The sequence below is a fragment of the Tenrec ecaudatus genome, chromosome 6 (assembly GCF_050624435.1).
Source record: "Tenrec ecaudatus isolate mTenEca1 chromosome 6, mTenEca1.hap1, whole genome shotgun sequence".
NCBI classification, from domain to species: Eukaryota; Metazoa; Chordata; class Mammalia; order Afrosoricida; family Tenrecidae; genus Tenrec; species Tenrec ecaudatus.
This window is the reverse complement of record NC_134535.1, coordinates 75,421,306-75,557,177: the sequence shown is the minus strand read 5'-3', so window position 1 is coordinate 75,557,177 and position 135,872 is coordinate 75,421,306. Positions and strand designations below refer to the sequence as shown.

Here is a 135,872-nt window from a genome sequence, read left to right as displayed (position 1 = left end):
AGGGCTTATTCCCTGTGCAGATCCTGCAAATATATTTTGGGCTTCCGCTGTCATCCATAGCCTTATGCACCCCAGAATCTCAATGTAAGCTCGGATACCTTCTTTGGCTTTGGATGATCTAATGTACAATTCTTGGATCACGTATGTTGGTGGAGGCTGTAACTCTTCCCGAGAGTAGAGAGCCCCATTTTTCTCCTGTAGAGTGACTGGTGGTTTCGAACCACTGACCTTGATTAACAGCCCTATGTGGAACCACGCCACCACCAGGGCTCCTCCAATATATTACAGACAAATGTAATTCTTTGAGGAGGATCAGTCGGGCAGTTAGATTTTATGTCAGTTTGTTTGTGTGTGTGTGTGTGTGGGGGGATGGAGTCCAACCATGATGCCTCCTGGAGGTGTGGCCCTTTATAAGAGAGATACTGGGCACCCTCCTCTCTCTGCCCCTTCGCCTTCCTGCTTGCCTGACTCAACGCTGAGACCTGTTGGTGCTCTGCCGTGTTTCCACTGACCTTGCATCACGAGACTCTGCACCCACCGGTCTGTGATCTTCCTGCATCCCGTTTCACCTTGCTAAATCATCTCCGTGAGCCGCATGAGGCTGCAGAGAGCTCAGGTTGCATCTGACCCGTGAACTTAAGTTGGGCTGGGCTGGGATACCGTCTTGTTTTTAAGGTTGTTTCTAGATAGAAAGCTCTTTCTTACACATATATGAATGTCAATGGTTTTGTCAGGTTCACTCCAAAGAAGTGTTGGAAGAAGTGTCCATCCTTCCTTTTCCCAAGTTGGTTGTGCCAACGGATGCGCATCTAGTGTCTGTCGTGCATTTGGTACCTAATGCTAATGGTGGAGGTAAACTTGGCTATTCTCAGACTGGGCCCTCCCTCCTCCAGGGTACTTGAAAGATTGTAATTGTGCCATCCTGCCGCTTCAGCCTTTAGTAAAAGTCTATTCATCTACTTTGACCGTCATACAAATGACCTAATTCTAAAATGTCTCCAAAAAATGTTATACAGAAAAACAAATGAATATTCATCTCATTGTTTCTTAAATTCAACTAAGTATACTCGTAACAAAGTATGTGGATTGCCTTAAGAATAACAATTCTTGGACAGCAAATGCTTTGAGAGTGATTGGGGCAGGGAATGTATGGATGTGCTTTATACAATTGATGTATGCATATGGATGGATTGTGATAAGAGTTGTATGAGCCCCTAATAAATTGTTTAAAAAAACAAGAATAACAATTCTGTGTCCAAGACCCAGAACTCAGTCTCCTTTCAAGATAGAATTTGTGTCCTTCTTTATACCCTGTGAGTTTCAGGAGTCAATTTTTGGACCCTCTTAACATCGCTGGGAGCCCTGATGCTACAGTGGGTTATGCATTGGGCCACTAACCACAATGCCTGCAGTTCAAATCCACCAGTTCCACCACAAGAGAAAGACAAGGCTTTCTACTCTTGTCAAGATTTGCAGTTTCAGAGCCCCACAGGGGCAGTCCTCCTTGGTCCTATAAGGTCACTGTGAGTCACAAGCAACTCAATGCCAGTGAATTTTTTTAATAATGTTTCCTTAACATCCCGCTATTTGAATTAAAAACAGGGACTTGACATTTTTTGAATTCCCAGGTTTTTATTTTGTATGAATATTGGAATGGTGATAGGCTTATCAGTTTCTGTGCTCACTGCCCTTAAAGAACTTTCAGCTAAAGTTGGTGGTTTTCTAGGACTTCTCTACTAGCCGTCCCCCCCCCCTTTGTAAGGCCCTCTTGTCACGGCAGCGTCAGCTACAGAGATGCATCCACTGCAGAGCTTACACCATTGCTCGGCACCGGAGCTCAAAGCAGATGAGGAGTAGGTACTGCTGGGAACTTATGAATAGCAATCGTATTTATGGCCCTTCAATCTTGTACAAATCTCCATCTTCTATTATTTGGGTTCTTTATAGGAAAGACAGTACCAATGCTGGTGCAACTAGCCCCCCTTTTCTTTAATCATTTTATTGGGGGCTCCTACAACTCTTATCACAATCCATCCATCCATCCATTGTCTGAAGCACATTTGTGCATTTGTTGCCATCATCGTTCTCAAAATATTTTTTTTCTACTTGAGCTCTCTTTTCCAATCTTTTCTTTTAAAAAAATCAATTTATTGGGGGCTCGTACAACTCTTATAACAATCCATTTAAAAATATTTACTTTCTATTCGAACCCTTGGTACCAGCTCCTCTTGTTTTCTCCTCCCTCCCCACTTCCCACCCATTGACCCCTTGATAAATGATTATTTTCAAATCTTACATGGACCACTGTCCCCCCTCCCCCAGGGGTGTGTGTGTGTGTGCGTGCGTGTTTGTGCGCGCGTGCGTGCGTGTGCGCGTGTGCGTGTGTGTATGTGTGTGCGCGTGTGTGCGTGCGTGCGTGTGCGTGTGCGTGCGTGTGTGCGTGCGTGTGTGTGCGTGTGTGTGTGTGTGCGTGGTTCTGTTTGATCGGTTCTCCCTTCCTCCTTTCCTCTCCTACCTTCCCCCCTACCCTCCTGTTATGACTACTCCCATTTCTGTTCCTGAGGGGTTTATCGGACCTGAGTTCCATGTGTCATGAACTCTTATCTGTACCAGTGTACCTGCTCCAGTCTAGCCCGAAGTGAAAGGCGGGACTGGGGTCATGATGGTGGGGGGTGAGGGAGCCTCAAAGAATCAGAGCAATATTGTGTGTTTCATCGGTTTATCCTCAGCCCTGGTTGACTCATCCCTTCCTTGGGAACCTTCTATGAGGGGATGTCCCATTGTCTGTAGATGGGTCTCTGCTCCCGCCCCCTTGTTTTCATCAATATGTTGTTTTGTTTGTTTGTTTGTTTGTTTGTTTTGGATCTTCTGATGCCTGTTACCTGATCCCATCAACACCTCGTGATCGCACCGCTTGTTTACCTTCAAGCCTTTAAGACCCCAGATGCTATATCTTTTGATAGCCGGGCACCACCAGCTTTCTTCACATTTGCTCATGCACACGTTTGTCTTCAGTGATCGTATCAGGAAGGTGGGCACCCACTGATATGATTTCTAGTTTTTCGATGTCTGATAACTTGTCCCTAATACACCTTGTGGCCAGGCTGGTGTGCTTACATGTGGGCTTTGATGCTTCTGAGCTAGATGGCTGCTTGTTTATCTTCAAGCCTTTAAGACCCCAGATGCTATATCTTTTGATAGCCGGGCCCCATCAGGAACTAACCCTTTTTGGAGGAAATCTGGAATAATGAGTCCTGGTCTTCCTAGAACCTTTCACTTTAAAGGGTAGTGGGCTCTTAGAGGCAAAGGCTTAGAAATGTCTGAATGTGCATAGGTTGCATGCACATGACACCTTATCTTGTGGCTGTTTAATTCCCAGAGTTCAGTAGGCACTGACTTTAATTCTCTTTTTCCCTGGATTTGCTCTATAGTTTCCTCTACCTCCATCAGTCCTTGACTAAAACATACATAGAATGTCTTCCACTTTACTTGAAATGAGACATCTAAAACAGGAACGTTTAATAGAAATTTTACACTGTCAGCAAACTGCATGTAGCAGCACCATTTCAACAATAAATTTCACCCCCATAAATTAACAGGGTCTCACTGCCCAGAAGCAAGGGCTGTACAATTTCAATGGGTCTTAGAGATATTGCCACTGGTTCTGAATGAGACAAATTTTGTTTTTCAGTTGAAACTTTCACTTTTTTTTTCAGTAGCAAAACTGAAAGAAGAGGTTTTTGTATAGACGTGAGAGGTTTGCCCTTGGCTGTAAGAGACAGCATGGTGAAAATCCTGAAATCCTCCGAGCATCATCACGGTGCTGGTAATGAAGGGGCTGACGGGATAGCTCTTTGGTGCCCGAGCTAAAGGAAGCTGTCCCTCACTTTGGTCTTGGAGAATGGTCCTTGTCCTCCTTCCACATCTGTGGTCTTGGCATTTCTTGAACATCTCCAGGTGTCTTGACATCAATTTTGGGCTGGTTCTAGGAAGTTCTCAGCTCAGGGACCCCAGACTCAAAGGATACACTCCACTCCTAGCTCTTTCTTGGTTGTAGTGAAGTCTTTCCTTGACCTTGTGGCAGTTACATGATCTCCTGTCAACTTGAGCCAAGGGGTGGAGTCTATCCTGTCAATCTGGTCACACCCAGTGAGCCCTCTGTATGGGCATGGCCTTCTCCTGAGGATTCTGGGAATGCTTGTCTTCCTCCCTGGAGGTGGGAGAAGCTCTCTGCTTCTTCCTGTTGATAAGTCACATGGAACTACACTGATGCAGCCAGAGCCCTAGATCTGGGGGAGCCATGTGGAGACCCGTGCCAGCGCCAAGATGTTTCCACCACCACTGGATCCACAAGACTTTCTACCTACTGGCTTGTGAACTTCCTACATTCTGCCTCATTGCATGGCTGTGTGAGTCTGAAGAGGAATTTATGAACTGGTAACGGACATATGAGCTAATATAAGACTTCTGGACTTGATGCGGACTGGGCTGGGAGGTTTTCTTAATGTACAATTGCTCCTTGATATAGAGTTCTCTCTTACACACATAGGAATATATATGAATTTGTTTCTCTAGTCAACCCAGACTAACACACCATCTAAGAAATGACCCACATCTCCAATCAAACTGCACATCTCTTCATTGCTGCGCCCCCACCACTTCTTCTTATCAAGTGGACCCAGTTGGTCACCTCAGGCAAGCAAACCAGGCTGCCTCAAACAGTGTCCTAGTTTTTTCTGCCTCAGTACACTGAGTGATGGCCATGCCCATGGATTTGGGGTGGAGGCCCCTTGGTCCTGGGTTTCCGCTCTGCCTTCTCATCCACTGGGAGACCAGTTCTGCCTCTTTGACTTGGGGCATCCCATTCTTCTAGTCCATCGGAATGGTGACCCCACTCTCTCAGTCCTGACAGGTGCCATTCTTCTGCCCACTGGGCATGATAGCTCTAACCCCCTCAGCTTTGGGTGGCAGCCTCCTTGTCACACACCTTAACTGTGGGACTGTGGAACTAAGTTGGTAAAGATGCAGCTCCTTAAGACCGATGAAGTTCTGTCCCATCATCTGTAATCGATCCCAGGGCCTCACCCCCGGAAACCCAGGAAGATTTGCTTCCAAGCCCTTTCTCTCTTTCTTTAGTTATCTATATTATAGGGAGTTTCAAACACACTCAGCATTTGAGAGAATTGTACCTGTATGATGAACCCAGCCATTTTTAACCACTCTCACTTTTCCAAATTTCCACTTACCTATTTCTCCTTCCCGTCTTTTTGCCTCTTTTCCTCCCTCCCTCCCTTCTTTCATTTCTCTGGAGGTCTTTAGAGCTCACTCCAAATAGGGGCATACACATGTTTTGTTGTTGAGTGCTGTCGAGTTGACCCATGATGACCTTGGAGGACAGATCAGAACTGCCCACAAGCTTCTGAGCACTTTCTAACCATTTGGGGACCTCTTAGCCGGTCCAGGGATGGTTCTGTGCTTTTGCAGAAGAACAGAGAGCATTCCTTTGGGCTGTTTCTTGCTGGTAGGATTCCAAAAGGCAGACAGCGTCCTCTCCTTTCATCACTTCTCTGTCTAAGCTGATGGGTTTTCTGCTGTGGTCATTGGTCCGATCCATCAGTCACAGGCTTAATCTCTTAAACAAAAGTTCATGGAGTCACGGCCCTGGTGAAATCCTAGAACATCCATCCTTAGTTTGTACAACAGAGTTTTTCAGATTTTAAGTTTTGTTTTTATTTTTCACAGTTGATTTTTTCCTTTCCCTTGACCTATTTTGGGGTTTTAACTGTTTCTTTTGAATTCAGTGAAGGTTTCCAGAGCAGATCCTCGGGGTTCCATTCAACGACTGTTTCCGATTTTGACTCTTTGCTGCCTTCCTCACTGCACTTCTTCCCTGCGGTGACTGTTTTCATTCATCTTTCTTTCCTAAGCCTTCTGACTTTGTCCTTTGGATCTTAAGTGGTTGATTATTCTAAGGTATGCTTACCTCCTTGGTATTATTATTTCTTCTTGTAGACCTGTCAATTGTTTGGCTGAAAATTGAGCCCAGAGGTGAGTTCTGTTCTGGACCTGAAGGTTAACTAAGGCCAGTCTTGGGAGGTTCCATCAACCGTTATCTGACCAGTAAAGCTGGTCTTTTAAAAAATTATTGTAAGTCTTGTTCCACATATTTCTCACATTTTATCTGAGGCCTTCAAATGTCTTGCGAAAAGGACCTTTAAGATCTGTTTTCCGAGTCGTTTGGTAGCAGTAGTTGGGCACCATTTACTTCTTCTGGTCTCAGACGAAGCAGACAGATGCTCACGCTGTCCATTACATTCATCCACTGGACTAAGTGTTTCCATCTGTCTTTGATGCTCATCAGTCTTTTGTCCTCCAGATAGCAAGAGACCAACAGCTGCCCCTTAGCTGGCTTCTCACAAGCTTTGAAGACCCCACTGGCTGCTCACCAAAGTAGGATGCGGAACGTTGTCTTTGTGGGCTGTTATGCCAATGACCTGGGTGACCTCTGAGACTACGTCTAAGCCACAAAGCCCAGTGACACATCCCTCAGTGTGCTTTCGCCAGCTGTTTGGGGCACACTTGACAGAGGCCATCCTCATGAGGAGCCTCAGTACTGCCTCTGCTTTGCAGCTGTTGGAGTGGCAAGCCATCACCCTCTTCTTCTGCTCTCTAGTTTTGTTTGTTTTTATTTTTTTCCTTTTTTTTGAGGTTTGCTCTGCTTATTTTTCTTTCTTTTAAAAAAATCATTTTATTGAGGGCTCATACAATTCTTATCACAATCCATACATACATCCATTGTGTCAAGAACACATGTACATTTGTTGCCATCATCATTCTCAAAACATTTGCCTTCCACTTGAGCCCTTAATATCTGCTGCTCATTTTCCTCCTCCCTCCCCATTCCCCCCCACCTCATGCACCCTTCATCATTCATATATTATTATTTTGTCATCTGTTACACCGTCCGACGTCTCCCCCTGCCTTCTTCTCTGCTGTCCCTCCCCCAGGGAGGAGGCTATACATAGATTCTTGTAAGCAGTTCCCCCTTTCTACCCCACATTCTCTCCACCCTCTAGGCATTGCCACTCTCACCACTGGTCCTATAGGAGTCATCTGTCCTGGATTCCCTGTGTTTCTAGTTGCTCTCTGTGCCTATGTACATGCTCGGGTCTAGCCAGATTTGTAAGGTAGAATTGGGATCATGATAGTGGGGGGATGCTCTCTAGTTTTTAACTTACTTCCTCTTCTCCTTTTATCCCCCTCAGTCTGAGCTAGTTTTCAGGCCATGGCAGCCAGTTCTGAAGGGTTTTCATTTTCCCAACAGGCCTGTCTTTTCACTAAATATCACAAACTCGGGCAAAAGTCACCCAGAAAACCCCATGGAACCAAGTTTCTTTCGTAGTCGCCCTCCTGCCTGACTGTTCTTAGTCGGGGAAACAGTCTACAAAAGCATACACATTTTCTCCCTTTCCTTGTCTACCCAGCTGAATCTTTGACCAATGAACCACTTTTGGAAAACATGTTGGAAGTATTATTAATTCTTTGACTAAAGTGTGAACCTCATCTCTCAATCCTTTGCAGTAGCTCCAGTTTTCGTGTTTAAACTTGCTTCTGGGGCCCTTCTACTTGGCTTCAGCATCTGGCTGGCTGCTTCTCCGCAGGGAAACAACGTCTGTTAAAAAAGTTATACAAATCTCAAGGGCCCGGCTCATCAAAGGAGTGACTTCATGCAAAGTTTTCTGAAGGTTTTGACAAGGCAGTTAAATAGCACCCAGCCATCTTCCACGTTGCCCTCTCTCAGTCAGCTGGAACATCCACACATGTGTCGGGCAGAAAGGGGGGAAGGCAGGCTGGAATTAGAGACCTCATCTCTTCCCCCTCCTCCACTGGCCCAGCCAGAGGCACCCAGGTGTTGGAAGAGCCTGCTGTTGCCTGGGCTTGGCCTATCATCTGCTCTAGAAAGTGACTCTTCTCTGCAGCTTACACCTCACTGGATGTAGCTGTTGCCCTGCTTACCCTGCTCCTGAGGGCCGGGCCCTTTTGGCCTGGAGCGGTGATGAGAAAGCGGTGCAGCCTTTCTCTCTGTCACTCCCCTGCGGCCACTCCGAAGCTCTACCAGAGGGGTTTCTGTGTAGGAAAATGGGACTGAGTGGAAGGACATCACAGGCCCGCCTCCAGTGAAAGAGGACGAAGCAAGAGACGGGTGCTGGGGACAAGCGTCTGGGAGTGTTCGCCGCTGTTTCAGCCAAAGGCAGACCCCAAGTTGATTTGAGAATCTCCACATTTATTCCACACGCGACAAACAGGAGGAGACCTGGGCTTTGCTACCTCCAAACTACTGCCGAAAATCCAGTGAAAATCCAGCAAGTTATAGACCTTAAACTGTGGGACAAAGAGCAGGTTTTCCAGTGATCACAGAAAAGAATAAATGTCCCCAAGCGATGTGACAAAAAAGAAGCAGGTTTTGCAGTCATTCCAAGAAATACCTACATCTATAGCTACCTTTCTCCAGGTACGTCAGACTGCCATCCCCTGAAGCATCACATTCTATTGCTTATCTAAATTGGGATGTTGCACAAGGGGCTGGCTTTTTTGTGGCTTTGTTTACCACCCTCCTGAGTTACAGAACCCGTTGTGATTCAGCTTCCAGTGACATTTGCTGTAAGGGAGAGGCTGCTACATCTTGGATTTCCAACAAAATAATCTTAAATTATATTATATTTCTACCATTTTCATTAACAGCAGGCTAATTCTTTCATCTCCTCCATCAAGACGGCCTCCCCAGACCCGCTAAATCACAGTGGCTCCTTTGTCATCATCTTTAGATACCTGTGTTCTATCCTGAACCGCCCTCCTCTTCTCCACAGAACCCCTCAGCCCCAGAACTAAAGAACCTTTAGGGCTGACCCGGTCAGTGCCCCCCCAACCCCCCAAAGCCACCGAAGCCCCGTGTGAAGACCCAGGGCCAACTACGCTGTTCTGAATGGAGAAGCCAGACCCTTTGGCTCTACCTTCCTTCCCTCCATGGCGACAGGCTCCTTGTTCTCTGGAAGCTGCCCACACCCACCCGGCCAGCCTGCTGCTTCCTGTTCATCCTCACGCACACACACACGCACATCTATTCCTGCTGGTTGCATTTCCCAAGTGCCTGGGTTGGGCCTGGGGCTGAGGCTGGCCTGTGCCCCAGTTCCTCCTTTCGGCTGCCCAGTGGGTGGTGTGGAGGCACGACTCCACCCTTGTTGACAGGCTCACTTGCCACCAGCCCTGTTGTCCTCGGCAGGCACAGTGTGTGGGACCCGGGTGCCTGTGTGCTGCCATCAGACTGTGGGCTCGAGGAAGCCTCTCGGAGCCCTGATGGGCCTCGTGTTGTTCTCGTTCCAACCAGGTCCCCCTTGTCATGAGGCCTGCCAGGGACGGTGCTGGGGCCCAGGACCAGAAGACTGCCAGACATGTGGGTTCTCTTCCTTCTGGAGTCTTCAGACTTGCCTATCCTGCCTCCCCGGCCTGGGCCGGCCCTGGTGTGAGGAAGAGCTTGCAAGGCTCTGAGAAAGCAGTCCTAAGCCGCCCCCCCTCTCTCCCCAGTGACCAAGACTATCTGTGCCCCCCAGTGCAATGGGCACTGCTTTGGGCCCAACCCCAACCAGTGCTGCCATGATGAGTGTGCGGGCGGCTGCTCGGGCCCTCAGGACACAGACTGCTTCGTACGTATTGGACCAGCCTGGGGCCGGCCGGGAGGGAGGAGGCCGGGGTGCAGAGGTAACGGGGTGCAGAGGTAACCGCGCTGCGTCCCCGCGTCCCCAGGCCTGCCTGCACTTCAACGACAGCGGCGCGTGTGTGCTTCAGTGCCCGCAGCCCCTCGTGTACAACAAGCTCACGTTCCAGCTGGAGCCCAACCCCTTCACCAAGTATCAGTACGGAAGCGTCTGGCCAGCTGTCCCCGTGAGTGTCTGCCAGGGAGCCCGCTGGAGTGGGTCCTGGGCTGGAAGGAGCCCTCTGGGTGGCACCGTAGGGGAGGAAAGGGTGGCCACCAGTAGCTTAGTGAGTTTGTCACACTGTGTGACTTGTGTGTCGCCGTGATGCTGGCAGCTAGGTCACTGGTCTTTCAAATGCCAGCAGGGTGGCCCACAGTGAACAGGTTTACAGAGTGAGAAGAAGGAGCAGGCTGCTCACTCCTGCGGAAGGAGCCTTTACAACCATTATGGCCAGCAGTGGACCCTGTCAGACACTGACCCCATGGCGAGCAGCAGAGGAGCCCTCCAGTTGGAAGGCACCCCACATGTGGCTGAGGAAGAGCTGCTTCCTCCAAAGGACTGACTGTAATGATGTGGAGGGTGGACCGCCTGCAGGAGTAAGGCCTTCACCTCTGCTGATGGGATAGCATGGCAAACGACAAGACTCATCTGGGAACATCCATTCGTAACTGGAACATGGAATGGATTAGGTATGAATCTGGAAACATTAAAAGTCATCACAAATGAAATGGAATGCATGAGGACTGATAGGCTAGGTGTTAGTGAGCCGAAACAGACAGGTATTGGCCATTCCGAGTGAAGCAGTTATGTTGTTTACTCCCTCAGGAATGACATAACAGTGTTGCATTCATCATCGACAAGTTCATTTCAAGATCGATCTTGAAATATAATAAATCCAATCAGTACAACTATTACTCACATGCACCAAACACCGAAGCTAGTGATAAGGAAATAGAAGAATTTAATCCTCATCTTTAGTCTGACATTGATCAAGCATACAATCAAGATTCATTGATAATTATTGGTGATTGGAATTCAAAAGTTGGAAACAAACCAAACCAAACTCACTGCCATCAAGTCAAACTGATGGCAAGAAGGAATAGTAGTTGGAAAATATAGTTTGATTATAGAAATGAAGTGGGAGATTGCATGACAGAATTTAGCAAGATGAACAATTTGTTCATAGTGAATACCTTTTATATGTATGTATATTAACATTTTCATTATGTGAAACAGAAGGATTTCTCCCAAATTGTCTCCTCCAAATATATGCCAAACTTAGCTGCTTTCAAGTGATTATACACTTGGAGGTCATCAGGAGTAGACAGGGGTCATTCTCCCTAAGGGTTATCGGCCATGTAGAGCAGCAGTCACCACTGTTTATCCCACAACAAGTAGGGCCACTCACTTCTGATAAGGATACTAGTTGACTGTTTCCTTGTAGGAGACCCCAGAGAGGTCAAGCCCACTCAAGATGACCAAGGTTAGGCCACCATCATGAATCTAGGGTCTGCCCATCTTGTCACATGTATACCTCTAGTCCCGCCCCTTCCTATGTGCACACCCTAGCTCATTCCATTCCTGTCACGCTCATGCGTATTGTACATCCCCTTCCTATGATGTGTATGCCTATTGTACAGCCCCTTCCTATGATGTGTATGCCTATTGTACAGCCCCTTCCTGTCACATGTGGTTACCTGTAATCACGTCCCTGAAGTAGCCGTGCGCAGACCTGGTTGGTAAGATCATGGCCATCCAGGAGGTGAGCATGCTACTATGAAATGTGTCCGACTCCATTAATTTAACCTCTCTTTTATGTTTCATGCTCTCTATGGCTTGAATATATATCTCAACCGTATAATTGTGTCTATCGAACCTGTGATTAGTGGTGGGGGGCTGGCACCCCCTCCAGCCACAGTTTTATTAGCACTTCCTCCACGTTTTATATAATCCAATAATTCAATCATATCAAGAATGGTTTGCAATTACCACTACTACATTCAATTTTAGAACATTCTTCTTCCATGTACTCGTTGTTCATGTATATATTTTTTCTAATTGTGGAAAAATATACACAACAAAACCTTCTCCAGTTCTACCACTTCTACGTGGTTGTTTTCAATAACACAAAAGAAGACGATACATACGGACTCCTCCAGATGGAATACAGAACTCAAACGGACGACATCGTGGGAAGAGAGGATGGAGAGGCCCAAGAGCAGCAGCTAACAGAAGGCCAGGGGCTGACTGTAGGACGAATCCTCAACTGCTCATATGTAAGTTCAGGTTCAAGCTGAAGAAAACAAAAACAAGTCCACAAGACCAAAATATGACTGAGATAGTTAATGTTTATTGTGCCAACCTGACCAGTAAGCACATGTGAGATTAATTGAAGGGCGGAGAAACCAATGGCTCATTGAGGCCTCTCCCTTCTAGTTCTCAGGTCTCTTGCTTCCTGATGGTCTGACCAGGGTGCAGCTGCCTTAGCCAGTTTCCTGCTTCAGATGGCAAGGCTCACTTCCTGCACAACATCCCTGAGAAGCCACATGGACCTACCCTGATGCAGCCCTGGGTGCTGGAGCAGCCGTGTGGAGACCCCTGAGATGCTTGCACCACGCTCACTGACTCGGCTTTCCTCCTGCAGTCGGCGTCATAGTGTGTGTTTTGTGAGATGGAGGAGGACTTTGTAGATCGGGGTTGGATATATGGGCTTGGGCAGCACTGGGTTGGGATGCTTCTTAATGTACATTTACCCTTTATATAAAACTTTCTCTTATACATATGAGTTTCTGTGGATTTGTTTCCCTAGTTTACCCAGACTTACAAAATGACCTTTAGTCTATCCACTGTGTATTTTGATAACATCTCAAGAACAGATTTGGAACATTGAACACTAATGACAGAATTGATGAGCTGTGGGACACCCTCAAGAACATCATTCGTGAAGAAAGCAAAAGGTCATTTAAAAACAAAAGATCAAAGGGAATGTCAGAAGAGACTGTGAAATTTGCTCTTACTCATAGAGTAGCTAAGACAAAGGGAAAATAAATGACATCAAAGAGTTACAAGATAAGGGAGCTCAATAAGGCAAAATATAATATTATAATGAAATGTGCAAAGATCTATAGAATTAGAAAACCAGAAAGGAAAAATATGCTCAGCATATCTTAAACTGAAGGAACTGAAGCAAAATTTCAAGGCTCAAGTTGCAATACTGAAAGATTCTATGGGCCATGTACTGAATGATGCAGGAAGCATTAAAAGAAGATGAAAAGGATACAGAGTCCCTGTGCCAGAAAGAACTAGTCAGCACTCAATCATTGCAAGAGGCAGCAGATGATGAAAACCAATGGTAATGAACAAAGAGGCCAAGCCGAACTGAAAGCATTAGCCCAAAACAAGACTCCAGGAATTTGTGGAATATCATTGAAATGTCTCAATAAGTCGATGAGGGACTGGAAGCACCCCTTGTCTATGGCAAGAATTTGGAAGACAGCTAGGTGAACACCCAACAGGAAGAGATTAATGTTTGTACCCATTCCTAAGAGAGATGACGCAACAGACTTGCAAATTATAGGACAATATCACTGGTATTACATCAAGTAAAATTTTGCTGAAGATTATTCCACAACATTTGCAACAGTAAATTGACAGGGAGCTGCCACAATTTCAGGGCAGATTCAGAAGAGGTCATAGAATAAGGAATATCATTGCTTATGTCAGACGGACTTTGGCTGAATGCAGAAAACACCAGAAAGATGTTTGCTTGTGTTTCATTGACCTTGCAAAGGCACTCGACTGTGCGGATCACACTAAGCTATGAATTGCCTAGAGAAAAGTGTGAATTTCAGAATTGTGCTCTTGTGGAACTGGTGCATAGATCTTTATCAGTTAAGAGGGGATATCCCCCAAAACCCGGTGCATTTGGAGTTCATTCCACCATGTCAGACAGTTAACCAAACTTTCCATTTTAAGGTTCTGAAAAGATTTTGTAACAGTGTGAGACAAAAAAGGCCTGGCAGATGGGGACTGGCTTTGCCACCACTACAATGCACCTGCTCATGCAGCCATCTCATAGGCCAGTTCTTGGCAAAAACCAGCATGCCTGTCTTACCCCATGCACCTTACTCATCTGACCTCACTCCGTGAGACTTCCTTTTGTTTCTGCGAATGCAGAAGGACATGAAAGGACAGTGATTTGACGACATAGAACAGGTAAAGAGAAAACGAGGGCGGTGCTGTCAGCCATCCAAACTTAAATTTGAAAAATGTTTCCAGGGATGGAATCGCACATTTGACAAATGTATTCAGTGTAATGGAGGGTACTTTGAAGGTGATAGGTTGTTTTGTTAAAAAAAAAAAGTTTTTTAAATACATAGCTTTGGAAAAAAATCTGGTTTTTATTTGGTACCCCCTCTTATGTGAACAGAACAAGGGCATGCTACACAGTTTAAAATCCAGAAAGGTGTGAGTCAGGGTTGTATCCTTTCACCACATTTATTCAATCTATGTGTGGAGCCGGTCAGCAGAGAAGTTGGGACTATATGGAGAAGAAGAACTGGGCATCCGGAGTGGAGGAAGTCTTATTAACAGTCTACAATGTGCAGACAACACAACCCTGCTTGCTGCAATTGAGGAGGCCTGGAAGCACTTGCTGATAAAGATCAAGGATTGTAGCCTTCAGCATGGATTACAACCCAATGTAAGAAAACATCGGTAACATCAGGGTAAATGGTGGAAAGATTGACGTCGTCAAGGATTTTGTCTTGTTTGAATCCACAGTCAAACTCATGGAAGCAGCAGTCAGAGATCAAACGACACACTGCATTGCACAAGACCTCTTTCGAGTGTTGGAAAGCAAGGATGTCACTGAGGACTTAGGTATACCTGACCCAAGCCATGGTATTTTCCGTCGTTTTAGCCATATGTGAAAGTTGGACATTCAATAAGGAAGACCGACGAAGAATCGATATACTTGGATTATGGTGCCGATGAAAAATCCTGAAAGTACCGTGGACCGCCAAAAGAACCAACAGGTCCGTCTTGGAACAAGTACCGTCAGAAAGCTCCTTAGAAAGCAGAAGTTGATGGCAAGCCTTCGTCTCATTTTGGACATGTTATTACGAGCGACAAGGCTCTGAAAAAGGACGTCATGTAAACTAGAGGGTCGGTCAAAAAAGAGGAAGCCCCCTTGACAAGATGGATCAACACAGAGGCTGCAACAAGGGCTCAAGCCTAAGAGCAATTGTGAGGCTTGGCACAGGACTGGGCAGTGTTTCATCGCTAGGAGTTGGAACCACCTTGACAGCATCTAACAGCAGCAGCAAAAGGGTTAAGTTTGACGGAAAATCGGGGAGATTTAGGAAGCAATCCTTTGTAAAGATATCATTGCCTCCGATGAGTAAGCACTCCCTCTTGTCCATGCAAAGAACCTAGGTTGGGGAGGATATGAGCAAACTCTGTGCCGAGCAAGGACTTAGGAGAGAGGTTTGGTGGGTAGTTGGCAGTTTCCTTACCTCTAATTTTGCCCTCCTCTTCCCTACAAAACTTGTGGATGATGATGCTTCGTGTTCCGGGGCCTGGGCTCTAGACAAGATGGATGTAGACAAAATGCCCCCAAGATTTATGAGCCTGCACCCTAAAGGTGAGCCGGAGCTAGATGTTGGTAAATGTCACTCCATGTGGCTGCTCCAATGTGGGCACTTCCCCAGAGTGCCTTTGTGTTAGCAGCCTGTGGGGGACTTTGCTCTCGGAGCAACTTCCAGACTGGGGACTCAAGCAACACTGATGGATCTGTGAACTGCACCACATCCCAGGCAACTGGACTTCTTTACCACTGGTCTCCATGGATTAGAAGGCAGTGGTCCTACCTTTTTTCTCGGACCCCTCTCTATTGACCTCTTCCAATTCATTGTGTTCCTCAACCCTCGCTTTGTGGTGAGAAATCCGAGTCAGAAACTTTTAGAGGTTACATCAAACCTTGAGATAGTGCTCAACTCAACCTCCCATGAGGGCGAGGATGCCCCCAGGGACACCCCAGGATTCAGGGACAGGACGTCCTCTCTTCCTTATGAAAGGGTTCTCAAAGCTTACTTTAAAGTTTAGATGATTCTGTGCTTCCTTTGACGTTTGCTCCGTTTCCCAAATTGCTCCGTGCACTCCAAAGAGCAGAGATGTTTTAATCCAATGGACAGTATTTTAAGTGTGTAAAACCTTGTGACCACCTGTTTTTGTTTTCCACCTAGCTTGACATCCTTGTAGATCTACACTATATTTTCAAGAATAGTTCAAAGATTTAAACTTTACTCAGGCATCCCAACTGTTAACATTATGCATTTGTTTTTATCATTTCTCTCAATTTCACATTCCTTTCCCTTCTCTCCCTTCTCTCTCTCTCTCTCTCTCTCTCTCTCTCTCTCTCTCTCTCTCTCTCTCTCTCTCTCTCGCTACACACACACACACACACACACACACACACACACACACACACACACACACAATCTGTCAACAGAGAGTTGATCCTGACTTATGGTAACCTCATGTGTTTCAGAGCAGAACCACTGCATAGCGTTGTCTTGGGTTTAATTTTTATGGAAACAGATCACCAGCCCTTTCAAGCACAGCCCTGTGGGCTAGGAGTCAAGCTTTAGTTTAGAACTCAACCAACAACAACAAGCACTTCAATGCCATCAACTGCATTCCCACGCACAGCAATGGAGCAGGAATGAATCATCTACCTCCCCGTGGACCCTCACATGTACAAGGGGGCTTCCAAAAGTTCATGGGAAGATCCCATTATCATTTATTTTCCTTTTTTAACTTTTTATTATTAATTGGTGAAGGTTTATAGAGCAGATTCATTTTCTATACAATTCATTCATACGCTTTTTAAAAAAACTTTACTGTGTATTATGTGACGGCTTACAGATCATCAGTTTCACGTCCTCCACGTTCATGGAGGACAGGAGGTGTTTCAGAGATGCCTTGCTGTTCCTCGTGTCCATTACTGACCCAGTAACTCCAGCAGTGGCGCCAGCATATGCTCAGTTGTGAGGATGGTGCCGGACGGCAATGTTCTCCTTCTGCTGTGCCCGGGTCGGCTGTGGGCCGAAGCGTCTCCCACACCTAACAAGTGTCCATTGCGTTCATTTGTGTGAACTCAAGTTGATTTGTCCTTTCTCCTACCAATGGGTATTTAGGTTGGTTTCCATGTACTTATTATTTTGAATAGTGCTGTGATGAGCTATGTAAGAGGGCATATCTCTATTTATGCTCTGCTTCTTATTTCTTTGGGATGTATACCAAGGGGAGGGATTACTAGGTCAAATGGTATCTCTATTCCCAACGAGTTGAGCCAATGTCCTCTCACCTTCCACAGCCATCGTACTATTTTGCAGAGCCTCCAGCAGTGTGTGGTCCTGAACGCCCAGCATCTTCTCAGGCATTCGCTGCTCTCGGCTTCATTAAACCTTCCAGTGAACGCCAGGGTGAGGGGCAGCTCATGGGTTTGGTGTCCGTTTGTCGCAGGGCTCGTGATCAAGAGCATGTCTTCATGTGTTTGTTGGCCACCTGAATGTTGTCTGTGATGAACGATGTGTTCGTTTCCTCTGTCCATGAAAAAATTGAATTATTGATCTTTTTCTTAGCAAGGTAGTGAAGTTTTCTATAGATTTATGACATTATTCCCTTGTCCAATATGTTGTTGCCCTAAAGTTACACCAGTCTATGAGTCCTCTTTGTCCCCTTGCTTTCTACTCTTCTGAAGAAATCTTTTGATGCACCTAAGTGTGGCTTAATCTTAGGATGTCCCAGTCACCTATTGTGTGTGTGTATTTTTAAAAAGTGCTTGATGGTGTTTTTATGCCTTGTATTAGGGCCTCTAAATTTGTCTCTATCTTTTCATTGAGGATTTTTGTCTTGAATTCATTTTTTAGTTCATTTTTGTCTGTGATTAAGATATACATTCTCTGCAAATGGAAATCCTGTTTTGCCAGTACCATTTAAAAAAAGTTTTATTGGGGCCTCATACAACTCTAATCACAATCCATACATACATCAATTGTGGAAAGCACATTTGTACATTCATTGCCCTCATCATTCTCAAAACATTTGCTCTCCACGTAAGCCCCTGGCATCAGCTCCTCATTTTAGCCCCTCCCTTCCCCTCCTCCTCCTTCATGAACCCTTGATACTTTATAAATTATTATTATTTTGACATATCTTGCCCTGTCCGACATCTCCCTTCACCCACTTTTCTGTTGTCCGTCCCCCAGGGAGGTCACACATAGGTCCTTGTCATGGGTTGCCAGCCCCATTTTTTAAACACTTTCCATGTAATGTGTTTCAGCACATTGTGAAAAATCAGTTATCTGTAGGTGGGTAGATTCGTTTCTGGGTTCTCCTTTCTGTCCAGTGGTTTGTGTCTGTCGTTACACTATTACGAGGCTGTTGTGGTCGGGACTGCTCTGGTTTTGAGGTCAGGAATGAGATCCATCCTACTTCATTCTTCTTCAATAGCGCTTTGCTTTCCTTGAGTCTTGAGGGGGGCGGGGGATAATGGGGAGCCCATCACAAGGTGGGATAGATAGTCATCCCACAAGGGGACAAATAACAGAAATGTGGGCGAAGGAGACAACAGACAGTGTAAGATACGAAATAATATTAATAATATATACAATTGATCAAGGATTCACAAGGGTGGGAGAATGGGGAAGGGGGGGAAAGAGGAGCTTATATCAGGGGCTCAAGTAGAAAGAAAATGTTCTAGAAATGATGATGGGAACATATATGCAAATATGCTGGATACCTTTGATGTATGGAATGTTATAAAAGCTATAAGAGCCCCCAATCAAATGATGTTTAAAAACCAGTTCAGTTTATACAATTTTTCTTCCATCTCATTGATTGCCACCGCTACTATGAACTTCACTTACCCACGTCTTCCCGTTTCCGGATCCTTCCCTCCTGGTTCATAATCCTCTGAACTTCGTCCAGGGGCCCTCAATACACACGAAGCCTTCAAAGACTCGGTGAACAAACTTCCATCACCTTTCATTTTATTTTAGCGACTTTTCAGGCGTCCTTGGACACATACACGTAAACATATTACACTCTTTTTTTCTTTCTCTAAACTTGAGGGTAGGTTTCTGTACATGGCATATCTCGCTCCTGTTTATTTCAGCATGCATGCCCTAAATCAAGAACACTCACAGCTCAGCACAGTACAGTTGTTTAAATCAGAAAACTGACATGATACACAATGTTCCCCAACCTACAAACTTTATCCAAAGTTTAATAATTGTCCCATTAGCACCCTTTATAGTACAAGGGAACACTGGAGCCTGCATACATTCAATTGTCATGTTTCTTTAGTCTCCCTCGGTCTGGACATAGGGGCCCTGTTGGCACGGAGGCGACAGCACTCAGCTGCTAACAGAAAGGTGGGTGGGCCAAGCCCACCAGTCCTCAAAAGAGAAAGCTGCGGTGGGCTGCTGGCGTGAAGATTGATAGCCTGGGAACTCTGCAAGGCAGGTGGATCTGCTTCCGCAAAGATTTGCAGCCCATTAGCCACGCAAGTGCCAGAGATGTGAGTACTAGATAGAGAAAACCCCTTAAACAAGAAAGAAAGAAAGCACCATGGGGGGACGACTGAATTGTATGGTATGTGGAGGAAATGGCAGTAAAGCTGTTTTAACAGAGATAGAAAGAGAAACAAGATGTCCAGCCAAGCGAACTCTGCAAGGCCCTGCTACCCTGTCCGGTGGGGTCGGCATCCCCCACAGGGTCAGATGGGCTTGGTGTGTCTTCTCTCGAAGTCTGGAAATGTTTCTCAGGTTTTGTTTGGCTTAATGAGGTCGACAGGTTTGATGAGGGCAGGCCAGGCAATTAGGACGACGTTCCTCACTTTGCGTTTGTCTGGTGTTTCCTCGTGATTAACAGCAACCGAAACCTCACCGCCCTCCAGTCGATGCTGACTCCCCAGGACCCTGTAGGACAGGGTGGAACTGCCCCTTTGGGTTTGCAAGACTTGGCTCTTGACGGGAGTAGCAAGCCTCATCTTTCGGCATCGGCTCAATGGCAATGAATAAGATTGCGTCTACGCGTATGAGTCAGTTTCCATATTTCCAGTACAGTAAGAGACGCCTCTTCTGATGTGTGTATTTCAGTATGGATACTGATTGTTTTCATTGACTTGAAATCGTACTTGCCAACCATGAAAGACGCATACAGCGTCCTGTGTTAAAGAGAAGCCGGTTTCAGAGGACAGGCAGGGCACTCGGGCTGCCTGCCAGCCTCAAGGCCAGGCCTCTAGGTACACCTGCCAGTCTAAGTTGCCCACTGTCCAGACCCCCAGTGCTCCCCCGTCATGACTGAACTCAGGAGTCCCTAACTTTAACTAGAACTAGCTCTGAAACTGGGCAATGCTTTATCTTGGGACACTGAATGCTGTCCATTATACAAACTGACTCTGCCACGCTCGCCTACTTACCAGCTTCACATGGTCTATTAAGAACCCAAACCATCTGCCACCGCGTCAATTCCAATTCATAGCAACTCTGTGGGCTTCCAAGGGGGCAGATCTTTAGGGGAGCAGATAACCTCATCTTTTCCCCAGTGAGTGACTACTGGATTCAACCCACTGACCTTTTGGCTAGCAACACAATGCTAACCCCCAGCGTTCTTCATTAAGCCTTGAAAAAGGAATGTGGCCATTGAGAAAGTTTATAAGAATCCCAAAAATTGTCTCCTTGCTAGGAATTTCATTTGACCCCCCTGGAAAACCGAAACTTCCATTTAATTCTTAATATCTTTGATACATGAGCCTAGATCCCCTTCCCTTATCAGGATGGGATTTATGGTCTAACATGACTGTACTAGAACTAATTTGGAAGTTCAAGGTTCACTTTAAAAAAACTTAGCTTCCTTTTGTGTCTTTTCTTTCCCTGGCGGGGGTGGGGCTGAGGAGGATTTTGTTTCTTTTGGCTTTGTTTGCAGATACTATGTCGACTCTGGGTTTCTGGTTCTGCTGGCTGGACCAGTGCACCTCGATGAGATGAGCGGTGTTACAAGGAATTTCAGTCTTTTGACCGAAATTCTGAGAACCCAAACACACTGCTTCTCTGTTGCTAAGTGGTACGGTCTGGCTTTTTGTGTCTGGGAAAGAAATGGGCGGGGGGACTAAGAGCAGATCCCGGTCTGTTTTCCAGACACATGTCAACGACCCGGAGACACGTGGTGTTGCTTGGTGAGAGCAGAATGCCACCTGCACAGATCAGACCGACGGACGGGGCTCTGCTCAGGCGGCAGACATTGACGAGCGACTGCCAACAAGGCCCGGTGACTGGACTCGGGGAGCCCTGCAGGGGACTGCGGTTCTAGCGGCACCCAGGCATGGGCCATCCCCCAGCCGCCTTGTTCAGAGCGCCTCAGTCCATCTCGGAAACCTTTCTCAATCTGCAACAGACCCGTGTTGCTCCCGCCCGCCGCCCCACTCCTCCCGCCCTGTCTTTAAGGACCACAAGGAATTGAGCTGCCACCAACCATGGCCCTGGGGCCAGCAGAGCCTTTGCTTTCCAGCGCCCTTCAAAGCGGCGGAGTGTCGGGGTACCCTGAGTCACCATTGTGGCTCCGGCTGATGGTCTCTCTCCTCTGGATGATTTGCCTTTTTCTTTGTCCTGGGTGAGACTTCATAAATATGTCTCTAAATTATATTTCAACTGGAGGTCTTCTTTTTCATATTTTAAAAATCATTTTATTGGGGGCTCTTACAGCTCTTATCACAATCCATACATCCATTTTGTCAAGCACATTTGTACAATTGTTGACCTCATCATTCTCATGTCTTATACTCTCTGGTGTGTCCCTCCCTTCACCCATGTTTCTGTTGTTTGTCACCTGGGTGTGCGTGTGTGTGGTGGGGGTGCGGTTATACGTTAATCATTGCAATAGGTTCCCCTGTCCTCCCCCCACCTCTCCTCTACCTTTATGGATGGTATCGCTGCTCCCATTGCTGTACGGGGGGAGGGGGTGTGTCTGTCCTGGATTCCGTGAACAGTGTACCTGCTCTGATCCAGCCAGATTTGCAAGGTGGAACTGGGGTCAGGATAGCCGGGGAGGAACCGTGCAAGAACTCGAAGAATGTGTGTTTCATCGGCGCTGCACCGCACCTGCTCTTTCCGTTCTTAAAGCGCTCCAGCCACCCTTTGATTGCTAACCCTCACCCCATTACCGTCCGTCTGCTTCGCGGTGTCGGGGGCTGAGGGAGGGGGGGAGGGGGAGCAAAACTTGGACCCCCCACCCTGATCTGGCCGGCGCACGCTGTCCTGTGCGCGGTGTCTGGTCCTCTCCATTGTGGTGTTGTGTTCCGCTCCGTGGTGACCCAGGCCCCTCTGCAGGGTCCCCCATGGCCAGGGGATCTACATCTACCTCCGCAAGCCCAGCGCCGGGTGACGGTGGGCGAGCCGGCCCTCCTCACCTCCTGCTCTCCCTGCTCACCTCCCGCTCGCCCTCCTCACCTCCTGCTCTCCCTGCTCACCTCCCGCTCGCCCTCCTCACCTCCCGCTCATCCTCCTCACCTCCCGCTCTCCCTGCTCACCTCCCGCTCTCCCTGCTCACCTCCCGCTCGCCCTGCTCACCTCCCGCTCGCCCTCCTCACCTCCCGCTCGCCCTGCTCACCTCCCGTTCCGCCTCCTCACCTCCCGCTCGCCCTCCTCACCTCCCGCTCGGCCCTCCTCACCTCCCGCTCGTCCTCCTCACCTCCCGCTCGTCCTCCTCACCTCCCGCTCGGCCCTCCTCACCTCCCGCTCGGCCCTCCTCACCTCCCGCTCGGCCCTCCTCACCTCCCGCTCCGCCTCCTCACCTCCCGCTCGCCCTCCTCACCTCCCGCTCGGCCCTCCTCACCTCCCGCTCGTCCTGCTCACCTCCCGCTCGGTCCTCCTCACCTCCCGCTCGGCCCTCCTCACCTCCCGCTCGGCCCTCCTCACCTCCCGCTCGTCCTGCTCACCTCCCGCTCGCCCTCCTCACCTCCCGCTCGGCCCTCCTCACCTCCCGCTCGCCCTCCTCACCTCCCGCTCGTCCCTCCTCACCTCCCGCTCGTCCTGCTCACCTCCCGCTCGGTCCTCCTCACCTCCCGCTCGGCCCTCCTCACCTCCCGCTCGGCCCTCCTCACCTCCCGCTCGCCCTCCTCACCTCCCGCTCTCCCTCCTCACCTCCCGCTCGTCCCTCCTCACCTCCCGCTCGGCCCTCCTCACCTCCCGCTCGCCCTCCTCACCTCCCGCTCGGCCTTCCTCACCTCCCGCTCTCCCTCCTCACCTCCCGCTCGGCCCTCCTCACCTCCCGCTCGCCCTCCTCACCTCCCGCTCGCCCTCCTCACCTCCCGCTCTCCCTCCTCACCTCCCGCTCGTCCTGCTCACTTCCCGCTCGCCCTCCTCACCTCCCGCTCGTCCCTCCTCACCTCCCGCTCGTCCTGCTCACCTCCCGCTCGTCCTCCTCACCTCCCGCTCGCCCTCCTCACCTCCCGCTCTCCCTCCTCACCTCCCGCTCGTCCTGCTCACCTCCCGCTCGTCCTCCTCACCTCCCGCTCGCCCTCCTCACCTCCCGCTCGTCCCTCCTCACCTCCCGCTCGGCCCTCCTCACCTCCCGCTCGGCCCTCCTCACCTCCCGCTCGCCCTCCTCACCTCCCGCTCGCCCTCCTCACCTCCCGCTCGGCCCTCCTCACCTCCCGCTCGCCTTCCTCACCTCCCGCTCGCCTTCCTCACCTCCCGCTCGCCCTGCTCACCTCCCGCTCGGCCCTCCTCACCTCCCGCTCGCCCTCCTCACCTCCCGCTCGCCCTCCTCACCTCCCGCTCGCCCTCCTCACCTCCCGCTCGGCCCTCCTCACCTCCCGCTCGCCTTCCTCACCTCCCGCTCGCCTTCCTCACCTCCCGCTCGCCTTCCTCACCTCCCCCTCACCTCCCGCTCGCCCTCCTCACCTCCCGCTCGGCCCTCCTCACCTCCCGCTCGCCCTCCTCACCTCCCGCTCGTCCCTCCTCACCTCCCGCTCGTCCTGCTCACCTCCCGCTCGGTCCTCCTCACCTCCCGCTCGGCCCTCCTCACCTCCCGCTCGGCCCTCCTCACCTCCCGCTCGCCCTCCTCACCTCCCGCTCTCCCTCCTCACCTCCCGCTCGTCCCTCCTCACCTCCCGCTCGGCCCTCCTCACCTCCCGCTCGCCCTCCTCACCTCCCGCTCGGCCTTCCTCACCTCCCGCTCTCCCTCCTCACCTCCCGCTCGGCCCTCCTCACCTCCCGCTCGCCCTCCTCACCTCCCGCTCGCCCTCCTCACCTCCCGCTCTCCCTCCTCACCTCCCGCTCGTCCTGCTCACTTCCCGCTCGCCCTCCTCACCTCCCGCTCGTCCCTCCTCACCTCCCGCTCGTCCTGCTCACCTCCCGCTCGTCCTCCTCACCTCCCGCTCGCCCTCCTCACCTCCCGCTCTCCCTCCTCACCTCCCGCTCGTCCTGCTCACCTCCCGCTCGTCCTCCTCACCTCCCGCTCGCCCTCCTCACCTCCCGCTCGTCCCTCCTCACCTCCCGCTCGGCCCTCCTCACCTCCCGCTCGGCCCTCCTCACCTCCCGCTCGCCCTCCTCACCTCCCGCTCGTCCTGCTCACCTCCCGCTCGTCCTCCTCACCTCCCGCTCGGCCCTCCTCACCTCCCGCTCGCCCTGCTCACCTCCCGCTCGCCCTCCTCACCTCCCGCTCGGCCCTCCTCACCTCCCGCTCGCCTTCCTCACCTCCCGCTCGCCTTCCTCACCTCCCCCTCACCTCCCGCTCGCCCTCCTCACCTCCCGCTCGCCCTCCTCACCTCCCGCTCGTCCTGCTCACCTCCCGCTCGCCCTCCTCACCTCCCGCTCGCCCTGCTCACCTCCCGCTCGTCCTGCTCACCTCCCGCTCGGCCCTTCTCACCTCCTGCTCGCCCTGGCCCTGGAAGTGTCGCTCCCACAGATTAGCAGCGTCAAGGGTCGCCGTCCATTGGTCCTGTCCAACCCCAGAGCCCTGGCCTGCCAACCAGAGGCAGGTCCCCAAGCCCGAAGACCCCTGCTGAAGGCAAGGACAGACGCCGCCGGGCGGCCATCGCCGTCTTGCTGTCCATCTTTACTTGCGCAGGCCAGGCCTAGCAGACCTTCAGCGGAACCGCATGGGCACTGCCTCGGCCCTCTTCTCCCCAGGACTGTGTCGACCCCAGAATTATGCCCTGACGTGGGCCCAGTGCTGGGCTGAACCCCACTGCCATGGGCGGCACCTACCAGCACCCTGAGACCCAGGGCTACCAGTAGCTTGCCTTCTGTGAGCCTTGGTGACCACCTGCCCCTGTGTGCCCTGCCCCCAACCCCCAGCCCTCTGTCTGTCCCTCCATGCCCAAGTCGCCTGCCCAGGGCCACTTAATGCCAGTCGGGCAGTGCAGCAAGGTCTGTCTATGTATGTGTGCACGTGTCCAGGGGCGGGTGCCCAGCTGGGGTAGAGCTGGGTGGCAAGGGTGCCTCCCCTCCAGGGGGAGGTGTTCCTTCACCGCACCTTGGAGCATGCCTGAGCACCTCCAGTGTGTCAGGCTCAGGTGGGGAAGGAGGCAGAAGAGACCCAGCAGCGCAGGGAGGGGAGGGGAAAGGAATGGGGTGGCCTCAAGGTTTGGTTTGACCTGGGGTGAGTGCCAATCCCATAGGTCACAGGGAGCTGTCTCCTGTAGAGAGTCAAGGTATCCCCACTCTGAGAGAGGGGAAAACTGAGGCTTGGGGAGTCCAGGGCCACTAGGGCAGCCAATGGGGGTGTGGGGAGGAAGCTGCAGGAAGCTTGTCTCCCCACCCTCCCCTTAGCCTATGGCTGTCCTCCTGGGAACCCCATAAGACACTGTTATACACAAGGGACCCCCCCATACCCCAAGCAGCCCCTTCTGCTTTTGGCCTCCCTCTCCAGGTGGGGAACTGAGAGGGCCCCCCACCCCACCTCCACTTGCTCATCTTTTTTTTAATTAAGAATTATATTTTAATCATTTTATTAGGGGCTCATACAACTCTTATCACAATCCATACATACATCAATTGTGTAAAGCACATTTGTACATTCATTGCCCTCATCATTCTCAAAACATTTGCTCTGTAACGTAACGAAGAGGTATATCTGTAACCCAGGTGGGGACAGAACATGATAGTGGGACAGGAGGAAAGTGAAGGGAAATAGAGGAAAGAGCTAGGAGGCAAAGGACATTTATAGAGGTTTAGACAAAGACATGTACATATGCAAATATATATATATGAGGATGGGGAAATAGATCTATATACCTATATTTATTTATTTATTATCTTTTTTTGGGGGGCTCATAAGGCTCTTATCACAATCTGTACATACATCAAATGAGCAAAGCACCCTTATACATCGTTGCACTCGTCACTCTCATAATTCACCTTCCACTTGGGTTCCTGGAATCAGCTCGGTTTCCCTTTATATGCCTATATTTATAGGTTTAGTATTAAGGTGGCAGAAGGACCTTGGGCCTCTACTCATGCACTCCCTCAATGCAAGAATACTTTCTTCTATTAAATAGGCATTTTATGATGCTCACCCTCCCAACACAACTGCTGAAGCCAAAGCGGGTGAACAAGCAAATGTGGTGAAGAAAGCTGATGGTGCCCAGCTACCAAAAGAGATAGCGTCTGGGGTCTTAAAGGATTGGAGATAACAAGCGGCCATCTAGCTCATAAGCAACAAAGCCCACATGGAAGAACACACCAGCCTATGTGATCACATGGTTCCGAAGGGATCAGTTGTCAGGCATCAAAGAACAAAAAATCATATCATTGGGTGCACACCTCCATGATATGATCGCCGAGGACAAACAGGTGCATAAGTAAATGTGGCAAAGAAAGCTGATGGTGCCCAGCTATCAAAAGAGATAGCGTCTGGGGTATTAAAGGCTTGAAGGTGAACAAGCGGCCATCTAGCTCAGAAGCAACAAAGCCCACATGGAAGAAGCACACCAGCCTGTGCGATCAAAGGTGTCGAAGGGATCAGGTATAAGGCATCATCAGGAAAAAAAAATCTTACCATAGTGAATGAAGGGGGAAGTGCAGAGTGGAGACCCAAAGCCCATTTGTTGGCCACTGGAGATCCCCTCACAGAGGGGTTTAGGAGAGGAGATGGGTCAGTCAGGGTGCGATGTAGCACCGATGAAGAATACAGCTTTCCTCCAGCTCCTGGATGCTTCCTCCCCCCAACTACCATGATCCGAATTCTACCTTGCAGGACTGGATAGAACAGAGGTTGTATACTGGTGCAGATAGGAGCTGGAGGCACAGGGAATCCAGGGCGGATGATACCTTCAGGACCAGGGGTGTGAGGGGCAACACTGGGACGGTAGAGGGTGAGTGGGTTGGAAAGAGGGAACCGATTACAAGGATCTACATGTGACATCCTCTCTGGGGGATGGACAACAGAAAAAGGGGGTGAAGGGAGACGCCGGATAGGGCAAGATATGACAAAATAATAATTTATAAATTTTCAAGGGCTCGTGAGGGAGAGGGGAGCGGGGAAGGAGGGGAAAAAAGAGGACCTGATGCAAAGGGCTTAAGTGGAGAGCAAATGCTTTGAAAATGATGAGGGCAAAGAATGTACAGATGTGCTTTATACAATTGATGTATGTATGGATTGTGATAAGATTTGTATGAGCCCCTAATAAAATGTTTAAAAAAAGAAAATTATGATAGCAACAAATGTACAGATGTGCTTGACACAATGGATGGATGGATGGATGGATGGATTGTGATAAGAGTTATACAAGCCAAAAAAAAATAAACACACATGTAGATGAACCCGAAAAAAAAAAAGAGTTATACAAGCCCCCAATAAAATGATTTAGAAAGAAAGTAGATAATGATGGCAACATGTACAAATATGCTAGATACAATTGATGTATAGATTGTTATAAGAGCTGTAAGATTCCTCAATAAAATGATCTTTAAAAAAAAAAGAATATATTAAAAAAAACATTTGTTCTCCACTTAAGCCCCTGGCATCAGCCACTCATTTTTTTCTCCTCCCTCCCCACTTGCCCCTCCCTCATGAACCCTTGATAATTTATAAATTATTATTTTGTCATATCTTGCCCTGTCCGACAGTCCTTTCACCCACTTTTCTGTTGTCCGTGCCCCAGGAAGGAGGTCACATGTAGATCCTTGTAATCGATTCTCCCTTTCCAACCCACCCTCCCAGTATCGCCACTGGTCCTGATGGGATCATCCGCCCTCGATTCCCTGTGTTTCCAGTTCCTATCTGTACCAGTGTACATGCTCTGGTCTAGCCAGACTTGCAAGGTAGAATTGGGATCACAATAGTGGGAAGGGGAAGGGGGAAGCATTTAGGAACTAGAGGAAAGTTGTATGTTTCATCGTTGCTATATCACACCCTGACTGGCTCGTCTCCTCCCAGAGACCCTTCTGTAAGGGGATGTCCAGTGGCCTACAAATGGACTTTGGGTCTCCACTCTGCACTTCCCCCTTCATTCAATATGGTAAGATTTTTGTTCTCATGATGCCTGATACCTGATCTCTTTGGCACCTCGTGATCGCACAGGCTGGTGTGCTTCTTCCATGTGGGCTTTGTTGCTTCTGAGCTAGATGGCCACTTGTTTACCTTCAATCCTTTAAGACCCTAGACGCTCTCTCTTTTGATAGCTGGGCACCATCAGCTTTCTTCACCACATTTGTTTATTCACCGGCTTTGTCTTCAGCAGTTGTGTCAGGAAGGTGAGCATCATAGAATGCCAATTTAATAGAAGAAAGTATTCTTACATTGAGGGAGTACTTGAGTGGAGGCTCAATGTCCTTCTGCTACCTTAATACTAAATCTATAAGTATATGCACATAGATCTAGTCCCCATCCTCATATATATATTTGCATATGTACATGTCTTTATCTAGACCTCTATAGCCCTTTGCCTCCTAGCTCTTTTCTCTATGTCCTTTGACTTTCCTCCTGTCCCACTATCATGCTCAGTCCCCACCTGCCCTCCCAGACCTCCCACACCCTCTTCACTAGCAATTTGGATCTCTTGTTGTTCCCTTGTCCCTAGGTTTGTTAACACCACTATCTTTCCTCCCACCTCCCCTTCTCCCATGTCTCCCTAGAACTGTCGGTCCCGTTGTTTTCTCCTCCAGATTGTTCATCCAGCCTATCTTATTTAGACAGACCTGCGGAGATAATAACATGCACAAAAACAAGACAGAACAAAACCAAGCAACAATATACAACAAAACAACAACAAACCACTGACAAAACAAAACAAAACACAAGAAAGAAAAGCTTGTAGTTAGTTCAAGGATGGATTTTTGGCCTTTAGGAGTGTTTTCCAGTCTGTTGGGGCACCATGCCCTGGCCCCAAAGTCCACCTTCAGCATTCCCTGGAAACCTCACCGCTCTGTTCCCTTGCTGTTCTGTTGCACCCCCTTAGTGTTTTGCCTCGGTGTGGTGGGATCAGATTGGGGGCAATTCCCACTCTGTGTCTCTGGTGTTGTCCCCTGTAGGGCTATGGATCAGTGAGGGGCGCCATGTCTCATAGTGGGGCCGGCCATGTGGTCCTCTCTGTGGACTGGCTGCTCTAATTGGGAACACTGTCCTCACGGCCTGGTGGACCCCCACTTATTCATCTTGCTGTGGGCTGTTCCTTACCCTGGTATCCCATGGAAGTTGGTTCCTGGGCACTCAGCTTCCCTGCCATCTTGGTGGCCTCCGAAGGAAGAGCACTGTTCTCCATTGGGCTGGCACAAGATTCTAGAGCAGTGGTTCTCAACCTTCCCAATGCTGCGACCCTTTCATACAGTTCCTCAAGTTGTGTTGACCCCCAACCATAACATTATTTTCGTTGCTACTTCATAACTGTCATTTTGCTATTGTTATGAATCATCATGTAAATATCTGATATGCGGGATGCATTTTCATTGTTACAACTTGAACATATTTAAAGCATAGTGATCAATCAGAAAAACAGTATGTAATTATATGTTGTGAAATATTTATTTCTAATGACGAATAAATGAAATTTGGTCTTGAAGCATGATGTAGCATGGGTCACAGTCTTCATGCCGGGTACTCGGATGTGGGTGGACCTGCCTGGAGACGGATAGAGGAGCGGTGTCTCAGTTCCTAAGACCATTGGAAGTATGTGTAATCCAATGGTCTTAGGCGACCCCTGTGAAAGGGTCATTCTACCCTCAAAGGGGTTGAGCGACACAGGTTGAGAACCGCTGTAAAGGGTCCCATCTGCGGGGAGAGAACTTAATATGCAAAAGAGACAGCCAAAAGTCCATGGGCTACCAGGGACCCTGCAGCACGGACACCCAAGAGCCTCGTGCTTTATTCAGAGGCCAGCTTCAATATCTTTCCTGCACACAGCCTGCAACTCGGCTCGTGACACATCACACAGTGGGACAGGTCATGAGCACATCAGTTATTAAAGACAGGAGGGGAGGACACGGTTGGGGACGTGAAGTAACTGATGAGTTTGCAGACTCCTGCCTTCTGCAGCTTTCGTCAGCAAACAGGGGACGAGTGTCCATTGATCTCAGGTGGACAGACAGGCCAGCCATTACTTCATCAGCTCCCATGGCTGAGCCATCTGCATTCCCCTGCAGGCCGTCAACCATAGAAGGTGGTGGTCTGTCCAGTTCTTGTCTAAGGAGCAAACAGCTTCTCGCGCTCCCTGCACTCACAGTCTCTGAGTTGAGCCTGGAGGACTGGGGAGACCGAGCGGGGGAGCTGTGAGGGTGTCATGTGGCCAAGTCCTGTTCTGTTCTCTCCATCTAGGATCCACACTGGGCCTCCATGGGCTATGCACGAGCCCCTGAGGAGATCACAAGGGTTTGGGGTGGTTTCTTTTCACCCTTTTCTCCTCTCACAAGAGACCTGGGAGGCAGGGGCCTAGCCATCTGCTCATTCCTGTAGCAGGCAGGCTGGCACCTGGGCCGCTGGCTGGGCATGGTCCCTAGCCTCACAGAGCACCAAGCAGCTGTCCAGAGTCTACTGCAGGTGACAGCCAGCCAGGCCCACAGTGGGGCAGGGAGGGCACAGCAGGGAATCAGGAAGCCCCTTCTCAGAAGAGGGGGAGACTATGGAGTGAGGGTGATGGGGAGGGTGTATCTGGATTCAGGCCCAGAGGCATCCAACTGCCGAGTGATAGGTCGTGGGTGACCACCCTCTACTAGGTCTGAGGAAGGGACTCTGCCTCCTTGGTGGGGCCAGGGGCTGCCAGCCTCAGCAGTGGTATCTGAACCAGATGCGTTTCTGAAGCCAGTGAAGTCTGGGTGGGTGTGGCTGTCTCTAGCAGTAAGGCTCTGCGCACCCCCCTTCCTTATACCCCACCACCCTTTCCAGGTGCAGCCCACCCGCTGCTCCTGGCTACCAGCCAGCCCTGTCCAGGCTGCCCTTGCTTCTCCTCTGTAATGGGGTCAGAGGGCAGGGGACCTGTGAAGTTAATCCAATCCCTCCATGCTTATTACAGGTTCTCTTTCACCCCACCCTGCAGGCTGGAAGAGGCTCCCAGACCCCCTGCCTCCTTGCCACGACTGAAGACAGCACCAATCATGCCACTAGGTACCCCATTCTTCCGGAGTACCACCCTCACACCAGGCCCCCACCTCAGCTAGACACTGGCAGGGACCAGCCTTGTGGCAATGGACAGGTTTGCATGGGGCCCGGCACACCTGACTGGTCCTTGGAGCCTCAAGCTCAGACCTTGCAGCCCTGTTCCCTCACCTTTCCCACTCCCCTCTCTGCCTCTCCACTGCTCCCAAGCCTTTCCTTGGAGAAGGGCCCACTGTAGCCTGGCCCTGCAGAGTCTGGGCCCCTCCCCCTTTCCCCACCAAGTGCAAGAAGAGGCCCAGGCCACCTGTGTTCCACACAAGGACCCTTAGAGATGATGGAGCCCAGGGTGCAGGGCAGAGCCTGGCCTGAGGTGACAGTACAGAGTTGGGGGCTCAGGAGGCAAGTCTCCTTCAATCCTCCTTGACCAAGTGTTCTGCCCAGCTCTGGGTGGGGTGTAACCATTTCCCCTTTCCAGGAAGCCAGGATCAGTTCCCCACTCCCTTTCCCCTGGTGATTCTGGATCTTCAAAGTCTCTTGGGGCCCCAAGCTTCCTCCATGTAGCTAAATCTTTCCACCTGTTACCTCTCTGGGACCCTCCCAACCTGCCCTCAAGACTCCTTTGATTCTCCCAGGAGCACCAAGGGGTACACGCCTCCCAAGAGTTTGTGGGAGGATGGACTGGTTGAGCTGTCTCCCAGCACTGCCCCTGACCTGACACCCCCATCTTCAGGTGACCCTGGCCCTCACACAGCATGATTGCCTGTGTATCATATACATATACATTTTTCTATATATGATGTATCATATAAGGCTCCTTGAATATGTGTGTGTGTGTGCAGTGATGGGCACCCCCTCTTGGGCCCCGACTCTTGGCCCCTCCACCACCTCCTGCAGTCGCCAGAGTAAATCCAATGGCTTTCAGAAGAACATTCATGAAGTCTTAAACAAAGACAAGCTCCATAGACACATGACCCAGGGGAAGCACACCATTAGCATGGTGTCATCGTGGCCTCCACAGATCAGACTCAGGATTCACACAGGACAAGGTAAAACTGCCCCTGTGGGTGTACGAGAGGGGAACTCTTTTTTTTTATTTAAACGTTTTATCGGGGACTCATATAACTCTTATCACAATCCATACATACATCAATTGTGTAAAGCACATCTGTACATTCTTTGTCCTCATCATTTTCAAAGCATTTGCTCTCCACTTATGCCCTTGGCATCAGGTCCTCCTTTTTTCCCTTCCCTCCCCGCTCCCCCCTCCCTCATGAGCCATTGATAATATATAAATTACTATTTTGTCATATCTTGCCCTGTCCGACATCTCCCTTCACCCCCTTTTCTGTTGTCCGTCCCCCAGGGAGGGGTCACATGTGGATCCTTGTAATCGGTTCCCTCTCTCCAACCCACTCACCCTCTACCCTCCCAGTATCGCCACTCACACCCCTAGAGATGGGAACTCTTTCCAGGAGTAGAGCCTCATCTTTCTTCCCAGGAAGAGCTGGTGGTTCCTGAACTGCTGACCATGCTGTTCACATCCCAACTCGTAACCAGGAGACAACCAGGGCTCCAAACCTGAAGAGCAGAACTTGTCACAAAAGCATGACTGGTGGCTGACAATATATCAAGTTGTCATGGGACCACGCCTACGCAGCCCTAGTATCGCCGGCTCCATCTCCCTCAGAGCCAGAGCCAGGCAAGCCCCCCCCCCCCCCTTGAGACGGCCCCTTCCTGGGTAGATCTTTGGAGTAAAGGTACACTTTCTAAAGCCATCTGCCTGAGGGAAAGATGGTTCACATCTTGGTTAAGACTAGAAGAAATTCTTCCACTAGAAGAAATTCATTGGAAACTTAATCCACTAGGGACTTTGCAAATGGATTTAGGACTTTCACTGTTATCCAAAGCTTTTTGCAAAACAGGTGTTCAGAATTTAAGTACTCTGATGCAATTGCAAATAAGCCGGCTTGATGACAGCCTTATTCTTTCTTTCCCAGTTTATGGGGGTTTGTTAAGGAAGTTCACAGGTTAGGAAATGTTTAGGATAAAGTTCTTTGGGCAGAAGCCCCTCTTCTCAACCACACTGGCATGTCTCTGACCTCAGTTTCTCAGTCACTGGCTCTGTGTGTGGCCTTTGTTTGTTTTCCTTTTTAAAATCATTTTATTGGGGGTTTGTACAACTCTTACTACAATCCATGCATCCATCCATTGTGTCAAGCACATTTGTACATTTGTTGCCATCATCATTCTGAAAACATTTGCTTTCTACTTGAGCTCTTGGTATCAGCTCATTTCCCTCCCCTCCTTCCCCGGCACCCCTCCCTCACGAACCCTTGATAATTTATAAATTATTATTATTTTATCATGCCTTACACTGTCCGATGTCTCCCTTCACCCACTTTTCTGTTGGTCGCCCCCCAGAGAGAGGGTTATGTGTAGATCCTTGTAATAGGTTCCCCCTTTCTCCCCCACCTTCTCCTTCCCCTCCTGGTATTGCTACTCTCATTATTGGTCCTGAGGGGTTTATCTATCCTGGATTCCTTGTTTCCAGTTCTTATCTCTACCAGTGTACATGCTCTGGTCTAGCCGGATTTGTAAGGTAGAATGGAGGTCCCGATAGAGTGGGGGTGGGGCATTAAAGAACTAGGGGAAATTTGTATGTTTCATCATTGATGAAAGCCTTATTAAAAGGCATAGTAGGAAATGTTGTTTATCATTGTTATAAAATGTCCTTCAAAAGCAAAGACTTATGAAAATATAATTTTAATTTCTGATTTATTATTAAATTAGTCTTGTGTTTTTAACTTTGAAATGAAAATCCTTCCAAGTAATTTAAATTAAATAGTACAGAATGCATTTCATTTAACAAAAAATGAGTTGTCTATTGTCTTTCAAGATGTAGTAGGTTCTCAGTCAAGCTGTTGGCCACAAAGTCATACGGTTTGAGACCACCCGTCTCTCTAAGGGAGTAAGATCAGGCTTTCTACTTGTGAAGATTTAGCCTCCTCTGTCCCCAAGTCTGGGTCAACAATGAGTCTGGGTCAACTCACTAGCAGTGATTTTGGGATGTTTATTATCTTTCAAAATAGTTGGGCAATTTAAGCATACACATGAATTGGGATGACTAGTCTTTTGCCTTTGAATGTGAGCCTAAGGCAGGGAAGGTGAGGCAGAAATCAAGTTCCCAGTCTTTGGGTGGCCTTTGAAACGTTTGAAGAACTCCCAACTAGGTGTAGGTATTTTAAGAAATCTTGAAAAGCCAAAGTTAGATTTGGGAAAAGTTTGAAAAGAGACTTTTACATTTTAACTTAGAACATTTTTTGCAGCAACAATCATGTTTTGCAGTATACAGATATTTTCAAGAGCTTTATAATTGAGTTAATAATTAGTCCACTACGAAAAAAGAGAAGTCCACTAGAACCCTAGTAGTAGCATGATGGGTTATGTGCTGGGCTGTTAACCACAAGGTCGGCAGTTCAAATCTACCTTCTGCTTAATGGGAGAAAAGTGGTTTCCCACTCTGGTAAAGATTTATCATCAGCAGATATTAAGGGCTCAAGTAGAAGGCAAAAGTTTTGAGAATGATGTTGGCAACAAATGTACAAATGCTCTTGACAATGGATGTATGTATGGATAGTGATAAGAATTGTACGAGCCCCAATAAAATGATTATAAATAAATACGAATTAAAAAAAAAGAATATCATTGTTAACGGCAGAAAGATCATGGCTAAAAGTAGATGATGCTGGAAAGATGTTTATCTGTTATGTTAATGGCGTGAGGCATTTTATTTTGTAGATCATAATACATTATGGATAATATATGTTTTTTTTAAAGAAAAAGATTTATCGTCTTAAAACCCCCAAGGGGCAGTTCTATTCATGTGGCAGTCAGTTTTTCTGTGTTTCCAATGAGGAGCCCTGGTGGTGCTGTCAGGTAAGCATTAATGAATATTCATTAGAGTTTGACTTTTGCTCTTTAGAGAAAGGATGTACATACTCCAGATTGCTAATAAGTGAATCCATCTATGAGGAGCTGATACCAAGGACTCAAGTAGAAATGATAATGGCAACATATGTACAAATGTGCTTGATACAATTCATATATGGATTGTTATGAGAACTGTAAGAGCCCCCAATAAAATGATTTATTTTTTTAAGTGTATCCCTCTTTGATATTTTATTGTTATAATAGATTTGCAAAAGGAAATTGTTTAAAGGATTTATTAAAAAGAAATTTATTTGATATGGTCAAAGTTTTATCCATCTGCCTAAAGTTTAACAGTTTAAGACTTGGGTGGGAATTTTAATGTTAGATAGCATAGAACAAGGAATTGGTTTTCTCGCTGGTTAAAGTAGCAAGATTTTCTCTGATTACTGGTTTAAAGTGCTGATTCATTCTCTGAAAAATCTGCTTCCGGGACCAAGATAATTTGGGTTCACATGATCTTGAGAAACTAATTCTTACCCTTAAAATTTAGTTAACCCACTTAACTTACAATAAAAAGTTAACCAAAAAAGATGTTAGGTAAATAACCTAGGTGTTGTTTCTCAATGAATTATTACAAACTCTTGACAATTTGAAACTTCACGTAAAGTTTTAAAATATTTTTTCCATTTTATAAAAAAGAAAGTTCTATAAGATCTTACATAATAGAAATGCTTGGTTTTATTTTGGATTAAAAGTATTAGTGATTCCATTTACCTCTTATGTTTTTGCCTACTGTTAGGGAACCAGGGAATATTATATCATAAATTCATAAAGTTTAATTTTCACTCGCCACACTTTATTTCTTTTAAATCTAACATTATTGAGGTCAATGGTTTAACTGAAGAATTCACATCCATATTCTTGGGATATTCATATGCCCAAACGAATTATGGTTGTATTAATCATCTAGAGATAAGCTTTTGCTTTGGTGACTTGCTAAAATGCTTGATCGCTATATTCCTACTGAAAGAATGGACTATATTGGATTTAGGAAAAAGAACTGGTACTTTGACTTTGGAATCTATTAGACTGAATCAAGACTTCCAGGACTTTGGTTTAGAAGGCGACCAGGCTGACAAATTACAACGGATCCAAAATCACGAGGAAACAGAAATTAGTCATTGAATAAACTAAACTGTTAGTCTGGGTGGTTAGGTGGGGATATTGTGGGTATCTTTTAAGGTTCTAGACTCTGATTATAAAAACATCATTTTTCTCTTTTCATCTAGATTGTGTTGGAAGTTAAATTCTGAACTCTGGGTGTGCAGAAGGCTCGTGTACACCATTCTCTGCTGTCAAGTAGATCCTAACTCATAGCGACCCCACAGGGCTGTCAATCTTCCCAGAGCCTCAGCTTTCTCCCACGGGTTCGAATCGCCTGGTTCGCAGCCAACACTTACCCAGCAGCAGTGGGAGCCCTAAATCCGTTTCTTGATTCTCCCCCTAGACTCAGCCTCCTTTGAGTTCTTCTGACCACTGAGGAGCAAGGTGCAATCTGAAAGTGGATTATTATCACTCCCCTAGTCATTTAAGGAGGGGGCTTCCCTAGGTATGTCATTGATGGAAATTGGGGTACCCTTACCGCCCTGCTCAGAGAGTGCTCTTATCAACTTGTCTAACTGCAACAGGATATGCATCCCAATCGCCCGCTGGCCATTTCCTGCTTCCCTAGTCCTTCCTCCCCCAGTGATGAATTGACCTGCCGCCACCCATGACTTGGTGCCAGTTTCTTTTGTTGTACCCTAGGGACCAACTCTCTGAATCCTGGGACACCATTACAGCCTCCTGCTGGTGGTTCTCCTTCAACAAAGGGTCTGGCTTTATTCTCTTTCAAACATAGTAAGTATGCTTCTATAATTTCTACCTGAACGTAGAGTCTCTTTTCTCCCCTAGGACATAGGTTTAGATAGTATGACTCTCAAATTTTAAATTTTGTTGTTGGTAAATTTAGCAAGATTAAGCCAAGCCATGATTTTACCAGGCAGAATTGCGATGATTTCCTGCTAGCTCCGAAAGAACAGTCTGTGTTAATAGGTGACCATTTCTGTATTCATCGACAACCTGAGGCTTTACAGAAGGTAACTTCCTTCTTTTAAAAGTGGACTATTAAAAATATATATATATAAATAAATAAAAGTGCACTACAACTATGGCAGACGCTGTAAAGACACGGGCAACTGCCTCGCGGTGCTTGTTATAATGGTATGGACACCATTGGGTCTTGGTTTTCTGAGTTATTTCAGACAGCCAGAATATTGTTGATACATATTTTTTCTACTTCTGGTTCTCATGGAATTTGGGGTTAAACCACTAAAAACCACCCACTGCCATCACGTCAGTTCTGACTCATAGTGATTATGTACTTTTAAACCTTGAGTTTTGGCTGATAAAACACAACAAAGTTGTGCCTCACAGCCCTTGGGTATTGAAGAGTGGTTGAGAGAAACAGTGAAACCAATGGTGCTACGACCATACGCTCTTGTGAAGAATCAGTCTGCTTGGAGAATCAGACTCCCAAAAAGTACTGGACTGAGTGCTAGAGTTAGGGCAGATCAGAAATAATTTTACTGGGTCTCCTAGACAATGTTTTCTAAAGTGCTATCTAACGGTCCTAACTGATAGCCACACGGAAGTCACATCAGCAGTGAAATGGCCAAGCAGTTCTCCGTGTGCGTTCCTGATGGGAAAACAATGGGTTTGGGCAGTATGGGACTGTCCTGCCATAAAGCCCACTTCCCGCTCAAGGCTGGACCACTGAGGCAGGTCACAAGTTTCCAGAACTCAGTTTCCCATCCTGTAGAAAGGGCAGAACATGCCACCAAGCTCCTGCGGGTATTCTGTTAAGACGGGCGTCGTCTAGGCACGGGCTTGGGGAAATTCAGTGGCATGTGCTCACACTCTAGCAGCTCTTGCCACTCTATTCCAATATCACGGCCAAGGGAGTCAGATAAGAGGGGGATTTTTCTGGATCAAGACCCCAGAACTTGTTCCGGGAAAAACTTCAAGCCTGCAGCTTTCTGCGCCCGTGCCCTGGCTGGGACCCCCAAGGTTGGCCAACCTGGGCACGGAAACGCACCGCGCTGCGGGGCCCCACTCCCGCCGGCGGGCCCCAGGGGCCATTTGGCGGGCCCTGCCCTTGGCCGCCCCCCCCCCCCCCCGCCCCGTGCGCACTGGACCGGGGCTCGGCTGAGCGGCCCCGCGGCCCCCGCCGCTGCACTCCGGGCGCGGGGCTGGCGGACGGCGCGGGCCGGCGCGGCGGCGGGCAGCTGTTCTCCGCGGCGGCCGTGGGGGGCAGCAGAGCGGCCGGCGACAGGTGCGGGCGCCCCGCCCGGGTGGAAGTCTGTTCCCAGGCTGGGAGCCGCCCCCGCCCCCCGCCCGGTCCCGGGAGAGGCCGGCCGGCCGGCGCCGCGGCTGCCGGAGGAAGCGGCCGGAGACAGTGCGATTTCACGCGGCCTCGGGGCTCGGGTTCCCGGGCAGGGGGCGGGGAGCTGCGGGGCTCGGAGCCGGCGACGCGGGGGAACGGCAGCCTCCCCCCGAGACACCCGGGCACGCACCCCAGCCCTCGGAGAAACTGCTGCAGTCACCCAACCGGCTGGGGCAGCGGGGCGATTGGGCGCGTGGGCGCGGCCAGCCTGGGGGGCCGGGCGTCCGCGCTCTCCCCGCCCCGGTCACCTTTCCAGCGGGCGGCGGGGCGGGGGGCCTGGACCGCCTCCCGCCGGGCTCCGCCAGGAAAGTTGGGGTGAAATCCCTCTTCGGCTGGCCTGGGAAGTAGAAGGGGTCCCTGCGTTGGCGGGGCGCGCTTGGGGCGCGCAGTCCGAGGCGCTACCAACTTTCCCCGGGAAGGGGGCGCGGCTGTGACTCACCCCTCCCCTGCGCACCCTCTCCTCCGCCCCTCTCCGACACACACTCCTCCTCTGCCACCCGCCTCCACTCCGGGTCGGTGGTAATCTGTTGCCGCCGCCGCCGCCGCCGCTGCAACTTCTCTCGGCGCTCAGGTGACCGCCGACTTCGATGCTCTAGCCCGGGACCCCCGGGCCGGACCCGGCTGGGCGCCCCTCAGCCTCGGCGAGAGTCATGAGGGCCCGCGGGGCTCTGCAGGTGCTGGGCTTGCTTCTCGGCCTGGCCCGGGGCTCCGAGGTGGGCAGCTCGCAGACAGGTAAGCTCCGGGGAGCCGGAACCGCGCGCAGAGCCGCCGAGGGTGCTGGGCGCCCAGTCTCCCGCCAGACTTGGGTTCTCCGCGGGGCCGGGCCGGGCCGGGCGTGCTGGCCCCTCTTCTCCCCAGCGCGTCCCGCCGAGCTCTTCCCCTGCTGGTGCTGCTGTGTCCTGCTGCGAGAGGACCCCAATGTGAGAGCGGGAGAAGGGGGTTGGAGGTGGAGATCGTGGCGTCTAGAGAGCCCCCCTACTCGCCTCCCTACTCACCCACTTCCACCCCCCGGTACCCCCACCCCCTATCCCACTCCCACCCCACCCCCATTCCCATCACCTGTCCCTCCCCCTCCCCACCTGTCCCCCCACCCCCACCCCCGTTTCATCAAAGTCCAGTTTCGCGGGCGGGCTGCAGGGCGGAGCTACGGGAGGACTGGGGGTGGGGAGGCCAGGTGGGAGTCGTTGTTGTTGTCCGCTTGGAAAACAGGAGCTGCGCCTCCCCTTCCGCGAGGGGCCCTGCCCTGGGGAGGGCTGAGATTGGCCAGAGGGCCAAGTCCAGGTGACACCATGGGGAGAGGCCCTCCTGAGCCTGCCTGTGCCCCTGCCTTCCCAGTCACCAAGCTGGCAGCCCCGCACTGGAGCTGCCTCTTTGGAGAAGACATGCCTTTCACAAGTTCACTGTGGGAAGCATCTGCTCTCAGCCAGGGCTTCCAGCCTCTATTGCTTATTTTACCTGTTCTCTGCCCAACTTGGGGCCCAGTGGGCATCCCTTCCACCTCCTGCGCCTGCTGTCCTGGAGAGCCTGATCCAGGCTGGCTCCTCAGTCAGTTCTGTTTCTTGGACTCCAGGAGAGAAGGCTCCCGGATTGCCCTTCTCTATCCCTTCCCTCCCTACCCCCCATGGCATCTGACCCCTTTTGGGGGCACCTCTGGGACCATGAACGCCTGTGGGTGCTGGAACTGGAAGAGCCCTGTTGTTCCCCTCTCCGATCCCCGCCTGCAGTGTGGCCCAGGCAGGGCCCCTTCCCAAGGGTGGCAGTGGGGACACCTGTGCTTCCCCCACAGTTGCTGGGCCTAAATTTAGCCCCTGGGATCTTGAGATATGAACACTCCCAGCTGGTGCCGGGTGGGGGTCTGGGGACTGGAGTTGGAGGGAGGAGTGAAGTGACTGCACCCCTGATCCATCCAGACCCCTGGATTCTTCAACTGGGGGCTCAGGGGCATAAGACTCTGGCCCCTTCCCTGGGGCAGCCAGGAGGGCTGCAGTTGGGTCCCTTTACCCTTTATCTGGGTTCTGCAGCCTTTGGGCATCCGGCCCTGTCTCAGTTCTTCTATAGCCCCTTTGTCCCGCTGTGATGGGGGTGGAGGTTGTTGAAGGGGAGGCCCAGATTGAGGATGGAAAAGGGGAGGCCCTGGGTTGAGGAGGTAGGGCTAGAGAGCCTCATTTTGCCCCACTCTGTTTGCTGAACCAAAAGAGGGCCAATGATACTACCCTTCTCCTGGCTTTGGTCCTCAGGACAGCCAGGAAGTTTTTAAAAATTCCTACCCGCCCACCGCTGGCTCCCCTCCTCTCCCCTGGCCGCCTGGCTCCTACCCAAAGATGTTCACTGTCTGGCCCTGGCCAGGCCCTGCGCTCCCTGTTTGTGTAATGTGGACTTTACCTTCGGCTGGCAGGGACCCATCGACCTTTAACCCTGCCCTTCCAAGCACACACAGACTTTCTCTCTCTCTCTCTCTCTCTCTCTCTCTCTCTTTTTCTCTCTCTCTCCCTCTCTCCTCTCTCCTCTCTCGTTCTGTCTTTCTCTTTCTCTCACGTTTGTGTGAGGGAGGGTGAGCGTGTGTACACACACGTAACCCAGCACTTCCTATGTGGAGATCTTGGCTCCTCCCTTATCTGGGGAGAAGGAGTGGCGCCTAGGCTTGGAAGCAGGGGTGTCTTGCCAGGAAGGGGGTTGGGGTGGGGCTGTTTCAGAAATGACTAACCTTCCTAGTCTCTTTCATTCAGCTCAAGGACCCTGAGGTCCCCAGGCTCCCCTGGGGGTTCCTGGCCTCTTTACTCTTCTTGGCTGAGTCCCCCACCTACAATAAGGAGAGAGATAAGCTAGGGGAAGCCCCGAGGGGTCCTTTGGTCAGAAATTGGGTGGATTTAGGAGGAGAGGCTGGGACCTTGCCAATCTTCCTTCATTCTCAGTTGTGCCTCTCTGGGAGCTGACACCGCCTCAGGGAAGGGTGGTTGGAACAGGTGGTTTCTGCGTGTGTGTGTGTGTGTGTGTGTGTCTCTCTCTCTCTCTCTCTCTCTCTCTCTCTCTCTCTCTCTCTCTCCTTCTCTCCCCCCTCCTGTGCAGTCAGATGAAAGATCCAGGAGTCCCCCTTAGTGCTCCATATGTACAGGGCAAGGGAATCCCCCAAAGGAATAGGGTCCCTGGACCGCTAACCTCGACTCCCCCTACTTGGTGGGAGGCTGCGTTGCCTTGTCCAGGAGGCCGGTTCATGGACCCTTCAGGCAGGGAAATCGAATCGGGTGGATTTCCCCGACAGAGGCCGAGGCTCCTCTGTCTTTGCTGAAAGAGCTTAGGGCAGAAACGTGTGAGGCTGGGGGGCTGCGGAGGGTCCAGGAGGGGCAGCGAGGGCGCAGGGAGTTATTGAGGAAGAGGTTGGGGGTGGGGGTATAGGAAACCAGCTCCTTATCTTCCAGCTTCAAAGACAAAGCTCCCATTGACCCCTTACCAGCGTGCCCCCCTCACTACTGAGGTCACCCCTCTGAACCCAAGGCTTCAGGGTGGCAAGGGGGTGCTGCTGAGCCAGAGGAGTCTGGGGACAGGGTGGGGCAGCCCCCTCCTGCTGGACAGAATTGCTTCATTGTGGGCTGGACGGTGGCCCCAGGCTCTGCCCCCATCCCACCCTTGGTAGACACAATAGGGGCTGTGTGTTAGCCCCAAAGAGATATTTATTCTGGGACCTAGAGAGAGGCAGGATGGGGGGGGCATGGAGAAGTAAGTGCTCTGTGGAGAGGAGAGGGGGGTGGAAAGGAGGGGAGTAACAAATTTCTGTCCTGGTCTAACTTCTCCCTTCTTGGGGGTGGGGGGGGAGGGACACTTCAGCCTTCTTGATTAACCCCTTGGTGCCCAAAGTTCTGCCCCAAAGAGGCACAGAGGGATGACTGCAGAAACAAAGAGAAGTCTTCTCCCCTCTCTGTCTGGGAGAGTCTGAGAGGAAGCTTAGGCGCGCCACCTCCTATTGGCCTTCCTGCCTGCCTCCCCCCCCCCCCCCCCCGCTTGTGCTCCCCTCTGAGGAAAGCTTGATGGTTGGAAGCCACCGAAGGAAGAAAAAGGGCGGTCATCCTCGATAATGGAGTGGCTGCCCGCAGTGGGAGTTGCCTCGGCCGCGGTGGCATGCCTTTGGCATTGTCCATCTCTAGGGTTAGAGTTGGGTCACATCGGATTCCGTGGAGTGTTCTGGAAAAAGAGAGGGCAATGAATGGGGAATGGGGCTGAGGCCTTGCATGCAGTGCCCTCACCCCGCTCTCCCCTTCCCTTTGACCAGTGTGTCCGGGGACCCTGAATGGGCTGAGTGTGACTGGCGACTCCGAGAACCAATACCAAACCTTGTTCAAGCTCTACAACAGGTGTGAGGTGGTGATGGGCAACCTGGAGATCGTGCTCACGGGGCACAGCGCCGACCTCTCCTTCCTGCAGGTGAGAGCGAGCCCACCCTGCCCCAGCATCCCCTTGGTGTTCTCCCATCCTGCAGGCCTACCCTTCTGTAACTGAACTCAGTCGTCCTATGACCGATGCTGTCGTTTCTAAGATAGAATCTCCCATGGGGGGGGGGGGGGATAGTGGATATGCAGGTGCTGGCCGCCATGAGGCAGGGGCAGGGGTTAGGCGATGTTCTGTAATTGGCATTCGTGCTGAGGCACCCGCCGGCCAGGAGCATCTGGAGAGAGGAGCAAGGGGCTAAGCAAGGGAGATCTGACGATAAAGACAGGAATGGAGTCCCTGGCCGTCTCTGCGGCCTGTCTTCACTCACGGGGTGTGACAAAGGGCTTGTGTCCAATTAGAGGAGTTGAGGATTCCCGAAGTGGCCCCGGTGGCATGGTGGCGAAGCCCACAAACTACTCACGCCACGATGAGGTTTTCGGCCTCACCAGCCACCCCGTAGAGGAAAGATGAGCCGGTCTGCTCCTTTAGAAATGTGCATGCTTGGAAATCTAGGAAGTGCTGCTCTGTGGTGGGGGGTTGCTGTGAGTTCCCCTCACTGGGCGGCAGTTGTGTGGGGGGAGAGGGAAAGGGCGGGGAGTGGGGGGCATGTTCCTTAGTGCCTTGGGGGGTAGGAGGGGCTCGGGGCGTCTTTGGACATGCCCTCCTCCCTCCCCTCACAGTGGATCCGAGAGGTGACGGGCTACGTGCTCGTGGCCATGAATGAGTTCTCCACACTGCCGCTGCCCAACCTGCGAGTGGTGCGGGGGACCCAGGTGTATGACGGGAAGTTCGCCGTCTTTGTCATGTTGAACTACAACACCAACTCCAGCCATGCTCTGCGCCAGCTCCATTTCACTCAGCTCACCGGTCAGTTTCTGGCCTCACCCTTTGGGCTAGCCTGCGGACAAGGCCTTCGGGACCCATTCCTGGGTGCCCACCACCTTGACCTCGGTGGTCCCCCAGCCCTGAAGCAGTGGCGAGCCTCCCAGAAGGGAAGGTGGGGTCATCTGCCCTAGACTAGGGAGGGCGCTTTGTGTCTTGGGGAGGCTGGAGTTGAGTTAGATCGGGCCCATTCCTCTAACTTCCGAGAGCAGAATGTCAGGACCTCTCTCTCTCTTCCGGAGCTATCCTAGCATTACTCCCTCCCCCACAGGCCCCTAGCTGGAGTTAAATATCACCTGCCCATCTTGTCCCCCGCAGTTGGAATGCACGCCCATGCAGGACAGTGAGGGGGTGGGAAGTGGGGGGTGGGGGCAGGCCTGAGTCAGAGATCTTCTCCCTCGTCCCCTCCCCCACTGGCCTAACCGGCTCTAGACAGGTGTTGGCGGAGACAGCACTTGTTTGGGCCCGGCCCCTCCTCTGCTCTCTCATGTGAATCTTCTGTGGAGCTTGCGTTTTACTGGACACATTGGTCGCTCCCCTTGTCCCCTACTGCCGAGTTCCAGGTGTCCTTTGGACTGGTGTGGGGATTGGGAAGAGGGGGGGACCTGCTGTAGCCCTTCACCCTGTCACTTCTCCCCCCCCCCGCCCCCCTTCAGAAATCCTATCGGGAGGTGTTTACATCGAGAGGAACGAGAAACTCTGTCACATGGACACCATTGACTGGAAGGACATCGTGAGGAACCGAGACGCTGAGATAGTGGTGAAGGAGAACAGCAAGAACTGTGAGTACCGGGCCGGAGACGGCGTCTGGCCCTCACCACCCCGCAGTCCACCCCTGTTTCCTGCTCTGCCCCGCTACACCTATGGGTCCTTTAGGGCTGACCCGATCAGTGCCCTCCCCCCCGCCCCCAAGCCACCGAAGCCCCGTGTCAAGACCCAGGGCTCTACCTTCCTTCCCTCCATGGCGACAGGCTCCTTGTTCTCTGGAAGCTGCCCACACCCACCCGGCCAGCCTGCTGCTTCCTGCTCATCCTCACGCACACACGCACGCACACACGCACATCTATTCCTGCTGGTTGCATTTCCCAAGGAGGAACCAAGTGCCTGGGTTGGGCCTGGGGCTGAGGCTGGCCTGTGCCCCAGTTCCTCCTTTCGGCTGCCCAGTGGGTGGTGTGGAGGCACGACTCCACCCTTGTTGACAGGCTCACTTGCCACCAGCCCTGTTGTCCTCGGCAGGCACAGTGTGTGGGACCCGGGTGCCTGTGTGCTGCCATCAGACTGTGGGCTCGAGGAAGCCTCTCGGAGCCCTGATGGGCCTCGTGTTGTTCTCGTTCCAACCAGGTCCCCCTTGTCATGAGGCCTGCCAGGGACGGTGCTGGGGCCCAGGACCAGAAGACTGCCAGACATGTGGGTTCTCTTCCTTCTTCTGGAGTCTTCAGACTTGCCTATCCTGCCTCCCCGGCCTGGGCCGGCCCTGGTGTGAGGAAGAGCTTGCAAGGCTCTGAGAAAGCAGTCCTAAGCCCCCCCTCTCTCCCCAGTGACCAAGACTATCTGTGCCCCCCAGTGCAATGGGCACTGCTTTGGGCCCAACCCCAACCAGTGCTGCCATGATGAGTGTGCGGGCGGCTGCTCGGGCCCTCAGGACACAGACTGCTTCGTACGTATTGGACCAGCCTGGGGCCGGCCGGGAGGGAGGAGGCCGGGGTGCAGAGGTAACGGGGTGCAGAGGTAACCGCGCTGCGTCCCCGTGTCCCCAGGCCTGCCTGCACTTCAACGACAGCGGCGCGTGTGTGCTTCAGTGCCCGCAGCCCCTCGTGTACAACAAGCTCACGTTCCAGCTGGAGCCCAACCCCTTCACCAAGTATCAGTACGGAAGCGTCTGTGTGGCCAGCTGTCCCCGTGAGTGGCTGCCGGGGAGCCTGCTGGAGTGGGTCCCGGGCTGGAAGGAGCCCTCTGGGTGGCACCGTAGAGGACCCTTCATGTTGAGAAGACTGTAGGAGAAGCCTTGAAGGCCAGGAAGGGACCTTCGTGGGCTGCGAGCCAGGCCTTGGACAGCAAGCTCACCCTCAGCAGATCAGTCGCCCCCACTCATCCACAGAAAATGGAATCCCGGCTGTCTGTTCCACAGAGATTTACAGCATCAGAAACCTCTATCAAAAAAGAAAGCAGCCTTCTCTAGGGTCGCTATGAGCCGGGATGGTAGAACGTTTGCTCATTGTGGCTGAGAAGGCCTGTGGGTCACCCCCAGTGAGCGCCCCTCGCTCCTGCCCGGCTCCAGGAGCGTCCAGTGTAGGGAGAGGTGCAGCGGGAGCCAGGGCTTGGGAACGAGGTTTGACTGGCAGTATTCCTCACCTCTCACTGTGCCCTCCTCTTTCCCAGATAACTTTGTGGTAGATCAGACGTCTTGTGTCAGAGCTTGTCCAGCAGACAAGAAGGAAGATGACAGTCTCAAGATGTGTGAGCCTTGCGGGGGCTTGTGTCCCAAAGGTGAGCAGGCACTGGGAAGATGTTGGGCAAGGGCCGCCCTGGCCTCCAGAGCCGCTCTGGGCGCCGGCTACCTCTCCTTTCTGCTTGCAGCCTGCGAGGGGACAGGCTCCGGGAGCCGCTACCAGACCGTGGACTCGAGCAACATCGATACGTTTGTGAACTGCACCAAGATCCTCGGCAACCTGGACTTCCTCATCACAGGCCTCAATGGGTTAGAATTCAGCTCCTCTTCTTCCTCCGAGCCCCCTCCCTCCCCACCACCTGCTCACAGTCAGCTGCCATGCTCCCCCCTTCATATGTGGGGCTGGTGAGGCGCCCAAGTCATGAAACCCTACAGGCTGCAAAGACCTTGAGATAATGCCACATGCTACCTCTCTCTCACCCAAGGTGTCAATGCCCTTGGGGACATCCCTGGGGATCCTGTGACAGGATGTTCTTTTTTATTTTGTTTTAAACTGTTGATCATGATCTGCCTGTCCTCACCTTCTTCCTGCTATCTTCCCGGGTTGAGCTCGAGGGGGGGGTGGTCCAAAGAGCCAGGACACGGTTAGTCTGTTTTGTCATCATCGTCCTCAGTCTGCATAAAATTTGCAAGAATGGATTGAAGCTTTCCCTCTTCCTCAGTTGCCCAACATTTAATGTTATAGATTTGTTTTTTTACCATAACAGTTTCATTGGCGTATAATTCACAAATGATACAATTCAATAGTTGATCCATCTTAAGAATTGTACAATCGTCACCACAATCAATTTTAGAGCATTTTCTTGCACTCATTTGTTATTAGCTCGCCATTTCCCCCCAACATATACATTTGCTTTTTATTGTTTCTCCAACTCTTTCCCTTCCCCCAGCCCCTTTTCCCTCTCTCTCACTTCCATTCTCTCCTGCTCCCACGCCCTCCACGCCAAGCTCCTTGCCAGGGGGTGGATTTTGACTCATGGGAATCCTAGGTGTTAGAAAGTAGGACTGCTGTGTAGTGTTTCCTTGGCTGTAATCTTAATGGAAATGCATCACCAGGCCTTTCTTACACAGCACCATTGGGTGGGTGTCACTGCCATGTGTAGGTAAAGCAGAGGAGACCCTCACCTGTGGAAGAGACCTTCAAAAGGTCCACTGCCTTATCATTCCATTTCCCACAAACTTTTTAAAGCCCCCCTCACACACACGTGCGTGCATATACATATGTGTGTGTGGTATGCATGCTAGTGTTTTTGTCAACAGCTTGAGGGTAGGTGTCCTCATATGCTGGCTTCTCTTCCTTCTAGAAACCTTATTATCCCTGTGATTTTCCGGTATGCATTCCCAAAGAAGGACATAAACACAGTAGAATCGCTTACCTCAGACAGCCAGCGTGACTTACCATGTCACCTAGACCACAAGCTTAACTCCGATGTCCCCAACTCTTCCACTGATGTGCTTCCTGGTAAAAGGAACTCAATTGCCCCGTGTCTGTGGTCTCTCTTGTTGCACTCATGGTGCAGCGGTCTAAGTGCTCCGAGACCCACAGAAAAGGTCGGTGAGTCGAACCCACCAGCCATCCTAAGGAGGGAGACGCGGCATCTGCCCCCTGGTGATCACGGACAGCCCTGGACACTATGGGGCGGTTTTACCCCGTCCTAGGCCGGAGTCCATGGACCGCAGTGGGGTGGGCGTGACTGTTTCTTTTTTCCATCTGGAAATGTTTCTCAGGGTTTGTCTGTCTTCCCTGCGGTCGGCGGTTTTGAACTGCACAGGCCAGGTGCTTGGTGGCATTCCTGAGTTTGGTTTTGCCTGATGTTTCCGCGTGCTCAGAGCTGGTTCTACATCATTGGTGGCCACAGCGCATCTGTTCTTAGTGCTCCATCGAGGAGGCACCCGACGTCAGTCTGGCCTGGCCCTGGCGACCTCCTGCTGCTTGGTTAAGCAATGGTGTGCCAGGTTTTTCTACTACAAAGCCATTAATTTTCTCTCTCAAATGAATCCATTATCTTGTGAAGTGAGGTTTGCCTGGGTCAGCAACTATGATGGCTTTCCCATTCGCTTGTTCTCCATTACTGGCTGGCATTCTAATATCTGGACGAGCCTCCCTTCTTAGTAATGTGTGTGTGTACACGTGTCAGGAGCCCTCTGGTGGTGCGGTGGGTATGTGTTGTGCTGCTAACCACACGGTCAGCAGTTTGGAACCACAAGCAGCTCTGGAGGTGACGTTCTGTACTCCCAGGAAGAGTTCAATCTTGGAAGCCCCTGGGGGCAGTTCTACCCTGTCCTGGAGGGTTGTTATGGTTGGCATTGACTCGATGGCCCTGAATATGTATGTCTGAGTGTATGGATATTTATTTCATTCCGTTTTTTTTAAACATTTTATTAGGGGCTCATACAACTCTTATCACAATCCATACATATACATACATCAATTGTATAAAGCACATCCATACATTTCCTGACCCAATCCTTCTCAAAGCATTTGCTCTCCACTTAAGCCCTCTGCATCAGGTCCTCTTTTTTTTCCCCCTCCCTCCCCGCTCCCCCCTATTTCATTCAGTTTTGTGGTATCTATTTGACAGCAACTTAACAAAAAAATCCTTTACATCTCTTATTCTTTTGTACCTGAGTTGGCCAGTGGGAGCCCCTTTAAATGGACTCTTGGGGTCTGTACCCTTCATTCTTTAAGTACTTGCTTCCTTTTTTGGTGCAAGATGTTGGAGACCCCAACCCTTTCTCCAAGGAGGGCCCTGAGTCCCTGCAACGGAGAATGATATTTAGCAGCTACGCTATTTCATTAGATGTGCTCCTTGCTACCTCCCCTTTGTTCACTGGTTCCCTCCACTCACCCCAGAGACCCCTGGCACAAGATCCCCGCCTTGGACCCCGAGAAACTCAACGTCTTCAGGACCGTACGGGAGATCACAGGTGAGTTGGATGGGGGAGGAGGGTACCCTTGCTGGGAGAGAGAGCAGGTGCATCGGCAGGGACTGAAGCATGATTGCTTGAGAAAATCATGCCCCATGCACCTCGGGAGAGAATCTGAGCAAGAGGGAGGAGGGCAAGGCTCGCTGCTTATACATCGCTTCCACCCCCTCAGGCTACCTCAACATCCAGTCCTGGCCTTCCCATATGCACAACCTCAGTGTCTTTTCCAACCTGACGACCATTGAAGGCAGAAGCCTCTATAAGTGAGTCCGGGCTGTAGAGGGACTCCGTTACTGCGCCGTGCAGCGAACCCTGCTGCTTACGCAGCTTTGAGGGGAAGCCAAGGTGCCGTCTCGTGCTGAAGGAAGCTGAGTGGCACAGTGGTTTAGGTCTTGGGCTGCTAGCCAAAAGCTTGGCAGTTCGAACCCACCAGCCCCTCCTCAGGAGCAAGCTGAGGACGCTTGCATCTCGCATGATTCACAGTCTGTGGTTGGAACACCTCCAGGGTGGTGGTGGGGGGCGGGGCCGTCAGTCGTCTCCTACAGCAGGCCCTTGGGTCTCAGAGTCTGAGTGGGAAAATGCAAACGGAGGGGGATTCCCTCGCTGTGAGCCTGCGTAGCCCAGCGTGCCCGCGATGGATAAGAACGGATGCACTGCGAGCTCAGTTTTCCTCTCACTGTCTCCTCACCCACAGCCGGGGCTTCTCCTTGTTGATCATGAAGAACTTGAACATCACGTCTCTGGGCCTTCGGTCCCTGAAGGAGATTAGCGCCGGCCGTGTCTACATAAGCGCCAACCGCCAGCTCTGCTATCACCACTCCCTCAACTGGACCAGGTTGCTCCGGGGATCTGCAGAAGAGCGGCTGGACATCAAGCACAACCGGCCCCGCCGAGAGTGCGGTGAGGGATGGAGAGAGGGCATCGGGAAGGAGGGGTGGGGGTGGACAGTTCTGCCTTGAGGGTGGAACCAAGGAGAAGTGGGGGGCTTTGCGGGGTGGGGTTGGGTGCTTCAGAAGCGATAGAGAGGAATTCAGGAGAAGGTTTGTTAGGAGTGCTCAGATCATCTCTCCATCCACCGCTTCCTCTGCAGTGGCAGAAGGCAAAGTATGTGACCCTCTGTGCTCCTCCGGGGGTTGCTGGGGCCCAGGCCCTGATCAGTGCCTGTCCTGCCAAAACTACAGCCGGGGAGGTGTCTGCGTGACCCACTGCAACCTTCTGAACGGGTAAGGCGAGGGGAGAAAGAATCGTGAGGGAGAGGGGTGGGGCCCTTCAGGTGGCACCTGCCTGCAAGCCTCTGGCCCCCTTTCTGCGAGCACCTTGGGAAAGACAAGGTGGCGATCCTGTGGTTGGGGCGTCAGGACATAAAGGTTAGAACATGGACGGGACGATCCTCTCCCCTGACCCTCTCCTGCCTACAGGGAGCCTCGTGAATTTGCCAGTGAGGCTGAATGTTTCTCCTGCCACCCGGAATGCCAGCCCATGGAAGGCACCGCTACGTGCAATGACTTGGTACAGTAGAGGCAGCAGAGTCTCGGAGAGAGGGCAGAGCAGCCCTGCAGAGCATGGGGGTGACATAACTAAAAGCCAAGGCCCACACTGGGGACTAGGTCATGTTAAATGACTGGGTGGGGCCTTGCTGGGAGGAACGGGATTGCCCAGCGGGTGCCGTTCTCTCTGATCCTCTCTTTTGCACCCAGGGCTCTGACGCTTGCACCAAGTGTGCCCATTTTCGGGATGGGCCCCACTGTGTGAGCAGCTGTCCCCATGGAGTGCTAGGCGCCAAGGGTCCCATCTACAAGTACCCGGATGCGCAGCATGAATGCCGACCCTGCCATGAGAACTGCACCCAAGGGTCAGTGATCTGACGACGGGGAGAGAGGTCCAGAGGACTGTGACCTAAGAACCAGTCGCAGCTGTGTAATGAAGGATTGGCTGAAAGGAAACTTATCAGCATGATCGCCTGATGGTTTGGGAACCTGGAATCAGCTCTTCTAAGGGCGGGCTGGCAAAGAGATGTAGGCTCTGTCTTGGGCTTTGGGCTCTGGGCTGGGATGATGTGATAGGGTTTGAAATAAACTTTCAGATATGAAGGTTATGGCAATTGACTCTCTGTTGTCTAAGCTCCCATTCAAGTGGGTGACTCTCCTTTGCAGGTGTAAGGGGCCAGACCTACAGGATTGCTTAGGCCAAACACAGGCGCTGATCAGGTATGATGGGCTTGGTGATTCTAGAAGATTGGGATATTTGTGAGAGGATCTAGGGAGAAGACAATTACCTGCTGGGAAGAGTGAATCTATTCATTCTGGCCTTAAGTACACAGTTGGCTGGCAGCATAAGAATGCAGACACACACACACACACACATACACACACACAGATCCAAGTTCCTTCCCTTCCTAAAATGGCCTTGCTGTTCCATCCATATAAAGCCCGCCGCCATCAATCCTGACTCCAGGGCTTGGAGTACAGAGTCGAACTCTCTCAGGGTTTCCACAGCTTGAGAGCCTTACATAATCAGATTGGTGGATTTGAACTACCTACTTTTCGTTTAACAGCCAAACACTCTAATCACTGTGCCCCCTATAGGCCTTCATATATATGCTTCAGCAAGTTTGGGAGGGGAGAGGATTCCATCATTTTAAAATTCCATTTTCCATGAACTTTTTGAAGCCCACTCCTCCCATGTGTGTGTTGTGTGTGTTTGTGGTTGGTGTGAATTTTGACTTCTTGCCCTGCATCTGCACCATACCTTTCTCACAGGTACAGGTGGCTTGTGTAGGGAAGGGGTAGCGCTAGGACAGCGGTTCTCAACTTGTGGGTCGTGACCCCTTTCACAGGGGTCGCCCGATTCATAACAGTAGCAAAATTATAGGTACGAAGTAACAACGAAAATAATGTTATGGTTGGGGGGTCACCACATGAGGAGAACTGTATGAAAGGGTCGCGGCATTAGGAAGGTTGAAAGCCACTGCTGTAGGGTAATGTTGGGCTTCTCTCTTTCCCACAGTAAAACCCATTTGGCAATGGCTTTGGCGTTGGTGGTAGGACTTACTATGACTTTACTGATCCTGGCTGGCACTTTCCTCTACTGGCGTGGGCGCAGGATACAGAATAAAAGGGCCATGAGGCGCTACTTGGAACGGGGTGAAGTGAGTACTTAGCTCCATCTTTGAAGGTCTCCTACGTATTTTTTCACTCTACGACCTGATTCCCTTCCTTCGAGGAAGAGCATGGCCTAACAGGAAGAACGCTCACTCTGGCCCTGTTTCTCCGACTGATTTGGCGCATGACTGTGGGGAAGCTCTTTCCCTTCCTTCCTCAGTTTAAGCATCCAGAGAGGAAACCGCATCCCCCTGACAATGGCTGAAGAGTGAAAAAGGAGGGTGTGTGCAGCAGGGCTTTGACAAACTTACGACCATGGTTTGAAGCACCCAAGGAGACCTTACTGCCAACCTTTTTGATGAAGAGGAAAACCCAGCCCTCGTGATCTTGTGGCCCAAGCAACTTCCTCCGTCCTCAGGGTCTCTTCTTCCTCAGTAGACCGTTGGGCCCATCCAGACTAAAGACTCTTCTTACTCCTGGTCCTCTAGATGCTCTGCCTTCAACACCACTGAGAGGGAGGGGTGAAGTGGAACCTGGGAGTGGGCTTTCCTGACCACTTCCTCCCTCTGTGCTCCTCAGAGTATAGAGCCTCTGGACCCCCGAGAGAAGGCCAACAAGGTCTTGGCCAGAATCTTCAAAGAGACAGAGCTGCGGAAGCTCAAAGTGCTTGGTTCCGGTGTTTTTGGAACGGTGCACAAGGTGAGTGCTGGCCCACCAGAAGCCACGGAAAGGACCCCAGGCAAAGGGGAGGAAGAGGGAGGAAAAGGATTGGCCTGGGGAGGAGGAGGCTCTTAAGACTGAATCCTGCCCCAAACATTCCAGGGGGTGTGGATCCCGGAGGGTGAATCCATCAAGATTCCAGTTTGTATTAAAGTCATCGAGGACAAGAGTGGACGGCAGTCTTTTCAAGCTGTGACTGATGTAAGTGGGGAGGGGGGGACGGTGTGTGTGTGTGTGTGTGTGTGTGTGTGTGTGTGTGTGTAAAATGTAGCTGACACGTGGAGAGCAAATGTTATTAGAATGATGAAAGCAATGAATGTACAAATGTGCTTTATACAATTGATGTGTGTATGGATTATAAGTTACATGAGCCCCTAATAAAATGATTTTAAGAAAAAAAAAGAGGTATAAGAGCCCCCAATAAGTATTTCATTAAAAAACCGTAACTGACTTTGGGTGGGCGCCTGATGAGATACATTTCTGTGGGAGGCTGATCCTGGGTAAGCAGATTCTATGTTCTCCTTGTTGGTGTTCTTAGGAATGCTGCCCTACTTGGGTACAGGGCGGGGTGCAGACATCTATGAGCGAACGCAAGTAAACCTGTTTGTTCACTGGATGATCCCTCCTTCTCTCAGCACATGTTGGCCATTGGCAGCCTCGACCATGCCCACATTGTACGCCTGCTGGGACTGTGCCCAGGCTCATCTCTGCAGCTCGTCACTCAACATCTGCCTCTGGGTTCTCTGCTGGATCATGTGAGACAACATCGGGGGGCCCTGGGACCACAGCTGCTGCTCAACTGGGGCGTACAGATTGCCAAGGTGAGAGAAGCCTGGGGGAGTTCTGTAGGGCAACTGCCTGGCTGTCGACCAGGTGGGGAGGCTGAAAGCAGGAGCGATGCTGTCGGAACTGATTCTGGTCTCGGGGACCAACCCTAAGCCTGAGTGGATCGCCTCCCCTGTAGGGTATGTACTACCTTGAAGAACATGGTATGGTGCACAGGAATCTGGCCGCTCGGAACGTGCTGCTCAAGTCACCCAGCCAGGTGCAAGTGGCAGATTTCGGGGTGGCTGACCTGCTGCCTCCTGATGATAAGCAGCTCCTACACAGTGAGGCCAAGGTGAGGCGGTGACGCACAGCACGGGGTCAGGAGACCGGGGGTGGGGGGGAGCGTGGAGCTAGGGGCCCGTCCGGAGTCTCTTGCTGAGGCAAGCAGAGGCTGCGTAGTGTGTTCCAGGGGAAGAACTGGGACATATCAGAGCAAAAAAAAAAAAAAAAAGTGGGGGTTGAACTTGGGTTGAAAAATGATTAGGGCAAAGAATGTACAGATGTGCTTTATACAATTTATGTATGTATATGTATGGACTGTGATAAGAGTTGTATGAGCCCCTAATAAATTGTTTTTTAAAAAAAGAAAAATGACGGCGGAGAAGGGGGGAAGGGAGACTCCGGATAGGGCAAGATGTGACAAGATAACGATGTGTAAATTACCAAGGGCATATGAGGGAGGGGGGAATGGGGAGGGAGGGGGGAAAAAAAAAGAGGACCTGATGCAGGGGGCTTAAGTGGAGAGCAAGTGCCTTGAGAATGATTGGGGCAGGGAATGTATGGATGTGCTTTATACAATTGATGTATGTATATGTATGGATTGTGGTGAGAGTTGTATGAGTCCCTAATAAAATGTAAAAGAAGAAAAGAGAAAAAAATGATTAGGGCAAAGACTGTACAGATGTGCTTTATACAATTGATGTATGTATATGTATGAACTGTGAAAAGAATTGTATCAGCCCCAATAAATTGTTAAAATAAATAAAAAAAAAAAAAGAAAAATGATAAGAAAATCTGTGGGAAATCAACTGATGACACCTTTCTCCTTAATTCCCCAGACTCCAATTAAGTGGATGGCCCTGGAGAGTATCCACTTTGGGAAATACACACACCAGAGTGACGTCTGGAGCTATGGTCAGTGTATACCTGGATGCCCTCTAGTTAAGACACACCCACCTACCCCCTCACCCCAGACCCTCCTAGAATTTCGGAGCCCTTTGGCTCCGTGTGTCTGATCAGATTCTACTTTCCCTGCACCTTCCCACCTATGTATCACTGACTACTTCATTGCTCCTGGGACCAGGCGTGACCGTTTGGGAGCTGATGACCTTCGGGGCAGAGCCTTACGCAGGGCTGCGGCTGGCTGAAGTACCAGACCTGCTGGAGAAGGGGGAGCGACTGGCACAGCCCCAGATCTGCACCATTGATGTCTACATGGTCATGGTCAAGTGTGAGTTACCTGCTGATCCCCAGGCATTTCCTAACTAGACTTCCCTCCCTACTCCATTCACCCCCTTATGGCTCTGCCCGCTATACTTTATCCTCAGGTTGGATGATTGATGAGAACATCCGCCCTACCTTTAAAGAACTAGCCAATGAGTTCACCAGGATGGCCCGAGACCCACCTCGTTACCTGGTCATAAAGGTAAGTAGGAACGCGGAGCTAGCGAAGAGATTTGGAGAAATGGGAGCTTTGCTAGGACAAGTGTCCCCTCACCGCCGTCTGTCTGCCTCCATAGAGAGAGAGCGGACCTGGGCTCACATCTGGGGCGGGCTCTGTGGCGCTGAGAAACAAGGAACTGGAGGAAGTGGAGTTGGAGCCAGAACTAGACCTGGATCTGGACTTGGAGGCAGAGGACAACCTGGCGAGCACCCTGGACTCTGCTCTCACCTTGCCGTTGGGCACACTTCCTCGACCACGTGGGGTAAGGGCGCTTCTAATCACCCAAGACTCCAGCATGCCCATCCACACGACGAGTTGGTTTCTCTTTCAGTGGTGCGTGACCTGTCTCTTGCTTCTCTCACCCCAGAGCCAGAGTCTCCGAAGCCCATCATCTGGATACATGCCCATGAACCAGAGTAATCTGGGGGAGGCTTGCCAGGTAAGGTCGACCTCCTTTGAAGGAGCCGTTGAAAGGCTAGGGGCAGAGGGTCTTAGGACTGAGAGAGCCAATGTGAACGCCTATCACTCTTTTTGCCGTTAGCTTTGTTTTTAGCAGATTTATTGACCATATAGTTCTCTGACCATACAATTTGGTAGTTGAAACACGTTACAAAGGAGCTATGCCTGGGTGAGACTAACGGTTGAGCTTTAGTCAGGAGCCTCCAAAAGGAGGACACTGACCGGCCCAATCTCCTCCTCAATGCATTTCTTATTCTCCCCTGTTCTCTGGTTCAGTCCCCACGAATTCTTTTCTGTTTCCTCCTTAGGAATCTGCAGTGGGTGAGGGTAGTGAACGGTGCCCACGACCAGCCTCCCTGCACCCAGTGTCTCGGCGACACCTGACATCCGAGTCATCGGAGGGCCACGCCACGGGCTCTGAGGCTGAGCTCCAGGAAAGGGCGTCCATGTGTCGGAGCCGGAGCCGGAGCCCACAGCCCCGGGGGGACAGCGCCTACCACTCCCAGCGCCACAGTCTGCTCACTCCTGTCACCCCGCTCTCCCCACCGGGGCTGGAGGAAGAGGATGTCAATGGTTATGTCATGCCAGATACTCACCTTAAAGGTGCCTGATGTTTCCTAGGGCTCTCCTCAAAATTTCCTCTGATCCTTTTGATCTCGATTCCTCTTAATCCTTTGGTCTCTTGATCAAATCCCTCCCATACGCAATTGTTTTCCCTAGCGTTCGCCCCCTTCCCCAGTGTCTATTACCCTGAGCATGTTCACATCCTCGCCCTTGCTTCTCACCCTTCAGGTACTCCATCTCGGGAAGGCACCCTGTCCTCAGTGGGCCTCAGCTCTGTCCTGGGCACTGAGGAAGAAGATGAAGACGAGGAGTACGAGTACATGAACCGGAGGAGAAGGCACAGCCCACCTCGTCCCCCTAGGCCAGGCTCCCTCGAGGAGCTGGGCTATGAGTACATGGATGTGGGCTCTGACCTCAGTGCCTCCCTGGGCAGCACCCAGAGTTGCCCGCTCCACCCGATGCCCATCATGCCCACTGCTGGCACGACTCCAGAGGAAGACTATGAGTACATGAACCGGCGCCGTGGTGGAGGAGATCCGGGGGGGGATTACGCATCTATGGGTGCCTGCTCGGCAGCTGAGCAAGGCTATGAAGAGATGAGAGCTTTCCGGGGGCCTGGAAACCATGCTCCCCATGTCCACTACACCCGGCTCAAAACTCTCCGGAGCTTAGAAGCCACTGACTCTGCCTTTGACAACCCTGATTACTGGCATAGCAGGCTCTTCCCCAAGGCCAATGCGCAGAGGACATAACCTCTGCTCCCAAGACACTTGCTCAGGAAGCATTTGAGGGCAGCTAATGGCTTTAGAGGGTACCCCTCTTCCCTCTCCCTCATCTCCTCCATCCTAGACCATTCCATTCCACCTATGGAGGCTTTAAACACTTTTGACACGTGATGATTTTGATTTGTAGTCAGCTGTGCACTTTCTCTTCTTTCCCAACCCCAGGAAAGGAAGTTTTCCTTATTTTGTGTGCTTTCCCAATCTGGTTCCCCTGCATCCTCAGGGGGGCTCCCTCAAGATATGAAGGATTATTCTTCTTGCTCTTTTCTTTTAGGCTCTGGCTTATTGGGGACTCAGAGGCCTCTCGGTCTGCCTTTGTTTCCCAGACAGTCCTGAGGAAGAGGAAGGGAGGGAATCTGGCAGGAGAAAGTAAAAGATGGCCTATGATTCCTGACACCCTGAAAAGATCGGGAAGCTTAACATTTTGAGGTGCAAAGAGGTTAAGGAAGAGTGATATTCATGATTACTATGAATTGCACTTTCACTGTGTGCCAGGCATGACCATGCTCAACTTCACCTACGTTATCTCACCTAATCTTGACAATTCTGTAAACTCCCCTTCACGCAGTTTCCAGCTCAGATTGGCCCCATAGGACAGATGAGAACTGCCCCCCACCCCACCCATGGGTGCCTGAGGCTGAAAATCTTTACAGGGGCAGAAGCCCTCAGAGTGCCTGGTGGGTTTGTGCCCCCTGGGTTCCTTTATAATTCTTTAAGGTGGGTGTTACCTGCTTTAACCAATGAGGAAACAGCTATTTTTATGACGTGGCAGATCAGGATTCACAATCTTCCTGATGGCATGCATTTGCTCTTATATGTATTACATGCTTTTTAGTGCTTCCCATGTTCTTGAAGGTGTTAAGGAGAACTGATCAAGGTCAGTAACCCTTGAAAAGGGCATTGTTTTCTTGTTTGTGCACTGAATCAAGTCTCATCCCAGTAACTACAGCCTCCTCCCACACCCAGAGTCCTCATCTCAGGCAGTGGAGGAGGCCCGAAGGAAAAATAACTGGACTTTTTTTTGGTGTACACCCATACCCGTAAGGGCTGTAAATGATCTACCCCCTGACCAAAGGCAGATTCACAAGGGTTTCAGGAGCGATTCTCGTCCACCAGTGGGAACCTTATCGTCAATAGGGAAGGCATGAGGTACCCACCTCTAGACCTCGCTCCCCTTGGATGGGAAACTGGCGGGAAATGTCTGTTTTATCACTGAAGAGGGTTTTTTTTTGTTTTTTTTATACATATCTGAATAAAAATGCCAATGTCTTTCAGCTTTCTGTCTATCAAATGAAGAAAACGTGTGTGAGCCAAAACAAGCTCTGTCCTCCAGTCAGTTCCCACGTGACGTGACCCTATAGGACCCTAGAATTTGTCCCCAAGGGTGTCCAAGACTAGCTCTATACTGGAGGAGAAAGTCCTGTCCTCCTCCAGTGGGGCAGCTGGTGGTTTCAAACCGCTGACCTTAGGATTCAGTGCCCAATGCTTAACCACCTTCTTACTCTGCCCCTCTGAACGGTAGTCAGAGGCGACAGTCCCTCTCTGCCCCATGTGACATTACCCCCAGCTATGTAATCAAGGGGAATAACAGCAGAAAACAAAAACAGGCATGAGGAAGTTGGGCAAAGTGGCTGGTCTTATCTGAAGTGCTTCAAAGGTCAAGGTTGGGAATGCCAGACGTGTAAAGGGATCCACACACTCCGAGCACTTCCCTAGATCGTGCCAGCTCACTCCAGTGGGCGTCCAGCCTCCAGATGGGGAGGCTGTAAAGGGCTGATCCTTTTGAGTCAGGGCGCCCTGGCAGGCCTGGCTCCCTGGGCGGAGGATCCTCCCACACTGGTTGGCCCCTCTCCAGTCTCCCAGCAACCAGGGCCTGGACTGGACCTGCTGGGCCGGTCTCACCACCCTCCGCTGGGGTGTGGAGGAGGGCGCGCCTCTGGGCCGGGTGTAGACAGTACCCACCCGTCACACCCGCCTGCCAACCTGGTTCCCTGCCGTGGCTCCGCCCCCTCCCCTGAGCCCGCCCCCCTCTATTACGGGCGCTCCTGGTAGATGTGGTTTTTCCGGGAGAGACCACGCTTTCCTCATGCTCCCCAACGGCTCCGCCTTCGCGCCGGTGCCTGACCCTTCCCGTCGTGCTCGGCGGTTCCGGCGTGCGAGGCCCGCGGAGGGCAAGGCCCCAGGGCCTGGCTTAGGGGCGCGAGGGGCAGTCTGGGAATTGTAGTTCGCCGATCCGCGAGGGCGGCCAGAAGTTGGTGGTGGAAAAGACTCGTCGTCCCAGCGTGCCCCGCGCCTCAGCCCGCGCGCTCCCAGCCTGTCGCTCTCGGCCGCCCGCCCGCTCCTTTGCTTGCTCGCGCTTTCGTTCGCGCTCTCCGCGAGGATCGAGGGCTCTGTGGGCACAGGCTTCGGCTGGGAGGGGAGGCGGCGGCGGAGGCTCAGGGGAAGCGCGGCTGCGGCTGTGGTGCTGGGAAGATGTCGGGCGAGGACGAGCAGCAGGAGCAAACTATCGCCGAGGACCTGGTCGTGACCAAGTATAAGATGGGGGGCGACATCGCCAACCGTGAGTGCGGTTTCAGGGGTCGGGGGTTCGAGGCTAAAGGGGCGAGGTCAGGGGCACGATGCCGGTCTGGCCCAGGAGTGGCGGCCCCAGTGGAGTCGTGCGGAGTGAGCTGTGAGGGGTCAGCGCCGGCCCGCTGGGGGCGGCGTGGGGGCAGGATCCCTCCCGGGATCGGAAGCAGCAGGCCTGGACTGGACTCTGGACGTGCGGACGAGCGGCGGGAAGGAGCGCCGAGCAGGGCCCTCGGCTGGCTCGGACCCCAGGCCCCCGGGGGTAAAGGGACCGCTGCACCCCCTGACCCTGCGGGCCTCCGAAACAGAAGTGCAAGGGGGCACTGGGCGGGCCTTGGTGCAGATCCCGGCTTCCCTGGTTCTGGCAGCCCCGCAGCCACCTCGGAAAGGAAGAGCCCAGCTGTTGGCGACGGAAGCGCCCCTCTGTTTTGTCGCGGCTCCTGGGCGTCAGAAACTGAGCTGGCACGTGTTGCGCCGTCCCTGTGCGGATCGCTGGCACCCTCTCCCTGGGCTGCCATCCCTGACACCACCTTCCCCACCACGTGCTTGGCTGAAGTCTTCCCATTTATGCTCCCACCACCCGCGGGCCAGCTCAGGAGACGTTGGAGGGCAGCCCCCCACACGCTCTCCCCTAGGTTTAACACACTTTTATTTTTGGAGGACCAGCTCGATGACCCTCTGGTCTGTCTGCAGGTAGCCCAGGTTAGCCTGGCCTCTTAATTGTTCCCAGGAACTTGACAGCTGGGGAGTGTCGGGAGGTGCCCCAGTTACACATGTGTGTGACCAGTCCTGTAAAGAGGGGTGACTGGTTTTCCATTCTCAGAAGTCATCCTGGCTCCAAGAACCTTGCTGCGCTGACCTCGGGCACCTATCCTGCCTGTGGCCACTCTAGGAAAGTGGTTGGCCATGGGCTGGTTTTGACTGAGAAATCATTGAGGAGGAGGTATTTGGAATGCATTTGGTCCTGTGGCTGCGATAGCTTCTTTGCCCCTTTAATTAAACACAGATCTCAAAAATCTAACCTGAGGTTTAGAACGGGTTGTAGGGAGGGTATCCAGCACAGTGGGCACTTAGTGTGTGACCCTAATTTGGGGTACTTGTGTCGAAATCAATGGTTTGGGTGGGGGGAGTGTTCTTTGTTTGTCTCTTCTGGAGCTGTAAGTTCAGACTGCTGAAGCCCAGAGACCTTGGATTAAGTGCCCTTATATGCTTATGAGGAAATAAGTCGGCATACTTTGAGATTACTAACAACTAATTGAGGTGTCTGAGGAGAAGGTACTACTTAGCAATGCATCAGCTTTGAGTCAGCACCTCTGCCTACCTTCCTGCTGTTTCTGACGCCTATAAATTTCTCTAGTCTGATACTTTGGCCAGAGCCCCCTGAAGTTCACACACACTTGTCCTACCCACACTAAAGGTGTCCTGTTTGAAAAGGACATGGCCTTGCCTAGAGAAACAGATTGGATATACCTGCTTGTCACATGACTTAAATGAGGGAGAGAAGGGAGTGAGAGGGGAACAAATTCTCTTTAGGCCTCAGGGCAGTGGCCCTAAAGGCCTATTAGGGATTCTGAGACCAGCTTCTAGGTGGTGCTTGCGTAGTAAGTCAATAACCCAGGTAAGGTTGATGTGCTGGGATTCTGTCCCCAGGAGTCCTTCGGTCTTTGGTGGAAGCTTCCAGCTCAGGTGTGTCAGTGCTGAGCCTGTGTGAAAAAGGTGATGCCATGATTATGGAAGAGACCGGGAAGATCTTCAAGAAAGAAAAGGAAATGAAAAAAGGTAAAAACAAAACAAACAACCACACCCCACCCTGGTTTTCCCTTTTCTGGTCCCGACAGTTCTGTTGCTTCATTTGAGCACGAACCTAGCTCTGGATGAGCTATTTGGAAATTTAAAGTGGTGGGACCCAAGCCGTTTTCCACCCACCCCAAACGGATTTCACACTTGGGTGACAAAACATGGAAGACAAACCTTCCATTTGCCTGATAGAGCGGGACAACGAGCTAATGGACAGTCTCTCTTTGCAGGAATTGCCTTTCCGACCAGCATTTCAGTCAATAACTGTGTCTGTCACTTCTCCCCTCTGAAGAGCGACCAGGACTATATTCTCAAGGAAGGCGATTTGGTAAAAATGTAAGCTTCAGCCCGTGTAGACCACTTGTCTTCCTGCTAAGCGTTATGGACTAGTTCAAAGTCACAAGTTCATAGATGTCTAATGTTGTACCCGTGCTTTGCAGCGACCTTGGAGTCCACGTGGATGGCTTCATCGCCAACGTGGCCCACACTTTCGTGGTTGATGTAGCTGGGGTAGGTACCCTGCCTTGAACTGAGTGCAGGTGGGGGGAGGGCTTGTTTGCATGTGTCCCCCAAACACCGCCATGTACGTTTTGAGTTGCTAGAGAAGCAGAACGGTTAATTTTGACCTTGTGTAATGGTATTAACTGACCAGCTGAGTTGAAGAGCTCTGGAAGGCACTGATGGCCTTTTCTCTTACCTTCAGGGGACCCCAGTGACAGGGCGGAAAGCAGATGTCATTAAGGCGGCTCACCTTTGTGCTGAGGCTGCCTTACGCCTGGTCAAACCTGGAAACCAGGTAAGCAGTTTTGTCCAATTTTAAAGCCTTGTCAGAGAGAAGGTGCATTCATCACCTGTAACTCACTGCCATTGATTCAAACTCCAGGGTAGACCTGCCCCTGTGCGTCTCCAAGACTAACTCGTTGCAAGATTAGAAAGAAAGGCTCATCGTTTTCCTGTGGAGCAGCTGGTGGTTTGCCCTGCTGACTCTTCAGTTAGCCCAGTACATAACCACTCAGTTAAGTACTGGATGATAAGGTTCCCAGATGTGAATGCTCGTAGGGGTACCAGCTGTCACCGAACATGCAAATTTCCAGAGATCCCTTGTCCTTTTTCTCCTGTTCTGTGCTCTCATCCCTCATTCTTAGAGTTGTTTTTTCCCCTCCCAAGCCATTTTATTGAGAATACAGATAACATCATTCCATAGTTCAGTCACATCCAGTGCTACAAGTTTTCACTCTTCCCTTGTAATCAATGTGTGCTACAGTTTGTTGCTGCTGTGCTATCATGGTATGGTTTTAACTCTGTTTTTAGTTTCCTTATTGTGGCAATCGACTCCCTAGAGTTGTTAGGAAGTACTTTGAACAGTGCCTGATACACGAAGCCTGTGTTAGATCTTACTTTACATTCTCTATCATGTTGTGCGACTTGCCAGGAGGTGGGGTGGATAGGATATAATTATGCCAGGCTGCCTGCAGTCACACTCTTATTACTTGCTGCCCCCAAATACATTTGAACTCAAATTTCCACACTATAAAATGGGAAAAACAAAACTGCCCTTATCTCACAGTTAGTTTTGGGGATCATTAAAAGTGTCTGTGTAAAGTACTTGACAATAGCTATTAGCTGTGACCGGTTATTCCCTTTGAGGATGATCAGATCACAGTTGAAAGAGGAGAGAAAGGAAAATGAGCCTCTGCTGCCCGGATGCCGGTCCCTCGCAGGTTAGAGTACCAGGTGCACGGGAGCTAGACACTGGTTTTTAAAGCAAAGCTTAGCCTGATGACCAGGTTCAACCTGGACAAATCATCGAACCTTCCTGAGCTGCCATTTCCTTATTTTCTAGCGTTGACGTACAGATCTGCCCTGCTCACTATCCCAGATTTTCTAGTCAGACCAGGTTTGTGAATGTGTTTTGTGAAATGTATAGATGTAAGGACTTTCTTAGATCTGAGGGATCTGGTGTTATGAAATGAAAAGCCAAGGAAACTCATGACACTGGATAAGAAGCTAGTAGACTTCTCAGCTCTTCTGTTGCGCTTATTCCCTGGATAGGAGACTTACCATGAACCCCCCCTCCCCCCGCCATCTGACCTTTTACGTGATCTTGTGTCTTCTAGAACACACAAGTGACAGAAGCCTGGAACAAAGTTGCCCATTCGTTTAATTGCACCCCGATCGAAGGTGAGACCTCAGATACAGGGTTGAGAGTTGGAGAGTGGTTTGCATAATCACGGTTTTTGTTCCCTGGAGGACCCATCCTGGCTCTAGCTGCAGCTAGACCAGAAACCTCAGGGCCAGTGTTGCCAGAGCCAGGCACTTTCCCTCTCATTGCCTGTCCCATGGAACAAGCGAGGTGGGTGGAGTTAGAAGCCTTTGGAATTCTCTGGTGAGTAGCACCTCTGGCTTTAACCCATCTTGTCTGCAGGTATGCTGTCACACCAACTGAAGCAGCATGTCATCGATGGGGAGAAAACCATTATCCAGAATCCCACAGACCAACAGAAGTAGGTGCCCCATTCCACCTCTCACCTTCATACCAGGCGACCAGTCAGCTTCCATGGTCCCAGCCTAACCCGGTCCACTTTCTCTCCAAACCCCTACACCTACTTATTTCTCTTACTGGTTGCTTTTCCCGCTCTGCCTTTAGGAAGGACCATGAAAAAGCTGAGTTTGAAGTACATGAGGTATATGCTGTGGATGTTCTTGTCAGCTCAGGAGAGGGCAAGGTGAGGTTTCTCAGAGCTAGCTTGGGGGCTGGGGAGGGGTGTCACCATAAGGGTGTGTTGGAAGAGCACGGGCCCGAATGTGACTGAACTTGCTCTTTTAGGCCAAAGATGCAGGACAGAGAACCACCATATATAAACGGGACCCCTCTAAACAATACGGCCTGAAAATGAAAACGTCACGCGCCTTCTTCAGCGAGGTGGAGAGACGTTTCGATGCCATGCCGTTTACTCTAAGGTACTGGGTTGGCGCCTAACCTCAGGCTTAAGCTTAGTGTTGCTCTCCTGCTTTAGGTGGGGGTGGGGGGTAGGGAGAGGCAAGACCTGGGAAGTGAGTAAAATGGTAGGGCTGCAGGAGTGGGAGGGGGCGGTTAAGAGTACATGGATTTTTTTTCTTCTTCCCTCCCCAGAGCATTTGAAGATGAGAAGAAGGCCCGAATGGGTGTGGTAGAGTGCGCCAAACATGAACTGCTACAACCATTTAACGTTCTCTATGAGAAGGAGGGTGAGTTTTTAGAGAATTTTGCATTTGGAGCCTCTTGTTACATGGTTCCCCACCCAACCCCTATGACTTGTGGAAGAGACAAGACACTTGGGGCAAGAAACAGCAAAATCCCTTTGGTTTTGTTTCTCCCCTAGGTGAGTTTGTTGCCCAGTTTAAATTTACAGTTCTGCTCATGCCCAATGGCCCCATGCGGATAACCAGTGGTCCCTTTGAACCTGATATCTACAAGTCCGAGATGGAGGTCCAGGATGCAGAGCTGAAGGTTAGTGTGGAAAAGGAGGGGCGCGCGTGGGTGCCTCCTGTCCTGGGAGCAAGGCTTAAATGTCAGCGACATTCTGAAAAGAGCTACAGTCCCAAGTGTAATACTTTGTGTTAGTGCTTCCTTCACCCTCCTCATAATTGGTGCCGCTCCATCCTATTTTTCAGGCTCTCCTCCAGAGTTCAGCAAGCCGGAAAACTCAAAAAAAGAAAAAAAAGAAGGTAAGCTAATGATGATCCCTCTCTGGCAGGGTGAACCTGATCCCTCTTTGTTCTACCTTCCTGGGTGGTCGGGGTACTTTGTGTGCCTAGACCTCTCCCCACCCCACCTTCCCTCCAACCCCGAGCCTCAGCCTGCACTTAAAGTGACTGTCCTTTGTCCTCCCTCTAAACTCACGTGGGTGCTCTTTCTCCTTGCCCCTAATTAGGCCTCCAAGACTGCAGAGAACGCCACCAGTGGGGAAACGTTAGAAGAGAATGAAGCTGGGGATTGAGGTGGGTCCCATCTCCCCAGGCTTGCCACTCCTGCCTCATCCCCTTCCCACCACACCCCAGGCTCTGTGGAGTGCAGATCGCCTTCTCCATCCAGGACCACCAGCAGAGCGGGGTCTCCCTGCCCAACCCTGTCCCCCAACCCATCCCTTTCCAACAACAACCAGCTCCAACGGACTCTGGTCTCGGGAGGCCAGGCTTCCCAGCGACCAAAGACTACTCTAAATAGAAAAAAAGAAATTGAATAATAAAATCAGGAGTCAAAATCCATCGTCTTCAAGCCCCTCTTTATAGCCTTTTTCTACTACTATGCTTGGTCGAGGTTCGCGGCCCGACAGCACAACAGGGAGGAGGCTAAATTAGCCACAACACCTAAAGACTGAGCTGAAGTTTTTTATGCCGCTCCAGTGTCAGCATTTTCCCATCGGTGGGGCTTTGCCTCTTTCTGCACTTTGCTAAGTATCTTTATCTCGCCTCGAGTCAGAGGAGCGATTCTGCAGGTGGCTTTTATTCACATAGGGCCGGTTTTCCGCTTGCCCAGGTTGTCTGATCAGGAGCAGGAGCCTGCATTTACCAACGGAGTCTCATCTTGAATGAATCTTTGCTTATTTTGGTTCTGGAGAATTTTGTTTCCCCCTCTTTTTCCTTCCCATTCCCATCCAGCTGTAGAGAAGTAAGTCCATCTCAGCCGTGTCCTTTTCTTTGGGGTCAGTCAGGTCTTCCTTGCTCCGTCTTACACAAATCAGAGTTGGAAGCTCAACTGGTTTGTTCCCTGTGTGTGATCCTTTGAGCTGTAAGCCCAGGACCCAGGGGAACAGACTGACGGGAGACGACGACGACTGGCTTCTGAAGCTGGACTTGGACTGGATGACTTGCTGGGGTTTGGAGAGAGGTGATGGATTTAGTACCTCTGGCGTGCTGCCAGCAAACTAGGGCGCCCACTAATTTATGAGGTTTTTTAACATTGAAAATGAGATGTCATTAAAATAAATTTGGATTTGGTCATACTGATGTGCATTTGTACGCTGCTCTTATTTGATTGGCAGGGGGCAGGGGCGGTGTCTGTTGAGTTGAAATTGTACCAAATGAGTATTCAGACTTCCTTAGCCAAGAATACTTAGGGAAGACACAAAGCCTGGGATCTCTGAATTATGATCGAGTCAATTGCCTATAGGAAATGGGAGTTTGTGATTTAGTTTTCTGAAGTAGAAATGTATCACTTGTTGACTCTAGGGCATTTGATATACTGCAAAAAAACACTACAGGTATTGACAAAGCCAGGAAGAATGGTTTTAGATTTTTACTATTGATAATAAAAATCAAATAATCAAAATTCATATCTCCCGAGCATTTCTTTTTTATCTTTTTTCTATTACTCTGCTTTAGTGCTAGTAGATGTTTTGTTAAATACCTTACATGTGAGCCACTGCTGACCTGGAGCTCAATGACGTGACCTGGGTCTCTAGGTCTTACCCTTTAGTGTAGGGAATCTTACCACTGGAAAGCTTCTGGGGAACTCAACACAAAACTGCTAGAATCTTAACTACACATTACACAATATGCAAGAGTATATATTTTATCTTTTCCCCTACCTTTTTGAAGCCCTGTTTTTAAAAGTCATGTTCCGACCATAAGAAGCTACTTAATGCACTTTAACAAAGACGGACAGAAAAGTAGGTGATGGGAGACAGGACAATATAATTGAAAATATAAATTATCAAGGGTTCATGAGGGAGGGAGGAAGGGAAAAAACATCAAGGGTTCAAGTAGAAAAATGCTTTGAAAATGATGGCAACATATGTACAAATGCGCTTTACACAATGGATGAATGTATGAATTGTGATAAGTGTAAGAGTCCCCAATAAAAGCATTTTTTAAAAATGAAAAAAATTGAAATTGAGTCCATCCTTATGCACTTTGAAGGGCAGGCTAGATCTGCCCTACAGGGGTTCTGAGGCTGAACCCAAGCAACCCAGCTGCAGTGGCTCCGTGCTGGGCTGCGGGCCACGGGGACAGCAGTTTTTACATAAGCAGACTGCCACACCTTGTGCAGTGCAGCTGGTAAGGTCAAGCTGCACCTTTGGGTTAGTGCTTTGTCAACTCCAGTTCTTTTCCTTTTTTTAATTCAGAGTTGTTTACCTTTTTAAAAAACTGTGACAAAGATCATGATAAAACCATCTTAGGGGAAGCTGACTGTCCAGAAGCAGTGTCAGGTTACCCCATAAGCAAGCTAAACATGAAGGAGCTCTGCCGGTGTAGTGGGTTGTTTTAATCTGCAAACCACAAGGTCATTGGTTCGAATCCACCATCTGCTCCATGGGAGAAAGATAAGACTGTATTCCTATAAAGATTTAAAGTCGAGCAGATAAAAAAGGAATATGCATGCTTCTAAATAAAGACTTGAAAAAAGAGATTTACAGTCTGCTTTGAGGGTCACTGAGTTGGAATTAACTCAATGGCAGTGAGTTTTTCCAGAGTTCTTTGTCACTAAGACTTTGTAGTCAAGTCTGGTAATTAGGACCTTACCACGAACCCAGTAAGTCTAACATTCTCGCCACAACACATGAATAATCTTCCCTTCTGTGCTTTGGGGCTTGCTCTTCACCCCTAGGGAAAATTGCTGTGACATTTTAACCAACTGCCGTGGCGTCGCGACCGTGCCCCAGTGGGTTTCCAGGACTGAAACTAAAGTAGAATGGAAAGCCCCATCTTCCCTGCGAATGGCTAATGACTGCTTCATTCTCCAACGGCTTCAGGGCCACTTCTTCAATGCTGACAGCTTTACCCACGCCGCATTTTACACTCCTCCATATGCTAATATCTGGCTTCTTAAGAGTAGTTCCGAAATCGAACCTCCTTCCAGCAATTTAATGTAGAAAACAAAGCAAATTAAGAATGTTTTCGTCTGCAAGAACCCACAGCAAAATGGAGGGTTCCTCCAGGTAACTGCAATTCCCAGAAGGCAACGAAAGGCCAGGCGGAAGTCGCTCCTCACCGAAACTCGCGGTGTCACGCCGAAAGATGCTCGCCGGAGAATACTCTGCCCTGCGTGGTGAAACCGGGGGAGAAAAGCTCTCCGCAAACTCAAAATACTGTTTCCCAGGAGCACAAACAAGGTGTCGGCTCAAAATCACTAGGTCTTGGAAGGCGTAGTGGTTTCCCTCCGGAAGCCCCGCCCCTGGAGGCGGGACAGGAAGTGACGTCACCAGAGAGGCCTTAAAAGGGCTGGAGGCGGGCGTCTGAGTCTCTCTGGGCTTTAGCGCCATCTTGTTAGGTGAGCGTCTGTTGGTGTCTGGGTTTCGCGTACAATCCACCAGCATCCGGCTGCTGTCTTTAACATCATCCCGGCAAACTAACTGTAGCTTTCTCCTCTCTCCCCCTAGAAACCTCCGAGCCATGAGAGCCAAGGTGAGTGGTCCTGAGCGGGGAATTCAGGCGGTAGGTGCTGCCGGCGAGCGGGGCAAACGCCCGAGACAGGGAAGTGTCCGCCATGGTTTCCAAGGGTGCCCAAGTACTACAGGGGAAGGAAGGAGAGTTTGCGGGGGAACCTGAGGAGTTGGGGGCGGGGATATTGGAAGAAGAGGTAGAGCACGGCGCGAAATGGGGGCTGGCATCCGGAGATCCCAATTGCTGGGGTGGCGGCGACCGAGGCCTCAAACCGGCCTGGTATTAAAGGATGCGTTTGAGACTCCGACCTGATCTGTCACCCAAGTTACTGATTTCGTTGTGTTCTGTGCTTCTGTTTGGATCGGTTGCCAGTGGAGGAAGAAGAGAATGCGCAGGTATGTGCAACACCGCGGGCAGAAAGGGGGCGGGGGCGGGCTTCTGCTCAGATATCAGAAGTGGGGGGAACATTGGAAGACAGCAGAAGAGCAATGCAATATTCCATGTCTTACATGCACACGTCACAGTGGGACACGAAGGCGGGGGGTTTGGTGACTCGAATTGTATCCACTCATCTTGTTTCTCTCCTCAGACTGAAGCGCAAGAGAAGAAAGATGAGGCAGAGGTCCAAGTAAACACCCAGGCGCCCCTCCGAAGCCACAGCTGCAGGACTGACTAGGGGGTGCCTGAGGCCGGGACACTGCTACAAGCTGCTGACCGCGCGCTCCCCACCGGCTCCGCATCTGCAACCCGGTCGCCATTGGACCGCCGAGAGACCCGCCACCTCCTCTCATAACCGGTCCGGCTTTGAGCCTTTGCCCCGGCCCTAAGACATTCTGGACTCGTTCTGCCCGCAGTTGTGGCTCGATGTAATGTGCACAATAAATCGTCTTGGCTGAAGACTCAAACCGCCTTGTCCTGTGCTCCTTGTCTCGGTTCTGTTCGGTGGAGGGCATTCGGGACCGATAACTGACACCGCCGCCTTGCCGGCGGTGACCGGTGCGGCGGGGGAAGGTAGACGGCTTCTCGGGTGCGGAGCTGGTGCGCGAGGCGCGGCTGCCGCGGCGCAGGCCTCGCTGCGAGAAGGGCCGTGGGGGGCCAGGTTCTTCGTTCTGGGCTAAATGGGGACCAGCTTTTCACGGCACGTGGGAAAGGGCCTGAGCTTTACGGCGTACGTCAGGTTGCCATGGTTACGCGCAAGGTTTCCTGGGAACTTCCGGTGGCTGGCGCAAGTACTTGGCACGCCATCGAGTCTACTTCCGGGTCTGGTGGCTAGAGCGGCATTCCTTCCGCAGGAAGCGGAAGGCCGCCAGGGTGGGCGGCTCTTTGTCGAAGCTAGAGGACCGGCAGGCGGCAGCAGCAACTACGGCGGCGGCGGCAGGTGAGGGAGGCGGGAGAGTTAGGTGGAGGCCGCGCCCGGAAGGGAGGAGTCTGGCCAGCCCAGCGACTGGGCTCAGCCGGTCCACACATGGCCCCCGGGAACGGGCCGGCTCGTGTTCACACGCCGGGGTCGAGCCCCTCTTCCGATCGTATTTCGCGAGCACACACCAGCTCCGTGACGTCACAACCCTGCCCATCCCCTCAGCCTGATGTCACCCGGAGCTCTGCCCTCCTCCTCCTCCTCCCCCCGTTCATTTCGCGCTCCCGTTCAGCTGTTCAGCGGCACTGCAGGAAGCTCTCCAACTTTAAAGACTTGCTGCGGGGAAACTTGAGAGTTGGTGGGGGTTTTTTGGCCAACTCTGGGATGTTAGACGAAGCGTCATAATCACCGTCCCCAGTTCTGGTCTGCGGTCCCACTCACGGAGTCGCTGCCCCTGCACAACGTGGACTCTTTCGGTGTTCCTAATCCCAATCCGAGGCCCACATCTGGACCTCACGGTCGCTTTCATTTGACTCAGGGCACACACCTCAGCCTTTGTTTTCTAACTCATTTTCTCAGCTTCAAATAGTTCTGCCTGGCCACTTCTCTCCCTGGAACAGGTGGGAAAGCGCCGATTGAGTCCAAAGGAAATTGTGAAGTGTCCAGAACTCTTTTTTTGGTCAGTTTTTGTCAGACTTCATTCTCAGGACAACCCCCTCTCTGTTCTCCACTCTTGCACCTTCTCCCATCCAAGTCTGTTTTTTTCCTGTTCAGAACCCAGCAGTGATGTGGAGGTGGAGACCCGCAGGAGCCCCGGACTTCACCTGAGCCACCTCAGGTATTGGGTTATCCTGGGAGGGGTAGATGGGGACTGATAGTCGATCTGATTGTGTTTCTGTTGGGACTTCGTGGGTCAGGGTCAGATGAGGGGTAATTTATCCGTCATGGGTGATTTCCCTTTGAGTATTACCTTGAACCCTGGTAGTGTAGTGGTTGTGTGTTGGGCTGCAAGGTCAGCATTTTGAAACCACCAGCTGTTCCACTCCAGAAAGATCGGGCTTTCCGCTCCCATGAAGGCTTATGGTCTGGGAAACCCACAGGAGTTCTACCCTGCCATATAGGGTGACAGTGACAGTGAGTTTGGTCTTCTCTTTTACCAGGAGCTCTGGTGGTGTGTGTGTGTGCACACTGGGCTGCAGTTCTAATCCACCAGCCCCTCCTGGTAAAGGTTTACAGTCTCGGAAACCCACAGGGGCCATTTTACTCTGTTCTTTAGGGTGGCTGTGAATCGAGACCAAGTCCATGGCTGTGAGTTTATTTTGGTTTTTCTCCCTCAGGTCATCTCAGAAGGGGAGATAAAATATAACCCTTTTCCTTGACTGTGTTATTTTGGAGTTACCTCTCCTTGGAGGAAAATAACCAGTTTTACAGATAATGTGGGGTCTCTGGTCTGGTCAGTTCACTTTTGAGTGGGTAACTGCAGGTGAAGTTATGGCAATGGAAGTAAGTGGGGAGTAGGAGATAAAAAATAAATATAATTCACAAGCCTTACATCCACTGCCATTGGGTTGATCTTGATTCAGAGTGGCTTAGAAGACAGAATTGCTCCTCAAGGTTTCCAAGACTGTAAACCTTTATGGGGGCATACAGTCTCATCTTCCACAAAGCATCTCATGGGTTTGAACCACTGACTTTGGTGGTGAGCAGCGCAAGCTTTATCGATCAAGATGCTCTGCTCCGTAAAAGCCATTATACTTGTGGAGACAAAGTGACGTTTTCCTTTTCGGACAACAGAGGGCGTGTTTGCCGAGGAAAGGCTTAGCATGTCAGACAGAGACTGTCAGACACGTGGTAGCCATCCTCTCCCAATCTTGTGGATGGAGAGGGGGAGGGGAGTGAGTGGGTAGACCCAGGGCAGCAGACTGACATTCCAGAGCTCTCTTGGGAAAGAGGAGACTTAAAAAGCTTTTATGGAGTCTATAAATAAAGAGGATCTTTATGGTGTGAAGAATGGTGTGGTTTGATGTCAGCGGGATCTTCCCATAGGAAAGGTGGGTAGGAAGAGGGTGTGGAATGAGGAAAGCAAGGTCACTTATTCCTGTAGAATTAACTCCTTCCTCCTACCATGGCCTCTTCACACATGGTTTTGTTCTGGTTCCCAAAGGTTGAATTTCCAGCTATAGAACTCGTGAAGGGGGGGGGGGTTAGGAGGAGGCTGTTGTCACGGGCTGAGAGTGTTGGCGGATGAGGAGAGTCTACACAATGTTTAGGAACTGGCCTCAAGCTGCTTGTACAAGTCTTTTCTCCCAGGGTTTCTTGGGATTTGGCGATCTGGCACCTGCAGGGCCCTCACCTGAGAGCCGCAGAAGAAGGGTTAAGGAATACTGTTGTACCTCCAAATCCGCCCTTGCCATCTAGCCCATTCCAACACAGAGTGACTGCTGCACTGGGTAGAACTGCCCCTTTAGGTTTCCAAGGCTGCAAATCGCTACAAGGGCAGACAACCCCTCTCGGCTCCCTCAGAGCTGCCCAGTGCGTTCAAACTGCTGACCCTGTGGTTAGCAGCCCAACGCATACCCCAGTACACCACCAGGGCTCCCATTTTCCACCAGCCTATGTTGGCCACTGTTCCTCTTCTCCTCGGGGCTTATTTAGACACAGACACTAGTTTTAATTTCACTTCCATAACTTTAATAAGGTCAGCTCAGGAGGGGAGATAAACTCTAACCAGATTCTCTCCCTTCCCCCTCTTCAGCCACTCTATCATCATTGAGATTTGTTGGCTTCACCCCAGCCCCCTCCCTCCCTCCCTCCATTAGCCAGGCAAGTGTGAATCATTTTGACCCAGACCAGGTGCACAAGGGCCTGGGCGGGGACTTCTGACAAACCAGCCAGTCCAAACAAGAGTCCTTGTCCCTTAGATTGGCTTTCTCCAAAGCCTTTTCCTCTCCAGCTTCTCTGGGCTGCCTTGCCCTGCCTTGCCCTGCCCTGCCCTGCCCTGCAGTTAAGAAGAGTGGAGGTCTGTCTCTCTGGGAGACTCCTGGTTGACACAGCTCTCCTTTTTTTTCTAGCTGTCACCAAGGGTGGCACGAAAAGGAAGAAAGCCCTGAGTGGGAGGGGACCAGGATGCCTGACCGGGACAACTATGCCAATGGCACTGGGAGCAGCAGTGGAGGCCCTGGAGGTGGTGGCAGCGAGGAAGCCAGTGGGGCAGGGGCAGGCGGTGCTGGGGCCAACTCAGATGCCATCTGCAGAGACTTCCTGAGGAATGTGTGCAAGCGGGGCAAACGGTGCCGCTATCGCCATCCAGACATGAGTGAGGTGTCCAACTTGGGGGTAAGCAAAAATGAGTTCATCTTCTGCCATGACTTCCAGAACAAGGAGTGTAGCCGGCCAAACTGCCGATTTATCCATGGCTCCAAAGAAGATGAGGATGGTTATAAGAAGACAGGAGAGCTTCCCCCTCGGCTGAGGCAGAAAGTGGCTGCTGGCCTGGGCCTCTCGCCGGCAGACCTACCTAACGGCAAGGAAGAAGTCCCCATCTGCCGTGACTTCCTCAAGGGCGACTGCCAGAGAGGCGCCAAGTGCAAGTTCCGTCACCTGCAACGGGACTTTGAGTTTGATGCTCGGGGTGGAGGAGGAACTGGAGGTGGGGGGTCCACAGGCCCAGTCCCCCCTGGGCGACGTCATGATCTGTACGACATCTGTGACCTCCCTGACAGGGGATTTGAGGACCATGAACCAGGTCCCAAGCGTCGGCGAGGTGGGTGCTGTGCTCCAGATGGCCCCCATTTTGAATCGTACGACTACACCCTGGCTCCATCCCGAGGGGTGGAGTGCAGACTCTTGGAGGAGGAGAACGCCATGCTCAGGAAGCGGGTAGAGGAGCTCAAGAAACAAGTCAGCAACCTGCTGGCCACCAATGAAGTGCTGCTGGAACAAAACGCCCAGTTTCGTAATCAGGCCAAGGTCATAACCCTGAGCTCCACTGCACCAGCAACTGAGCAGACTCTGGCCCCCACTGTGGGCACTGTTGCCACTTTTAACCATGGCATCGCCCAGACTCACACTACTCTCAGCAGCCAAGCTCTGCAGCCCCGCCCTGTATCTCAGCAAGAACTAGTGGCCCCCACTGGGGCTCCTGCTGCTCCCCCAACTAATGCTGCACCTCCTGCTGCGCCACCACCCCCACCTCCACACTTGAACCCAGAGATCACACCACTGTCGGCTGCTCTGGCTCAAACAATTGCCCAGGGAATGGCACCCCCTCCTGTCTCCATGGCTCCCGTGGCTGTGTCTGTGGCCCCTGTGGCCGTATCCATGGCCCAGCCCTTGGCAGGAATCACAATGAGCCATACCACCACCCCCATGGTGACTTACCCCATTGCTTCCCAGAGCATGCGCATCACAGCCATGCCGCACTGATGGAGCAGCTGGACACCCCCTGGTATCGCCGCCTGGGGCTGCGGTCGACGGGCTCTTGCACACTCGCTAGTCCTCCCAGGCCCTGCCTGAAGGGCTCGCTTGAACTGTACAAGAGACTGCAAGGAGTATGCTTCCGAGAAGGCCTTGGGCCGGTGTGTTTTCTCTCTCCTCCCTTTCATGATGGTCCGTCTTGTCCGTCTTCCTCCAAGCTTTCCAGAAGGGGTTTGCTGGGGAGTACAGACTGAAGCCAGCTGAGGGGAAGGGCTGCCTAAGGGCATATCTGGTCTCTCCTCTCTTCACAGCACAGAACAGGTTTCAGCACTGGCTTTGGCAGAAGAAAACCAAAAACCCTGCTCAGGGGGGAAGCCAGGAAAGATTGGGAAGTGAATGATCAGGGGAGAAAGGCCCCTTAGGAGCCTTCAGGCATCGCAGGGCCCAGTTGAGTTGGACAGCATAGAAATTGTTCCTGGGTCCCTGGGAAGGCGGGGACCATAGTACTCCAGCCCAAGACTCGGGGAACATCTATCACTTTGGGCTGGAGACCCATAGGGCAGGACCCACCACTTTCCAAAGAAATAAAAGAGAATTATTTTTAACAAATGGAGGCATTGGAAACTTGTTTAGATGTTCTGTGTGGGGAGATGAGAGCAAAAAGTAGGTCACATGCTAAAATGGGATGGAGACCCTACCCTCACATGGCATGGAGAAGGTGGGAAGGAACCCAGCAAAGGGTGGAGACCCGGAACACGACCAAGTAGGGCTCTCAAGTAGGGCTCTCGGGGAAGGTGTTTTATGGGCTAACACCATTGGAGCCACCTCGTCTCCTCTAAAAATAGCCCCATCTGTCTCTGGTCTCTGTCTACAAGTACTAGTCCCATGTTGCCTTGGTAACCAGGGCTCCTAGGGTCATTTAAGAGGGCAGGTACTCAAGAGGGTACATGTGATGAGAACGGGATGGGATATAGTTGACAAACCCTCCCTTATTCAAACCGCAGGGCAGGTGGCGATTTTCTGTCTGGGTTGTTGATGGCAGTTCATGTTCCTCCTACCCTGTCTTTTCCTCAGTGGCCAATGCCTTAATCCTTAAAGCCTTGGGAGGTGCTGGGAAAAAAAGAGTTCTTCTGGGGACACAAGCCTCAGGGTTTATTCCTTCCCTCTGCCCCCACATAGAACCAGGGAAGGCTTTAAATCCACGTGTGGCTCAAAAGGCCAGAGCCCCAGTAAGCAAACCTCAGTTCCTCCTGGGCTCATGGCTGATTTAGGGGAGACAACTCAGGTGTCCAGTCTAATGGAAATAGTGTAATTTGGGAGGACAGATTATGGTCCTGGGTCATGCTTCCCCACCATACCTCCTGCTACCTCTTGCTCTCATGGCCAATTGATCACTTCAGTTACATGGGTTTAAAGGCCAGTTATTTGGGGGAGAGGGCGGGGAAATGGGCTAAAGACTAAAAAGTGGGCAAATCTTGTTTGTGGATTATAGACATGACACATTAACACATTTAATGTTGGTTTTCTGGCAGTATTCTAGATTATTCAAAGAGATGGTTTGTGAACATTTAGCAAAGAATGTGATCATAGAGACCAACATGAATTCTTTCCCATCAAGTCGTGACTTTTTGCTGAGTGGTAGGTTTGCTTTGGGGAAGTAGACACTGCCTGCCGTACGTCAGTGTGCTCCAGGTAAGCCCTCCAGGTGCACCTGTAGTTGAGCATGTTAGATTTAATGTTCACTGCACTCACAGTGGGGTGCAGTGGGGTCTCAGAAGACAGATTTAGATTTGGGGGAAGGTCCAAGGAATACAGGGCTCATCTGGATTGGGTAATTCTATGGTTAGGTATCTTACCTATAACAGTGCTTCCCAGAGTAGATGACACCATCCCCTGGGGGTGCTGCAAAAGCAACTACTCAGCTATAATAGACCCCTGGTGACATAGTGGTTAGGAATTGGGCTGCTACCCTCAAGGTCACCAGTTCAAAACTACCAACCGTTCTTCACAAGAAAATGGAGGCTGTCTACACCCGTAAAGAGTTACAGCCTTAGAAACTCACAGGAGTTCTACCCTGTTCGATAAGCTTGGTATGAATTGGAATTGACTGGATGGCATTGAGCTTGGCGTATGGGCTATAATGCAAACATACAAATCTGAGGGCAGCTGAGTAATTCTTGCTTTAAACGGGGCAGTAGGCCAACAGCTAGAAACCTATCATCTGAAAGGAAAGCAGACCTAAGGCTGTAACCAGTTTAAGAAAAACAAAAACTGCCCACTGCATCAGTCGATTACAATTCATAGTGACCCTATAGGACAGGGTAGAAATGCCCATGTGGGTTTCCAAGACTTTGTGGGGGTAGCAAGCCCCACCTTTCTTCTAAGGTAGATGTAAACTATTGACTTTAGGGTTACCAGCCTGATACATAACCACTTCACCACCAGGGTTCCTGATAGCTACTGAAGAAAAAAAAGCCTTTACTCATTAGCTGAGGGGATATATTTTGGGGTTTGAACACTTACCTTGTCTGAGCTTAAAACTGTGAAGTCTGGTTTTGGTCTCGTGTCATCCTTGTCACTGGAAGACCTTGTGTAATGTTGGTGTTTAGTGAGATTGTGTGTGCCCTACAGGAGAACGTAGCCTAACTGACAACCAGATGAGCCCCTAACGGCTTGAACTGCCCGCCTTGCGGTTAGCAGCCCAGCACTAACCCACGGCACACCTAGGACTTCCTCGTATTGAGAGCATGTTTATCCAGCTAGTGCTGACCTCGTGCATTTGTAGTAAAGAAATCTAGTGATAGTGCTACATATCCTTAAAAATAACAAATCAACTTGGAAAAACAGACAAAACCCATTTTTCAACACAAGGAAGTACTAGATAGTAGTCAAAGTCAATTGGATTGACTATAAAACACTGACCTCCCCCTGCCCCATTAAAATCACTTCCTTAGAAATAAACAGCAAAACTTTGCATTAAAAAAGAAAAGAAACCCCTGAACTTGTCTGAGGAATAATGCAGAGGCCTGTGTTAGTGGTAGTTGCCTCAGAACAACCTAGGGTTTCCAGTGGTCTACAAGTATGAACATCTAGGTCCTCTCGACCAGTCAGCAAATGCTCCTGAGCCTGCGCGGTTCTAAGGGTAGACGAGCTCTGTGAGGGTGGTGGAACGGTAGTGGGGTGTGTGTGTGTAACAACAGTTTCACCATGTTTTGTGTACGTGGCAACACCCCAGAGTACTGTCCATTTTTAGAGGGTTGGCTGATGTAGCTGAAGAAACTGCCCAGAGTAGTCTGAAGTGAGATCCAATAGCTGCACGAGAGGACAAAAAGGCTCTGGGGTGCCCCTCAGGAAATGAAAGAGGGCATTCCAAAGGGTGCTGGGTGCTTAATACAAGCCAAGGCATGGTGCTAGGTGCTTTACATGTAGCAGAGCCTTGACACGATAGGTGACATTCTTGTGTCCGTTTTTGCCTCTGAGAATGCAGGGTTTCTCGGGTCCTAGTCAGGCAGTCTGAGTCCAAACTTGGCCTAAGAAACTATGCCATCCAAACATGGGACGGCCACTTCACAGTACCTTTGCAGGAATAACAGAAATGGGCAATCCCGTGGCCCTTTCTGGGTCCAGACTAAGAATACAGTATCTTTAACCTCTGACCCATAGGAGGCAATTATAGTTTACATATAAGTGCAGATTATATACCCAGGAAGTTTCAGCACTGGCTTAATTTAGGCCCCACCCTTTAAAGACACTTCCTCTGACAAATGGCCATTCCTTCCTGTCCCCCACTTACTACTTACCACCACCAGGTGGCACCTGGGTACAGAATCGTCAGTAGGCGGGGCCCCACCCTGTTTACTTGTTCTGGTGCCCGCATTGCAGCTGCTGATCCTGTGGCTCCTGGGCCCCCTGCTGGGCCCAAGGCCTTCCTGAGGGTGAGCTGTCAGCCCCAGGACGTCCTCAGTAGGAGGGTCTGATGATCTGGATGGGGGTGAGGGTGAGGAAGGACAGAAGTTTGGAAAGGAACCTTCAGAACCCCCCACTCTCATCTCTTTTAAAGTGTCAGTTTATGGAGGTTTCTCCCTAGGGAGTCTCCTCAGTTTTGTTGTTTTTCGTGTAGCATTCTGCTTTATCAGTTGGCAAGCAAATAATTCCTTTGAGCAACCAGATCCGTTTTCTAACTGCTCCCCTCTGGGGTTATGGAAGACAGAAAAGTGTTGCTCAGAAATTTCTGCAAATGAGTATTATCTAGAATTTATCTCAAACTGCCGGCCACACAGTGGAAGAAAAAGGGAAGTGAGAGAACTGAGGGAGAGAGATGGGCAGGGTCAGGTTACGCAGCTCTGATGAACCAGTCTGATGAACTCTATGCCCTGCAGTCAGATAAAATCCATCAGCTGCACATCTAGTCCCTCTCAACAGTCAGCCCTGTTTCCTGCCGCAACAGAGTAACTCCATAAATGGTACGGCTGCTGCATTAGATGTCAAATCTAGCTTATGCCCAACCCTTACCGCTTGTGCTTCCAATTAGTTTTTAGGTTTCAAGACCACCCACTTCCAAGGCCAGTTAATGAACCATAATGGTTGGCATTAATATACCCCGCACTTTTCCTTAGCCTACACTGTTAGCACAAGGGAGAACTGCCTTGTTTTTTACTGTACTCCAGATCTTCCAACTCAAGCATCTTCTCCCTCTTGACTTTCTCCTCATGGTGGCTTAGCATTTCCTCAGGTCAGAAAATTCTTCAAAAACGTCTGTAGTTGAGGCCCCTTATTTTTGGAGACAACTTTTTTAATTTTTTAAAGAGGATTTCGTTCTCGTTCCCCCCACCCCCCGTAGAGCTATAGATGGCTGACTGACGTGAAGATTTCTGAAAAGAAAGCTTTACTTTCTACTCCTCAGCTGCCTACTCCCCACCCCCACCAAAAAAAACCCCGTTTTTTAAAAAAAAGATCATCCAACTCTAATTGTCCGACTCTGCGAGTTTTCCCCAAGTGCCTGTCAAAGTGGGGAGCTGAGGACCAGATAGACAGGTCGGACATCATCGCTTTCATGCCAAATAGGGTAATTTTCTTTCCTTTTCGAAGGGCAATCGGGGAGGAAATAAAGGATGAAGTATAGCCTTTCCGACTGAAAACGAAGGAAAGCTGACACATAAACACACAGGAATCCCAGAGACAAGGATTTCCAAACCATCAGCATGGGCTAGAGGGAAAACCTGACCTTCCACAACTTCCCAAATTCCTAACTCCGTAACTCGGGCTCCCTCTACTACCCAGTAATTGGCGGTGGAGCTCCGCAACACGTCATACCACAGGCACTCCAATCGCCACGTGCAGGGAGCGCCTGGGCCCGCCTCTCCTTTAAATGGGGCCCCGCGCCTCCTCCGCGTTCTCGCCAATCAAATGCTGTCCTTTGAGGCCCTTCCTCCTGGCCCCGCCGTCCCGACCGCCCAGCTCGGCAGGCGAGTCCAATCCGGGACGCCCTGCCCCAAGCAGGAGGGGCGGGGTCTCAGCCCTTGACTCCGCCTGGTCTCCCGGCCTCCGACCAATCCGAGCCGGCAGGGGCAGGGGGCGTGGCCTGGAGGCCCTTCCCCCATCCTGGTGACCACGGTTTGCAGGGGGCAGCTGCCCCGCCGAGCAGGGGATCTCCGGTTGCTCTCTGGGTCGGGCGGGTCCTCCCGGAGGCGGCACTATGGAGCGTTCTCCTGTGGAGGGATCCGGGCCCGATGCTGTGGGCCAGCCCTCAGCTCCCTCCGAGCCCCCTGGCCAGCCCCCCACCGCTCACACCCAGCCGGACCCCGGCTCCGAGGGCCAACCTGCAGCACCCGGCGCGGCGGGCGAGGCCCTGGCGGTGCTGACTTCGTTCGGGCGGCGGTTGCTGGTGCTGATACCGGTGTACCTGGCCGGGGCAATGGGACTCAGCGTGGGTTTCGTGCTCTTCGGCCTCGCCCTCTACTTAGGGTGGCGCCGGGTCCGCGACGAGAAAGAGCGGAGCCTTCGGGCAGCGCGGCAGCTGCTGGACGACGAGGAGCGGCTCACGGCGAAGACGCTCTACATGAGCCACCGCGAGCTGCCTGCCTGGGTGAGCCCCACCGCAGTCTCGGGGCGGCGCGTGTCCCCAGAGTGAGCCCCACCTGCGGGGAGTGGGCCGCCCTGGGCCCCTGCGGGCGGGGACGCGCCACTTGGGAACCAACCGCAGCCCCTCTCTGCCCCCACTAAGCCTTTCCGCACGGCCAGGTCCAGAGCTTTGCCCGGAACCAGGACTTCTTCCTGACTCGGCTCTTGGGCAAGAGCAGTCATGCCATCTGGGGCTCGGGGCGCCCTCCCAGCCTCGCCGTCCTAATGGACGCCGGCCTCGCTCCTGGCGCCTCTCGCGCCGCTGCTGCTCCGGGCATCCGGTCCCCTTCGGCACCCTGAGGGTGCCCTGCCTCTCCTCTCCTCCTCTAGACTTTTTACCCACTTAAGGCCACAAGGTTCTGGGCCCTTTCCCGCTCGCTCTCGGGTTCCCCGCTGGGACCCACCCGCTGGGGAGCACTGCTTGGTGAGCCCGCAACTGGCGGGACCTGCGGGGTCCGGCGGGCGCCTGGAAGCCTCGGGCTCGGGCTCGGCGGCCGGGCTGCGGCACGGCGGACAAAGGGCGGGGGTGCGGTGCGCGAGAGGGGAGTGCGGCTGCTGCAGTGCCCGCCGCCCACACTCCGCCCCGCCGGCCCCACCCTTCCCCCCCACCCCGGAGTGAAGGCAGGAACCCCCGGGTCGCTGGCTCCGAGCCCGCGCCCGCAGAGGGGCCGGATGCTTCACCCCGCCAGGCTGAGCCCGTTACCCGGCCCCGCCCTGCCCCTCCCAGAAGAGGTACCAGGCCTGGGGGGTTGGGGGGAGAATGGCGGAAGAGAGGCATCAAAGTTGGCACTGGGCAGGCACAGCCCTGATTCCCGGGCCGGGCCGCAGCAGCCGAAGCAGGAGAAATGATCCCAGGGGACGTGTGCCCCAGCTGCGACGGTCGTTGTTCCTCCTCCGGAACTAGCCCTTCCCTCCCGCCCCTCGCCAAAGGAGGACACAGGTGGGAGCACGCAGGTGCCCTTCGTCGCTGGGAAAACCTGACGGCGCCTGCGTGGTTGTTTAAAACTTTTTATTGTGAATTGGGTGAGGGCCTTCCTTCTGCCTGTGAGGAGCAGGAAGGCTGGACTCCCCACTCCCAGGATTCCCTCCCCCAGGCCCTCTTCCCCCAGCAGCTGTCATTCCATATCTGACCTCTCCACAGAGCACCTTCCTGCGGCCTGCACCCTGTCACCTCCCCTTAGGGAGGCGCTTGACACTGACCTGTTTTCTGAGGGGTGGGGGGTAAGAGCAGGGGATCCCAGCCAGCACCTCAGTGGAGGTCACAGGCAGCTCTGGAAGCATCACTGTCTCTGCCTTCCTGCCCCCAGGTCAGCTTCCCAGACGTGGAAAAGGTGGAGTGGCTGAACAAGGTGAGAGGCCTGACTGTCCCCATTCTTGTTTCTCAGGAAGGGGGGCAAGGGGACGAGACTTGCCACTGTCTACTCTAGCCCCGTCCCCACTGGTCTCTGTGGGGAGGATTCTCGAAGACAAGTCTGGGCTCTTCCAGGACCGACCACTGCTTTCTTCCCAGATTGTGGCCCAGGTCTGGCCCTTCTTGGGCCAGTATATGGAGAAGCTTCTGGCTGACACCGTAGCCCCAGCTGTCCGGGGATCTAATCCCCATTTGCAGACATTTACATTTACACGAGTGGAACTGGGTGAGAAGGTGTGTGGGAGAAGGGGAAGCAAGGAGAGGGAGGAGATGGAGCTAGGAAGGAGGGGGTCCCCTGAGGGGCTGAGCCATTCCCTTCTCCCCTCCCCAAATCCCTCAAGACTGTCTCTTTCTCCAGCCACTTAGAATTCTGGGAGTCAAGGTTCACCCAGGTCAGAGCAAAAATCAGATCCTACTGGACTTGAATCTCAGGTACCACCACTCACCGCTCTTCCTAGTTCCCCTCCAAGGGTCCTGGCCGCTCCTGGCTGCTTCCTTCTCCCGCTCCGCTCCCCAGACAGCTCAGTACTAACCCTCCTCCTGCTCTTCCCTCCTAATCCACAGCTATGTAGGTGACGTGCAGATCGATGTGGAAGTAAAGAAGTATTTCTGCAAAGCAGGAGTCAAGGGCATGCAGGTGGGGCTGGTGTCAGTAGCACCTCGCAATAGGGAGCCATGACCCTAAACTTCACGGGCTCTGGGCAAGTGGGAGGTTTGAGGAACCAGGCCTGGGGACTTCTGGGAGGGGCAGAGGGTCTTTCAGGGGGCAGACTTTGACCTTCTCTTTTTGCTCCAGCTCCATGGCGTCTTGCGCATGATCCTTGAACCGCTTATTGGGGACCTGCCCATTGTGGGCGCTGTGTCAATGTTCTTTATCCGACGCCCGGTAAGGGCGGGCAGGGGAGCAGTGAGGATGGGGCGGAGGATGAGAGTGGGCAGCTATGGAGAAGAAATTGCGAAAGTGTTGGCAACTGTTGGACGTGTGTGATTGTGTCAACTTATGACCCCTCCTGACCCCACTGCTCTTTCTTTCTAGACCCTAGACATCAACTGGACAGGGATGACCAACCTGCTGGATATCCCAGGACTCAGGTATCAAGGTTTTATTGAACACCTCCTAAGAGCTCCAGCCCGGAGGGCACCATTTAAAAGACACAGAGCAGTAAAGTGTGCAGCTGTGTCTTCCAGGAGCCTCTGTCCTAGCTGGGAAGACAAGCCAACTCTCCCTGAAAAGGGCCACACTGTGATTTGGGGTGGGGTGAGGGGCTGAGGGGCGGCCAGCTCAGCAGGAGGACAAGGAAGGGGAGAGCGTGGGATGGTAACAAAGAGACGATAGGTGGAAAATGCGGGTAAAAGTTCCAAGAAGGAACTTCCCCCATAAACCAACTACCGCAGCGTTGGCCAAGCCCAATGTCCAGCACTTGGCGAGAGAAGGTATTCGAGGTGAGAGTCTCTTGGAACTGCAGAAATGAATCTTTGAGAGCCCTTCTTTATACACATTTGATAAACCGTTTGATAAAGAAAGGCTGTGGCGTGAGCCCCCTGCTGGCTTGGGGAAGCCCAGTTGGCATGTGGAGAAGACTGAATGCTGGGCCCTGCACTCACCTCCTGTTTCGCCCACACCGCCCCCCTTCAGTTCCCTCTCTGACACCATGATCATGGATTCCATTGCTGCCTTCCTCGTGTTGCCCAACCGGCTGCTGGTGCCCCTTGTGCCCAACCTCCAAGATGTGGCTCAGTTGCGTTCTCCTCTGCCCAGGGTATGGCCTCTCCCCCAGCAGACCCCTGCCCCAGGAGCCCAGTGCTGGCCCCGGAGTTTCTCATGGTCTTACTCCTCCGCCAGGGCATCATCCGTATCCACCTGCTGGCTGCGCGCGGGCTGAGCTCTAAGGATGAATATGTCAAGGGCCTGATTGAGGGCAAGTCTGACCCTTATGCTCTAGTCCGTGTGGGCACCCAGACATTCTGCAGCCGCGTCATTGACGAAGAACTCAACCCCCAGTGGAAAGAGACCTACGAGGTGGGAGAGCTGAGGAGGGAGGCTGTGTGAGACGGGGAGTCCCGAGAGGATGCACGGCTGGAGAATCCTCACGGCACAGTCCATGAGACCCTGGTACCCCTGTGTTGTCCAGGTGATGGTCCATGAGGTCCCAGGACAGGAGATAGAGGTGGAGGTGTTTGACAAAGACCCAGACAAAGATGACTTTCTGGGCAGGTGAGAAACTGCTTGTGTTACAGGCGTGAAGTCCAAATGCCACCAAGGTCCCGGAGGGAATTATAATCCTTCCCTGGGCCTTAGAATCATATGTCATTTTCTTCCAACTAGCTTCCCCAGGCACTTCCCCTCTGCCCAGGCAGACATACAGGGAGAAGGGAGTCTGGGATCTGCCATTTATTTCCGGGTGGGTGAGTGGGGGGGCCAGTGACAGTTCCAAATTACGATGTTCTTTCTCTCTCCCTCTTACTGCCTCCTCCTCGACTAGAATGAAGCTGGATGTAGGGAAGGTATTACAGGCTGGAGTACTGGATCATGTAAGTGGGGGGACAGGCACGGGGGGCTGTGTTCCCATCCACTGGGCAGACAGCGTAGTCGTTGTGTTGCCAGGGCATGGTGGGTAGGGCCTTGATCTCCACCACAACTCACTGTCTGCTGCCTCCTCCTCTAGTGGTTCCCTTTACAAGGTGGGCAAGGTCAAGTTCACTTGCGGCTAGAGTGGCTGTCGCTTTTGCCAGATGCAGGAAAACTGGAACAGGTACCCAACCTGAGACAGGAAGCTGGTGCGGGGGCTGGGGGAGTGGAGGGGATTGGAGAGAGCAGGGCCTAACTGCAGCCGCCTCCTCCCCAGGTTCTCCAGTGGAATCGGGGAGTCTCCTCTCGCCCGGAGCCCCCGTCAGCCGCCATCTTGGTGGTCTATCTGGATCGGGCCCAGGAACTGCCCGTGAGTGGGGGTTCTGAAAGTGGGGGTACTGGGGAGCCCTGGACACGGCCACAGTGTTCCCACCCCCTCTCTTGTTCAGAGCAACAGTACCCCTGCCTGCTTTGCCCCATAAGCAGCGATTTGCAGCTAAGCCACTCTGGGACAGCTTCTAATGAGAGCCCCCCCCTTCTGTCACCAAGCCGGAAACACTGGAAGATGGCGATCGCTAAATTCTCCACCCTACCCCCTACCCCTGCCCCACAGCTAAAGAAGGGGAACAAGGAGCCGAACCCCATGGTCCAACTGTCAGTTCAGGATGTGACCCAGGAAAGCAAGGTGAGACCTGGCTGTCACTGTGTTCCCTCACCAGTGTTGTCTCGTGACGGCTGGTGGGCGGGGGCATTGAGGGCAGGGAGTGGCCTTGATGAGGCCCCCCCCCTTTAGAAGGTCTAAAATTGGGGTTTTCCAGAGAAATGGGCATAGTGCTGTGGTCTGTACCCTTAGTCCCCTCCCCCTCCTCCTCCTCGTCAGGCCGTCTACAGTACCAACTGCCCAGTGTGGGAGGAGGCTTTCCGGTTCTTCCTGCAAGACCCTCGGAACCAGGAGCTCGATGTGCAGGTGAGAGCATCAGCGTGCACCCTCACCCCCACCCCGCCCTCCCCAAAGACCTTATGCTGTCTTCGCAGGTCTACTTCAACCCCTCCACCCTGCCTTCCCACCTCCCCGGCTGCACCCTCTTATCTCTAGAGCAAATTTTACAGTCCAAGGGCATTCTTGTAGTGTGCAAATCATGCCTCAATAAGATTGTTAATCAAAAGAACATACTGGGCACCTGTTAGACATACCACATGATAAACACAGTAGCTGCCTTCAGAGAGCCCACTGGCCAGTTTCATGGTCAAGATCCAGATCCAGATGACCATCTGAGGACAAGATTGCCAACTCAGCGACCCCATGCGAGCCAAGTAGGCTTGCCCCAGAGGCTGTTTAAGAAGCAGATTGCCAGGCCTGTCCTCCACGATGCTCCGGGTGGGTGCAAACTGCCAACTGTCACCACTTAGCCATTCGCGCTGCCTACTTGCCCTGCTATCCACAAGGCCAGCAGTTTGAAAGCAGCCAGCCTCTCCACAGGAGAAAGACGAGGCTTTCTACTCCCCTAGCCAGTGACAGTCTTGGAGACCCACAGGGGGCAGTTCTGCCTTGTCCTACAGGGTCGCTGTGAGTCCGAGGGGCTCAGTATCAGTATTAACTGGGGCTGTTGGGGGCTGAAATCTGTTCTGACTCATGACCACATCATGCTGACAGTCGAAGCACCCCAGGAGGTTTTCCTGACGAGTCATCACAAGAGTAGATCTGCAGGCCTTTCTCCTGCAGAGCTTCTGGGTGGGTTCGAACCACGAACCTTGTGGTTAGCACCTAACTGTTGCACCGCAAGGGCTCCTTCCAACATTGATTCAGACTGGATGCCATCGAGTAGATTCCGATGACGTCTGAGGCCCACGGCGAGGGCCGAGATGGGGGCTCCCAGACTGTTCAGCTCTGTGTAAGCCACAACTTCATCCTTCTCCCTAAGTGCAAGCAGCTGGTGGGTTTGAGCCACTGAGCTTGTGGTTCGCAGTCCCAAACCTAAACTGCAGTGATACCGGGGCTCCTTCCAATGTCAACCTAACCAAAGCCCGCAGTCATCCAACCCTCTGACTCACAGTCACCCTACCGCACAGAGTAGAACTGCCCCGTGGGTTTCCAAGACGTAAGAAATCTTTTTGGGGAGCAAACTCACCTTTCTCCCTTGGAGTGGCTGATGGATTTGAACCACTGACCTTCAGTTTAGCAGCTCAATGCATAACCCACTGTGCCACCCAAGCTCCTGAATATTATTACCAAGCAGGACTAAAGTAGGAGAAAGCTGCCGACTGGAATAGAGATGGTCTGTGTGGACCATTCTCCGAGCTGGGGGAAAGATAGCTCTGGTGAGAGGGATTCTGTGAAGGAAGCAGGCTTATAACTGGGCCTTGAACGGTAAGTAGTACTTAAGGAGCGAGAGGGGAGAAGAGCGAAGACTCTCCCAGTAGTGGGGACAGAGTGAGCAACTGCGAAATGACCCATGGAGGGGCAGAGGACTGGCAAGGTGAGCCTGAGTGAAGGCCTCATGAGAAAGCCCTGTGGCTAGAGCCACCTTATAACTTCCCCTGTCTGCCTGCCTGCCTTCTTCTCCCAAATCGCTCTGCCTCTCTTCTGGTACCTGCAGGTGAAGGACGATTCCCGGACCCTAACTTTAGGGGCACTGACCCTGCCTCTGGCTCGCTTGCTCACTGCCCCCGAACTCACCCTGGACCAGTGGTTCCAGCTCAGCAGCTCGGGCCCCAGCTCCAGGCTCTACATGAAGCTGGTGTTAAGGGTACGGAGCCGGATGAGATGTAAGGGTTCTTAGGAGCCAGTCTGTGTGGGAGGAGCTAGCAGGTACCTAGACATAGTGGGTGTGACTCGGGGAGGGGTGGAGGGACCCCTCTAGAGATGGGCCTACCAGGTTCCTGCTCTGTCCCTAAGCCTCTCACACACACTTGGTCGGCTGGTAGCTAGCTGCTCCTTGATTCCGCCTCCACACCACCTCCCCAGATCCTGTACTTGGACTCCTCAGATGTGTCCTTCCCCGCTGTGCCTGGGACGCCCGGTGCCCGGGACCTGGACAACGAGGACCCCCAGACAGGCAGCAGTGTGGATGCCCCGCCGCGGCCCAGCCACACGACTCCAGACAGCCACTTTGGGACGGAGGCGAGTCTCTGTCTGGAAAGGCGCAGGGTCGGCCTGCCCACCCTGAGTGTGCACGTGTCACGTGTCTCTGGGCTGGATCTGATGGCGCTGCTCTCCCTTTGACCGCCTTTGGGCGCTCCCGTGTGTGGCTTTTGTAGAACGTGCTCCGGATCCACGTGTTAGAGGCCCAGGACCTGATTGCCAAAGACCGTTTCTTGGGGGGACTGGTGAAGGGCAAGTCAGACCCCTACGTCAAGCTGAAGCTGGCAGGACGAAGCTTCCGGAGCCACGTGGTGCGGGAGGACCTCAATCCCCGCTGGAACGAGGTCTTCGAGGTCAGAATGGCATGCTGGCATGCCTTGATGGGCCTGCTGGGCTCTTCCCCACGGCTCTGAGCAGGTCTAAAAGCTTCTCGGAGCCGGTCCCCGGGGAACGGTCAGCCCCTTGCTGGCGGGGAGGAAGGAATTCCCTCTTGTCTACACTGTCTTCTCCCACCAGGTGATTGTCACATCGGTTCCAGGCCAAGAGCTTGATGTGGAAGTCTTTGACAAGGATCTGGATAAGGATGACTTTCTGGGCAGGTGAGACAGAGAACGTTGAGGTGGGCACACAGGTGGGGCCTCTGAAGGCTCACTCTTCCTCCTCTGCAGGTGTAAAGTGAGTCTCACCGCCGTCCTGAACAGTGGCTTCCTTGATGAGGTGAGCGCGGACTGGAAGGACCGCCTAAGTCTCAGTCTCACAGTCCCCTGCCCCCAGACCCCAACCCCATTGGCTGGCTGGCTTCCTTCCTTCCGCAGTGGCTGACCCTGGAGGATGTCCCCTCCGGCCGCCTGCACTTGCGCCTGGAGCGGCTGACACCGCATCAGACTGCCGCAGAGTTGGAGGAGGTAAGCGAGGGCACCGCAGGAGGCTTGGAGCAGTTTCCAGGGCTTCTGCCTGGCTCCCCCCCCCCCTCCCCGAGCCCCGGTTCTCAGCTCCTCTAGCCCTCTGTGCCTTCCCCCAGGTGCTGCAGGTGAACAGCCTGCTCCAGACTCAGAAGAGTGCAGAACTGGCGGCTGGTCTGCTGTCTGTCTACGTGGAGCGCGCCGAGGACCTGCCGGTGAGATCAGCACTCTGGGCCCTCGACCCATCTTCCTAAGGGTGGGGCACTCCTGATGCACAGGAGGTGGCAAATGGGCCTGTCTTTCTCAGGGGGACACTGGGCAGGGGAGAGAGGGGAGGGGAACTGTCTGTCCTCGGTCACAAGGATGGTGGCCGTTAAGGGACCGTGGCTGCTAGCTGTGCATGTGATCTGGGAGAGGGGGTGCAGCCTAAGGAACCCCATATGTAAGACCTAACGGGGTTCTTTTTCTAGCTCCGGAAAGGCACCAAGCCACCCAGCCCTTTCGCTACCCTCACTGTGGGAGAAACGTCTCATAAAATCAAGGTATCCAGGAGGGTGGAGGGAGGGTGAGGCAGAAAGGGGGAACAGATTGCAAGGATCTACATATAAACTCCTCCCTGGGGGACGGACAGCGGAGAAGTGGGTGAAGGGAGACATCGGACAGTGTAAGACATGACAATCATAATGATTTATAAATTAACAAGGGTTCATGGAGGAGGGGGTAGTGGGGAGGGAGAGGGACAAATGAGCTGATACCAAGGGCTCAAGTAGAAAGCACATGTTTTGAGAATGATGAGGGAAACAGGTGTACAAATGTGCTTGACACAGTGGATAGATGTATGGATTGTGATAAGATTTGTATGTGTCCCAAATAAAATGATTTTTAAAACAATCAAGCTATCGGGAAATACTGCAAGGCAGAGAATGAGAGGGGTGAGAGGAATAGAAGGGAGACTAGCCGCCCCTGCCCACCCCCCGTGACTAATGCTAACTCTACATCTCCACCAGACTGTTCCCCAAACTTCAGCCCCTGTCTGGGATGAGAGCGCTTCCTTTCTCGTCAGGAAACCCAGCACCGAGCGCCTGGAGCTGCAGGTACAGCGTTAACCAAGAGTTCACTCTGCCTTGGCTAGCTGCTTCCCCACCCTGGGCCAGACGCGGAGCTGGGCACAGGACCTTCAGAAACAAGGATCTACTCTGATCTTTCTAGAGTGCACACTCTCTTGAGTGCTCCCAGATGGGGCCCCAAGGTGGGAGGGAGGGCACTGTGGGAGAAATGTGGCTGGGGGGTGGGGACGCAGGCAGGTAAAGGAAGAAGAGAGGCATTTCAGATGACCCCTGGGCTTAGCGGTAAACAGGCCATGACACAGAATACAGAGCAGGGAAACGCTTCCGGCTGAGACCAGAATGGAGGAAGCTTATTACAGACCAGAGAGGGGCCAGAACAAACTCACAGGGGCTCGAGACCCTCATGCCAAGGATTTTAAGTCCTAAAGGCAGAGGAATGCGGGCAACCCATGCAGACTTGACAGTTTGGAAAGGTCACTTGGGGGACAAGGGCAAGCGTGGGCAGAGAAGGACAAGAGCGAAGGCAGGTTGACCATCAGGCACTGTCAGAAAAACCCGAGTCAGAAGCGGTTAAGGCTGCCTGAGATCTGGCAGCTGTTTGGACGCGGGGAGGCAGGGGACTAAGGCACAGCCTCGGAGCAAGGTGCCATCACCAACACGAGGAGGGCGAGCCTAGGGGAAACATCCAGAAGTCAGCTCGACGGCCCATGGTGGTGGGCTTCCGCCTGAGCGCTGAGCAGAGAGCAGGTGGTGACTGTCGTGTTGGGTGTCAGCGAAGCCTCCTCGGCCGTGCGTAGAGTAAAGAGGGCAAAGGGAGGGCGGCGTGTCGGGCTCCTCGGTAATTCAAGGACAGACGAGGAGGAAGTGACCGAGTGGGCAACAGGAACCTGGCCCACCCACCTGAGAATGTTCGCCCCCAGCCTCCCCGCCTCTCTGACAACACCTGAAATCCCACCAAAGCCCACAGAACTGGAAACGGCACTCCTGGGACCACGCAAGAGAGAGAGACAGCACGAATTTCACATTTCTGAGCAGTAGAAACCTAAAATGCAGCCATGCCAGGATCCCGCGAATCGTACTGTAAATCGTCAACATGTTTTTAAATGTACCCAAAGCCACGCTCTTACCCGCAGCGGGAAGAGGCGCTCCCTGCTCCGGAAGAAGTCATCCCTGGGCGTGAACCATGCCCTGGCCCTGGGAGCTTGAAAGCTGCCCAAAGGTCTGTCCTCGGCCGCTGGGCGGTGCTTTGGAGACGTTTAGGGCCCGTGGCGTGAGACACGGTACTAGCAGAGCTGTCACTGGGATTCTGGCTTGCTGCTCCGACTTACAAAGGGGCCTGGGAACCACAGGTTAAGTGTCATGAAAGTGGCCCAGGGATGGCCACGTGTTGCCAACAGGTAAAATAAGACGGCCAACACTGTGTAGATGTGGAAATGAGCTAGTCACCGGGGAGTGAGCCATGTCAGCACGAGAGGAGTAGAAACCAGGTCCTGGTGGGCTGAAAGACGAGCCAAAGCAAAGCGCTCCGGGCGTGGCGGAGAGGGGCAGAGAGGTAAAGGGGGTGCGGACCCCCTCTTCTTAAGGAGTAAAGAGCCAAGCAGTGTCGCTGTCGTTGACTGGATAATAAGGGGAGGACCACACGGATTCTAACTGAAGCCACGGGAATGAAAAATAACGTTCTGCTTCACCGTAGCCGCGGTCTGGAAGCGCTCGGGCGTCAGCTTTCACAGCAGGGACTCAGCGGAGGCGCCCTCAAGGTGGTAGGAATGAACTAGAGAGAGGGGCATAGTATGTAGACTGAGGCAGAATGGGAGCCATTAACAGTAGCCTGCAGGGAGTCACTCTGGGAGAGAGGGAACATGGGGACGGGCAGGAAACATGTCCTTGCATGTTACTGTTCTCTCCATCGCTCTTGGCATGACTTGTGTTATCTGGGGGTCGCATCACCCGTCCGTGCCCGGGCAGAAGTAGGCCAGGAAGGTGGGGCTGCTGCCGGTTACCGTGGCATCCCTGTCCTTCACCCAGGCGAGTCCTTGCCAAAACCTCAGCCTGCAAGCACTCGGGCCTCGAGCCACCCACGGCCACTGAGTCCCTTCTCACTCGTAGCGACCCCATCTAGGACTCCCAAGGCTTGGTAGCTCTGTACGCAGGCCGGCAGCCTCCTCTCTGGCTCAGAGGGGCTGGTGGGTTTGAAGCACTGACCTCGTGGTTAACAGCCCACATCTTACCCAACAATCCCAGGATGGTATTTGTCCCGTGATCATAGTCTTGCTGCTCCGCAGGTTCGGGACGAGGGGGCTGGCGCTCTGGGCTCCTTATCGCTGCCCCTCTCTGAGCTCCTCGTGGCGGACCGCCTCTGCTTGGATCGCTGGTTTTGGCTCAGCAACAACCAGGGCCAGGTGCTCCTGAGAGCACAGCTCGGGGTGAGTGCCAGGAGGTGGGTGGGCAGGCAGAGGGAGGGCCTTCACGGGGCTGGGCCTCTGAGGGAGGGCAGGGCAGTGTCCTCAGTGGGCTCCGAGCACCTCACAGCCCGCTTGTCCGCCTAGATCCTGGTGTCGCAGTACTCGGGCGTGGAGGCGCACAGCCACAGCCCCTCCCCTCTGAGGGAAGAGCCAGAGCTCGGAGCCGCTGGCTTCTCTCACGTCAACTCCTCCGCCCCAGAGCTCAGGCAACGCTTAACGCATGGCGACAGGTAAGGGGCTGAGGTGGAAAGGTGGGGGCTGGGTCACAGCTTCCTTGGGCTCCGCCTTCTTCCAGGGCTCTCCCCTCTTTCCACAGTCCCCTGCAGCCTCCAGCCGGGCCTCTGGGCCAAGTGAAGCTGACGGTGTGGTACTACAGCGAGGACCGGAAGCTGATCGGCATCGTCCACAGTTGCCGGTGCGGCCCTGCCTGTCCTCCCCTCTGGGTGCCCCCGCCCCTCCGTCCCCTTGGATCCGGTCACAGCTTTCCTCCTGCCACAGGGCTCTTCGACAAACTGGCCGCGACCCCCCTGACCCCTACGTGTCGCTGCTGCTGCTGCCAGACAAGAGCCGGGGCACCAAGAGGAAGACCGCCCAGAAGAAGAGGACCCTAAACCCAGAATTCAATGAGCGGTCAGCGGGCACCGAGGGGGAGAGAGGGCAGGCTCGCGGTTGGGGGCACACCTCACCCCTAACACCCAGCTCCTCCCCAGGTTTGAGTGGGAACTGCCTCTGGATGAGGCCCTCCGGCGGAAGCTGGAGGTCTCTGTGAAGTCCAATTCTTCTTTCATGTCTAGAGAGCGGGAGCTCCTGGGGAAGGTGAGCAGGCTGGGCTGGGCTGCAGGGCAGCGGGAGCCGGGGAGTTGTAGGCACCAAGGCCGTAGTCCCTGCTGCGGGGGAAGCACGGTGGGGGGGGGGGTGTATTCTAGAGGGGACCGATCACGTCTCGGTGGTTTGGAACCAGGCGACTGTGCTGTCAGGACCGGTTCTTTGGACATAATCACAGTAACACCTTCCCCCCACGCTCCAACACAGGTGCAGCTGGACCTTGCCGAGATTGACCTTTCCCAGGGTGCCGCCCAGTGGTAAGCATCTGGATGGATGGCGGGGGGAAGGGTCTGGAGAAATCCTGGTCCCGGGAAGAGAGGTCAGGATGCCGTGCCAAGTGCCAACCTCTGATTCCATGAAGCGCAGGGGTCTTTGGATGGTGCCTCCTTCCCAGGAGGGCACACCTGCCCTGTTTCCACCTGAGCCTTTTCACCTTGCTTCCACAGGTGTGACCTCATGGATGACAAGGAGAAGGGCAGCTCCTAGGAGTTCAGGTCACCAGCCTGACTGTGCGCTGCCTCTTCGCCTTGCCTCTCGCTGCATCACCACCCGAATGTGATGAGCTTAAAGCCAGGGCCCGAGGGCAGAGTCCGCACTCTGCCCGGTGGGCCCTCTGACCTCCCAGGCCCCTACTCGGGCCTTCGCCTGACCAAAGAGAGGGACCATGAACTACCCTTGCTGCATGGCCTCTATCCTTCCGGGCTCTTGGGCAGGGACCTGAGCTGGCTATTTCCTGCTCTGCCTGCACTTTGCTCTCCACTCCTTCCAGCCCCGCGGGGCCTTCTTACCTCTGCCCGGCCACTGGTAGCCCTAGACTAGCAGTGGCGTCAGCTTAAGCCAAATACAGCTTCTGGAGAGCTCCCCTTCTTCCCTGCCGTGAGCGGGAGGTGGGCAAGGACAGTGGGAAGGTGGGCCAGCGTGAGCATCTTGAACGACTGCATATGGTGAATGGAAAGCAACTCAGGCCCCGTGTCAAGTTCTGTTGCGAAAAATGGTGCCCGCCATGATGGCTGGGGCCAGTCTCTTGACTCACTTAGTGAATCAGGGCTACTTGGATTCTACCCAAGCCTCTAAAAAGCAGGGGTATTGACAGTCTTGGAGGACTCGGGACAGCAGGGCCAGTTTTTTGTCCAAGTGCCTAGCAGCCTGTCAACTTACTGATTAGAATGGAATCTGATCCACTTAGTTTTTGCACCAACTCTGCCAGTCCATTGTATCTTCCAATAAACATACTCCAACCAGCTGTGGCTCTTTTCCTGAAGGACGGGGAATGAATGAATCCACCCCACCCATCACGTGTTTATTGAAACAGTCAAAACCCCTTTATTCAGCCCCCCAGCAGTCAGTTGGAGGAGAAATCGGTTATACCCATTCCCATCTGCTCACCTCTAACTCTGCGCCTTTTAAGACCCGTCCTGGCATGCTTAGAAGCTATGCCTGGCACGTCTCACTACCAAATGAGAAAAATAGACCAGACCAGACGGCCTCTGCAATAGGAAGTTCAGTTGATTTCATAGCCATCCTGAGTACCGTGTTTGCATTAGGAGCAGTCTATGCAAACCCCTTGGTGGGTCTCAAGCACCCCGTTTGCATAGCCGCTCCCCATCATCTGATGGGAGTCCCAGAACCTGGCTAGAAAGGCCGTGTTAAGTAAAGCCGCTCACAGCACTGCAAGATCATGTGAATTTTCTCCACTTTCACTGGCACGATATGAAAATGTGTGTCTTGTGCTTGTCACTTAAAAAGTTGCTAACCGATGTTGCAAATGCTGCTGCTGTGTTTCCTCGCTGTCAAACCAACTGCCGTTCCTTTGTTTTAAGGTTTGAGCAGAAAGAGGGAGCTTAATGAAGGGGATACTTTAGAAAATAAATCCAAAGGACCTTTAGCTAGTCTAACAGGCCCCAACTGTCATTTCTTACTGTGTATTGTTATCAATAAACCTCTCTCCAGCACTGATCCCCGCCACTTCCCAATTTTCTTTTCCAATCTTGGGCTGGAACTCAGATAAGAGTTATGAAGCAGTGTACTAGGTAAATGCTACTGAAAATTCCAATGTAAGACTGCCCTGAAGAACTGCAAATCAAATATTGGGTACTGTGATAGGCAAGTACAGCAACAGTGATGATTCTAAGAATCGACACCCTGCATCAAGCGGATCCCAGTGCATCGTGGCCCCTGCCGGGCAGGGTAGCGCTGCCTCCGTGAGTCTCAGAGGAGCCCTGGTCTCTGGTCTCTCCCACGGGGCTGCTCCGGTTTGGAATTGCTGACTTCTGTTAGCTGCCCAGTCTGTAACCACTATGCCGCCAAGACACAGTGGGAACTCCACAACGGAATTGTGCACATGTGGGACCTGTACACGGATCAAACAGAACATGGAAATACCGGATGGACTCCAAAGAAGGTGCGCACCAGGGTCATATCATCCTGCCATACTTACGCATCCTGAATGCTGAGCCAATCATCACGGAGGCTGGATTGTATGAAAAACAGTGCAGTGTCAGGTTTGGGGAAGGCTTACCAACAACCTGTGATACGCAGATGACACTCTGTGCTTGCTGAGAGTGAGGAGGACTTGAAGCACTTGCTGATGAGGATCAAGGATCCTAGCCTTCAGTATGGATTGCAACTCAATGTTAAGACCAAAATCCTCACAACTAAACCAATCAGTGACCGTTACATAATCTCCTGTCAACTTGAACGAAGGGGTGGAGTCTAGTCTGTCAATCAGGTTGGTTTGTTTTTTTAAATACAGGGATGCAAACAAGAAGTCAATTTTTTTAGGGTCAGTTAGATGGTTACACAGTTCCACCTACCTTCCCCCCCCACACAACTCAAAACCTCTCCACCTGCACCACACTCTGGTTTTTTGTTTTTTTCTTACTATATGAAAATTTGTTTATTTCTATTTATTTATTTATTTATTTAATAAATCATTTTATTGGGGCTCATACAACTCTTATCACAATCCATACATACATCAATTGAGTAAAGCACCCTTATACATTCGTTGCCTTCGTCATTCTCAAAAGTCGCCTTCCACTTGGGTTCCTGGAATCAGCTCGTTTTCCTTTTTTCCCTCCCCCACCCTCCACGCTCCCCCTCCCTCACGAACCCTTAATAACTTATAAATTATTACTCTAACCTATCTTATACTGCCCGGCATCTCCCCTCACCCAGTTTCCTGCTGCCCACCCCTCACACTCTGGTTTTAGTCCCCAAGGTGGGTACTTTGGTCACATCGCCCCCATTGAAGTTCCACAACAGAAGTTGCCGCTTCACCCCAAAGTGGTGTTTTTAATCTGCCCTTTTTGATGGCTCAGTGGGTCACTGGCAAAAGGCCCACTGAATGCTTTTAAAAGTTTTTTTCTTCTTTTTGAAGTCACCCTAAAGAAAGTAAAATAAGTATATTCCTAAGAGAGCTTGTCTCCAGTCATCTACCAGCCTCAGAGACATGTTTGTCTAAATATGTCTGGTTTGCATAGAGGAGGGGGTCCTGCTTTTCTACTTCGGTTTTTACTGAAGGTTCTGCTGCCCTACATCCTGGTCTCCTGTCTCTTCAACGTGCATTTTCGCAGCTCATTCAGTAACTAGCACCCTCATTCCCGCCATCCTTTCTACCTCTGTCACCTGGATTGCACCTACCCCCACCCACGCCTCGCGGCAGGGATGGCCCCTAACTGGCCTAAGGGAAACTAGCCCCCTTGCAGAATGACCAATGGCCTATGCCAATTCCAGCTGCTCCCCTGGCGGATTGATTTGTTCTAGGGCAGACAGGCCTATGACCTGAGACGGCCCAGCCTGAGGGACATACAGGAATTGATCCCAGTGGTCAAGAGAAGCTAGCGCTCTCCCTCTGTGGGAGCTGTCAGAAGTCAAGCCGGATTGGACTCCAGGAGAGGGGCCCTCGCAGAGGCTAACCCATGGGGCACAGCTATGCCAGGACGCTCTACAGCAGACCGAGCTCAGAGAGTCCATTCAATCTCTGGACGTTAACTACATGAACCAATAACCCCTTTTATTGTTCAGCCAACTTTCGTCAGATTCTTTACACTTGTAACTGAAAGAATTCTAATGGGCGGGCGCTCTCTACCAATCCAGCGACCTTCACCTTTACCACCACCCACTCACAGCCGGCCACTGAGTGGGGCCTGAGTCATCCCCGAGCCCCAGGGCAGAGGAGCTGCTGGGACTGTAAATCTTTATGGGAGCAGAGAACCGCACCTTTCCCCACAGAGTCCCCTCCCACGGATCAACCCACCATGCCACCCACTCTGCCTCCAGGAGTCCTTACACTGTCCACGGGCACAGCCACAGCCACTTAGCCCGGCCTTTCCGTGTCTCTGGGAATTTTTAAATCTCCAATGCACCATTTTTTCCCAGCAAGAATTCTGAGCATTCCAAGCACATCCTTTTTCGTTCCGCCCCTAAGTGACTCTGCCCTCTGCCCGTCCTCTCAATCTGGAGGCTCCTTCTCTGTCCTCACACCTCTACTTGGCCTGGGCTGCCCACCTCTCCCCTTTGATCCAGCCTCTCAGCTACCCGCTCTCAGGTCCTCCCTCCATTATCTCTATAGCACAACACATCAATGCCATTATCATTCCCGCCACGTTGTTTCTCCGGTTCAATCACCTGAGCAGCTGAGGACCACGACCTCATGGCTTAGCGCCATCCGGATAGCCTCCTGGCTGCTCAGCAAACTCCGAGCAGGCACTCAGAGCATTTGTGAATGGATCCCCACCCAACTCTCAGCTTTTCACAGACTCTAAACTCTCACTATTTTTTTTAAACTCTCACTATTTTTTAAAGCTACCTCCTCTTGCTTATTCGCTTACCAACTCAAATCACTTCACCTTTAAGGTAGAGGAAGGGTCCCATACAGGGGAACTCTCAATCCCTTGGACACCCCCCCACCCCCAACCTATCTCCCTATTAAATGACTCTCCCTTTCACCCAGGTATCCGTTCACTCACAACTCTTTGAAGGTCTTGAGGACAGGCACTGCGAGCCGCTTAAGGTGCACGCTGCCACTGTGGGTGAGGCATGGGGCCAACCACAAGGCCAGCAGTTCAAACCCACCAGCTGCTCCTTGGGAGACTGAAAGAGAAAGCTGTCTTCTTTTGTAAAGATTTACAGCCACAGCCTCACAAACTCTAAAGAGCACACTAAGAGTCAGAAGCAGCTTGATGACAGTGGTGTGCTCTATGGGCCCCAAAAATATGATGGTGGTTGAAAGTTAAGAGGCCACAGCCCTCAATGAGCAAAGTCAGAGGAAACCTTTGAGGTTCTGAAAGCGAATAGGTGTGGGTGCTTCCTATGGAATAAGCAGTTTGAAATTGTGGTCATTTTTTTTTGGGGGGGGGGAGTGGGTGGCCCTGAAAAGATTTAATCTTTATAAAAAGACACAAAAGGATTTTAGCTAGGGAGAGGACGTAATCAATGCACGCTTTTCAAAGGTCACTCCATTTACTGAGTCTGCTGGTTATCTGTGTGCCTGTAAAATGATTCTCACTGCTTGCTCTCTCGCTCTCTCTAATCCATACCTTCTCATGTGACCCCATTGGACCCTACAGAAGCACCCCTATGGATTTCTGACACTGTCACTTTTCATGGGAGAAAACAGAACCATTGTTCGTCCACGGAGCGGCTGCTGGTTTCACACTGCTGACCTTGCAGATCACAGCCCAACTCGTCAGCACGACCCGCCAGGGCTCCATGTCTGGTAGACCGAAGCCTTTCGCGCGGATGCCCAGTCCCCATGGCAGACCTGGAACCAGGTCCTTGGGGGCAGTACCTTGAAGTCTAATTGCTTGCATAGCTCCCGGGAGATTCTAGAGAAGAGCGAAGTCTGAGAACCACTGTTTTCGAACATTAGGAAGTGAAACGGCAGTATGACCACAACGTGTACTTTTCCGTTTGAATCTTACATCTGCTGTGAGTGGACACAACTGGGACTGGAGCAGGCCTTCGTCAACTCCGCGTCTCGTAAACCATCCTCATCCTCCCCCCAGCCCCGCACGATGAAGAATAGCACCACCTGGTCAAATGCCAAAGCGCTGACATCCCCCAGCAAATTCTCTTCCGTTTCTTTAAGAACCCCTGTCTAAGTTGACTTCATTAGGACTCTCTCTCTCACCCCTCTGGGTGCGCATCTCTACTGCAGTGGCCACACGGAGCTCATTTCATCACAATGGAAGGTCTCATCAAGGAAGTTAATACACGTAATGAGAAACAGAGGTGAATGGTTTCTCGGGACACGTTACAAAGCTCTGTCAACTCCGCTAACAAACGCCCAGTGGGCACACCACTCTGCTCTAGGTCTTGTCGGAAGACACCAGGTTAAGCTCCCTGGGTGAGCTAGGCCAACTTCCCCAATCAGTGCCCACAGGCCCTCGGCGACGCCACAAGCCAGCCTCCGGCACAAAAGCATTCAACCATACTTGCTCTGTGGGTTGGGAAGTCCAGGTTCCAGCACCTGGTTCTGCTTCTCTGACTGTACAGCCCAGAGGGTCATTGCGCGCGCGGGGTTACTGCCCAGCACACACGCTCCGCTCCCGGCTCTTGCCAGCAATGAGCCTGCTCCTCCTGCTGCTCAGAGGGCTCCTTTTATATCCAGCCAACAGGGAAGCCGGGCTGAAATTACTCACAGGTGAATCCGATCGGCAGTCCCCCAGCTCCTTTCCAGATCCAAGCAAGGAAAGGCCATGCGATGGCAGTTAGACTTTGCTTAGACTCTCTCAACACATTAACAGGTGTGTACATGGGGTGAACCAAAACTACTCCAGTGACTGAGATGTTTGGGTTTTTTTGCTTAAACCCACTTGTTACATATGAGCGAGGTACCCGCCCCACCAAAAAAAAACCCACGGGAACAAACTCCGCTGATGTGAAGGAGTTCACTCCACCAGGTCAGACTGTTAATCAAGCTTCCTATTTAGAGGCTCTGAAAAGATTGTGTACCAACATGTGACAAAAAAGGCCTGATTGGAGGGCGGGGAGGGGGAGACTGGTTTTGCCACCACAACAATGCACCTGCTTCTGCAGCCAGCCCAGTGTGCCAGGTTTTGGCAAAAAAAACAAACAACAAACCAAACAGTCTGCCTCTCTTGCTCCCACACACCTTACTCGCCTAACCTTGATCTGTGTGACTTGTTTTTGTTTCCGTGAATGCAGAGGGACACGAAAGGACAGTGATTTGACGATGCAGAAGGGGAGAAGAAAAAATGAGGGAGGTGCCATCCAAACATGAGTTTGAAAAATGTTTCCAAGAATGGAATCCCAGATCTGACAGATGTATCAAGTGTCATGGAGAGTACTTTGAAGGTGATAAGGTTGCTTTGTTAAAAAAAAATTAAATATGTAGGTTTTTTTTTAATCCTGTTTTTTTGTACCTGTGTGTGTGTGCGTGTGTGTGTGTGATATTTAAACACTTCCCATTTCAACAGTTTTCAGTCTTCGACAGTCTGCACCTGCACTATCGAGTGGCATGAATTATGTGGGTCACATTGTCCAATCATCGCCTTTGTCCTTTCCCACTTTCCCAGATCCTTCAGCGCCCTCCCCAGATGCATGGTGGCCCCTGAGCAGGAGTTCTTTCTCCCTCCTCCTGCCCCCACGGGTCATTTGTTTTCAGACAAGTCCTAGGTCAGTTTGTCTACAGTGGGGGCTTGCGGGCTACTGTGATGCTGGATGCTAGGTCCCTGGTGGACAGGTTTCAGCAGAGCTTCCAGACTAAGAACAGACAACGAAAAAGGAATCAGCCGACCACGTCGCAGAAAGTACCTGCAGAGACGTTCTGCACAGCTTCCTAGGGAACAGAAGCAGAACATTGTCGGAAATCTTGCCCGAGGGTGGGCCCCCAACATGTGACTGGGGAAGAGCTGCTTTCTCAGAGGGGAGTCGACCATGGTGGCAGGAGTGGGGCAAAGGCTGGGGGAGTGGAGCCTTGGGGTCTTCCTTTGCTGATGGGGCACCACTCACGGAAAAGAGAAACAGCTGCAAAACTCGGCTCAGGGTCAGAACTTGGAATATCTGAAGTTGGAATTTAAGAAAAATGGAAGTGGTCCAAAAAGGAAATGGAACACATAAAGATAGATATGCTAGGCATTGGTGAGCTGAAACGGACTGATATTGGTCATTTTTGAATCAGAAAATCACACATTTACTATGCTGGGAATAACACAATCGAGAGGAATGGCACGACATTCGTTATGAAAAAAGGACATTGCACAATCAACCTTGAAGCACAGTGCTGTCCATCCTGGCCCACCAGGCCTGAGGATGATGACCCCAATTAGAGCAGCCAGTCCACAGAGAGGACCACATGGCCAGCCCCACTATGAGACAGGACGCCCCTCACTGACCCATGGCCCTGCAGGGGACAGCACCGGAGACACAGTGTGGGAATTGTCCCTGATCTGATCCCACCACACCGAGGCAAAACACTGGGGGAGTGCAACAGAACAGCAAGGGAATGGAGCGGCAAGGTCCCCAGGGAATGCTGAAGGTGGACTTTGGGGCCAGGGCATGGTGCCCCAACAGACTGGACTGGAAAACGCTCCTAAAGGCCAACAAACAGTCCTTGAACTAACTACAAGCTTTTCTTTCTTGTTTTGTTTTGTTTTGTTCTTGGTCAGTGGTTTGTTGTTGTTTTGTTGTATATTGTTGCTTGGTTTTTCTCTGTCTTGTTTTTGTGCATGTTATTATCTCCGCAGGTCTGTCTAAATAAGATAGGCTGGATGAACAAGCTGGAGGAAAAACAACGGGACCGACAGTTCTTGGGGGACATGGGATAGGGGGAGGTAGGGGGTAAGGAAGTGGTGTTAACAAACCCAGGGACAAGGGAACAACTAGTGATACAAATTGGTGGTGAGGTGGGTGTGGGAGGCCTAGTAGGGCAAGATCAAGGGTAATGTAAAAAGAGGTATTGCTGAAACGCAGGTGGGGACAGAGCATGATAGTGGGACAGGAGGAAAGTCAAGGGAAATAGAGGAAAGAGCTGGGAGGCAAAGGGCATTTATAGAGGTCTAGACAAAGACATGTACATATGCAAATATGAGGATGGGGAAACAGATCTATGTGCCTATATTTATAGGTTTAGTATTAAGTTGGCAGAAGGACATTGGGCCTCCACTCAAGTACTCCCTCAATGCAAGAACACTTTCTTCTTAATAGCATTCTTAATTGGAATTCTATGATGCTCACCCTCCCGACACAACCGCTGAAGACAAAGTTAGTGAATAAGCAAATGTGGTGAAGAAAGCTGATAGTGCCTCCAGCGTAGACTAGCGTCATTCAGAGCCCATGGACAAGCAGGTGGATTCTGGGCTCCCACTGAATTCCAGGCCCAGCCAAGAACAGTCCGTCCTACGGCATGACCCTGCTCCACACCCACCTCAGCATACAGAGACCACGGAAGACAAGGGTGCTACAGCAAACGTGAAGCGAGCAGATGGTGCTGGGCTATCAATTGGAATAGTGTCGAGGGTCCCCAAGGCTTGTCTTCAAAGAAGCAGCCATTTAGTGGGGCGTCAACTAAGTCCACATTGAAGAAGCACACCAGCTTGTGTGCGTCAAGATGACAATGACAACACCCAGATTGCTGAAGGGAAAAGTATCTGAGCTTAAATTGTGAACACACAATTTGTAGCAGGCTCTGGAGGGCAGTGGGAGCCCCATACCCATGTGCAGAGCATCTAGTCAGATTAAGCCTCTGACAGATCCCCTCTAGCCACAAGGAAGGGCCCTCAAACAGTTTGACGAGAAGACAGATGACTGTGAACTTGATGGTGGATCAAACCATGGTGTAATAGGACTCTTGGTCAGTGGACTCCCTCTTGACCCAACCTGAATTTGCTGTAGGCTTTTATGTTTCTCATTTGTTCCACGACAGAAATGTCTTCTCTGGCTTTTTTAATATTGTTGATGGTCTCTTTTTTTTTGATGGTCTTTCTTACTCTTTATATTATTTTATTCTCTTTTTTAAATTGTTTCTGTTAGGTTTCCCAGTTTATAAAGTGCAGAAGGAGTGGCTGCACAGAGACAATACCTGATGCAATGGTTTATGGGGGAAGTGGGGAGCAAATACAGAATGCATGGGGCAGGGGCCACTAGAATTGACTGTGATGACTGATATGCATACTCCTTTTAAAAGAGACTTAACTGGGGGGCGGGGAGGGAGGGGAAATGAGGAGCTGATACCAAGGGCTCAAGTAGAAAGAAAATGCTTTGAGAATGACAAGGACAACAAATGTATAAACGTGCTTGACACAATGGATGGATTGATAAGAGTTGTACAAGCCCCCAATAAAATGGTTTGTAAATGAAAAGAAAGAAAAGAACATGAAAAAGAGACTTAACTATGGAAGTGTACATGTGAATGTTTACATCAGGAAAATGACTAAAAAGGAAAAAGAGACCACAGTGGGCCGGTGGTCGCCATGGGTGAAGGAGGCGGAGCGGTTGCTTAGCGGCGTTGAGCTGGTGTTTGCGGTGTTGGAAAGGGCATCAATCATGACGAGTATAACCAATAGCACTGAACTATACATGTGGGACCGGTTGCATTTGAGAATGTTTTGCTGTGTATCTTTTTGGCACGATTAAAAAAATCACACAGCAGAGCTGATCCCAGGGGCTCAATAGAAATTAAATGTCTAGAAAAGAACGGTGGCAATGTATGTACTAATACATATGATGCAATTGATGTATGGAGCGTAACAAGGGTTGTAAGCGCCCCCGATAAAATGATCTTAAAAGAAGAAAATGTTCTAAAATCGATCGTGGTAAGGATTGTACATCTCTTCTTGATATGACTGGACTGTTATATGATCTGTGAGAGAATTGCCAAAACTGTGAAAAAAAAAAAAAAAAGATCTTTTTTTAAAGCGCGCTGAAGGAATCGAATCACCAACCGCCTGGCCTGGGCGGAAGCCACCGGGTCCACGTCCTGGGTCCCGGGCCGGGACTACAGCTCCCGGCCTGCTCTGAGGTCGCCGCCCGAATTAACCCTTCAGGAGACGGGCGCCGCACTGCGCCCCGCCCCCTCCCCTTCTCGGGACTGCGCAGGGTGAGTTTTCAGGGACTGTTTCGGGGTTCCTTCCTCTCTTTGAGGCTCTTTGTGTGCATGTGCGTGTATGAATGTTTGTGCATGTGTGTGTGGCTCCGGTGTACTCCCTGCAGGAGGGATGGCTCCTGATTTATGTAAAACGGGACGCTGCATTTTGGGGAGCAGGACTCTGAGCCCTCTGTTCTAATGGAGTCGCTGTCATCTCCCCCAAACCACTCCATGCGCATCCGCTAAAACAAAAGCAGTGATCCCTTCCTCCAATGCCCTCCTCCACTCGGACCCTTTCCCAGTGCCCCCTAAGGCTTGCCCCTGGCACGCAAGCCAGGGCTTCCCTTGCCCCCGTCCCCGCTTGGGGGTAATCACGGACCCCATAAGATATGAGTTAGAGAATTGAGGCTCTTTGCCTCTCACCCCCAGGGCCACCCCCAGCCCCTGTAGGCTTGGGAAACAACCCATCCTTTGTGTGATTCCCATGGCCATGGGTGGGTGTTAAACCTGACCTAGTTACCCCCCCCACACACACACTCGCAACGCTGGGCACTGAGACAATGCCACACTCCCCTTCCTGTCACTATTCTTTATATTGTGGAGTGCCCAGACACGTGCTGGGGCTCAGACTGGGGGTCACCTAGCCCTGCCCCTCATCAGTGGAAGAGCTGCCATTTTTCTTATCTTCCATTCCCTCAGACCCCTGCCCCTCCGCCTTCCCAAGTCTAAAGCAGCTAGGACCCAAGGACCCCCTCTAGACCTCCCCAAGATCTCGCTCAGTAGCCTTCACCCCAGAGCCTAACTCCCCCATCACAGGCAGGCTCTGGCTTTTTCTCGCTGCCTCAGCGGCGGGGGGGGGGGGGGGGGGCACTGCTCTGGCCAGCATTTGGGAAGGGGCAGGCTGAGGAGGGGAAGACCTTGAGGCAGGAGTCCTGAACCAGGGGAGGGCAGGGGAATGAGGACAAACAGGCAGTCTCCTCTACCTCACCCTCCACACTGCCAACTGGCTCCCAGCCCCTGCCCCCGCCCCTTGACATCCCAGACTCCCTGACTATTTAAACAGAGATGGGTGTCCCCATCGACACACGACACACTGTCCTTTGGCTACCGGACATCATGCCTCCCAAGAAGGATGTTCCTGTGAAGAAACCGGTGGGCTCCTCTCCCTCAAAGCCTGCTGCCAAGCCAGCAGCAGGGGTCCCTCCAGCCAAGGCCAAGGCCGAGTCTGCTGCCTCCCCAGCCCCTGAGAAGCCCCAGGAGCCCCCCATCGATCTCTCCAAAGTAGTGGTGAGTCCCCAGAGAGTGAGGGTAGACTTCGGAGAGGGTGGGACAAGGGTGGGACACAGCCTAGGGGCAGGAGAGGGTGCATAGTAGGCACAGAATGGATATGTTTCAGGAGCTTGCCATTTGGAAACCTCCAGGCTTTGGGCTCTGCTGTTGTCTGTGCTGTCTCTCCCTCTGACCCCGTGACACACGCGTGTGCTACCGCACACACGAGTGCACACACCCTCGCTGACTCTCCTCCAGGAGTGAGGACCTGTGCGATGGGGCACATCTGGGTCTGAGGATGGTTCTTTCAAGGTGAAGGGAGGGAGATGCTGTCCAACTCAAAGGCCGCCAGGCTCAGTCCCAGGAGAGGAGGCTGGAGAGGACAGGACAATCACAGCTGGGGGCCAGGGGTAAATTTAGCCTTTGTTCAGCCCCCAGTTATGTGAAGGATGCAGGGCTCAGGGCAATGGAGGGCGGGGAACAGGTGGCATGGGATTAACCCTGTTCCCAGGAAACGCTCCCTGCTGTCATTCCTCCTCTTGGGATTCTCCCAAGGCCCAGAGCTGGGAATGGGACTGAGGTGGCTGGGCTCCCGGTCTGGTCCCTTTGGGCCCCTCAGAAGTGGCTGCCAGTTGGTTGGGAGGAGTGCTGGGGAGATTTTCTGAACCCCGTCATCCTTCCTCACCTGCTCTTTTCTTCCACAGATCGAGTTTAACAAGGACCAGCTGGAGGGTGAGGCGACGCTAGTCCCCTAAGCCAGCACTCTCCAGGCCCAAGCCCATATTCCGATCCCCTTGCTGTTCCACCAGCTCCAGCTCTGACCTTGAAGCCTCCCACGCTCGCTCACTCATCCGCCCTTCCTCTTGGCATCCTTCCTTCTACCCAGCGCTTACCCACAGTTTCACCCAGCCTCTCTGCTGCCTGAGGATGAGGGTCTCTCAACCCCAGAGGGTCCCCCCTCAGCCCACCCCTTCCCAAAGGCTGGGTGGAACGATGTCCTCGCCAGTCCACACAGACTTGTCCTTCTGTCCTCAGAGTTCAAGGAGGCTTTCGAGCTGTTTGACCGAGTCGGGGATGGCAAGATCCTGTACAGCCAGTGTGGGGACGTGATGAGGGCCCTGGGCCAGAACCCCACCAATGCCGAGGTGCTCAAGATCCTGGGCAACCCCAAGAGTGATGGTGAGGGGACTTCTGGGACAACGTGGGTGGAAGAACCCAGAGATGTGGGTAAAGTGTAAAGGATCCTTGGGCAGGGCTCCAAAGCAAACTGCTGCCCTTGAGTCATAGCGACCTTGAGTCATAGTCATTTCTGAGACCCCAACTGTTTAAGGGAGTAGAAAGGCCACTCTTTCATGCAAGAAGCTGCTGGCGGTTTCAAACTGCTGACCGTTCAGATAGCCCAATGCATAACCACTAAACACCAGGTCCCAGGTCAGGGCTACAGTCCCAGGTCAGGGCTACAGTCCCAGGTCAGGGCTACAGAAACTATCAACAACACAGGGGCAGAAAAACATCCTGAAATGCTAAACATAAGAGGAAAGCTTTGTGGACCATTTGGGAGCTGAATCCCGGATAACACCACCCACCCCCACCGTCAGTCACCCCTCCCTCCCTTCTCTCCAACCTCCAGAGCTGAAGTCCCGGCGGGTGGACTTCGAGACCTTCCTGCCCATGCTCCAGGCAGTGGCCAAGAACCGGGACCAAGGCACCTATGAAGACTACTTAGAGGGGCTCCGGGTGTTTGACAAGGAGGGCAATGGCAAAGTCATGGGCGCAGAGCTGAGACACGTCCTCACCACGCTGGGTGAGGCAGGGAGCAGGATTCCCCCGGGGGGTGGGGGAAAGGGGGGTGCGGTCTGGTACAGAGACCAGGTGGGCAGAGCCTGGGATGGGCTCCCTTAGGTCACCAGGCAGGAGCCTAGAAGCACATAGCAGAGCTTAAAAGGCTCAAGTGGGGGGGGGGGGTGCCAAGGGCAGAGGAGAGAGGGCCTGAAGAGGCCTTCTCCGAGTGTTTTGGAAGAGAGCCTTGTGCTCTGTGGGTGGGCTGGTGCCAGTCTCCCAAGTCCAAATCCGCTGGACTTCAGTCACCGCCAGCCTATAGGGCCGGTAGAACTGCCCCACAGGAGTGCCAGCGCTATGAATGTTGCGGAAAGTAGCTTGCCTCAGTTTCCTCCCAAGGAGCAGCCGGCCAGAGACTTGGTGGTTAGTGACCAAGTGACCCAATGCTTAAGCCAGGCACCACCGTGGCTCCTCCCACCCTCGGGCGTCCCCTGGCTCCACTGGGGTTAGCTTTCCAGATACGTGCATTCTGTCCACTCAGGTGCAGTGTGTATCAAGCAAGGGGGGTGTCCACAGGGGCAGGGTTCACTTGGGGGCCTGGGCCTAGCAGGAGGGCAGGCGGGGCTCAGGCGGCCTCCTGTGTGTCTGGGGTTCAGGAGAGAAGATGACTGAGGAGGAGGTGGAGACGGTTCTGGCAGGCCACGAGGACAGCAACGGCTGCATCAACTACGAGGGTGAGGGGCCCCAAGGGGCAGGGAGGAGGGGCGGGGGCCTCTCAGGGCATCATGTGTAGGTCTTCAAACGTATCTGGTCTACTGCCCCTTTTCCGGGAAAAGTCCAATGAGAAGATGACTCGGTGGGCCCCCCTCCGTCCTAGGCAACTTTGGTCCCATAGCCCATAACCCAGGATAAAGTGTAGCTTTTGCTGGCGCCCCCTCCCCCCGCCCGCTTAGTGGGGGGCAACAGCGGTCTCAGGTGAGACGGAGTATTTCCTGAAGGGCCGGTGTCTGAAGCCCCCCCCTGCCCCCTCTCTCCGCAGCCTTCCTGAAGCACATCCTGAGCGTCTGAGCGCGCAGGTAGGGCCCGGCCCGCTCGCCCTCGGGGCGGCCGCCTTCCCTTTCCTCCGCGGAGCGCGCTTCCCGCCAGGCCCGCCCACTTGCATCTTTGTCCACAGGTCGCGCGGGCCGGATGCCGCCGCCCGCGGGAGCCCGTTCCTGCCGCTAGGAGGCCGCCCATTGTTCTAAAATAAAGACTCGGTTCCTCCCTCGGCCTCCTGGTGGTTTTCTTGGGCGGCGGGGCGGGGGCAGCGGGCGGCTGCGGGTCCCTCCAATCGGCGCCCCCAGCTCCTTTCCGCCGCTCCCAGGGGCCGGCTCCCGGGCCCGCCCCGCCCTCTCCCCGCCCCATCGCACACAGCCCCGCCCCATCGCCCCGCCCTCACCACAGCCCCGCCCCTAGCCCCGCCCTCGCGGGCGCAGGCGGCTCCCCATTGGCCGGGTCCGCCGCGGGTGACGTCAGGCCGGGCTAGGAGTAGGGTGGGGCCGGGAGCCGGAGCCATTACTGCAGGCAGAGGTCCCGGAGCCTGAGCGGGCAAGATGGTGGGGCCCGGGCCGGGGCCGCGGCCGCGTGGGGCTTGGGTGGGAAGCGGGGTAGGGGACGGAGGAGGCCCAGGGGAGCCCGAGGGCCTGGGCGCTGCAGGGAGGATGGCAAGCGAGGGGTCCCGTGCTGCCGGGACGCGCGTCGTCGGCACCGAGCGGGAGGTGGCGGTTCCGTGGGGGGACTGGAGGCTGGGGGGGCTGGAGGTCACATGCTGATGCTCCCCTCTTCTCCGGGCAGTGTGACTTCACCGAGGACCAGACCGCGGGTAAGTCCTACCTGGGCTCTGCCGAGGTCACCTTTAGGGAGCGGCCCATCCCTCCCCTCCCCTCCAGCTCGCGTGCTGTCCCCGCTTCCCTCTCGCCCAGGGCGGAATCCCTGGCTGCGCTTCTCAAGCCTCCATCTTCTTTCTCCCTCTCTTCCTCCTTCCCTCCCCTCCAGATCTGAGCCCCAGCGCCGGGTGAGTTGGAGGTGGAGGGGCGCTCCGTCTCCTCACTGGGCGGGGGGCGGGGGGAGTGTTCTGAGCTGCTTGTGTTTCCTACTCTGCCCTCTTCCGCCCTCCATAACCGCCGCTGCTTTGTGGAGAGGGTCGCTGCGGGAGCGGTTGACTGTGCCCACCCTTCCTGCACCCTGCACTGGGAAAGGTGGAGGGCGGCTGGCTCGGCTGACCCCAGTCCCTGGCTGCCGCTTCCACTTCCTTATAAGGACAGGCCGCAGACGGGCGGTGGCGGATTCCTGTCCCGAGCAGGGCAGTGGAAGGAGGCTGGGTGGAGGGGGCGTGTCAATGGGTGCTGCTGTGGCTGGCTGCCCCGGAGCGCTGTGTCTTTTCCGAGGGCCATTTGAGTCGGGGGTAAAGGGAAACGATCCTCCTTAGCAGACGCTGGTGTGCACTGGTGCAGATATCGGGTTCCCCCCTCCCCGCTGATGGAGCTTGAGTACCTCAGAGGGGAGGGTGTGGGCTCACTCCTCGGTCCCGGTGCTGACATTCACCCGAATCCTTAGAGTTCAAGGAGGCCTTCCAGCTGTTCGACCGAACCGGGGATGGCAAGATCCTGTACAGCCAGTGTGGGGACGTGATGAGGGCCCTGGGCCAGAACCCCACCAACGCCGAGGTGCTCAAGGTCCTGGGGAACCCCAAGAGTGATGGTGAGGTTCCTAAGGACAACCACCCAGTGTGGTGGGGGACCCGCAGGACTTGGCTTGAGAGCTGCCTTCTGTCTTCCTCAGCCCCCAACTCTAGCAGGTCTCAGATCCCCGCTGCATGCAGGAGGGAGCTCTCCGCTGAGTTGTGGTCCCTGTCATCCCCCTGGCCTCTGAGAGACCTCGTGGGACTCCCTGGGCCTGACACTCTCCCCACTCTCCCTCTTGGTGGCAGAGATGAATGTGAAGGTGCTGGACTTTGAGCACTTCCTGCCCATGCTGCAGACTGTGGCCAAGAACAAGGACCAGGGCACCTACGAGGACTATGTTGAGGGCCTCCGGGTGTTTGACAAGGAAGGGAATGGCACCGTCATGGGGGCCGAGATCCGGCATGTCCTTGTCACACTGGGTAAGACTGCCCTTGCTACTTGAGTTTGTGGCAGCCTGGCACACCTGTCACCCGATTTCACAAATGCTCCCTGCCCTGCACAGGCGAGAAGATGACAGAGGAAGAAGTAGAGATGCTGGTGGCCGGGCACGAGGACAGCAATGGCTGCATCAACTATGAAGGTGAGGCCCACTCGGGCTCCTGGGGAGGAAGCCGCTGTGGGCGGGGGGGCAGGTGAAGACGGAGCATCTGGGACGTTCCCTGTCTCTAGACTTGGGATCCAGGAAGCAGGAGGCAGGGTCCAGCCCAGAAGTGGGGAGGTCAAGGGGGTGGGACAGGAAAGAGGGTCAGATACTGTGGTGTGGAGGGTGGGAAAGGATTGGGGAGTAGAGTAAATGGAGTGTCTAGTCATGTGTCCTCCACCCCGTACTGGATTCCTTCCCTCCAGGTCTGTGTCTTGTCTTCACCATTAATGTCTCTTCCTTCCCGCAGCGTTTGTGAGGCATATCCTGTCGGGGTGACGGGCCGTGGGGCGGGTACGGCTCCTCCCAGCCTCCCCTCCTCTAGTTGATCTCCCCAGTGGTTTTTCTCCCCAGCCTTTGCTCTCTGGCCCCGGCCCTTACCTTACTACCATCTCTGCCTTCCTCCTGGCATGTCTGCATGGAGCTGACTGGGGAGGGAGGGGTGACTGGAGGAAGTCAGCCTGGGGGTATGGTACCTCCTCCTCTCCTCGAATGGGGGGCATCTACTCTGGACTGTGACGATTTTGCTTTTAGGATCCTGGGTGCTGGTGTCTGGGAACTCTCCCCAGCCTGGGCCAGTCTTGCTTTAGGGTGGCCCTTTGGCCTCAGAGCATGGTCTGTCGGCATAGAGGGGCGTGCCGCCTGCCCATTCTGCTGCTGTAGCTGGGTAGTCCTCTCCCCTTACCCTCTGCTGGGCAGCTTGGAGGCACCCTAACCCGAAACTGTCCTCTCCTCCCGCCAGTGGCTGACAGTAGCTGTAGGTGTAGTTGACAACTTTTCTGCCTCTGCTGTGTTCTTGCTCCTTGGGGTGGGGCACTAACAGCTGATGGGAGGGGAGCTAGGGGCAGAGAGAACGAGTCAGACCCAAGGTGGCTGCCCTGCAGTCTGGCCCCAAAGTTGGTTGCTGCAGGCTTGTTGCCTCTTAAGCTGCCTTCGAGGTCCTGTAGTCTCCTGCCCCCTGGTGCGCCCCTCCCCTCAGCCCTGCCCCCCGGCTCACCCCACCTCTCCTTTCCACAGAGCTCGTCCGCATGGTGCTGAACGGCTGAGGGCAGCCCTTCCCGTGTTGTGTCCCCAGAGCCCTGTGCCTTCCCCGTGTGAGACTGACTGTGTGCAGTCCCAAGGGCTCCTCCTCACTGTCACAGCACCTCGCCCTCTGTCTCGGATCACGTTGCAGCAGCAGTCACCAAATAAACTTGCTCTCTGCGCTCAGTCTGGGCCTGCTGCTCTTCCTGGGTCTACGTGGATGTCTGCCTTGAGCCCCCGAGTGGCAGGGTCATGGGCCCTGGCATTAGGGAAAGCTTTGAAAGAGCTCGAGGGCACGATCTTGACCTCATTGAAGAGCCTTGTGCTGGAGAGGCTGCCCTTCAGGGGACCGGGAAAAGCCGGAGAGTCCTGTAGAACCAAGGCCGGCCAAATGTGTTCTGTCCCATGTCAAGCCCTGTCTTCTAGGGGAAGACGGGGAGAGGTGATTGGAGCGAATGCCAGGCCATATTAGCACTGCCTGGGCTGGGCTGGGCTGGCCTGCCACTTCAGGAGCACGGGCCCACTAACAGTAGGTGAGCTGCTTGGCTCCACCTCCTAATAAGGGAAGGAATGAAGCTGCTGTCTGGAAGGCTGCAGATGCTCACTCACCAGCCGTGGGGCTGTCCTCAGTAGGTGACCCCGGGACCCGGGGCCCTGATGCCTGGAGGCTCTGCGGCCCCTGTGAAGCTGCCCCCAGCCTGGTCCACTGCCCCACCCCCACCTCATTCGATGGTTTTGGGTAACCGAACACAAGCATCCACAAGATGGAAATGAAAGCAAATTAATTTATAAAAAAAATTTACAGAACATTTTCAACAGAAGGAAGGTGCCAAGACACAGGAAGGGAAACATTAGGACATGAAGGACGGGCTGCTGGGGACTGAGGAGGTGGGGGTCGTCTGGAATCACATCTGCCTTAGGATGAAGGGGGGAAGGGGGCCCTAAGCCAAGGATGTGACTGGTGCTCCCCTAGGCTGGGCAGCCCCTCCCTTGCTGCCTCCCAATCCCCGTTTCCTTAGCCCTGGCTCCCAGTCGAGGCTCTGGTGGCCTTGGCCAGGTGGACGAGAGGAGGTGTTGGGCAGGGGTGGCCCACTGAGTCGTAAGGAGGAGGGGCATAAGTGCTTTTTGAAAACCTCAGGAGTTACATGCTTGCCAGCCCCACACAGCTCCCCTTTTCCTGCCTCCCGAGACCCCTCATCAGGGCAGGGGATAGAGCAACAGCTCCAAGCGCGCTCCCCACCTGTTACCAAAATACACCCACTCACATCAACTAAGCAGCTGGCTTAGAACACACGGGCCTACTAGCGCCACACAGGATTTAGTGGAGGGATGGACATGGGGTGGGGTGGGGGCAGTTTCTGCACCCTACTCTATGCCCAGAGCTCTGCCCAGACCTAATTCCCTGTCACTCTCAAAAGACCATGTCCATTACTTTCTAGTGGGCATGGGAGGTTCCAATTGGGGGTTGTGTTTTTTTTCCATTCATATAAAATGTAGTAGTTGTTCTGGGGAGCGTGCTCTTAGACACTGCGGATTGCCTTGTATAAAGAACCTTCCACAGCCCGCCCTTGGAGGGCGGCCTCCCCCGCATCCCAGCATCCTCAGACACTGGAGACCACTGTCCACCGGGAAGGTGAACACTGTGTACAAAGCACGTGCCTCTGAGGCACACACAGGCATGGTGGGGGCTCGGGAGGGCAGGAGGAGCTTTCCTTACGTAGTGATGAAGTCTCCAGGCTGGGAAGGGGTCCCAGTGGTCGGGGGAGGGCTGTTCCCGGAACCTGGATCTCCATGGGAGAGGGGGAGGGGAAGAGATGGCTGGCTGGCTCCTCACTGTGGAGGTGGCACAGGGGTGACGGTGCCTGGGCTGGGGGCTGTGGGGTCTGGAGGCAGCGGGGTGCCTGGGTCTGTGGAGAAAAGGGAGCCGAGTCAGCCCAGGAGAGGGCTCCGACACCAGCCACATACAGACCGGGTCACAGCATGCAGTGGGCGGCTGCAGGGATGAGGTTCCCGTGGCCCGCCACCCCCTTCCCAGCATCCTTCACTCCCCCTGGGAAAAGCCCACAGGGCCCAGCACCCTCCTGCCTCCAAGGCAAAGCTTGAAAAAGGCCCAGGGCAGAGCCGGGTGGTGCCAGTGGGCTCATGGCTCATCTTGGGGCGTGACGGGCGCAAGCACGCGAACAGGCCAATCATGCAAACAAGTAGCTACTTTTCAACTTTGCAGTTGTGCTCCGTGCCCAAGGCGGCCTCCGTGACCCACCAGGGAAAGGACCCCGTCCGCCCGTCATCCCCTGAGGTGGCAGCTGCCGGGTACGGGGATGGCGGTGGAGAGCCAGGAAGACCTACTCTCCTGCATTTGGATTTTACCAGGCTGTGGAAGCGCCCCGACTGCCCTCTGCCCCACCTACCCACCAGCCCTTGGTGTGGCTCCCTCTCCCTCAACCCCTTCTCCCCTCCTGGACGCTTCTCACCTGGCAGTGGGCTGGCACTGGGCAGGAGGTTGCCCTGAACAGCTGCCACAATGGCAGGGCTCTGGGCTGCGGCGGATCCGAGCCCCGGCCCGAGAGGCAGGGAGGATGGCATGGTGGTGGTCGCCGGCAGGTTAGGGTGTAGGGGGTTCGCCATGGACACAGGCAGGTTAGGTGGGGGGAGAGTGCCCGCAGCGAACGGGAGGTGGTGGTGATGCCCATGCAGGTGAGGAGGGTGGGGGAGGTTAATACTGATGGACTCGGCGAGGCTACCAGATGGGATGATGGACGGAGCAGGAGGAGGCAGCATGCCAAAAGGCAAACCCAAAGGAGCATTACCCGCCACGCCTGGGTGCCCGCTGCCTGGCACTGCCCCTGGCATCATTGAGGGAGGAGTTTGTTGGTTGGGGAACGGTGAGGGGCCTGAAGATGAAGAGGGGAAAGTGAAGGTCAGTGGGCTAATGATGCTCTCGTAGCATGGGTGACCCAGCTCCTCCTGGCGCTGCCTTCCCTTTCCCACCACCACCCACTGTGCCACTGGCTCCACGCCCAACGCCCCTAGGTGGGGTTCCTGCAACGGAAACTAAGCAGACCACCTCTCTCCTGCGGAGCAGCTGGTGGATCTGAACTGCGGACCTTGAGGCGAGCAGTCCAAAGCTTGCCCAATGCACCACTAGGGTGCCTTCCAATCTACTGCCGTCGGTAGCTGGGTCCACAGCCACCCCAGAGGGCTCCCGAGGCTGTACGTCTTGACGAGAACAGACAGCCTCGCGCTGCTCCTGAGGAGCAGCTGGGAAGTTCGAATCGCTCAGTTCGCAGTTCAGCACCGCCAGGGCCCCACCTCCTAACAAACCACGCTCCCTGCCAGCAGGGCCGCTCCAAGTCACAGCGGCCTGAAGCACAGGCGGGGCGGTAACTCTGCATGGAACTAGAGAGCCTCCTCTTTTGCCCGTAGAGCAAGCTGGTGGTTTCAGACAGCTGACCTGTGGTTAGCCAGGCCCAATGCCTAACCACTGTGCCATTCTTGGAACAAAATCCCCCAAATCTGGGTTTGGGGTGGGTCCCCTGCTGGTTGGGGGTGGACAGAGGTGAGCCCATCTGTTGAAACTAGGGGTGATCCTTATCTTCTGTCCCCTTCTAGGGGGTCTGAGTTGGCATCCACTTACCATGGGGTCCAGGGGGGGGTACCCCTGGTGGGACTGCCCCAGGCTGGGGGGCTGCCGCTGGTTGCTGCTGCTGTGGCCCCGCAGGTGGCCCCGCCTGCCCAATCTGTTCAGAGGGGCCCAGGCTTCCGGGTGGGGCCCCACTGCTGGCAGGGGCAGGGGCCACCGAGGCCGGAGCCATGGCCAAACCATGGACTGAGGGTGGCCCAGAGGCCCCCGAGGGTGGGAGGGGCTGGGAGCCAGGGGGCAGGCTTGGCGGTGGCTGCTGCTGCTGGTGCATCTGCTGGAAGTGCTGCTGTCGGGCCCGCATCTCGGCGTACTTGAGCTGCTCCATGTGGAAGGCTTGTCTGTCGGCCAGCAGCTGTTGCCTCTGGTACTCCAGCTGCCGAGGCCAATGCCAGGGGAGTACCGTCACCCAGCCTGTTCAGAGCACCCCACGGCAGCGCCCTGCCCGGCTCTGCCTTCTGCTCACACACTCAGCCTCACTCCGGACTTCCCCACGAGAGCTCCACCTGCGCTGGGGCCTCTCCTGTACCCACCCACGTGAGCTTCTCAGGGCCACAGGAGTTCAACTGGTGGTGAGGCCTGGCTCATTTCAGCACCAAAGCTCCGAACTTCCAGTTCTGCTGGCCAGTTCGTGTTCTTGTCCTCCTTCAAAAGGGGCCACACACTCACCTTTCTCCACAAGCCAAACCCAAGCCCAACTCAGTGGCCCCGAGCAGCTCAACTTGAGGTGTCCGCTCCTACACTACACAGAGGGGCCGAGCCTGTCAGTGTTCTGGGAGCAGCCAGCCACTGCACGGTCACTGCTACCACGGAGCGGACCCACGTGCCGCCAGCGGCACTCCTGTCCTCCACCCTGAGCCTCCCACCGGGCCGGGCACTCACCGCTTCACGCTCCCGGTCCATGATCGTCTCCAGCTCCTCAAAGTGCCGCAGTTTGATCTCCAGCTTTTTCATCTGAGTCTCCACCAGCAGGGCCACTAGCGACTTGATCTTCCTCTCCTCCACCGCAGCCAGATGCTAAGGAAGGAGGGGGACCTGGCTGAGGACAGGCCCTGGGCAAGGAGCAGACAGGCCCTGAGCGGAGGCTGGCAGGATTGAAGAATGAACTTGCTGTGGCCACAACTCCCAGGGCACAGAGTCGACACTTGGAAACTGATCAGTGGATCGGAATTGTGCATGCAGTGCCGGCGGTTTGTGGTGGGTGGGCGTTCTTAACAGCGGCAAAGCACGAAGACAGCCAGTGGCAAAGGAAGACAGCCCCCGAACCCAAACCCGAACCCTCTGCGGCCGAGTCAGCTTCGACTCACAGCCATGTGACAGGACAGGGCGGAACTAACTCCTCCAGAAGATGTCAGCAGACACTCTCTTCTTTCTTCTGAGAACATGACATATAACCACTGCACCACCACAAGGGTAGTGGCAGAAGATTATGACAGCTTGGGGAATTGGTGACCAGGTCTCCCTCGCAGGATAGAATAAAAAGGCCCAGGCAGGCTAGCATCATTTAAGAGAGGCCCAGAGGAGGATTTCCCCTAAGTGAGGAGCCTCACCTTGGCTTTGACGGCGGCAGCGGCGAGGGCAGCGGCCGCTGCGGTGGACAGGTTGCCCTCACCAATGTCTCGCTCCACCTTCGTCTTCCGGTCTCCCTCTGACTCCACCACTTCCTTAAGTCCTTCCTCCTGCCCTTCCTTTGGCTCCTTCTCCTTCTCGGGATCCACTGGCAGGAAAAGGGAGGTGAGCGGCACAGCCTCACTTCTGCTTCCTGTGACCCCAGCCCCACCTCACGGGGGAGGGCCCGTGGGGGGGTGTCGCGGGTGTCCAAGAGGCCCACCTCCTGGGTCCCCATCGCTCTTCTCCGGCTCCTTCTCACTGTCACCTTCTTTCCCCTTCTCTTCCTCCTTCTTGGGAGCCTCGCTGCTCTTCTCCTTCGCTTCTTCCTCTGCGGCCACCCCTGCTCCTTCTCGGGGTTCCTACACTCCCAGTGCAAGCAGGGACTGTCAGGGCCAGGGCAGCTGGGGCTCACAGCAGGACCCAGAAGGGGAAGGAGGTGAGCTGGATCTCACCTGAGCCCCTCACAGCCTCCCTGAGCAGAATTCTGCCAACTCCCTTACCCCTCTGGTCGGCCCATGCCCACCCCACCTCCGCCCCTCCACCCCAAGGCCAGCCCCTCTATACCTTGGACTCCTTCTTCTCATCTGTGGCCTGGCCCTCTGCCCGAGCCTCTTCAGTGTTGCTCTCCTCTGGGCCCGTGCGGAAAAGAAACGGGGCATGTCTGAGACAGCCCGTGTTTGCCGCACTCACCCAGCCGTCCCTCCCACCAGTCAGCATCCCAGTGAGTGCGGCTGGCCGTAGTGCCGTCCTGCAGAAGATAAAGACGGTACCATCCCTCCCCATGCACACTGCCCCGGGGCCAGCCTGGGGCAGGGACTCAGGCTCTTGTGAAAGGGCAGCACTTTTGGGGGCCCGGCCCAGCCTCACCCACGCGCTCAGGCTCGTCCGAGGTGGTCCCCGCAATGCCACTGCTCTCCAGGCCGAAGGCTGGGTCTGCCTTGCCGGTCACTTTGGCTGCTTCTTCCACTTTGCGAACGTGGGCCTCCACCAGGGCTGTGGGCACTTCTTCCTTCATCTTGGAGAACTCCTCTGCAAGACCCGGGGGCATGAGCTGGGCGCAGGGCACAGGCAGGCAGTGCTGGCTCCCCCGGAGAAAGGCTCACCGCCGTCTAGGCTAGCAGACCCCGCCAGGTACCCAGCGGGTACCGAGCGGGGGCCAGCCTCGGGCGAGGCCAGCGGGGGCAGCCACCAAGTCTGAGTAAGCAGCCCTTCCAAGGTGCACCCAGACGGCAGCCAGGGCTCCTGCACATTACCGAGGGCCGACTTGGCAGCAGCCGAGGCGACGCGAGGATCGACCACCGAGGCGAGGAAGGCCACCGTGCTCATGACGGGGTTGCCTGACTGACTGAAGGGGATGGGCTGGTAGGCCAGGGGTCCCAGGGAGGCCTCCGAGTCCTCCAGGTACGGGTCTTCGATGGGCAGGCGAAGGAAATGCAAGATGCACTCGTCTTGCGTGCGGCTTCCCACGTGCTCCGACACCTTGTTCCAGTCGTCTTTGTACATCTCCAGCGCCTGGGGATGGCGGGAGAGCGTGACTCTGCACGCTTCGTCTCGGCCCCCAGGCTCCTCTCTCCCCTGCCCCCGGAGTGGTGGGCACATGGCTCTCTGCGTTTGGGTATTTGTGGGCACAAGGGGTACCTCCATGCAGCCTGAGAAGGGCTACCGAGTTCATGAGATAGCCCAGAACCCAGACCCGGCGCCGGTCGCCAAGGCCAGGCACTCCGGATGGCATTTGCTCACAAGCCAGGCTGGCGCCCTGGCCACTGCCGCTTCCCAAGGACTCTCCCTTCCCTGCCCGCAGTTACCTCCAGGAGCAGCAGGGTCTCCTGCTCCGTCCACTCGCGGGTGGCACTGGCCGCGGCTTTGCTCTGCAGGGGAAGGCGGGGCGTCAGGCATGAATGGGGAGCCCACGCCCCACGCGGAGCACAGGCTCCGGCCACTGCCGAGGTCGGCCCGCAGCTCCATACCTTCGAGGGGACGTTCTTCTTGGTGTACATGTCAGTGCGCAGCCCAAAATTCTGCATGTCGGCCGGTTTCTCCTTGCCTTTGTCAGGGAAGCTGAGCATTTGCTGGGAAGCAGAGGTCTGCTACGTGTGGAGGGAGGGCGAGGTGAGGGGAGTGACCCCAGGGAGCCAGGGGCAGACAGAGAGAGCAGACAGAAGGAGCTTCCTTCCCAGAGCCCAGGCACCCCTGGGGGGACTTCCTCCTCCCTTCCTGCTGTCTGTCGTGCCTCTGCTCGCATGTGGCTTCTTCCCAATAAGGGGGCAGTTAAGAAGCCCAGCGGGGTCTGCCCCCACCTACCAGCTCTGGCTTGCCCTTAGCCGTCTCGGGCACCAGGTCATCCAGCTCTTTGCCCTTTCTCCCAGCCTTGGGGTCAGCATCAACCTGGCGGCCCTGGGGGACAGAGCTTGGCGTCATGGAAGCTGGGCAGGAAATGACCAGGCCAAGACCGTGGCGGCCTCAGGACCCAATGCTGGGCGGCCCACAAGCTCTGGGCACTCGTGCCAGTGTCCCATGTTCCCTTCATGTGAGAAGAGAAGTCGTTGGCATGCTACCCATTGTCTCAGCTTGGGGTTGTCTCTTAGTGGCTGAACGAACCCCTAGGCTTGAACCCTAGCGTTGGCTCTCTGGGGGCTTGGGCGAGCCATGTCACTCTCCTCCTCTCAGTCTCTATGATGGATGAGATGGAAGGGACAAGAATGGAGGCGATCGGTATGAGGCAAAAATGACAAGCGTCGGCCGACGTTCACTTTAAAGCCCTGTCCTCTCTCTGCCCCTATGTGAGCCTATCTGCTCCCGCAGGAGAAGGGCCCCCTCTCCCAGCGGCAAGCCCTCGCCGTCTGAGGAACAGAGGCCACTGAGTGAGGGCGCCCCTTCGCGTGTCCAGAAAGAAAAACCTCGCGACACTTCTGAAGCACTCCCCTCAAACCCCAGGAACAGAAAAGCCCGAAGAGCCCCACCCTGGCCCCGCAGTCCCCCACCCTACCTGTGGGGTCTTGGGCTGCAGAGGTACCAGCCCTGATGGCGTGTCTGCCAGGACATGGAAGTGGGAGGTGGGCGGAGGCCCCATCGGAGTTGGCCGGCTCTCGGCGTCCACCTGGTAGTTAATAAGACCCCACTGCTCTAGGAAGGCATGCACCCTGTGAGGAGAGAGGCAGGCAGAGACGGGGTCATTTGTGCTGGCGAGAAAGGTGCAGGGCGTTGAGGAGCAATGCCCCTCCCCCACTTGCCTTGGCCTTCCAGGCATCTGGCTCTCCTTGGGAAACCCCACCTACCCCGAGGGCACCCACCTCCCGAAGGCCAGTGCACCACGTCTCCAGCCTGGACCTCGACCCAACCACCTGCTTCCCCAGGCTGCCCAGCCCAGTGGAGCAGCAGCCTTAGACACCACCACTGCCATCCGGCAGAGGCTGCCCCTGGCAGTGCCACGTGGCTGTGAGGAAACCTGAGCTCCATGGGCCTCAGTGGCTGTAAGCTGACACCAGTGATTGCCAAGGCTTTTCTTCCACGGCCACCGCGTGGGCTTTGGGTTAGCAGTGGAGCACGAGCCACTGGCTCCCGGCAGGAACCTTCCCTCTCCTCTGGGCCTGCCCTTTCTGTCTCTCAGTCCATGCTTGGAGACCCCCACCGCAAGCCCCCCAGACCCAAACCTCTCCCTTGCCCTTGCCTTGTCTAGGGTGTTTCCCCCGGCTCCTTCCCGAGGTGCCTGACTGGCAGTTCTACTCTGCCCAGTCTGTGTCACAAAGCCCTGGCCCTCAGCCACAAGACCCACCTCATGATGGCACAGACGTCACCCGCCAGGTTCCTGCGGCAGGCCGTGGAGGTGAGGTACTCTTGGGGGTTCAGTCGGTAGGTGTCGATCATGAAGTTTCGATAGGCCAGGTAGCTTAGGAGGAAGAGAGAGGAAGACGAGGGCCTGCTGTCAGAGACGACAGAGTATCCAGAACGATGCAAGGGGGAGAGCGACTGACGAAGAGGCTGATCCTGCCACGACACACACTGAGTGCCTACTGTGTGCTGGATGCACGGAGTTCACCCAGGCTGCTGACGTGTTCCTCCTCGGGGGTTTACTTCCGTGAACACCCCCATCCTGGCTGTACTTGGGAATAGCTCTTTTTTGGGGGTTTTTTTTTGGCTCCTCAATTTTTGAACAAGGGCCCCAAGGGTAAAACAAAGTGCGCTTGTTCCCAAACACAGAGCTAAAGGCGAAGTCCATATCTGTGCAGGAGGCCCCATAGTCGTGGCACAACAGCCTTGGGCAAGTTCCTTTCTTTCCCCCCTAGCCTGGAAGACAGTGTGTTGAAAACTAACTGGACAGGTCTGTTGAGTCCCAGCACAGGGCCCAGGACCCTGTGGGTGCTCAGAAAGCCCATCGAGACTGCTGGAGAGTCAAGATGGAGAGTGCGCGCCAGACGGCTGGGGGTCAGGTGCCACTTTGCCCTCCACGGGCGGCGGCGCCCTGAGCACACAGCTTAACCCCTTCGGGCTTCAGTCTCCTGGTCTGCAAACCCATCTCTAAGGCTGACGGACAGAGTGCTCAGTATTCAGTGGGACCCTTACAGTAACTCAGAAACCACCACCATCAACTGAGGCGACGGCCACACCCGGTGTTCCTCATAGGTGGCCCGTTGAGTTTCCAGACTGGAACTCTTTCTGGTGGCAGAGAGCCCCGTGTCCCTCCCGCGGAGTGGCTGGGCGGTGAGCAGCTCCGTGCGTAACCACTGCGCCACCAGGGCCGCTGCTACAGGGAGAGTAGTGTCTGCTACATAGTAGCACCCTCCATTCTTTCCGACCAAGAATTCAAAGTACGGAGTAGTTTGTGTTCCAACTCTGCTGCCTGTCACCTGGCCACTACTTGCTTTTCTCTTGAGAGCAAAGCGTCTTCGCCTGCGTTCTTCTTTCACCAGATAAAAACTAAGGGGCCGCTATGTCAAGCTCCAGGGCAGGCAGCAAAGCTCCAGGGCAGGCAGCACAGTGGGCGAGGGGCGGGGGCCGTTGGGGAGAAAGCTAAAGGTAGCTCTGGTGCCAGGAACTCAGAACGCTGGCCCGCCTCGGCGTCCTGGGCTTCCCCAGCCGCTTCTCACCCCACGTACGCAGGTGGGCCCTGCGGCCAAACGATCTTGGAGATGAAGACCTGAGCCCAAGCCTGCATTTTCCAGAACAATCCTCTCCTGAGAGTGCTCCCTCCCGCCCAGAGCTCCTCCGCTTCTTTTCTCTCAAAAAGAGGCTCTTGGGAGTCAGCGTGGACCTCGCCACGTACTTCAGTCAGTATTCCCAATGGTGCGTTCTAGATCGCTATCAGTCACGAGAGGGTGACTAGCCGGTACCGTGCTGCTGCGTACGGTGACATCACCGAGGGGGTTGCTACTGCAGGCCAAGTGCTGGGTGGGGCTGCTGAGCACATATCTTGGGAAGCCTGCCGGGCACCTGGCTCTCGAACTGCAGCACCTGGCTCATGGAAGGGGCTCAAGGAACGCTTGCTGAACCGAAAGCTACAGGATCCGGAGGGGGGAATGGGCCAGAGGGAAGAGAAAGCAGCAGGACCTGAAAACTTACATCTCTGGCGTCTTGGACTTGTTCTTGCCGTTGAAGAACTCGGGGAGAGCCCTCCGCTCGATGGCGTGAACACTGCAAGAGGGACCAGAGTGGGTTCAGGAGAAGGCCCTGGTGGAGGGAGGGGCATCCTGAAGGGAGAAGCCTGGCAGGAGGGGTGGGCGACCAGCTGGAGACTGCAGGGGAGACCAGACACTGGGGAGCGCTTCCCCCGCCCGAGCTGTGAGCCTCCCTCAACCAGCGACCAGGCGCTCGTCCACAACTGAAGTGCACCATGGTCCACGTGACCGGCCGGGGAGGGCCTCCGGGTCTGCAGGCCAAGGGAGTGGACCCCACGCGTGGGTGTGGGTGTGGGCGTGGGGCAGCACCTGTTGTAGTCAAACCAGGCCGCGTAGCTGGGGATGATGATGTGGTGGGTCTGCTCCGTCACGTTGTCCTCGTGCAGGTCCGGGTTCTTGGTCTGCTCCCCTTTGTTCCCCGTACTGTTCTCATCGTCATCCTATGGGGCATGGAGGCTGCAGGTCGCTCAGCATTCCCATTGCCCGCCCTGCTTCTCCCCTGCCCCCTCCCCCCCGGGGGGGACCTGGGCAATGGAGAAGAGCGAGGGAATGAAGGTACAGTCGGGCCCGGGGCTCGGACAGAATCAGAGTTTGGGGCAACAACTAGGACTAGGCGTACAAAGTCTCAGCGGCGGAAGGTTTGGGGAGGGAACGCTCGAATCACCCAGGGAGATGAGGCCTCTCAGCCGCTCACCTTGCCTGCAGGCTCCATGCTTTCCTCCTCCTGTTCGTCTGAAAAGAGACGGCCGGCAGGTGAGCCAGGGAGGGGTCCACTGGAGGCCCAGCAGCCTCGGGGAAAGGCGGTGGCTGAGCCCGTCCCAAGCGCTGGCCCGCTTACCCAGGTCAGTCATGGCGCCTCCTTTGACCGGGGCTGACTCGGAGTCCTTCTTCGTGTTGACTGCCAGGGAAGAGTCGCTCTGTAAGGCACACTCTCCTCCAGAAGCCCCTTGCTCCCACTCTCGCTGCCCTCCCCGCAGCGCAGGAAGCGCACTTGCTACTTCCCGCCTTCTCCAGGCCCAAGTGTGCAGCACTGGCTCTCGGCACAGCCCTACGGCAGGCCTGTCCCCCATCTGTGTGTGTCCGCTCTGAAGGGACGGCCATGGCTCCGACCAAAGGACTCGGTGCAGAAGTGGATGGATCGCCGTTTCCCAGAAGCAGAGGAAATTTCCTCAAACGAATCCACGCGCCAACGCTGAGAGACAGCAGTGCGGGTCTGACTCGGGGTGAGTGGGCAGAAGCCCCCAACTCAGGCCTCTCCGTGGCCCTCACTCAGCCCCACCCCGGAGACGGCTGGCCAAAGACCATCTTCTGGAATGTCGGAAGAGCTATCAGAACTTGGCTGTGCTTCTGCTCATTTCATCCTTTCAACGTGTCTGTGAATGTTTTACCGTGTGACCTAACACCGTATTGCAACTGTCACCAATAACCGTGGCCATCCGGTCCGTTCTGACGCACGGTGCCCTGGGCGTTACAACCAGCAATGCCCCCAGCACTTTCTTGGGAGCCCCGTGGCACAGGGTTTATGTGTTGGGCTGCAGTCCGCAAGGTCCGCAGTTGGAAGCCATCAGCCACTCCACAGCAGAAAGACCAGCTTTCTATTCCACAAACACTTACAGACTTGGAAACCCAGTGGCAGTTCTACCCTGTCCTAGAGGGGCACTGTGAGTCGGCATCGACTCAATGACATTGAATTTGGGTTCCATTTTTCCAGGCTTTCTGTCAGACCCACCAAGCTTTCTTTAGTGTACTAGTCAGGCCAGAGGCCTTGTAAGATAGGATAGGATAGGATGTGCTCTGAAGTATATTTCACTGACGGGGGTGCAGTGCAGGGAGTTACCCGATATGACTCTGTAGAGTTACTTTGTAATTCCTACCAAATGACTGGCTAGGACAGGACTTGGCAAATGTCAGGGATGTGTGATCCACCAAGCTGATGGCCCAACCCACGGCTGCCATGCGTGGGGGACCAACTAGGACTAGCGAGAGGGGTCAGCTTTCTCGCTGCACTAGGTTTTAAATCAGCGATTTCAAAAGCAGAAGAGGGGCAGGAGTGGAGTGCATCCTTTGGACCCCCAAATCCCTGCACACTGGATCTCTCTGATCTGGGAGACAGAGAAGTGGCAGAGACGTGGTGGCAGCAGTGGCAAAAGCACGAGGGGCTTCCTGGCCCACGGTGTGAGAAAGCAGAGAGCCTTTTGGCAAGAGGCTTGCTGGAAGAGCAGGCTACCTGGAGGCACTTAGCTGGGGAACAAGGCTTGCTGGAGGCTGGGTGCTTTGGGGCCAGGCCAGGGTGACTGGCGGCGCGGAGTGCCCACACAGCAGAGCCCAAGGACCAGAGTGCAGTGTGCCTGTGGACACGTCAAAGAAGAGGTGACCGTGGCCCAAGAACTGTGTCTTGTAAATAATTGTATCCCGAGTGTGTCTGATCCTGAACTGTTCATGTGTTAGCATCCGGATACACCCCATCATGCGCAGAATCCACTAGTTCTGGGTGGCCCTGGCAGTGCGGGCTGGCACCCGGCAGAAGGGTAGAGAGCCGCGGGAGGAGCGGGTGGCGTGAAGGAGGTCGGAAGGTGGTGGTCTGTCTGACCCCCACCTTGTAGGACTGGGCCTTCCTTCCGTAAGTGGGCGTTGAGTGTGGCTCTCTGGCCTCCTCAGGTCACACGAAGTCAGACATGGCCCAGGCCATTTTTTCGGGATGCATCATTTAAACAAGCTTAGAGACAGTTACTGTCAGGTGCAAAGCACCATCTGTCATTCTAATATGGATGTGAAACTCACAGTGATGGGTCCACAGAGAATTCCACAGTGATGAAAATAATTTCAATAACCAGCTAAATGTAAGGGAAAGGGCCTTTGGGTCTGGAGCTGGTCTGAGGAACAGCTCGGTCAGGAAGTCTGACAGTGCAGGGACAAGACAGGGAGGGGGTTCCAGGAGCCTGGCCCACCTAGCCTAGCCCGTACCTGCTTTGGGCAAAGTCACCTCTTCTACGTTGGGGACAGGCGAGGGCTCATCCATGTCCTTAGTCAGGTCTTCCTGCTCCTCTTCGCGGTGGCCACGTTTTGACTTGGTGTAAGGGGTTGAGGGGCTGAGGCGGAGAGAAAGACCCAGTCAGGGACAGGGAGTCCTTGGGGGCCGAGGCTCCAGGGAAGGGAGAGGGGAGACCCCCGAGGGCAGGCTGCAGCATGAACAGAAACCCATTGGGGTGTTGGGGAGTGGGGCAGAGGCCTATGTGGCAGCTCGGCCTGTGTTTGAGCGGCTGGGACGGACCAGTGCTCTCAGGACACCTGCATGGTGCGGCACCCCAGTCAAGGCTGCGCTCCGCATGGCGCGGCGAGAAGGGGCCGGGGCAGGGTAAGAGCCGGCCTTACCCTTTCTTAGCACTTTTCTTCTTAGCTTCTGGAGTGGGTGAGGGAGAGGGGGAGCGCTTCCTCTTCTTATAGTTGCCCCCCTTCTTGTCCCGGCGATCGGAGTCTGGGCTGTTCACCTGCAGCAGAGGACCGGGACCACGCTGGGTCAACGGTCACCCGCCGCCGCCGCCGGGACGACCGCTGGAACTTGGGTGCGGGCTGGGCGCAGAAGGAAGGAAGAGGGCCTGCCCACCTCGTCTGTCAGCGTCTTGGCGGAGATCTTCTTTCGGCGAGACACGGGGCTTTTGTCATCGCTGACTTCGTAGTCCTCCTCGTTCATCCACTCGTTGAAGGTGTCCGTGTCCAGGATCCACTTGGCGTGAACCTGAAGCCGATGCAGGCGCTGCTGGGGAGGAGCCTGGCAGCCTCCGGCCAAGGGCGCAGGAGCCCCTCCCCTCCTCCTGCTCGGACGGGGCGGGGCACGGGGGAGGGGGCGGATGAGGAAACCTCACCTTCCTTGGCTTCTCTGGCGTTGGGGCATCTTCCACAGAGGCTTCAATTTCACTGGCGGGGATCCATGTGTCGTAGCTGGCAGGGGAATGGAGCGGGAAAGCAGGCTCAAGAGGAGGCAGGGAGGGAGAGTCACGGGCAGACCGCTTCACCTTTCCCGGGGAGGAGAAGCATGGGGCGGGTGGGGTGCTTTCTGGTATGGCTCCCCTCCCCCAATATCAGAATTCTTTTTATTATAATGTTAAAGAAAAAGCCCCTAACAAAATTTCCTAGTAGCCTTCTTGCTCATCCCATCACCCTCCTACGACTCGTTTCCTTTCCAACGAACACAACTCCTGACATTCAAGGTCTCTCACTCCCAGCAACTTAAAAATCAGTGTTCTTTTCACCCGGGTGCAGCCTTGAGGCCAGATGTGCCCTCTGACATTCTACCTCTCACACTTCATCGTCTACACACGTCGACGGCGTTTCCTAAGTAGCACGGTAAAGATTGTGTCGCAGTCGGTCCACTGATGAACCACTGGGCTCAAAAGTTTTCCTGCTGCTAGACAGCTAAGGTTACTTCTAACCTCGGCCCAGGCCTCCAGATGAGGGGTCGGCAAAGTGGGGCCTCGGGAGTCGTATGTGGCTCTCGGGGCTTACATGTGGCTCTGACGTGAGTGAAAGAAAGCTTTAAGGCTAGTAGTCAGAACATGGTGATTTCATTTATATGTCAAAATATATCCGTGGCTCTTGAGTGGCTTTTAAATTGTGGCGAGGGGCAGGATAGGCTCTTCCGTCAAAAAAGTTTGCCGACCCCTGGTCTGGAGGACCCAAATCTGCAGAGGGTTCGCGTGAAAGGTGGGGAGACAAGAAATCAGCCGGCCTACAAAGAGCCCCCAAGAGCGCCTTGTGGCTCTGTGCTAGCGGCCTGGGCTTCTGGGCTGCGCGCTCCGGAGCCTCCGCCTCACCTGTCAGGGTAGTAGCCCCAGTGCAGCAGAACCTGCTTATCCCTCTTCATAACTGGTCGCACCCATTCCTCTGTGGAGAGACAGAGGGAGAGGTGTGAGCTACAGCGGAACGTAGGAAATACATGCTGAACCAAAGCCCTCAGCAACAGGGCACCTGGGAACAAGGACTCAGAGTCGAAAGGAGGGAGGCGCCCAGCCCCGTGTGACCTGAGCTGCCCGCCACTGGCCAGTCCTAGCCCTCCAGCCCCTGCAGTGGCCAGAACGAGCCAGCTCACCTTCTTCTAGGTTTCCTGGGACAGGGTACACGACGTGAGAGGCGTTGTTCTTATCCTCGGTGACTGTCCCCTGCATGGCATGGAGGGAAGCATGTCAACATCGCCCCACACCCAGATGTCATTTGACCACATGCCTGCCTTCCTGATCGGAGTTTGCACAGGACGGCGGCATCAGAGAGAGAGAGAGAGAGAGAGAGAGAGAGAGAGAGAGAGAGAGAGAGAGAGAGAGAGAGAGAGAGAGAGCTTGTTTTCTAAGCACACACCGCCTGAGTGGCAGGGAGAAATGCCGGCTTGGGCTGTGAATGGGGAGAAGTGGGAGAATTAAAATCCGCTAGGCAGTTTCTCTGGCGAGGTCAGCCCCACATGGGCACTTCAGATAGGCTGTCTGCCCCTCTCTAGGACACCGGCTTATTGCTACAAAGCTCCAAAGCACACACATCTCGCTTCTCTCGACTCAGCCACCCTTTCCACGCACTCAAAGTGGATGCTTTCTGCCCCTGGTCAGTGGGGACTATAGCAACAGTGATGCAGGCCTGCCCAGACTGGGAGATGGAGCAAGAGACACAGGGGCAGAGAGGCTCAAGGCTTTAACTCTTGTCTTTCTCCATGTAGGTAGAGCTACTTCTGCAGTTAAAAAAAAAAAACTCAAAAAGAAAAACCAAAAAAAAAAAAAAAAAACCACCCGAGGAATTTCAGGGGTGCTTCGTGGTATGGCACACACCAGGAATGGAGTCGCGAACTTTATGAGACCTGAAACCCCCCCCACCACACATGCACACACACACCACCACGACCACCACCATCTATCCGCTCACCTGGTGTCTCTTGATAATGTCCTTTAATTTCCCTAGCAGTTTGGGCTCAATTTCTGGACACAGAAAGATGTTTGGTCGAGCTAGGCAGTTGTTCTGTGGGGAGGAGCAACAGATGGGGTGAGGGGATGGGGAAAAGGTTTCTCACTGGGGGTAGGGGGTGGCAGGGCGACGGATGCAGAGGTTCTGGATGATTACCTGCACCAAGGACTTCTCAATGGTCATGAACATTTCCACGTTGCGGTCCATCCGTGATGGATTCTGGAAATCATAACGCCGCCTTGCGAAGGGACGATAAGCTAGTGAGTGGGATAGCTCAGGTCTGGAGATGAGGTTAACGTGGGCACTGGGAGGGGAGCTTGCTTCTGCTAGTGTCACCTGCCATCTGGCCTCACTGATCTCCACTCCCCGAGTCACCCTGTGCTTAGTCCAAAAGGACAAAATAAAGCTTGAGATGCCAGCCCAAGAATCTTTCCCTGGAACTAACACGGACGCACGCACTCTCTCTCTCTCTTGAGATGCCAGCCCAAGAATCCTTTTCCCTGTAACACACACACATACAGTCTCTCTCTCTCTCATTCACTCTTAGAGACTATTCTGGCTTGGATTCCCAGCTATTTTTCTGACCTAGTAAGCTGGGCCTAGCAAAGTGAGAGACTCACGAGAATTCCTACGTATGTCTTCCCAACCCCAACCCCCGCCCTCCCCCCCCAGCCATAAGGCCACTAAAGGCCGCCTCCCTCTCGGCTCCATGTTAGAAGCATGCACAGGGCATCTCACCATCCCTGGTCACTCTTGAATTTGTAGGCAGCTGCAAGTATGTGGCACAGGGAACCTCCTGCTTTGAAATCTAGGAAGCATTTGATCTACAAAATTGAGACAAGGAAGAAGTACATGAGAGCTACATCCAAAATTCTCCTTTCACCTGGCCCTCCTTTCAGACCACCCCCTACTGGACTCATCTCCTCCTCAGAGCGGTGAAGTATGTGCCCTGGAGGGCGGAGGAGCGACTCCGATCTCCCCAAAGCACCGCCTTGTGCCACGCGCTTTCCTAGTGACCTCAGTCGCCACTATGGAATCCCTACCACGGCGCTGTTCTTCTTCTCCCCCGGGGAAGAGGGGAGCAAGACTCGAAGGTCGAGAGGCCTGCCCACGACCACAGGGCCATCAAGCGCCAGAGCCAGGATTTGAACGCAAGCCTGTACAAATGCAAACCTCCTGTCTTTTCAGCCCTGCCACGATGGTCTTGTGGACTGAGCTACCGTGTGGCCTGTCGCACTCCTAAGATAAACGGAATAGTAACTTGGGAATGAGGTCAGCCCTGTAATGAATGCCCTGACCTGGTCCGTCACTTAGATTTAAACAATCATGAAATCTATAAATATGACGCCCCCGCCCCCTCCCCATGCAGCTCCCTCTCCGGTGTGGAAGATTTGGCCCCTGGGTTTTGCACTCACCGGGAGCTTAGTGAGCGGAGCGTTGCTGACATGCTTGCCAAAAACTTCTTCCTGGAATTGTAGCAACTGGACAACCAGGCTCGACAGGGACTTGTTGGTGGGTGGCTCCGCTTGTATATACTGGGGAAACAGTGATAGGGAAGACAAACAGCCCTGAGACAACGTGTCCACTGTCTCTCCGAGTTCCTCGGCAGGTGCTCTGGAAAATAGTGCTTTTTCTCACCAGCTGTGTCGTCTCTGTAAAGAAAAGTGCAGAAGGGAGGGCCTGGACACCTCAACCAGGAAGTGGACAGTCGGCTGCCAGCAGCCCAGCCTGCCAATATTGGGTGCTGGGGACAAGGGACCTCCTAGTGTTCCCTCCGCTATGTCCTGAAATGAGTTGCAGGGCCTTGATATCACATCACCTGATCGCTGCCAGTTCAGAGAGTTGTAAAATCTTGAAGGTTTATGGGGGCAACACCTACAGGGCTCACTGAGGAAGGAGACCACGCTACAGCATGGCAGGACTTTGTGGAAGGTCAAGACTGCCGCTGACATGGAGCCCCACTAGAAAGAGAGGCACCATCAAGGGAAGCCGCCCAAGAGCAGAGGGAGAACAGAGCTTGCAGTTTTTCTTCTACTAGGAACTGGGCATAAATGCCTTCAAGGCTTGGGGCAGGCAGGCCCTTCCTGACGGGAAGGGTCAGCACCTGCTTGGCAGGGAACAGCCAGGGCATCTTCCGTTCTGAGGAAACTGACACACACCAGCTCGGGCCCCTTACATATTTCCACGTTCCTCCGCTCCGCAGCATCCATGCCAGATGCCAACTTTCTCTACCTGTGACCCTGTTTCCTCCACCCTCAGTACAAAGAAAACAGCTCCGCTCAGTAGGAGATGTGAGGACAGAGCTAAGAGCAGGGCAGCTGAACCAGGTCACAGGTTGTGCCCGGGCCCATCTCCCTTCCAGAGAGAGCCGGTGCTTCTCTGGGCAGTGCAGACAAGCCACAGCGCCAGCCCAGCGGGCGGCTATTGGTCAGGGAGACCCTGAGGACAGGCCCAGATTGCTAGTCAGGATGGGGTAGGGGGTCCACACTTGTGACGCTAAAGTGGAGAGAAAGGCAGACAGAGCCCCTCACTGCGGGCCGGGGCAAGGATGCCAGACCACCTCCATGTCCCTGTTCCCTTGACCAGGCCCAAAGACAAAGAGGACTCCAGGAGAAGGTTTGCTTCGGGAGCCAGGTAAGGCTTCCCCCACCCTTTGTTTGCCACCTTGGTCGCCCCACTTCTGGGGTGGACGGCGGGAGCCAGCCTGAAGGCTTGTCCTGGGACCCCAAAGCCAAGGCAATGCGGGAGCAGGGTTCAGGGAGCCTTCATGGTGCAGGTGCCAATAGGTTTCAAAGGCCGCCGCCTACAGCCTGGCTCCCAGCGAGCGTGCGATGCCCCCGCGCCGCCGGGCGCCCGGAGACAGGTGATCCCGGGGCGCTCGGCCGGGGGCCTCGTCCCCACGGGCCCGCAGCCGGGGGCCTGCTCCGAGGCGTGCACCCCCGGGCTCCCATCACGCTCGGAACACACACAAAGCACCCGGAGGCCGCGGCCGGCTGGTACCTGGCTCCGTGGGGAGCTCTGGCGGGCACCGGGCGGGCACGTTGGGGGAGCGCCCACTCGGCGCCCCGGCCCCCCCCCCGCCCCGCAGTCTCTCCCGGAAACGCCCGGAAGGCCGGGGCCAGCGGGAGGGTGGTGGGCGGCCCCGGGGCCGGCGCGGCGGCGGCGGAGGGGGCCCGGGGCGGAGGGCGCCGGGCTGGGCTCGGAGGCGGGGTGGGGGCAGCGCGGGGGGAGGGGCGCGGGCGCGGGCGCCGGGCGGGGCGGAGGCCGCGGGGGAGGGGCCGGGGGCGGCCGGCGGGTGGGCAGGGCCCGGGGGCCTGCGGGGTCGCGGCCCCTTTGTCCCGCCCCCGCCCCCGCGCGGCCCTGCCGGTGCGGGCCGCCCACCTTCTTGTAGTTCTTGCCGAGCCAGAGGCGCACGTTGTCGAACTGGGTCACGGTGTCGGCGGCCTCGTAGTACTTCACGTTGGGGCCGCCGTCCTTCTTCCGCACCGCCATCTTCTCGGGCTCGGGCCCCGCCGCCGCCGCCGCCGCCGCCGTCCGCCCCGCTCAGCGCAGCTCCCGCCTCCTCCGCCTCCTCCTCCGCCCGCCTCCCGCCGCCGCCGCCCCGGCCCGCGCAGCGCCCCCTGCCGGCCGGCCGCTTCCTGAGGGGCCGTCGCCGAGCTCGCCCGGCCGGAGCCCGCGGCGGGGCGCTTCCCGAGCCTGCGGCGGGGCCGCGGGTGGCCGCCCGAGCGGTCGCCCGAACCGCCGTCCTGAGGCCCCACCATCCCCGACACCAGCCCCCGCCCCCGCCCCCGCCTCCCCCGCGCCTCGCCGCCGCCCGGGCCGGCCCGCCTGGCGGGGGCCTCTCCCCGCAGCCCTGGCCCGGGGGCGCGGCGCGGGGCGGGGGACGCGGGTCAGGGCCCCTCCCGCGGCGCCCGCCTCCCCGGCCCACGCGGACCCCTCCTGTACGCGCGCGGCGCAGCGCGGGCTGGGGAGTCACGGTGGCCGAGTGGTTAAGGCGTTGGACTCGAAATCCAATGGGGTTTCCCCGCACAGGTTCGAATCCTGTCCGTGACGGCCGCTGCTTTTTGCTGCGCTCTCCTTCCGCCGGGCTCGCGGAGCCCAGGGCCCGCCCGAGTCCTTCTCGGCGCCCCTTGGGGCTCGGGGGGCGCCCGGAGGGTCCCAGCGGAGTGGGCCGGGGAGGGAGGGAGCCCAATGCCTGCACGCTCCGCTGCGTGGCCCCCGTTCCGTGGCCGCGCCTGCTAGATTTCAGGGACGGAGGGGTGTTTGAGCAAGTTTTCCTGGGGGACGGACGACGTCGGACAGCGTAAGGTATGGCAAAATAATAATAATTTATAAATTATCAAGGGTTCATGAGGGAGGGGGAGCGGAGAGGGAGGGGAAGATGAGGACCTGATGCCAGGGGCTCCAGCAGAAAGCGCGCGTTTTCAGAGTGATGATGGCAACAGCTGTTCCAATGTGCTTGACACACTGGGTGGATGGATGGATCGTAGTAAGAGTTGTAGGAGCCTCCAATAAAATGATTTTTTAAAAGGTTTCTTTGGGGATGTGTGTGTGTTTTTCAATGCCTGTTAAACCCGGAGTTTCTGGAGAGGCAGGTCGGCATTGCACCGCTTGCCACCACAGGCAGCCCAAACACCCTGCAGCTGGCGAGGGACCCGGCAGCACGCTCTTTAGGCGTGCTCATCAGAGGACTGGTTATGAGTTGGGCTGCCATCGAGGTCAGCAGTTCAAAACCACCAGCTGCTTCACTGAAGACAGGCTTTCTACTCCTATAAAGAGTTATGGGACTCAAGTAGGAAGAAAACATTTTGGAAATGTTGATGGCAACATATGGACAAGTGTGCTTCATACAATTGAATGATGGATTGTTATATGATTTGTAAGCATCCCCCAATAAAATGATTAACCATAATAAAAGCATGGTCTCTCAGAAACTCGGGGGCAGTTCTGCCCTGTCGTATAGCCTATCGATTTGAGGGCAACCAGTTTGGCTTTTGGAGGGCCTTCAGTGTCTTCTCAGCAGCCTGCGCTCATTTCCCGGGGGCACAGTTCTGACTCATTTGGTTCAACATTTGGCTGCTAACCAGAAGGCCAGCCGTTCAAAACCACCAGCGTCTCTGTGAGGGGGAGAGGCTTTCTACTCACTCTCGCACAGGGGTAGCTCTACCCTGTCTTACAGGGCCTCTATGCCCACTCTGTGTCGCCATCAATTTGATGGGGCTTTTGGGTTTGTTTTTTCTTTCTTGCAAACCCAAGTAGTTTCCAAAAAGTAGAACATCAACGATGTTACTCTGAGGACAAAGGTTTGCTGGATTCAAGCCAGGAGAGTTTTTTTTTTTTAATTTTATTTTTTTTAATTAATTTTAACAATTTATTGGGGCTCATACAATTCTTTTCACAGTTCATACATATACATACATCAATTGTATAAAGCACATCTGTACAGTCTTTGCCCTAATCGTTTTTTTCTCTTTTCTTCTTTTACATTTTATTAGGGACTCATACAACTTTTACCACAATCCATACATATACATACATCAATTGTATAAAGCACATCCATACATTCCCTGCCCCAAGCCAGGAGAGTTTTAATCTCATGCATGTTGAAGTTGGGCAATGGATAAGGAGGACTGAAGGAGAATCGACCAGTTTGAATGGTGACGCTGGTGGAGACTATTCAAAGTACCAAAGTCTGTAAAAGCAAAACAAAAAAGCCCACGTCTGTGTCCTTGGAAGAAGTACAGCCAGAATACTGCTTCGAGGCCAGGCTGGTGAGACTGTCTCCTCCTTTGGTGAGGTTGTCAGGAGACCGGTCCCCGGAGCAACACAGCATGGTTGGTCGAGGAGCAGCCCAGGAGAGGAAGGCCCTCCGGAAGATGTATTGACAGTGGCAGCAACAGTAGGCCCAGCGTTGGAATGCCATGCACGGGGCCGGCAGTGTGTCATTTTGCTGCACACGGGTTGCTGCAAGTCAGAATTAACTCGGTAGCCGCAAACACCACCACCACAACAGACACGTCTTATCAGGAGACCTGGTGGCACGGTGTTTCCAGAAAGGTTGTTTCCAATCCGTGTGCCCCTCGGGGAGAGAGCTGTGGAGGTCTGCTTCTAGGCAGGTCTCAGGGTGATCTCAATGGGCTTGATTGTGCCTTTGTCTCCAGTCTGGCCCCTTAGACGTGCAGGCTAGGCCGACCACTTACTAGAGCCAGATCCTTCACCCCCGGCCTTTATCTAGATGCCTGGGTAACTGTGAACATGTAAAGCTGCATTAAAGTATCCTTTGATGATGATAATAGATAATAATAAGGTTTGGGGAAAAAATAAGGTTGGGGTAGGGGAGGGAGGGGATAACAGGGAGCTGATATCAAAGAGTTCCAGAAGAAAGAAAATGTTTTGAAACTTGGTGGTAGCAACTGTACAGGATGTTTGATCTAAGTGAATGATGGATTGTTATATCTGTAAGAGCTCCCAGCAAAATGATTAATCATTATAATAAAGTCTCCTAACTGCTGCCCCAAACTTTAAGCCCTCTGATGTTTGGTTTAATCTGGCCCTTTCCCCACTACTCTTCCAAAGGCACACGTCCCACTCGCATTCTCGCAGTGCCTGCAGCAAGGCCTTGCACGTGGGCCCTCCTGAGCATCTGCTGCCCACCACATCCGATGAAGCCCTAACTCTGCTACTGTCTAAAGACCGCCTCCCCTGTGGAATGTGAACTCTTGACACCCCGTCGTAAACACATTGAACACGTAGACGTTTTGTACAGCAGGGGAGTGCTGTTCCTTTGTCTTCTAGGAAACATCCTCACAATGTCCAGCTGCTTCGAGTCCATCCTTGCCCACCCAGCTCACCGGGGTCCCTCTGCATTCCCAATCAGCCTCTCCTGAAACATGTGCAGGTGAGTGGGACGGTGTTCTGCCGTGCTGCTCAACAGTTCCATTGGCTACTGTTCAGAAGTAGCTCTCCTTGTTCTTAGTCTGCAAGTCCACTGGAACCCTTCTACCATGGGTGACCCTGCTGGGGTGTGACCCACACTGGGAGGACAAAAGGCAGCGAGGTGTACACAGGTTTGATTTTATTTTT

General features: G+C 53.7%; 7 protein-coding genes, 1 long non-coding RNA gene and 2 other non-coding genes across 18 annotated transcripts; 8 read left to right on the top strand and 2 right to left on the bottom strand.

The window, feature by feature from the left end:
* The first annotated feature begins 39,089 nt into the window (after window positions 1-39,089).
* Window positions 39,090-58,779, top strand: ERBB3 (erb-b2 receptor tyrosine kinase 3). Its single transcript, XM_075551504.1, has 28 exons — window positions 39,090-39,498; window positions 43,031-43,182; window positions 43,869-44,055; window positions 44,727-44,852; window positions 45,412-45,477; window positions 45,609-45,727; window positions 45,828-45,969; window positions 46,450-46,557; window positions 46,648-46,768; window positions 49,374-49,447; window positions 49,620-49,710; window positions 50,142-50,347; window positions 50,538-50,670; window positions 50,866-50,956; window positions 51,145-51,299; window positions 51,601-51,654; window positions 52,454-52,595; window positions 53,128-53,247; window positions 53,371-53,469; window positions 53,904-54,089; window positions 54,233-54,388; window positions 55,155-55,230; window positions 55,400-55,546; window positions 55,644-55,741; window positions 55,836-56,021; window positions 56,127-56,198; window positions 56,527-56,821; window positions 57,011-58,779. The coding sequence occupies exons 1-28, from the start codon at window positions 39,417-39,419 to the stop codon at window positions 57,532-57,534; spliced, it is 4,008 nt and encodes a 1,335-aa protein (XP_075407619.1). The 5' UTR covers window positions 39,090-39,416; the 3' UTR covers window positions 57,535-58,779.
* A 1,084-nt stretch (window positions 58,780-59,863) lies between these two features.
* Window positions 59,864-66,187, top strand: PA2G4 (proliferation-associated 2G4). The gene is made up of 13 exons (XM_075551503.1): window positions 59,864-60,124; window positions 61,783-61,911; window positions 62,160-62,265; window positions 62,370-62,439; window positions 62,633-62,725; window positions 64,047-64,110; window positions 64,355-64,433; window positions 64,577-64,655; window positions 64,757-64,890; window positions 65,063-65,157; window positions 65,292-65,419; window positions 65,584-65,637; window positions 65,844-66,187. The coding sequence occupies exons 1-13, from the start codon at window positions 60,037-60,039 to the stop codon at window positions 65,907-65,909; spliced, it is 1,185 nt and encodes a 394-aa protein (XP_075407618.1). The 5' UTR covers window positions 59,864-60,036; the 3' UTR covers window positions 65,910-66,187.
* A 2,965-nt stretch (window positions 66,188-69,152) lies between these two features.
* On the top strand, window positions 69,153-70,203 carry LOC142450037 (uncharacterized). 2 transcript variants are annotated; one of them, XR_012784902.1, is made up of 3 exons: window positions 69,153-69,345; window positions 69,667-69,689; window positions 69,884-70,203. It is a non-coding gene; the product is annotated as an uncharacterized LOC142450037 (long non-coding RNA). The 2 variants fall into 2 exon arrangements; XR_012784901.1 differs by having other exon boundaries at window positions 69,154-69,315.
* A 386-nt stretch (window positions 70,204-70,589) lies between these two features.
* On the top strand, window positions 70,590-75,729 carry ZC3H10 (zinc finger CCCH-type containing 10). Its single transcript, XM_075551502.1, has 3 exons — window positions 70,590-70,672; window positions 71,426-71,489; window positions 73,723-75,729. Exon 3 carries the CDS (start codon window positions 73,778-73,780, stop codon window positions 75,074-75,076), a length of 1,299 nt encoding a protein of 432 aa, XP_075407617.1. The 5' UTR covers window positions 70,590-70,672; window positions 71,426-71,489; window positions 73,723-73,777; the 3' UTR covers window positions 75,077-75,729.
* Window positions 75,730-80,662: 4,933 nt separating this feature from the next.
* Window positions 80,663-94,746, top strand: ESYT1 (extended synaptotagmin 1). 2 transcript variants are annotated; one of them, XM_075551499.1, is made up of 31 exons: window positions 80,663-81,152; window positions 82,495-82,536; window positions 82,698-82,832; window positions 82,957-83,030; window positions 83,163-83,235; window positions 83,395-83,484; window positions 83,635-83,690; window positions 84,235-84,358; window positions 84,442-84,618; window positions 84,731-84,813; window positions 85,082-85,130; window positions 85,265-85,351; window positions 85,445-85,537; window positions 85,781-85,852; window positions 86,048-86,134; window positions 87,765-87,914; window positions 88,133-88,288; window positions 88,426-88,602; window positions 88,766-88,848; window positions 88,918-88,966; window positions 89,065-89,154; window positions 89,271-89,366; window positions 89,622-89,693; window positions 90,159-90,245; window positions 92,501-92,641; window positions 92,765-92,910; window positions 92,997-93,095; window positions 93,179-93,310; window positions 93,391-93,496; window positions 93,713-93,762; window positions 93,952-94,746. In XM_075551499.1, exons 1-31 carry the CDS (start codon window positions 80,763-80,765, stop codon window positions 93,989-93,991), a joined length of 3,306 nt encoding a protein of 1,101 aa, XP_075407614.1. In that variant the 5' UTR covers window positions 80,663-80,762; the 3' UTR covers window positions 93,992-94,746. The 2 variants fall into 2 exon arrangements, with proteins under 2 accessions (XP_075407614.1, XP_075407615.1); XM_075551500.1 differs by lacking the exon at window positions 83,395-83,484.
* Window positions 94,747-96,733: 1,987 nt separating this feature from the next.
* LOC142452216 (small nucleolar RNA SNORA21) lies at window positions 96,734-96,865 on the bottom strand. The gene has a single exon (XR_012785245.1). It is a non-coding gene; the product is annotated as a small nucleolar RNA SNORA21 (small nucleolar RNA).
* Window positions 96,866-104,433: 7,568 nt separating this feature from the next.
* On the top strand, window positions 104,434-108,864 carry MYL6B (myosin light chain 6B). The gene is made up of 8 exons (XM_075552821.1): window positions 104,434-104,567; window positions 105,619-105,842; window positions 106,529-106,556; window positions 106,860-107,003; window positions 107,455-107,628; window positions 108,260-108,337; window positions 108,643-108,679; window positions 108,778-108,864. Exons 2-7 carry the CDS (start codon window positions 105,621-105,623, stop codon window positions 108,669-108,671), a joined length of 675 nt encoding a protein of 224 aa, XP_075408936.1. The 5' UTR covers window positions 104,434-104,567; window positions 105,619-105,620; the 3' UTR covers window positions 108,672-108,679; window positions 108,778-108,864.
* Window positions 108,865-109,079: 215 nt separating this feature from the next.
* MYL6 (myosin light chain 6) lies at window positions 109,080-112,175 on the top strand. Of its 2 annotated transcripts, XM_075551497.1 has the most exons (7): window positions 109,080-109,198; window positions 109,437-109,464; window positions 110,199-110,342; window positions 110,572-110,745; window positions 110,829-110,906; window positions 111,217-111,260; window positions 111,984-112,175. In XM_075551497.1, exons 1-6 carry the CDS (start codon window positions 109,196-109,198, stop codon window positions 111,243-111,245), a joined length of 456 nt encoding a protein of 151 aa, XP_075407612.1. In that variant the 5' UTR covers window positions 109,080-109,195; the 3' UTR covers window positions 111,246-111,260; window positions 111,984-112,175. The 2 variants fall into 2 exon arrangements, with proteins under 2 accessions (XP_075407612.1, XP_075407613.1); XM_075551498.1 differs by lacking the exon at window positions 111,217-111,260.
* A 585-nt stretch (window positions 112,176-112,760) lies between these two features.
* On the bottom strand, window positions 112,761-132,340 carry SMARCC2 (SWI/SNF related BAF chromatin remodeling complex subunit C2). Of its 6 annotated transcripts, none has more exons than XM_075551491.1 (29): window positions 132,171-132,340; window positions 130,205-130,324; window positions 129,528-129,613; window positions 128,946-129,027; window positions 128,751-128,843; window positions 127,936-128,005; window positions 127,661-127,730; window positions 126,713-126,788; window positions 126,454-126,585; window positions 126,222-126,337; window positions 125,814-125,938; window positions 123,688-123,747; window positions 123,544-123,581; window positions 123,159-123,289; window positions 122,794-122,865; window positions 121,010-121,123; window positions 120,224-120,377; window positions 119,539-119,631; window positions 119,205-119,324; window positions 119,043-119,105; window positions 118,491-118,749; window positions 118,105-118,266; window positions 117,802-117,866; window positions 117,458-117,596; window positions 117,177-117,343; window positions 116,509-116,643; window positions 115,624-116,002; window positions 114,461-114,880; window positions 112,761-113,896 (listed from the first exon to the last, which is right to left on the bottom strand). In XM_075551491.1, exons 1-29 carry the CDS (start codon window positions 132,279-132,281, stop codon window positions 113,820-113,822), a joined length of 3,729 nt encoding a protein of 1,242 aa, XP_075407606.1. In that variant the 5' UTR covers window positions 132,282-132,340; the 3' UTR covers window positions 112,761-113,819. The 6 variants fall into 6 exon arrangements, with proteins under 6 accessions (XP_075407606.1, XP_075407609.1, XP_075407608.1 ...); XM_075551494.1 differs by having other exon boundaries at window positions 114,797-114,880; window positions 119,205-119,321; window positions 132,171-132,339; XM_075551493.1 differs by having other exon boundaries at window positions 114,797-114,880; window positions 132,171-132,338.
* Window positions 132,341-132,760: 420 nt separating this feature from the next.
* TRNAS-CGA (transfer RNA serine (anticodon CGA)) lies at window positions 132,761-132,842 on the top strand. Its single transcript has one exon. It is a non-coding gene; the product is annotated as a tRNA-Ser (tRNA).
* The last annotated feature ends 3,030 nt before the right edge of the window (window positions 132,843-135,872 follow it).

Excerpts from the sequence above, each read along its gene's own strand:
- MYL6B (XM_075552821.1), top strand. The coding sequence starts at position 105,621 with ATGGGTGTCCCCATCGACACACGACACACTGTCCTTTGGCTACCGGAC. Across the intron at positions 107,629-108,259 it reads ACACGTCCTCACCACGCTGG|GAGAGAAGATGACTGAGGAG; the intron begins GTGAGGCAGGGA and ends TCTGGGGTTCAG. Across the intron at positions 108,338-108,642 it reads CGGCTGCATCAACTACGAGG|CCTTCCTGAAGCACATCCTG; the intron begins GTGAGGGGCCCC and ends CTCTCTCCGCAG.
- SMARCC2 (XM_075551491.1), bottom strand. The coding sequence starts at position 132,281 with ATGGCGGTGCGGAAGAAGGACGGCGGCCCCAACGTGAAGTACTACGAG. Across the intron at positions 119,325-119,538 it reads CTAAGGGCAAGCCAGAGCTG|CAGACCTCTGCTTCCCAGCA; the intron begins GTAGGTGGGGGC and ends CTCCACACGTAG. Across the intron at positions 119,106-119,204 it reads AGAAGAACGTCCCCTCGAAG|AGCAAAGCCGCGGCCAGTGC; the intron begins GTATGGAGCTGC and ends CTTCCCCTGCAG.
- ERBB3 (XM_075551504.1), top strand. The coding sequence starts at position 39,417 with ATGAGGGCCCGCGGGGCTCTGCAGGTGCTGGGCTTGCTTCTCGGCCTG. Across the intron at positions 46,558-46,647 it reads CGGGGGCTTGTGTCCCAAAG|CCTGCGAGGGGACAGGCTCC; the intron begins GTGAGCAGGCAC and ends TTCTGCTTGCAG. Across the intron at positions 50,348-50,537 it reads CCGGCCCCGCCGAGAGTGCG|TGGCAGAAGGCAAAGTATGT; the intron begins GTGAGGGATGGA and ends CTTCCTCTGCAG.
- ESYT1 (XM_075551499.1), top strand. The coding sequence starts at position 80,763 with ATGGAGCGTTCTCCTGTGGAGGGATCCGGGCCCGATGCTGTGGGCCAG. Across the intron at positions 84,359-84,441 it reads TGCGTTCTCCTCTGCCCAGG|GGCATCATCCGTATCCACCT; the intron begins GTATGGCCTCTC and ends CTCCTCCGCCAG. Across the intron at positions 88,289-88,425 it reads ACAGCCACTTTGGGACGGAG|AACGTGCTCCGGATCCACGT; the intron begins GCGAGTCTCTGT and ends TGGCTTTTGTAG.
- MYL6 (XM_075551498.1), top strand. Across the intron at positions 109,465-110,198 it reads CACCGAGGACCAGACCGCGG|AGTTCAAGGAGGCCTTCCAG; the intron begins GTAAGTCCTACC and ends CCGAATCCTTAG. Across the intron at positions 110,746-110,828 it reads GCATGTCCTTGTCACACTGG|GCGAGAAGATGACAGAGGAA; the intron begins GTAAGACTGCCC and ends TGCCCTGCACAG.
- ZC3H10 (XM_075551502.1), top strand. The coding sequence starts at position 73,778 with ATGCCTGACCGGGACAACTATGCCAATGGCACTGGGAGCAGCAGTGGA.
- PA2G4 (XM_075551503.1), top strand. The coding sequence starts at position 60,037 with ATGTCGGGCGAGGACGAGCAGCAGGAGCAAACTATCGCCGAGGACCTG. Across the intron at positions 64,434-64,576 it reads AATCCCACAGACCAACAGAA|GAAGGACCATGAAAAAGCTG; the intron begins GTAGGTGCCCCA and ends CTCTGCCTTTAG. Across the intron at positions 65,420-65,583 it reads TCCAGGATGCAGAGCTGAAG|GCTCTCCTCCAGAGTTCAGC; the intron begins GTTAGTGTGGAA and ends CCTATTTTTCAG.